This window comes from Eublepharis macularius, chromosome 12 (genome assembly GCF_028583425.1).
Source record: "Eublepharis macularius isolate TG4126 chromosome 12, MPM_Emac_v1.0, whole genome shotgun sequence".
NCBI lineage: Eukaryota > Metazoa > Chordata > Lepidosauria > Squamata > Eublepharidae > Eublepharis > Eublepharis macularius.
Window position 1 is genome coordinate 37170208 of NC_072801.1, and position 143859 is coordinate 37314066.

The 143859-nt window shown below is 44.9% G+C and overlaps 4 protein-coding genes across 6 annotated transcripts; 1 reads left to right on the forward strand and 3 right to left on the reverse strand.

Moving 5' to 3' along the window:
- Positions 1-343: 343 nt before the first annotated feature.
- IKZF3 (IKAROS family zinc finger 3) lies at positions 344-61597 on the reverse strand. 3 transcript variants are annotated; one of them, XM_054995439.1, is made up of 8 exons: positions 61512-61597; positions 55057-55110; positions 54277-54390; positions 33629-33874; positions 30403-30570; positions 26120-26236; positions 15650-15766; positions 344-2769 (listed from the first exon to the last, which is right to left on the reverse strand). In XM_054995439.1, the coding sequence occupies exons 1-8, from the start codon at positions 61519-61521 to the stop codon at positions 2066-2068; spliced, it is 1530 nt and encodes a 509-aa protein (XP_054851414.1). In that variant the 5' UTR covers positions 61522-61597; the 3' UTR covers positions 344-2065. The 3 variants fall into 3 exon arrangements, with proteins under 3 accessions (XP_054851414.1, XP_054851416.1, XP_054851415.1); XM_054995441.1 differs by lacking the exons at positions 26120-26236; positions 30403-30570; positions 33629-33874; ... (1 more) ...; positions 55057-55110; positions 61512-61597 and adding an exon at positions 15977-16007; XM_054995440.1 differs by lacking the exons at positions 26120-26236; positions 30403-30570; positions 33629-33874; ... (1 more) ...; positions 55057-55110; positions 61512-61597 and adding an exon at positions 15919-15975.
- Positions 61598-62600: 1003 nt separating this feature from the next.
- Positions 62601-81224, forward strand: ZPBP2 (zona pellucida binding protein 2). Its single transcript, XM_054995635.1, has 8 exons — positions 62601-62706; positions 64773-64853; positions 66449-66574; positions 70678-70839; positions 73112-73330; positions 76621-76706; positions 79458-79635; positions 81127-81224. The coding sequence occupies exons 1-8, from the start codon at positions 62601-62603 to the stop codon at positions 81222-81224; spliced, it is 1056 nt and encodes a 351-aa protein (XP_054851610.1).
- An 11288-nt stretch (positions 81225-92512) lies between these two features.
- LOC129339094 (gasdermin-D-like) lies at positions 92513-108482 on the reverse strand. Its single transcript, XM_054993697.1, has 10 exons — positions 108272-108482; positions 107824-107998; positions 106312-106477; positions 103684-103783; positions 102537-102590; positions 99158-99190; positions 97855-97994; positions 94794-94971; positions 93615-93688; positions 92513-92746 (listed from the first exon to the last, which is right to left on the reverse strand). The coding sequence occupies exons 1-10, from the start codon at positions 108480-108482 to the stop codon at positions 92513-92515; spliced, it is 1365 nt and encodes a 454-aa protein (XP_054849672.1).
- Positions 108483-137282: 28800 nt separating this feature from the next.
- LRRC3C (leucine rich repeat containing 3C) lies at positions 137283-138065 on the reverse strand. The gene has a single exon (XM_054995438.1). It carries the CDS (start codon positions 138063-138065, stop codon positions 137283-137285), a length of 783 nt encoding a protein of 260 aa, XP_054851413.1.
- Between the last annotated feature and the right edge of the window lie 5794 nt (positions 138066-143859).

Sequence of the window (143859 nt, forward strand, 5' to 3'; positions counted from 1 at the left end):
CTGTGCAAGCACCCGAGTCCTTACTGACCCATGAGGGGACGTGAGCTTAGAGAAGTGTAATTCTGTTCAGGAGGGCACGAGCAATATACTGGCTGTGGATGAGCCAAAAATGCAGAGGCACTTTCGCCTCATTCCTAAACTCACAAGGCAGCCTTAGAGAAGCAGTTTGATCCGTTGTCCCCTGATGCTTTTACAATATATCCACAGGCACAGAAACTACTGTTGCCAGTTCAGGATGTTGCCGGTCTGTTCCATCCAAAAAAGATGCCCTTTATTATCTGGCTGGGGCAGGGGGGAACCAAATTGAAACACAGAGCCAGGCATTCTGAAAAGCACTCTTGTATTAAAAATAAATCCATCACTTTACATTATAGAAAAGCATTTTAAAAACAACCACAACACACCCAGCAGTATCAAATTCTAATCATCCAATGAGAAAAAAGAGTTTCAGCTCCAGAAATTCTTGTCCAAGAGGCTATCCTGTTGGTTTAAGAAAAGACATTTTGAACAGCAGTTTAGAGGAGCAGCCAAGTTCATACAAAGGGATATTTGTAAGCAGAAATGCAGGCAGCAGAGCAGAATTTTTGGCTCTGGTGTCTCTGAAGATTGATGCTGATGTTTGCCTCTTGCAAAGTCTTCGTCTTTACTGGGGTGCTGAAGATCAGAGGCAACAGTATGCAGGGCCTCCTGCACTTCTCTCCCAACTCAGAAATTCGGCAAGTTTTAAAAGAAAATGGTTCCGGCTTCCTTCAGGTTCTTTCATTTGTTTTGTATAAGAAACCTTCCAATTCAGTCTGTAATGTCACTTCAGGGCAATACCTGATTGGCAATTTCAACAAAGTATGGAATCCCAACTCCAGCCCGCACCCCCATACACAATTCTGAAATTTTTCACTAGCCTTAGCAAGACTCTTCTTACTTCATTCATAATTGCTTCAGATTTTCTGTGCAGGTAGGAACCTCCAAACTGGCCTGGATATTTGGAAACTAAAATGACAACATTTTAATTCATTGGGTTGGATCCAATCTGTTTTTCTGGTAGTGGAAAAAGAAGCCATGTAAAAAGCAATCCTAAAAAGAGTTACACAGTTCAAATCCTATTGACTTTAATGGACTTAGAATGGTGTAACTCTGCTTAGGATGGCACTAATGGTCTAGGGGGGGAAATGCTACATCCTTCTGCTGATTGTATAAATAAATCCTAGGTGTTGGAATATGTGGTTATCATCTCTGAGCATGTACAAAGTACATCATCAGAGAGTACATCTAACCACCCCCAAATATCTGGTGTTCAACTGCAAGTGCTGACACCTTTCTCATTTGGTTTAGGAGTGACACACTGGGGAGGCAAGAAGCAGCATGAGAGTTTAACTTGTTTCAGCGTGTGATGCAGGTGTGACAGAACCCTTAAATTATAAATGATACAGGGGGAAAAAAACATTGAAGCCACTATTGTGAAGACAAGTTTTAAAAGAAAGAGATCATTTAAGATGTATCTGCACTACAAATGTAAAACAGTTCCAAACCAATTTAATTCTCCTGCCTCTTGGTGAAGGATCCTTGGGGACTGTAGATCTATGAAGATTAGCAGTGGGATCCTACATGGAATTACTCCCTTCTAAGCCAATTGGCTTCAAGGGACTCAGGGCCGAGCTACAAGTGACGAATGACACTTGAACGGCAAGTGAATAGACTCACGTGTATTCCTCCCTGTTCTCTTGCCCTCCACTTGATCACTACATGCCATTCAAGTGTCATTCCTCACTTGTAGCTTGGCTCTTAGAAGGGCATATCTCTGCTTAGGATTGTGCTGTGAAGTTCTTAATAAAATATACAGTAAAATCTTAAATAAAGTTATGCCTTTCTAAACCCATTGGCTTTGAAAGACACAAATCTACTTAGGATCACGCTGTTAGGATGTGAATATATACAACAGCCTCAGAAAATAATCATTTCCAAGGTTGCTGTGGGAGAAGCTGCAATGCTTAAACTAGTTTCAGGCTGGTTTTAAGTTTGCAATGTAGACGTTCACTCAGCTTCTATAAAAAAAAATTAAGGAAGAATTTCATTTGAGTCCCATTCTGTGCTCACCACGGACTATGTGGGAGGAGAATTCGTATTTATTGTGGCTTCTGTGGCCACACACATTACACTCAAAAGGGTCACGGAAGCCATGGCATCCCATGTGGATGGTGAACATCACGTAATCCAAGAAGAGGACCCGACAATGATCACATCGATAGACCCCAATGGGTTCACCTTCTTTGTTGAAGACCTTAAAGACATCCCGGGTACAGACTGGGGCTGGCCTGAAGAGGTCATATACCCTTGCATGCTCCTTGAAGGTCAGAAGCCCATTATGGGTGTGCAGTGCAGACGGAGGGCCAAGTTGACTTTGATGATAAACATGACTCTGGTGTTCTTCTTGGTTGCTGTCCGAATCTGTGGAATCTTGCCCACTGTTGTGTGGAGAGAGATCCCTTTCAGAAGATATGGTCTTGTCCCTTAGCTGGGCATGGCTCTTCTCCATGTCGTGTGGGCTGCCGTTCGGTGCCTCATTGCGGGTGAGCGCCAGGGGATACAGGCTGCTGATCACAGGCACCATCTCAGAAGTTGGGGCTGTTGGAGTCTGCACAAGAGGGCGCAGTGCATCCGTACCAAGGTAGCTGATCGCTTGATCCCCCATACATCCTTGCAGCACAGGGTCCCTCTCCTTCTCATGCACAAAGCTGGGGCTGTAATTCATCTCAAAGCTGGGCCGTTTCTCACCTACGGCAAAGGAAAGGACACTTGAGCAGTTACATGAGGTTCTAAAAGAGCTCTTCTATTCTAGGAATCATCTCTACACATTACAAAGTCCTTGTGTTTCTTGGGGAACAATATTGTGCAATGGGAGTTTTGTGCCCCCCGATACACACCGGCTCTTATCTGTTGGCAACCACAGCACACAGAAAGAAGTGGATTTAGCCTTCACTGTTGATGTTTCCACATCCTCAAACCATCCCATAGACATGGAGCCACTATTGACTTCATTGTAAAAATCATATTACTTGTGTGGCTACATGTAAGTTTCATAACAGAGCAAATGAAGGTTCCATAGGGCAGTTTGCAGACATGAAAAAGCCAGAGAAGAGAGACTAAAGCCACTTCTCTTTGCCTGCTGTAGTCACAAACAAAAAAGAATTGGCGTGTGTCTACGAGATACAAAACTCCCATCACAGGTGCATGCAAATTCTTCCTGTTGTTCTCCAATCAACACAAGAACTTTGTGATGTATAGATGGAGCCTTAAAAGCAAGCACAGGACAATCACAAGGTTTGGATTGCAGTTATCACAAGAGAGCCTGATCATCAGAGTTTCCAACATAGATTAACTCTCTCTGCGTGACATGGGGTAAGCAGTAACCATCATTAAGAGAAAAATTAAGAATATAAGATGCTCTGATCTACTTGCATAAGCAGTGATTCTGCTCAGGTAAGGATAAGCAGGTCTGTGTAGACCCTTGCCACTTAAAAAAGGTAAATTCTTCACCAGAGTAATGTGAAATTCTGAATTCTACGCACTGAATATAGTGTGCCAATTAAGGAGATGATCAAATCCAATCACAGTCATAGCAGCACTCATGCACCGAGATTCTCAGAGGCTCCACAGAGCTCTACCTCCTCCTCATCCTCTTACCTATAAGTCTTTGAGCCTCTCTTATGTTGCTATCCATCCCTCCCTCTCTCTGCAGTGTAAGTTATTCATGTTCTTCTGGAGTATGAATAAGTTGCAATGCACAGAACAAGAGAGAGCTGGAGAGAGATTTATTGATTTATTTACTTCATTACTTCATTTACACCCCACTTTTCTCCCCAGCAGGTACCTAAAGTGGTTTACAACATTCTCTTCTCTTCCATTTGATCTTCACAATAGCCCTGTAGGTTAGGCTGAGAGTGTACAAACAGCCCAAAGTCACCCAGCAAGCTTCTGTGGCTGAGTAGGAATTCGAACCTGGACCTCTCCAATCCTAGTCCAGCACTCTAACCACTATACACATGACTACTCACACACTTCTTATAACCCCATAACAACTTGTTGGATGAAAAGGAGGATCTGTCGCATGGGATGGGATTGTGCTCTTCTTCTTAAGGTGGGGTAAGGGGATACTGTAAGAGCACTGAAGTGCCCTCTCTGACTACTAAACATTCTACTCGGCCTCCCAGTATTGTTCAAGCATATCTCCTTAAGGACTAGAAGCTTGGCTATAAAAAAAAAACCCTAAATGAGAATCTCAAGATTCTCAATTGCACACCCAATATGGATTTCTGCATTTTGGGGGTTGCAGCCCCAGAACCACAGCATTGACAGCCTTGGTACAAAGAAATTGGAATTCTGCTGACACGGCCAGCTGTTTCTTGTGCAAAATACAACAGCACATGCAAGCATTCATATCCTCCAAGCTGATAGAAACTCAGATGTCAAACCCTTGAGATAGTTATCGCTGTCAGTTCTATGAGTCAAGGACCACGAAACTCACCAGGCAGTACTGCAGATGGGAGTGAAACCACCCGCTCACGTTTCTGCAGTAACTTGCTTGAGATAGAGCTGCAAATCTTGGGCTCCATCAGATAGTTAAAAGGAATTGCAAAAAGAAAAAAAATCCCCCCCGTGGCATGACATTTCTCTGTGACTCATAATGCCACTTCTACAAAAGAAGAATTCAAGAAAATTCTTAGGCAAGAACTTCAAGGGATGCTAAGAGCTCATTTTGTTTTGCTTTGTTTTGAAATTGCAACTGCAATTAACTAGCAAAATGCCCACCAGTCAGATAAGCTTATATATTGCAAGGACTGCCCCCCCTGCCCCAGGGTGCATCATGCTGTGCTTATGGGCCAACGATACACTGCATCTTTCTGCAGAGACTCTGCCATTAACCCTGTTCACGCTACAGTGAATGCACATACATCCTGCATATACCTGCATACCTCTGTTCGTAAGAAAAAGCCAACGCATGTTCACTTTACAAATCACACAGGAGACCAGATAAATCTGCGTTTTAAATCACACAATATGTTGAACACAACATGAGAATTACTCAATGCACATATCAAGAAAAATCAAGCATACACTGAATACAGAAGCCCTGTTCACAAGTTACAGTGAACACATGTACAATCCATGTGTATAGTGTACACCTGATTATTCTTTGTATATACATTGAGTAAGTCTTAAGTCACATTCAATGCATGTCCACCACGGGATTCAAAGCCCATGTTTATCCAGGTCTTGGTTTCATTTGTAAAGTGAATGTGCATTGACTCTTTCTTACAGATGAATGCATGTATGTGCAAGATGTATGCCCACTAACTGTGACACATGAACAGGGCTGGATTGTACGTGTGTTCACTATAACTTGTCCACTGGGAAAGTGCAGACTACATCACCAGGTGTAGGAGAGAGAACAAAAATGTTTGCCTGCTCATAGAATGAGAAAAGATCCTGAACAGAAACACTCATACTCAGGAGTAGATATGGGCACGATCCCAAAAATAATCCCGATTTAGCAGGCCATGATTCCACGGCAGCGCCAAACCCAGGTACCTGAACCTCACCGATCAAGTCCCGTTTCCGATACAGAATTGGGAATCGGGAATCGGGAATCGGGAAGGCCGACGCGGGAGGGCACCCCGCAGTTTCCAGCGCTAAAGGAATGGTGGGTGAGGAGGATGGCGGCCACCGGGCCCGGCAGGCCCGTGGAGGCAGCGGCGAGCCGCCTCCCCTCAGGGGGCGGGGGGGGGTCTGTCCCCACGGGAGTGTGCCAGTACTGCTATGGGGGGGAGTTGACATTTGCAGCCCTGGAAGCAGAGAGAGAAAGAGAGAGGGAATAAACTAGAGCCTTAGCCCACCACCACCACCACTCCCCCAGACCAGAGTGACCAGGCACTAGAGTGTGTAATACTGTGTGAGCCCTCAGCCAAGGAGGTGCCCGCTGAGCTTGGCCCCAGAGCTAGATGGCAGCCCTGGAAGCAGAGAGAGTGAATAGGAATAGAGCCCAACCCCAGCTGCAACACTCCCCCTAAGACCTGAGCCCTCAGCCGAGGTGCCCACCGAGCTTGGCCCCAGAGCTAGGCGGCAGCCCTGGAACCAGAGGAGATAGCTCCCTATTCCCTAATTCCCTATCCGCTGAAGCCCAAAGCTAAAGCTCCCTCTCTCTCTCTCTCTTGCGCTTTCTCTCTCCAAAAGCGGCAAGCGAGAGCTCGCCTCTGTCCCACTCCACCCGCGAGCGGAAAGTGAAACTTTGTTGCGTAGCATATGGCTATTTATAAAGCCTGGGTCTGCTACGCAGGAGGGCTGTTTGGCCGTAAGAGCTGCCTCTCAGGCTTTGCAGGGATGAGATTCGAGTGCCCATGGCTACAGAAGAACACCCCCTTCCCCCGCCCTCCCCTCTCTTCTCCAAAATGGACGAGAAGGGCGCACGCTTTTCTGGCTGCTCCGTGGTTGGAAGGAAGCCCTGCTGATCAAGGAAAGCTGGGCTTCCATTCGCATTTCCAGGGCGACAGAAGGAGGGCAAACAGCTCCGGCATTCCCCAGGCTCCGTTTCCACGGGGCTCCATTCCCTCGGGAACAGATGGCTGGCGCCAGACTGTCTGCAGACTGCAATCCTGAACGTAAACCGATCGATCCGATCGAGACCCGATAGAGCACCCCACCCGAGCGCTGAACCGTGAGCCGTGGACGGAGCCGATCAGCCCAGTCCCGATGGCGCAAACGCCAAAATCGGGGCAATTTTCAGTCCGTAATTCCGATCGTGCCCACGTCTACTCAGGAGTGTCATCCTATAACCAAATCTGATTGGCTGCATCATACTGTGACATCATCCAATTCACTGTGATTCCCTGACTGGCTGAGGGCTAAGCTACAAGAGATGAATTACACAAAGAGGAGCACATGAAGAGAGTCGCAATGTTAGCTGGGAAGCTGAGTTTTAAGAGAGACCGGAAGGCTTTGTCAGTTTCCCCTCTCTACAGAGCAGGGGAAATCACTGCTCAGAAAGTTTGTTTATTTCCTCTTGGCCTCTTAGAAGGGGAGGTGAAACTGACAGAGCCTTCCAGAGACAAAGAGGAAATTAACAAACCCTCTGAGCAAGGATCTCCCTGGCTCTGTAGAGAGGGGAAACTGACAAAGCCTTCTGATATCTTTTAAAACTCAGCTTCCCAGCTAACGTTGAGACTCTCTTCACGTGCTCCTCCTCGTGTAATTCTTCTCTTGTAGCTTGGCTCTGGGATTCCCTGGAAGAAGAGATTTGACAGAACAAGTGGCTCTAAAGTAGCATGTAAGAAGAGCTGCCAACAGGTGTGGAAAGGTACTATTAAGTCAAAGTCAAGATTTTCTGGGCCTATGGATGCCAGTGGAAGAAATTTAATTAAGTGCTTTGATCTCCCACTGAATTTGACTTAAAAAAACTTAAACCATACCTGCATCTTGCCCCTTATCCACGGCTTTTTTGAGGGAGAAATGTTTCTCTTGAATACTCAAATATTACAAAGAATGTTTGCAGTCTAAAAACATAACAAGCAAATATTTAATGATTTTATGCTGCCTGCCCTTGTTGAAATATGAAGTGTGACAGTGAGCAAAGAGCTCCTGTCCAGGGGGCTGAATGTGTGGCTCCCCCATCCTACTAGATGAGAGGGAAAGGACTGGGGGGAGCAATAGGGGCACCCCTTCGGTTCTGGTTTTGCTGTTCTTGTCCCCAGCAACATCTCTGCAAAGCACCATCAAGCAAAGGAAGGAATATGTGGTGAGTTCATCCAAATCTGGCAGAATGGAAATCTGAAATTTCCACCCCCAAGAGGCAAACCCGAAACTGGAAAGGTTGAGTCAATGCAATACAGGAGACATAGGAAGTTCAGCTTCCACCTGTCCCCTTGCACCCAGACTGATCTATTTAATCGGGTTGCAACAGCTGCATATACCCATGTGCATTAATCACAGGTGGCACACCACAAGGCGACCCAGAAAACCTGAGCGCCATTTCGGTTGTGATCAAGAAAGTTAAAAAAATAAAAAGCCTGTGCACGTGTGTGACATTAGTGTAGGGGGGAGTTCTGGACACGTTTATGATACATTTATTTTCCTCTGCTAACTTTTGTTTGAGGATTGGCTAGGCTGGTTCAGCACAAATTGTTTACCCCTTGTCTCTTTAGCAAATATGGCGAGGCTGAATCAGGCACCTCATCTCACCATTTACTCACTCTTCATGAAAGGAGATTTTTTTATTTTTAAAAATCAGTTCAAAAATATGACCCCCTCCCACTACAGCATGAAATGGTGTAACTATAAACAGGCCTGGTTTACACATGCAGGTACCATTTTAAAATATTCTCCCATATACCAGAACAACTTTCCCTGCAAGTTTCTTTTTTTAAAAAACAAGCCCATAAGGGGGAAAGGTTCTAGCACAGCCCATTCCTTGCTTTACTATTTTCCTACTTGCAAGGAAAGGATTTTTGTACAGAGGGAGTGTTTTAAAATGTGATTTCCCCACCTGCGTTCTTCTGAACTGGTATATGCCTTTTATCATTTCAAGATTCTACCTTCTAGGGCTTGACTAGAAGCAACTAGAGGTGAGGGACTATTGGCTGTATCTGCTGCATTTTAACCACACCTTCTCTTGATGGAGTGTGGTTCTCCCTTCCCCACACTTTATGCTCATGCCAACTATGAGAGGTAGTTCAGGCTGAGAGACAGTGATGGGCCCAAATCAGCGTCTATGGCAGTGTGTGAATTTCAATGTGGGTCTCCCACATCCTAGTCTGACACTGACCACTACACTGCAGTAGCTTTGTTTGCTCCACCTTCCTTGTAATATCTAGGGCAGGGGTCCCCAACGTTTTTGGGCCTGTGGGCACCTTTGGAATTCTAACACAGGGTTGTGGGCACAGCCACAAAGTGGCTGCCATAGGAGATAGAGCCAATCATGAAATGGCTGCCACTGAAGGCAAAGCCAACTACAAAATGTCAAGGAGCAAGGTTATACATCAGTCTAATAGTAAGTCCTCAACATTTCAGGCAGAAGCTCTGTTTAAGAGGACGCCTTTTAATCTGCACAGCCAATCAGAAGCCTTGCTGGGCAAAATCCCCACCTGGCCCCATCTATTTTCTAAAAGCATTTGGTGGATACTAGAAAAGGTGTTGGTGAGTGCCCTGATCTAGGGAAACAACAATGCATGAAGTGCTATCATCTCTTTCATATTGCTCTGCTCTCATCTCATATCACGGACTGACATCAGCCAGGGGAGTATAATCTCATGTCACACACTGTAATTATGAGGCATCTCTGTTAGACCTGAGATGAGAGAATCCAAAGATAGAAAAACAGACTGTAAGACTTCAGGGTGCATTTTTAATGCTCTTCCACATAAGCTCCCTGCAGGCAGAAGACTAGTATAAAAGGAAGAAGATGGGCTGGGCTTGAACTTTTTTCCCTGATGTTCTGTTTTTCTAAAACCTGCTGAATATCAGAGCCTGCAACACCTCCATTATCTGATGGGCCTCTGTACTGGCTGATCATTTCTGTTCTACCCTTGAAATGAGGTTCCATGAATCTTTGGCAGTCTCACCCACATAATGGTGTCTAATCTTCCCTTGTGTAAAGAAGCTTTCCTAAGAAAACCTTCCACTCCAGCCCATCTTTTCACCCCAGTATTTAACAAGAAGTTAAGGTCAGACCGGGGGCTGATGGGAGCACACGATGGAGGATCAAACAGAGCAAGTGAGTCACACTTTTTTGATCACATCTTACACAACTTTACCACATCATCCAAAAAAAAAGTTTCAAAGAACAGTCTTGCTGAGACACCCCTGTATGTCTTCCTTTCTCACCCACTCGCACTGGGTGCGAGAATCCACACTGCTAGGAAAGGGCACACCAGAAAGACCCATAAACCTTGTCCTAGCAAGCCAGGCTTTGGCCCATTGTGGGTCAGGCACCTGAACTTATTTCTTAATTTTGCAAATATATATGCTGCCTTTCCAGAGACCTGTCCAAGGAGGCTCACAACTAAAACTACCCAAACAAACCAAAGAAGCCACTAAACACAGCATAAAACAAAAACTGAGCAGCCTAAAATGGTATTCATAAAACAGGCTAGAAACCAATGAGAAAACAGCTAAAAATGGAACCCCTCTGTTAAAAGACTGAGTAAAAATAAATGGATTGAAATGGCCCCTGAAGGGAGTCAGGTAAGTACCACACAAGCTTCAAGGGGAAGGGCAAAGATGAAGTGCTGTAGCTGAAAAGCCCTGTCTCTCTTCACCACTTGCCTCACCCCTGCAAGTAGAGGGCACAGAGAACAGGGCTTGCGAGGCAGATCTGCATGGTACAGAACAAGATGGTTCTTCTAGTAACCCAGCCCCAAGCCATTTAGGGCCTTAAAGGCATGAGCACTCTGTCCACTCAATTGTGTACATGGCTATATGAGCACATGAAGAAAAACTAGTGTAACCTGATTTGTAGGCACTGCAGTGTGATCTGGCTTTTAGATGCTGAATTGCTTCACACATTTCTTAAAACACAGGACTAGAGATGGGCACGAACCGGGAAAATTCCAAACTGTGTGGTTTGTGGTTCGTTGTGTTCCACGAATCACAAACTTTCATGGAACCAGTTTGTTCGGTTCGTGAAAACGTCACTTCCGGGTCAGCAGAAGGTCTGCAGAGAGCCCATCCCTGCTGTTGCCTAGGAAACTGATTGATCAACACCAGGCTGTCTGCAGTGACAAACTGAAATATGAACCAAAGAAACCGGGCTAAAATTCATCACGGTTTGTGAGAAATGAGCTCCCATGAACAGCCGGTTCGCAAACCATGTATGTGGTTCATGATGAACTTCGATTTGTATTTCAGTTTGTGCCTGCCTCTACACAGGACCTATAAATATAACAGATGTATTTGCAAACTCGTATACCATGCTCATCAGAGAGTCAGGATTGACTGCAGCATTCTGTGGGGTATAAACTCATCCACAAACTTGAGTCCACTGATGTTCAATATGTGTAATGATACCGAATATCTGAGCTGAACATACCACGTGTTCAGTGATATCCTCCACTGAAAGCTGGCTACCCTTGCCTACGTAACACCTGTATTTGTGACCCTTCTTAAGGCTGCTATACACAGTACACAGAAGCAGACTTGAAGTTGGGGAGCTATGTCCAATCCTTTGTTCCTTGGTGAGCGCATTTGTATGATTCATGTGTTTGCAAATATGAGTTTGTTACGACAAATTCCTCAGGAGTTTCAGCTATTGCAGCAAAGTGTTTTTATTTTATTTTTTTTAATTTAACAGAAGAGGGTAAAAAGGGAAGGAAAATTAAGACAAATATATAACTATGTGCTGCAAAGATTACAAAAATACAGAGTTCGAAAACCAAAAGCTTTACCAATATTAAAATAGAAATTAATACGATTATTGATTAATTATTAAGCTTAACTGGTATATATTTTCCAGCTATACTACCCAAGCACAATTTGAACCCATTCCTGCTTACTATTTAATATTAATAATAATTAAAAAGACCTCATTATTTCATTATTATTCCATTCTATCTTTTCCTTTTTAACAATAACAATTATTGGCAGAATCACTACTTATTTCTTAATGCGACTGATTACTATAACCTTTAATATAAATATGAGTTACTATAAGAAATGTTAACCTATTTCTATTCCTTATCTTGTACAAAAGGGAATTCTCATATCCCTTCTGCATCTCTTTACCTTGTGATGATACTTTACTTTTCAATAAACATATTACCTTTATACCAATATTTCCGAATTGTACAATCTGTTTTACCAACTATTTACCTAAACGACCAATTATCTTTATATAATAGACCATCTTAAAATCAAATTATAAAATACATCAATACAATTGCTTTTCGGTTTCCAGAGTTAAGACCTCATAAAGTTTTATTCACTGTAAACAAAATATCTTCCCCATTTCTCTTCAAATTTGTTGATAGATCTTCTATTGATATAATTTGTCAGTTTTGCCATCCTAAAGACTAACTAACAACTTTAAAACAAGTCAATCACTACAAAAAAGATACAGCACTGACATCAGACATGGTAACATTCAGAAACCAGTGATAGAACATTTCGGGCTCCATCCCAAGTCACTCTGACCTATAAGTCATTTTTTCTTCAAAAAGGCTTCAAAAGGGAGACTCCAGGGTAAAGAAAAATATCTTTCCGCAAATTTCTTTCTTAGTCAGGACCTGTTGCAAATGGTTACTGTTCTTATTTGCTACACATATCAGCTTGGAAATGTTGCAGACCTTTTTCAAACTCTTGCATTTCACAGCTTTTAGGTCATACCTGCCATATGAAGACTGCACTTCATGCATCTGATAGTGGCCTCTACCCCACGAAAATGTATACCACATTTAGATTAGATGCTGCAGCCTCTTTGGTATTCTTGTTACTATCACGATAGTTGAAAGGACATAACCCTGCTATACACTTGTATTTATCCAAAAGGGAGATGACTCTAAATGTAAGACAATCCCCCTATACACAAATTATACACAAATGTGAGAAAACTGAAATTTCTCAGAGATTCTTTAATACTCCTCCAAATCGACAGAACTCTAGTTCCCAGGGTTTCCAAAGAGAGAAGATGACTGGAAAACCTGTTTAAAGTTTATAGTGAAGATACTTCCTTCAAATAGGTGACGGGACACTCCACATGTTTTGTTAACTCTTCCCATCCTGCTCCACACTACAATGGTATCCTGGATGAATTTACATAGTAGCCCTTCTGAAATGGAAGCCCTCATCACAGATCAGCAAGAGTGGATAAAAATGCAGTGCCAGAAATTTGCTTGAAAAATAGGGACAGGTGCCTGCTTGTTAAGTTCAGAGTGGGCCTCAGACACCTGATGCAAAAAAGTCAACAAAATCTGCCTGTACAGGACAAACTCATTTTTTTCCCTTCCAGAAACGTGTCCCGTGTCTGCAGTCGGGAACTCAAAAGTACAATAACATTTCGTGGTAAAACTGATTCCGGGGAGTTTCATTAACGCTGGGCTTTGCATGGGCTCCAAGCGTTCAGTAGTGTTTCGACTGACCAGAAAAATCTGTGCTTGCCCTATTTCTTTAACAGCAGAGATGTGCAGAAATCAGAGAGTGAAGTTTTTCACTGCTCAGAAAAAGATGTGATTATTTACTAAAGTTAACACATCCACCCACTCTTAAAGGCACAGCAGCAGAGGCCATTTGCAAATCTTGAATTGCTTTAAAAACGAGGCAAAATATAATCAGTATGGCTGGGAATTGCTCACTTATTTTTAAAACTATTTTGGGTCTGTAGGGTTACTTGCATTGGGTATGAAAAAGAAAACACTCAAGACAATCTTTCCTTCTGATTATTTCCTTCCAGACTTTCTACCCTGGAAAACATACTGGTCTTTAAGGTGGTACTGGACTCGAATTTTGCTTTCCTTCCGACGGTGAGTGGTAACTTAAGTTGATTAAATTGTTCTTTCAATTTCTCAGAAACAGAGATTTTGATAATAGAGAAGTATATCTCAATACAATAGGCAAATTGTATTACACAATGGACTAGTATTTTCCAACTACCTTTCCAAAGTGACTTGTTTAGCTCATACATCTGCAGTCTAAGGACTAAAGGTGACCATAGATATTGCCAAATTTTGTGGCTACGCTGGTTCGATCAGAAAGTTGGAGTTATTTTTATAGTATTTCAGCATCAAGGATGAAATTGTTGCAGTTGCTTCCTTACAAAAAATAATGAAATTCAGTAGCAAAATTGGCATTTAAATGGCTGTCTAATTTTGCATATAAATGCTGCATAAGTATCATAAAACAGTTCCTAAGATAAAGAAGCCATTAAACATTGTAGTAAAAGAAACAAACAAAATGGAAAATCAGGCAAGACAAAAAGACTCACAACAAATATGTGCAAAACTAAAGGAAGGGAACAATGGCATGTTTGCACATCCTTAGACATGAAGTCAAGAGATCTTTAAGTGGGTTTCCTGAGAGAGTTTTTTTTAGCATAATAGCAGCTGGGGGTGGGGGCAGGATTTGGATTGCGGCATTGAGAAGGAGTCTAACCCTTTTTTTCCTATTTTATTTTTCCAACTTCAACCCTACCTCAATTGCTACTTGCCCTGTGTGGAAGACATACAGGAACCAGGTGGGCCACTGGGAAAATGGCATTAAAGAAAGGGTTAACCTCCCCCCACTTCCATGTTGCACTTCAGTCTGAATACAGGCCCTTCTTGCAGCTTTTATTTATGCTTATTAAAAAGTAAGGGGATTCATTCATGTATCTTCAAAGACCATGACTAACTTGGCATTTTGCTAAGGGAAATATTATCTAAGAATCCTATTATAATGATACAAACATCAGTAAATTTAAATAGTATATAAAATATGAAAATGCTGTTAGTATTAACACTGAAAATGCCAGTATTTTATTATACATGATAGCATTAATACTGAAAAATATATTCATGGAATAACTTAGGGAAAAAATAAATTCTACTGTAATTGGTCAGCAATAGTTCTCAGATGCTCTCAATTAAGAATTCATATTAAGAGCACGCTAAAAACAACAGAACTGAAAGCAAATAAAAACAATTTCTCCAAAGCATGCAACACACACACCTAACACCCTTTGTGCAAAAAACCACTAAGACTAAAAACTTTAATTGCTTTAACTTGAAGATTAATCACCAAAACATTTAGCTGATTAATTTGTAGGGTGCTGTTTGTAAATTTTAATTACTGGGGTACTGGGGCTGTGAATTAATGACACAATTACTTCATTATTTTAATCATTAATTCGGCTCTGGTACCTGACAGCAACAGGGAATGGTTAAGAAAATATTAAAGCTAACCTTCCCTTCTCACAATGAGCTTTATCTTATTAAACTATAAGCTACTTCACACTTTCTTCTGTATTTCAAAAGCGTATTTTGGAAATATGCAAATGTATTTAAAGCTAATCCAATAAACCAATTAACCAGCTAATAGGCAGAACTAAAAAAAAATTATATCAAAATCATATTTTTGCAAGTCAGACCTGCTATTAAGAAAGGTGCACGTGGGAACAAAGACCGGATCCAGCCATAGAACAATCCTCTGCTCTGGCCTCTAATGAGTCTCACGTATCTCAGTCACATCACCCCATGGTTCCTTCTGGAATGCGGTTCTCTGAAAGTGGGCTGTTTACTTGGAAAAACACCACTGACTTCAGTAGAAATCAACATGACCCCTACAGGCTAGGGTGGGGGGCACCCAAAGAGAAACCGATCTCCCTCATCACTTTCAAGAGCTTCGCTATTCATTTCAAGAATATGAGAAATTCTGCAATGCTAAGGAAAACACATGAAGCTGCCTGCTCCATTGTAAACAATGTGGTCACAAAGAAGCATCATGCACATTTCACAACCTACACAGGACTCTGGAAGTGAAAGAACCCAATTACCTGCATACAACAGAGGGCAGATTCTGGCGCTTGACAAATACGAGCTTCTGAATCAAGCCTTACCAAATAACCACGAGAAATCACCAACCCATCCACGCCTTCTAATGACAGCGCAAGTCAGAGATTTTGTTCAGAAAACGTTCTTACCGATAAATTTCTGGGGCATGGAACTTTTCCGTTTGGCCACATTGCTTGCCAAGCGATCCAGCACCAGGGCCCGTTCAGTGCCCATCTCGATTTTGACGTGCCTTCCTTCCACGCTTTCTAAATTGGGAAAAGAGGAGGGAGGGAAATCAGATGAAAAAGAAAACACAGAAAGAGGAGAAGAACATGTTGCTGCCCACAATGATTCAAGCAGGACAGTGGAATGGAACCTGATGTAGTCCCCCCTGCCCAGCCACTCTTCATTCTCGTACCTCTGTGGACAGCTGACTTGGGCCCAAAACACCACACACCCAAACCTTGAAAACCTACGATTTAAGAAGAACCTGACGGAATTAGTGTCTCGATTGTACACGTCCTCTTGCTAATGAACTGTCTGGACCTAGCAGTTTGTGCGATGCAGATGGAGATCTTGTCCCTCCCCCCCCACCCCTCCCGCTCAACTTTCCATTTGATTTTGAGTAAGATTGCAAGACACCTGCAGACAGGCCAGATACTTCAAAGGCAAAGGGGAAACATTCAGCCCTTTGAGGGTAGTCATTTTCATTTGTTGAGAACTGAAGTGCTTGAATGAAACCTTGACATCCTTCTGCCGTGAAGCAGTTGCTGACTGGTTATTGTTATTAATATACACACAATCATCAATGCACAGGTCACTTTAATGAACAATCTAAGTACAAAAGTATGTCTCTTCCCAGAGATGCTCACTGTCTACATTTTTTTAAAAGGAGGGAGGCAGCAAGTAAGGGAAGTGTCACAGGGGAAGAACTTGCGCATGAAAAGAATCACACAATCGGCCTCACCTGTTGGGTTGCATGGGTTGGCACTACAGAGACAAGGTTTTCATGTAGTTGCACCTGCATGAAAATGGGCTTCGTTTTCGGTATGAAAAGGGGTGGACGAGCCAAAGGAGTTACAGAAAAGGAATCTGAAAGAAGAGGGGGAGAGAGTCCAGCCTCTTAGGGCAGCAAGGGAAAACACGTGAGCCATTGGAAGCAGGCAAGGGACAAGATATATGATACATTAGAGGGCAGGATATATAAAGGAGTGTGATAGTAGCCATGCTGAAGGGAAGCAGGTCTGGGGCTGGTAAGTGTTTGCACAGGAGGCTGTGTGAGAATGTAACAAACTGAGAAAATATAACAGGATACAAGAAGGCCAGGGAAACTGTTGATGGATAGATACAAATTGAAAGTGAAGGGCCCGTGATTCCTCTTTTTATTTTGCTCACGAAGGGATTTTACACATTATCACATTGTTTATGTGTTTGCCCAGGGTCCTGTTTCTCTAGAAGGGCCTGCAGGTAGGGTTGCCAGGAGATGTCTGGCAACTGGTGGGAGCTCTGGGGGTGGAGACATGGGGGTGGCAGAGGCTTCATGTATACTGTGACATCACATCCAGGAAAAAACCCAAACGTGATGCTGGGTACCTCTAGGATTCGTTAAAAATTCTACAGTAAAACCATTGAGTTTTTGGCAATTCTTAGAGCTGTCTAATGTCACTTCTGGGTTTTCCCCGGAAGTGATGTCTTAGTACACTTGATGACTTTTAAAAAAAATTCCTCTGCCACTGCTCAGCTGGAAGAAAGGGCTTCCAGAAGGCCGCATATGTTGGGCTGGAGGGCTTTGGCCTTTAATGGCCAATCCACCCCTATCTACAATGGTGGGTTTTGATGGTGTCCCTACAGAAATTTAACAGAGGTTCCTTAATGAGATTATTCAGAATAGCAGATAGCCTTTCTGGAAGGCAACACCTTTTTAAGGAATAGGGTTGCCAGCCTCCAGGCAGGGACTGGGGCTCTTCTGGAATTACAACTGATTTCCGGGCCAGAGGTTGGTCCCCCTGAAGGAAATGGCACCTTCCGGGGAGACTCGATGGCATCACATCCCTGCTGAGCTCCCTGAAGTCCCCAAACCCCACCCTCTCCAGGCACTGCCCTCAGTTCTCAAGGAGTTTGCCAAGCCAGAGTTGGCAATCATACTTGGGGCTCATGGGTACAAAGAAGTATTGGGCCAACCTGTAGGGCACACAGCTCACACAGCGTGATGGCAGAGTCCCGACTGCTCTGGCTGTTGTCCTCACAAGCCAGGAAGTCATCCTAGAATGCCCCGTGCAGTGCAGCAAAGATCAGCACTCCTGTCTCACCGGCAGGGTGAACACCTTCCCTGTGGCTCATCATGACATCTCATGCCAGAATGAATTTGTTAGTCTTTTCCTACAATTGTTTTTGCAGTTCATTTCTATATACGTCACAAAACAATTTAAAATGAAGAAATGAAATCAGCAACAATTAAGTATTGTGATTAACAGCGCATAACAGCAACTTTATTGAAGACTGGAAGCAGACAGACTGAAACCAGGCTCAACAGGAGCTGATTTATACTTAAGAAAACCGCACCCCTTTTTAGCAACAACCAATACAAAGCAAGTAGTAGAATCCTTCATTTGCATGAACTATATACAAAGTAACTATTTGCAGCGCAGCGACTGGATTATAAGGCAACAATTATGATTGGCTGTTACCAGTGCAAAAACACCCAGTAGCCATGTAGGCCTCAGGAGCCTTCATTCAGACTCAAGCTCCAGCAATATACAACAACAACATTAACAAAAATTAATGAAAGCCACTGCAATACTTGGAATTAATGTGAAATGTGTGTAAATGTCATCCTTCAGGCAATAAACTTAGGATGTGTCCGTCAACTTTCAGGTGGAAAACCTAGAAAGAGCTCTCTGGGATCACCTTAGATGAAGCTTATGGTGAAGTATCCTGTTTCCAACAGTGGCTAGCCACAAGGACTTGTTTTGCAGGACACTATCATGACCCATTATGCAACACCTGTGCATGGCAATGAACAGAAGAGCACCTTGTGCCGGAGGAGGAGGAGGGCTGCAAATGGAAGCAAGGATAATGATCCCAGCCATGAGTTTTTTTTGGGGGGGGGGGCGGCGGCGGGGGAGAATGACAACATCTCCAACCAAAGCATAATACAGAGAACTGCAATTCCGCAAGTTAACCCTTTGCTTGTTTTGGCAACTCCATGTTAAGCTTGCTTCAGACTTATTTGAATCAGCACTGAAATTAGTCACAGAAAGGACCTCTGGCAGATTACTTAATTTGCTGGCTTGCACTTTACACAGCATTTTGAAACTGCAAGGGACATCAAAGTGTGCCTCTCCCAAATCTCACTCCGAAAATGAGTCAGAAGGTCTGAGGGGAAGGGGACAGGTTGAATCACTGTGATGACTCTTTCACTTTTAGGAAGGGGGAAAAAGCCCAGCACACAGGGCTATGTGTATGACATGATTCCATCGGAGAAGTCAGCATCCTAAGAATTGAAGCCCTCATTTTTAAAAGTAAGCTCATTATCCTTATGGCTTTGAAGACTGAAAACACAGAGGCAATAAGAGCTGCAGCACCAGTAGCCAGAGTAACATTTTTAGTAACTGGAGACAGGGCTCCAGTGTCCCTATCCCTCTTGTAAAAAGCAAACCCAGAAGAAATTAGAGGGGAAAGAAAAGAAAAACAAGAGAATTGTATACACTGATCCCATTTGCATTGTTTAGGTAGGTCTCAGAATTCAGATCTTCTTGGTGCAAAATTTGGGTTGCCTGAGTGCAGAACTCTTTTCTGTATCGAGCACTCACAGTTCAGACAATAGAGAGGACAATAGAAAAGGCCCAAGAGAGTGTATGTGGGTGCATGGTGTCTAATGAGTGATTTTGTGATGCATGGAGGTTCCCTAAGAGTGATGCATAGCTTGCTGCCCTACTGCAAATGGTGTTTCCCACCCAGAACTTGGAGCTTCTGCTCATGCAGAATATGGTGTCCTTCAGACTAGAACAGTGGTTCTCATACAGAGACTCACCACTACCCCTATATAAAAAAGGAAAGAGGAAAAATAAGGAGAAAGGGGAAAGAAAATAACCCTTCCTGTAGAAGCAGAAATATTCGTTTACATGGGAAATAACATCTTCTACATTCTAAGCCAATTTCAGATGTGAGTTCAAATCACCTTTGAGCTCTTCTTCCCAAGGCTGGCATAGAAAGGGAAAGTGGGAAGGCATTTGGGATTCTGGTCAAAAATGGTTTTCACATTTGTATTACCAAGCTATTTGAAGCAATGGCTAATTTAGGCCTCCTGTGAAAATGCCCCAGAAGCTCTACCCTTTGCATACAAAAGACATGATAACACTGGGCAGAACTGCCTCCACGTGCATGCACTTTAAAATGGTTATTGCTGTTTTGGGAGGGGATGTGGCTCAGTGACAGAGAATCCGCTTTGCAGGCCAATGGTCCCAGGTTCAATTCCCCAGCATCTCTAACTAAAAGGATCCGGGAGCCTTTGAGGTGAAAGACTTCTTCCTGAGACCCTGGAGAACTGCTGCTAGACAGAGTAAACAATACTGTATTTGACAGACCAAGGGTCCAACCCCCATATAAAGCACCTTCAAGTGTTCACCTCAGTCTGTTCATGAGAATTCAACCACCATGTTCTAAGTCTAATGGGAGCTGTTCTGGATCAAATGCATCCCGATGCAAATTTTGATTCCACTAGTAGGGGAACTTGGAAGATGGTGTCCTGAGCAGACTCCCCAGCACATAGCTCCTGCTTCTATCTGGCTTTAAGATAAGTGCCTGTGTTGCGCTTCGAGTTTTGATAAGCTACAGTTAGTCTGAATATTCGCACTTTCAAGGACATTTCTTTAGTGAACTCTAGTGTGCATTTTATTTCTTTTGGGCTGCTCTTTTATCCTCTGATAGGCAGTGCCAAGAGCCCAGATAGAGAGCTGGGAGGCTCTGCTGAATAAAACGGGGAACTACTGGCTCTACTTCCAACTGAACTGAAAATTCTTTTTGAGCCTAGTTCGGTGATTTGCGGCTTTTCCCCTGTCTCTGTGTATTGGGAGTTATAGGGGGCTTGTTTTCTCCAACTAATGGGAGCGTCTAAAAGGATAGGTGACGCAGAGGACTTATCTCCTCTCTCCCGGCATGTAAACAGACTAAAATGGATGATTTTTTCATGCCGAACTCATCTCCACTGACCTCTGTTTTTCCAACTTCTAATCGTTTCACTCACCTCATGAATCTTGAAGAGGGCACTAACTGTGGCTGAGAAGGGAGTCAAATCATGCCAGCAGCAAACACCAGCGAAAGAATCTGATCTTGCTAACAACAGAAGCCCCCATACTATTCTATTCCACTCCTTGCAATTAACAGCGAAAACTGTAGAACTTATTTTTGATAGACTACTAACACTGGAAAGAAAAACTGACCAATTTATGCAACTTACACCAAAGATAGCACAGGACCACGCTACAAGTGACGAATGGCACTTGCCTGGCAAGTGAACTGACTGAGGGCCAAGCTACACATGACGAATGACACTTGAACGGCAAGTGTATTTCTTCCTGTTCACTTGCCCTCCACTCAATCCACTTGCTGTTCAAGTGTCATTCGTCATGTGTAGCTTGGCCCTCACGTGTATTCCTCCCTGTTCACTTGCCCTCCACTTGCGCTCAAGTGGAGCACAAGTGAATGGTAAGGGAACAGGGAGGAATACACGTGAGTCTGTTCACTTGCCAGGCAAGTGCCATTCGTCACTTGTAGCGTGGCCCACAGACTCGGTTGGATCCATTTCCAGGAAACTGCCTTCTCCCCTCCCAGAATGGAGCTCACAAAAAGACAAGGCTCAGCAGAAAAGACCCAATTTCAATTAAAGCTACAACTCTGTAAAATCTGCCTAACTGTTTGCACCTACAAAGACCAGGCGTTATCTTGGAAATCAGTAAAATGAGCCAATTACCATCTAAGAACCCTCCTACACAAGAGCTTATTATCTATAGACTTAATTTCAGTTGAGCCACTTAACAACCTGAACCAGACTCAAAGGGTTCTTCTCACTTTCGGTAGCCCTAGAATTCCTAGTTTGCTGCTACGCCAGAAAGAATTTTGATTCCACTAGTACAGTGGCTCTTACTATGACACTAATGAATGGTGTGTGAGCCATGCAAAAACTCATCCTCTAATATCTTCTGAAATTTGTTCAGTATTGAAAAATATCACAACAGGAATGCTACATTCTTGTCAATTGGCAACTAGGGCTACACTTTACAGGCACATTTTTTAGGGTTCTCTACATGAACGAATTTTAGTAGAAGTGGTAGGTAGTTCATCATCATCATCATCATCAATCTTTATTGCCTTAGCAAAAAGCCATAGCAACAATACAAGCAAAAATTATTTAGGGGTGATGTTTAATCAGTTAGACTCTTAGACAGCCCGTATTGTCTATGCTAAGCATAACCTCAAAAAAGCTGTCTTTGGTATTATACAATTTTATACAAAGAGGGGAGGTTGCCGGATTTCTTCAACCTTGGAAATTTATAAAATGAAGTTACTGCCCCAGCTTCTATACGGAGCACCACTTTGGAGCTCTGGAAATCTCCAATCATTAGAAGTTGCCTAGAACAAATTTGCCTGCCTGCTGTTAGCTGTTCCTTCTTCAACATCTTCAGCTACGGTTAAGAGTAGAATTATCTCTACCCTCAATGATAACCTTTGTCTATAAAGTAGCCACTAACTACTGGCTGAAAATCATCTTTTGCACATCTCCAGGCCTTTTGTCTTTGGCATATGGAGAGATGAAGGACAATTCATGGTGCACCTTTGTACTGAGATCAGTGGCTAGCCTAGGGTTCTTGGAAGAATATTTGAGGGCTCTCGGATTGTATGCAGCCAAACTCTTAGTAAAACAAAGATTCTTAGGCCAGTGCACTCAAACTGATGCCGGACTAGCAGGCACCTTGAGAACAACCCTACTTTAGAGGCAGTTACTTCCTTCTCCCCTGATTCTTCCAGCATACTTTACCGATGTAACGAATTATGAGTAACTCATCAACCAATGAATGTATTAAATACAAATACGTATGTGCAATACTGACACCTCATTATAGATATCTTTTAGAAACACCAAAGGAAGAAGTAGGATGTAACTAAGAATGTTATAAATAGCAAATGTTGTTAGAAGGAAAGTTAACCTTTAAGGTTTTCCTTTTAATTTCTTCTTACAGTAGCACACTAGAACCAAGATGCTCAAAAGGTAAGCCAATATGTCCTTATCTCTAAGCCCCACTGACTACTAAGATGACCGTACCAATTAACCAAACAAAACTGAGTCTACTAATTAAAGTTTGTAGCCTGGTTTTTCAAAAGTTGTGACATTAGCTTACACAATTCTCCCAACATCTCCCCAGCCATTCTCTGAGCTGGTGCTGTGAGGTCACAAGATGTTCAAGGATAATGTAAGGGACAGACATAGAATATTAACAATTGGTTCAGATGCTGTGATGGAAGGAAAGGTTGGTTTTGGCTGGAGAGGGAGAAACCAGAAGGAACTATAAGCTGCAGGAGAGCAGAGGAAGGAGATGGGAAAAGCTGAATCTCTAATTCCCCACCTCTTACCTGGTTATCTTGTTTCCTTTTCTCTCTGTAACCTTTAGCCCTCTGTTCTAGCAATGCCACAGTGGTATGTGAGTGTTTTGGGGAGGCAATTCAAGCAGTTCCCAACGTGTGACTTCTGTCACCATTAAGCCCACAGTTTCACATTTTTCAGAGCGAGCAGATCTGGTTACTAAAACCTCAAAGTGCTAAGTGAGACCCAAACTAGAGGCATTGCTTCCTGTCACACCAAATGATGTGGTCAGTAAGGGATAGCGCATGGAACAAAAAACAAGTCAATGGCTTGATAAGCATCTCTGATTGGGCACAGGAGCCACAGCTGCATGCATTTCTTCCCCCTTCCCAGCCATGTGGTTGCAAATGTCAACTTTTTCATCAATAACAAATTCCAGAGGGGTACTTCAAAGCAGCAAGTGCTGGTGTGCTTCAGGAAATAAGCACTATGCAAACTCCCCACAAGTAGTCAGACTTGATCATGTACAAGTACATGCTATGTTCATAGCCACCACAACGGACTCCACTATCTTTCAATAACCAAAATCAATCTATAAGGATCCTTGTTATCATTAATTTTGCCATTTCATTCTTTCAGCCAGGATAACTGAATTGTAATCTGGTGTTTGTACATGAAGCAGGATTGCCAAATCCTGCTTGTGAAATTTCTGGAGATTATGAGGCAGGGCCTGGGGAGGGCAGAGTTTGGGAAAGGGAAGGAGCTCAGTGGGATGTGATGCTATAGCGTCTGCCCTCCAAAGTGGCCACTTCCTTCAGGGGAACTGCTCTCCGTACTCTGGAGATCCACTGTAATTCTGGAAGAACTCTGGGCCCCAACTTGAGGTCGGGAACCCGAAGTGAGGTCAAAAGAACATTTGAATATTGGGGTGGATCCAGTGAGCTTTTTCGCCCATCTCAATTACAGCCCCACCCCTTTCCCACAAGGCTTTCAGCCGTGCGAGTCGCATTGTCCTCATTACCAAATGTTACTCCCTCCTCCTCCTTTTTTCACCAGGAAAAAACTGGTTGTATCCGACCAATGAAGTCCACCCCCCAAATTTCCAGTTTTGTACCAAGTTCACAGGTGAAATTGGGACTGTTAAATGTGAGACTTTACCTTAAAATTTGAAATTGGGGTGCTCAAGTTTGTTGAGATCTCTTGGTGGTTTTGATTTAGAAAAGCCTCAACATGTCATTAGCTGAAATCTAGCAAGTACGCTGTCAAACACAGGGAGAGCAATATTAAGCAGGCCTACTTAAAATCCTACCCACTTATTTGTCTTTTTGGCCATCCATGGTATCTGCAAAACAATCCTAGAAGCTAAAATGACAAAACGGAGGCTATCGTACTTTGGTCACATCATGAGAAGACAAGATTCTCTGGAAAAGTCAATAATGAGAGAGAGAGAGAGAGAGCAGTGGAGACGAGAGGAGAGGAGGTGGAGGAAAGAAGAGGAAGAGGAAGAGAAGGAGTAAGACCGACAGCTGGGACTATGTCAGGTTGAAGGGACCTGCGAGTGGACTGAGAGGGTGTGAGGGTGAGGTATACCCCCCTCCTTCCACAGAGCGGGATCCCACATATTCCCTGAAGGTCCTTTAAGGCTGAAGTCAGGCATGCCGGCGTCTCACAGGGCGACGCCTTTGGCAGAACCTGACAGACAGGACGTTTTGGAGGTCTTTCATTCATAGGGTCGCCATTGGTTGGAGGTGACTTGACAGCACATAACACACACACACTCTCAAAATCCTACAGGATTCCATTCAGTAAGGCTTAGTTCCTGGAAAATGCTCTTAGGATTGCTCTGTAAATTGCACCATTATTATTGTTCATCAAATACAATAAATACTGAGTACGATGTTATCTATTGAAATGATATCAAATACTGAAGCTGAGCTTCATGTGGTTCAAGGTGGGTGTCACATGGGCAGCAAAATTTGAGAGGGAGGGGGAAATTTACCAAATTGATCAAAGCTTCCCATTTCCCTCTGCAGTGGTCTGCCACTTTAAACCACAGCCCCCTGTGGCCACACCTTGGGGAAAACCAAATATATGATTCCTCCCCTAAAACCCTTAGTCTGGCACAACCCTGGATTCATCTATCTGGACTGCAGAAACAATAGGCTAGAATGGCAGCAGAATCCCTGCAACCAACACACATTGCTCCATCTGAACCCCAAAGCAATTGACTTGAAGAGCACTAGATCCCTGAACTCAGTCCTGGACATGAGCAGTCAGAGCCACACCCCCAAAGACCCCGCTAGTCCTTTCTCATCATCCATTATAGGTAACTGCTAATTCTGCTGATTTATGATGGGATTCACACCTAATCTTTCTACCTTACTCCTCCCTGTTCTCCTTACATTGATAATGTACACTTGAAATGTACATGGCAGAATTCACACCAAGCCTCTTTTGCCTTGGCTCATCCCCCATAATCTTCCCTATAAGGATTCCCAACATGATTTCCCCCTCCACATACACACAGCAATCTGAACAAGTGGGCTGTGACCCTGGAAAGCTTATATTATTAGTCTTTATTGTGCCACTGGACTTGGTTTTCTAGTCCTTTGAAAAGCCTCAAGGCAATTGCTGTGCTTTCCAGTGCAACCCGTCCCCAGCTCCCCTGACCACCCTTTTCTTTCTGCTGCATAATAAAACCAGAGACCAAGGTGTTTGGAACTGGGCAAGGAAGCTGGTGGAACAGAAGCTGCAGCTATCTAAGGTAATTTAAAGAGATGCATATACTTTAGGACAGGACCCTCATGTGCCTGAATATGTCCTCTGACTTGGGCTGCAAGATGTACTGGCCACAAGCCAACAGCTTCCATCCTCCAAACATTAAATGTACCCTGAGTGCCTATGATTCTTTGATTCTCCTAGCCGCTCCAAAAAGTGGACCTCAAACCAGGGAGACAATTCCTCTTTTCCACACTCTTCCTGTTAAGCACGTCAGAATTTTCTGCACCCAGATAACATTAATTAATTTTGAAGATCTCACTAGTTTCATCGAGACCAGCATTCTGCAGATAGGTTCGGCATCTCTCTTTATGTTCCTCCAGTGAGCTTCTTTGCTTATAACTCCGTCCACAGAATTCACACTTGAATGGTTTCTCCACTAGAAAGAAGAAATGGGTAAACAAAGGGGCCATTATATTGCTTATCACTTCATTTGCTACCTTTAAAATGAGGAAGTACTTCACATCTTCATCATGTTCATTCTCAAGACAGTCCAGCAACGTACATCAATAATAAACCAAAAACTGGGGGAAATTCCAGGTGCCTGGTTGTCTGATGAGCCTAAATATTTGATGGCAGCAATGAGGAATTCAGAATATTCCCCTCTCCTGATTATACCCACATTATAGATGGAGAAAACTGAGGCAGGGAAAGAAATGCCTTATCATAGGACACCAAGTTAATCAATAGTCACCAAAAACATCGCTCTGAAAGTAACCTCGTCAAGATCTGACACATAGATGATAAACTCAAACTGTGATTATTTTTCTATACAACAGGTTGGATCCTGACTTAAATGGCAACTTCCCTTGATTCCCCCTTTCTGCTGCAGACCCCCTTCATGTCATTCCTCAATCCCCCCTATCTCCAGGAGTTGCATTTCATGGAGATTAGTGGGCCGCAGTGAGGGATGGGGAGGCAGGTAAGTTCCATTCAGTTGATGGAAAATTTGGTCTGGATCCAACCCAACATTTGTATTCTGCGTATCTACCCCCTTACCACTTCCTTTCCCTTTAACACCTTTCCGTACGGCCTTACCCTTTTTTTTTAGCACAAGCAATGTACAGCTGTTACCTAATACTTGCAGGAGACCTAAATATCCATCTTCAAAGTAGCAGTACTATTTTCGCTTTACTGTTTTCCTCAAAGCAGTGCTCCTTTTGTGGAGGAATTGAATTTCCCCTGTGTTTGAACCGCACATTTTTATGGGTGGGAAAATGCAATTTGCAGTTATCTCTCTCACTAGTTCTTCAATGTCTATCACAAGGGCCACAGGAATTATGCTTGAAAGGATTCTGTAACAGCTTCTGTCTCCTTTGACACCCCTGTCCTAACCATTTTATGGACTGTTGAAGGCTTTCACGGCCGGAGAACGATGGTTGTTGTGGGTTTTCACAGTGACACTGAGAGATCTCTGTCTTTTGGTGCTACACCTCTGAAGATGTCAGCCACAGCTGCTGGCGAAACGTCAGGAACTACAATGCCAAGACCACGGCAATACAGCCCGGAAAACCCACAACAACCATTTTATGGACTTTTTACCATTTTCAGCATTGAGAGAAAGAACCGGTATGGTGTAGTGGTTGGATGTGGATTTGGGAGGCTTGGATTCAAATCCCTGCTCAGGCTATGAAGTTCATGGGGTGACCACGGGATCCATAATCACACTTCCCAGGGCTATTGTGTGTGTGTGTGTGCTGTGTATCTATCGAATGAAAAGCCTACTGTATAAGAGTTGGTCTGAGCGTCTTTTTCTGCCTTCTAAATCCTGGGAGTGGCCAGAGGTGTGAACTTTTCATGCTAACCAAAGGGCTGTTCACTTGTGGCTTGCAGCTGGTGGCCCTATGTAAGCAGAGCTAGCACAACCAACACCAGCCCAGGGCATCAGATTGTCTTGTTTTGTGTGTAGTGTGCACAATTGTTTAAATTGCATTTTTGTATTTTTTTTTCAGTTGCTTTGAGTTCCCATTGTGAGATAAGAGCAGGATAAAAATAAGTAAATACATATATGTATGCATGCATGCATGCAGATGTACATACATACATCCATAAAATGGTATCTGCAGTAAGAGGTGACAGGAAGTGCTATAAGACCTGGTCAATTTCACCTCCCTGCCTGATGAAAGAGACAAGGCTTTGAGACAGAACATTGAGTTTATTGGTTTTCTGCCCTCTGGGAGAAGATCTAGCATAAGGATCATTAATGTGGTGCTTCTGGGTGCCACAGCACCTGCCAGTGTGGTGACTGGTATCCACTTGCTTCTTCCCTAAAGCAAAGAGCTAATCTGGACTTTCCTTCACCTACTGGATCATGACTCGGCGCTGCAAAATAGCCCACAAAACATCATCTCAGGAATTATGCGTTTGGAAACTGCTGCCTCTATCATAGGAGACCAAGACTGAAGTCCATTAGTACCTTAAAGACCAATGAGATTTCCAGGGTGCAAGCTTTTAAGAGTCAAAGCTCCCTTTGTCAGATGCTCTCAAAAGTTTATACCCTGAAAATTGTGTTGGTCTTTAAGGTGCTACTGGACTCAAATCTTGCCCTTCTACTGCAGACCAACACGGCTAGCCAGTGACCCACCTGAATAATCCATCATAGGAGAATGCTTGGTTTGGAACCTCATAAGACTCTGTGGAACCTCCCATGGTTTTCTGACTGGCACTAGTCCCCACAGCAGTTATTCTGTGGTGGCAATATTCTATAATCTTCTCAAAATTCCAAAAGTGCCCACGGGTGCAACAAAGTCCCTTGGTCTAGCACATTGCTTGGGCCTGGGGGAGGATTCTGCACAGGAGAAAGTCTGATTGGAACTGTTCCTTCTCTGTTGCCCTTCAATTTTGAGCTCTATGGGAATAACATCTCTGCTTTAACTCTGAGTCCTTAGGGAAGGGAAGGCCACACATATTTTGGAAGAAGCTTGCAGCCAAAGAAATAATGGGTTAGCTCCCAAATGAGAGACACTCATCTTCCCCATTCTATCCTTGGGGTGGCCAGGCCATAATGCTACAATGAAATATGAAGCCACAACCTGCAAAACTCTCCTTGTAGGTAAAAGAAAAGCAGCCCTGATAGCTTTTAGAATCTGACGGTTTTGCAAATATATACCTCCTTGTCTCTGGCTCCAAGGCCTCTACCCCTCATGGCCACTCTGCCTGCCCATTTGCTTCCCTGCACAGCCTCTCCTTTCCCTGAGGCGAATGGAAGGTTTTGCTCCAGCCTTCTTTACCCCTGGCCACTCCATCCCTTAAAGGAGGAGCTGTAGCTCAGAGGCAGAGAATCTGCTTTGCATGCTTTTTGTTTGTTTTTCCTAAGGTACCTGTCTTCTCTGGCCTACTCCTCAGATTTTTTTTAACCCTCTGACCCTTGCCTCAGGCTGATGTTTTGTGGTCCATATGTGCTGCATGCTTCCAACAGCCACCTTCTTTCTAGAGTCCTTTCTCCATGGGGCGGAACTATGCATTAAGTATTGTTCCATCTCCATTTTAAATACCTTTCCCCTCTTTTCCAAATGCAGTTGCTGAATCATCTTTCCTTGAGGGAGAACGGGGTGGGGGAAGAAGAGTTCTTTGAACCCTTTCTTCCCAAGTTGTTGTCTTACTTAAAAGTGCTGCCCTCCCAGTTGTTTTTATTCCTGCTTGGTGGGGGGGGGTATCATTTTCCTGAGTGCAGGGTAAAAGCAATTTGGAGTAGCAGTTGTCAGTATGAAACGGCAGGAGAGAAATGGGTTCAAGAGCCTCAGGAAAAAACATCTCCTACAGCTGCATTTGGGGGAAAAGTCTTCTAAAATGTTCACAGAACTACACATTGCATCTTTTCTGTCCTCAGCCTTTCTAGTCCCTGGGTCTCTTCCCAGTCCTCAAAGTGAATTACAATCTACTCCTGTCCCTACAGCATGTGTGATGTTTTAATCCCAGCCAAAATGACAACATTTGCTCCTGTCAGACAAGTTGGACTGCGAACATGCCGATCACTGTGTTCCCCGCTAGTCTGGAATGTTCATTGACGGCTCTATTAAAAATAGTAATTCAGCAGCATTCCACTCGAACACAGCAGATCAGCCAATTGCCATTGGTAGATGAATCTCTACAAGCATAATACAGCAGAGATTATCAGTGGTCATGAAGAGCTATCAGTTCTCTTTACTCTGTGCGTAGCTTTGACCAAAGGAAATTGCTTTTGCATTCTCACAGGGCCCCACATAAACTGAACACATCAGCACCAATCACTTGGACAGAGCCAAATTTATGCACAAGCAAAGTACAGTTTAGGATCTCAATGAATGGGCCTCAACATACCACGAAAAAAGCACTGTTAGAGTAAAACACATATTTGGGGGCCTCTTAAACCTGACATAGCACGTGACCTCAGCATGTCTTAAACTGGCTCCGTACTTTGATCTCATTCATCTCTGGAGGCAAATACCTGGGTGGCATACTCATAGGCATTTTAAAGGTTCTGGAAGACAGAACATATGAAAAGAGGCTGAAGGAAGTGGATCCACACAGCCTACAGGGAAAGAAAACATTTTTGAAGTCACTTACCAGAATGTGTCCTTAAGTGACCAGTGAGGGCGTCTCTCCTTTGGCAGGCATAACTGCAAAGATGGCATTTGAATGGCTTCTCCCCTGTGTGAAGCTTAATATGGCGGAGGAGGTTGCCCTTCTGAGTAAAGGAGGCCCCACACTGGTTGCACTGGAAGGGACGCTCGCCTTAAAAATGGCATGCATAAGGGAGAGGAGAAGGCATTTAGTGGTTAGAGGTAGAGCAATAAATCCCTTCTGCTCACATACCTTTTGCCCTGCTCTTCCTCCAATGAGCTCAGGGACATTTATAGTGTTCCCTCCCACCCCACATCTTCCTCAACAACCCTGGAAAGTAGGTTAAGCTGAGAAAGAGCGACTGGCCCAATGTCTCATGGCAGAGTTGGGGATTCAGACCTGGGTCTCCCAGATCCTAGTCTGACACTCTAACCACTTCACCACAATGGCATCTCCCCACCCCACAACCTATTCTGCCCTAAAGGATATTAGGCTAGGAATAGGCATGCACAATTTTAGGCAGTTAGTCCAGTCTAAGCCAACTGAAATCAATGGGCTTGGACTGGGGTAACATTATACGGTCAGTCTGTTTGGCAGTGCCCAGATCTGGCTGAAGGAAAAGAAGACAAGGAGACCTCAAGAAGTTAAGAAAAAAGATTAGCATTAGCATTTCCAGAATTAAGATAGCTGGGGCATACTTTTTTCTGAATTAAAATTGGAGGGAAACTTCACTCCTGTACCTAAAAAGGTTCACTTTTTCCAAATTGTAGAAGGAACAACAATCTATACTAAAAGGAGGCTGTTTCCATTGTCTGATACACACTTCCCAATGGCAAAAGGAAAACCCCATCAATGATTCATGCAGAGATCCAACGTGGAACATCTTTTGAGTAAGTCAGAAATTCTGCAGCACTTTTTAACTGGGGAGTGATCGATTGACTGAGCCAGTCTCACCCAATAAATTACCCACTCCTAGGCCATTTCCATACAGGTTATTTTACCCATGATTGATGTTCTTAAGAAGCAGTTTTTTTCCTTCTTACCTACTGCATCATGGTATGTTCATGCACCTTCCAGCATTTCTCTGGTTTCCCCCCAGTCTTTCCCAAACCCACTTTGCTGAAAAGTTTGGGGAGAGAGCACAGCAGAAGCTGAGTAGCTGCCGCATAGGCAGGGAAGTATGGATTTCCCCAGTCCCACCTGCACAGTAGCCATTTTCCCTACAGCAGCAATTTCTGTCCTTCACTACTGTTTTTTAAAAATTGGCAACTGAACATTCTTATATTGATATAGCATTATGTGTAACAGGTTCTATGAATTTTTTAAAATAAAAAGTTCATCTATAGCCAGTGTGGAGGTATAGGGAGAAAGGCATATTTTTTATAACAAAAGAGTCTAGACATTTACTCTAAAACAATGAAAGCTGGAAATTCAAAGCACCTGTTGTACATATTGATATAACAACATTCAATTGCTGGTTTTTAAAAAAAAAACCAAAGCCCTAGAGCTGTGGGGGATGGGAGAATGGTTACTGCCAGGGATTGGGGCAGGGAATCTGCCATGTGTGAACACCAATGCCATTGCACTGTACAGGTAGCTGCAGCAGCAAGGGTGAGAAACTACATAAGCCTGTCCCTGGCCGTTTTACCTGTCACCGGAACATTGAGCAAAACAGCGGCTTCTTGTGAGAAATTGCACCAGGAAGATGCAATTTCATGCAAAACTCCCAAATGACAGCGTCTTCCTGGCGCAATTTCGAGTGAGAAGATGCTGTATTCCGGGTGTTTTGTGCGATGTTCCAGCGGCAGGTAAGCCATGTAAAAATGGCCTCTGTGTAGAAAACTATGACTGGAAGGAGACAAAGCAAGAGCAGTGAGTCCTGCAGAGATGCAGCAGGTGGCTTCCTCTACAAGAAGTTACTTCAGGCTCTCAGAAAGTTATATTTAATTGATTCCTTGCAGCATACTTGCCATTTTCTCATAGGACTTCGAATATATGCTAGCATGCAGTTTGGAAGATTACCGGCCTACAGTGATGCATGGCCCAAAATGTCTGGTCTTAATTGAAAAACTGCTTTGGAGCAGCAAGATTCTGATACAGACAGGGACTGTTACTCTACTCTGGTACCTTTATGGACATAAACCTGATTTTCCTGGCACTGGTCACCACCCAAATAGCAGAATATCATTTGCTATGTATAGACTCTATGTCTTTACCATAGAGACTAGAGGGAATTCTTAGAGTGTCTCTCACGCCTCAATTGCTCAGAGGCAGGATTTTAGAGCTGGTGGTTGGTAATTCCCAGCCCCAGTCAGGTAAATAGGAGGCTTAGCTTTTAACCTTTCCAGATCTGGGACCCACCTTTAACCCTCAGGCAGGGTCCCACTGAGTTGCAAGCATGTGACATCATGGTCACATGACAGAAAAAGAGGCTCTGGAGTTACAATCTCAGTGGTATCAGGGTCAGGGCCATTGGCATTAGATCAAAGGATCCAGGGCATAAAAGAAGGTGCACCCTTGTGAGAAACAAGCTAAGGGGCAGAGCCATGGAGGAACCCTCTCCCCCACTGAGGGGCCTCACCACCCTGCTGCTCCTTTCAGGATGCATGCAGAGAGACAGGAGGTGTGATGCTTTAGCTCCCCATGCAAGCACAATAGCAGCATATCCTTCCAAAAAGGAACAGCAAAAACACATGGCAGGGGGGAATGTCCAAATTTTCACCCCAAGGTTGCCAGGTCCTCCTTGGCAACTGGCAGGAGGTGGGGGCGTACCTACTCATGGGCACCTGCATGTGCAAATGCCCATGGGCCCAGCTGATGATGTCACTTCTGGTGAGACCTGTGTACCAGGGCCAATTCTCTAACACCCAGCCCCAAACATAGTGAAAATGCTATGTTTCAAGATGAGTGTGAAAGCATTAGCCCTGGCACAAAGCTATCACTTCTAGGTCACACCGGAAGTGATGCCATTGACCTGGGCTGCAGGTGCACACATGCTCACTTCCCATGGCCTGCCTCCTCCTGCTGATCAGCTAGTGATTGGAAGGCAGAGGCATAGATCACTGGGAAATTGCCTGCTATCAGTGGGCCTGTCCCAACTGCACCAATCCCAAGAACAAATCACTTGCATGGGAAAAGTTCCCAGTGGACTGTGGCTGGCTACTGGAATATCCTCCAGTAAAATGATTTTGGTCTTGCTTTTGCTTGGGAAAGGCCTAAAAGCAATTACCGGTGTGGCTTCGTTTGTGAACCATCAGAACATTGATGCTGACGCAGGCCAGTCCACAAATGTCACAACTCATTTTTCCGCTAGCTGGCCTGACGAGGTCGTAGGGTCCAGAATGTCTCTCTAGCTTAATGTTTTCATATTCTCCATAACCTTGCTGGCAGTTATAAAGGCTCCCAGGGTCTCCTTGGATTTCCATAGTTTCTGGATTCAAACTGCAGCCTTCCTTTTCAGTATATTCACCCTTGACTGGATGTGGGAACAGGAAGAAGAAAAACACATCAAAACAGCAAGGGGGAAGTTGAACCGCAGCAGGCAGAAGGAAGAAGATGGCCATACTGTTTTCCACCTTGCAAACAGCATTTATAATTATAACCATTCTAAGTGATTCTTTCCTCAGTTTTACAAGGGGAAGATTTGTTTCTTCCGCGTCTCCTTTTTAAAAATATCTGTCCCCTTCTAACTCCACCTATGAAAACTGAGAGCATTAACCAAAGGGCAGAAGAAAAGAACATAAAGAAAAAAGAAGGCAAAAGAGAATGAGAAGAGAGGCAGAGCTGAAGAGCAGATAGGGAAGAAGAAACTGAGACATCCATTTGGGCTTGAAAGCAGAGTTGGGCAAATGTCTCTTTCTGCTTTTGAGGGTTCTGCAGCAGACCTGGCATCCTGTGTGTGTGTCTAAAGTGCCGTCAAGTCACAACTGACTTATGGTGACCCCATCAATGGACTTTCAAGGCAAGTGAGAAGGGGTTTGCCAGTTCCTTCCTCTGCAGAATCTTCCTTGGTGTTCTCCCATCCAAGTACTGACCCTGCTTAGCTTCTGAGATCTGATGAGATCTGGCTATGCAAAGCCCTCGAAAGTGTACTCCTCTACTGCTCTTACAGTGCCGTCTTAAGCAGGTCAGAACCCTGCTCACTTCTATTCAGTGAGGATTAATCCCAGGAAATGATTGTTAGGATTGCAGTTAATGGCCCTTGAATTGTTAAACTGGGGGGGGGGGGGCATCAGCCTGCTAGCCAGTTCTGCAGCTCAGCAGGACAAGGGTCTGGACAGTTTGTTCCACAGCTAGCCAGGCAGATGAAAATCTTCCTGGCTCTGATGTAGCCTCCAGGCTGTAATTCACCCACATCCACTTTAGAGCCTTAAGAAGTTTATTGCTAGGACAATTCACAGTGTAGCTTCCACAGACAACTACAGATGGTAGGGGCATGCCTTGATATTTAAGGGTCTCTCTACACAAGACATCTTATGTAGGGATGCTCAAATGGACCTCATTTCAGGTGTCTCCTCACCAAGTTCCCCTGCACTCGCTTGCACAGTCATACTTCAGTTTGCTCCTCATGAATACATTCATGCGTTCGATATCAGTTCCTCCTCAACTGCTAAAAGTATCCCAATTTCACCCACCACCTCCTACATCAATTTGTTGAAATGCAGATCTTTCTCACACCTTAAAGAAATGCAAATTGGCAAGTCAAAGGAGCCTACAGTACTTGTTCTTGAAGCAAAAAGAGCTGAATTGGCGCTTTGTTCTCTGGAATTCACTTGGAGGTGCAATCACACAAAGGGAGTTCCCACAAAAACAGCATTCACATGCACCAAGCAAGCACAGCCTGCATGTGAATTGAGGACTACACATACTGTAGTGGAAACTGCACAAAAAAATTGTATATCGAGGAGTTTTAATTAAGTCCTGCCATCTTGCCCTGTTCATGCCAGGGCCTGAATAGGATTTCTTTCTTAAATATGCCTTGCTAAGCTATATTGTTCTCTGCTGATGTAAGTTCTAGTCTTGCTGGTGTTTTGAGTACAAGGGAATAAGGATTCCCAAAGAGGTCAAGCAAACTGACCACAAGGATACTAATACACCTGACAGAAAGGGAGACAGGCAATAATTTCTTGAACTGGTACCAGCACCTCCTTGATCTACGGAGCTGGCCTGGGACACTGAGAGCACGCTTTGGACTTGAATCTTCCCTTTGTGACAATCCATCAACTTCTCTTTAATCATCCCTCTTTTGAAGAGGATTAATGTACCAGGGAGGCATATGAAAGTTAAACCTATATAGGTCTTGGTGAATTCCCTCTCAAATAGGGTCTCAGCACGGACTGAGCTGTAGCAAGTGCCCTGCAGAACCGGGCCAAAGGAGTCCCCTGTTGCTGTTAGAAGGGATCCCCCAGCAACTGAAAGGGTGTTGAAGAAGTGTTGCATTAGGTGATATCCTTCCTTTGTGTTGTATGTGTGGCTTGTTGCTATGTATGTTGGATTTGTGTACTTATTTCTTTCCTGTATGCCACTTGTTGTTTGTTATTGAATAAATTCTTTTTCCTTCTACACCGGTGTGTTCATTGTATCCAAATCTTTAAAAAAGAACCATCTGCCCACTGGCAGAACACATACAATCCTGCACTTGAGCATTCCTAGGAATTCCTAGGTGCAGGCCACGATCCCGAATTCCAGAACAGCAACAAACATATCCCGTTCCCAAAGCCAGATCATGGATTGTGGAGGCCGCAGCGGAGGAGCGCCCCACTGTTCCCAGCGATACAGGACCTGACCAGATCAAGCAATAATGTGAGCCCTCAGGCGAGGTGCCCACTGAGCTTGGCCCCAGAGCCAGGCAGCATACCTGGAACCAGAGGAGATAGATCCCTATCCAAAGCCAAGCACAATTGTACTCTCTCAGTCTCTCTCTCTCTCTCTCTCTCCAAAGGCTAGCAAGTAGCAAGCAAGAGCTCTGTCCCACTCCACTGCTAGCAGAAAGTGAAACCCAGCCTGGGAGACCACGGTATTTATAAGCATGGGTCCCATTCAGCAATACAGGAGGTCTGTGTTTGGCCGTCAGAGCTGCCTATCAGGGTTTGCAGGGATGAGATTGGAGTGCCCATGGCTACAGAACACCCCCTTCCCCCTCCCTCCCCTGGGTGTCTTCTCCCAACTTGTGACTGCTTTGCTGCTCCGTGGTTGGAAGGAAGCCCTGCTGATCAAGGAAAGCTGGGCTTCCATTCGGGTTTCCAGGGCGACAGAAGGAGGGCAAACAGAGCTCAGGCATTCCCCTGGCTCCGTTGCCAGGGGAATAGATTGCTGGCGCCTGAGTGTCTGGATCCCCGAACCGAGCTCGAAAGCTACGATCCAGGCCTCTCCCGACCACTGGATCGTGGGCCGTGGACGATCACGATCCACCAGGTCACGATCGCGTGATCACCATTTTCGTGGGGTTTTTACGTTCATAAAGTGGATCGTGCCCATCTCTAGTCAGGATCTCCTTGTGTTTCTGCAGCCTCAATTAGGATTGCTTTGGGGCCAGTATTGGAATAAATAAATAATGAATGAAATAATAATCAGAATAATAGCAGAATAAATCATGTAAACAGTAACAGATGCAGAATAAAGACTGCAACATTTAATTTGGATGACCTATTCAGGAGCAGAATTCAACTTCATGGGGAATAGTATTGTGTTGGCACTGCTCCAGTAATGCATCCAAGGCTGAAATCCTAAGAGCAATTTCCTGGGAATAAACCCCATTGAAAAAATGGGGCTTAATATGAGTAGATCGGTTTATTACTTATTTATAAAACCACTCTGTCACCTCTTCAGTGAACCTACCCAATGCAGCTAACAAAATGAAACATCATAAAAACATACAACATCATAAAAGTTGTTTATTACAAGCCAGCATTAAAAATCCAGCCAGAGAATAAAAACATAAAGCACTGGAGAGCTTAAAATGAGCCTCACACAGTTCTGAGGCTAAAAGCAAACTACAAAAACCATGTTAAAAGATCCTTGGGTAAAAAGAAACATTTTAGCCTGGAGGCTAAAAGAAAGTAAAACAAAAGAAAGTAAAGCCAGGCGACCCTCAAGGGGAAGGGAATTTCACAGGAGAGGTGCCAGTCACTGCCTGCCTGCCTCTTAGTAGGTAGGCTTGACAGCATGGGAAGTGAGGGACTTCTCCTTAGGATAGCTCCCTAAATCTCTGAAAAATTGTAGCCTCTATGCAGCCCAAGACTGCCTCTGCTTCAGGGCCAGCCCAACCAAAAGGCAAACCGAGGTAATTGCCTGGGGTGCCAGATTTTGAGTGGTGCCAAAAAGATGAGAGAATCCCCCACTACTGGCTGAAAGGGAAGGTTGGCATGAACTGGCTTCTAGAATCTCCATTCCTGTTGGCTCTGGTCTGGAGGACTTTTTATTTTTTACATTACTCATTTTGATGGCCCGGTAAGTCAAACATTCATTCTAGACTTCTCACTTTTCTCTCTATGGAATCGAGGGGAAGGGGGAGCACCAAAGTCCCTGTTCACCTAAGGTCCCCAAAAACTTTGATCAGCCAGCCATGGTGTGATGAACAGCATCTGCTACCCAAACGTTACTGCTCTGTTATCCTGATGCATTCAGATGGGGAAGGATAAGAACTAGATAAGATAGAGACAAAATGTGGGGGGTGGGGTGAGGTGGCGGGATGTGGCTTGGGTCAAACATCATAGACAAGGATCAATGGGTAATAAGTAAATCTCAGTCTCCATATGAATCAGCAACGTGAGTGATGACTCAAAAGCAAGTTATAATTCTTGCTTGTTGGATAGACAGAAATGTTTCGAGTAAGACCGGGGAGTCCTGTTTTTTAACCATTCAGTTGCTCCTCCTTGCAATTTTCTCCTGCAGATATTCTCTGAATAACCTTTGAGCCCCCAGATGTCTGAATGTTTGCAGACAGGAACAAAGCACAGTTGACTCAAACATTTTTGGTGCTCTAGGCAAACTAGGACTTTGGTGCACCCCCTGCCCCCAATTCCATACTGAAAAAGTGGACAGTCTAGAAATAAATAGATATTTGACATCCAGTAATATTTGATAACTGATAACTGGCACAAAATAATGTTTAACATAGACTGCATTTGATAGCTGAGGTGCAGTAAATCTGACAGCATTTGATAGAGTAAAATAGTATTTAGTATTTGACAGCCACATCGAAAAAATGTATTTCAAGCCTTCTAAAATAAAAACAAAACGGATACCAGCAGTGTACAATATCTGAATGTCAATTTTTGAAAGAATGGGTTAGATCCAGCACACATGTTCTGCTTGCACTAAAGCTCTGGTGCAAGCAGAAACACAAGAAAAAGTCCAAGTTAGCCACTTGTGCTAAGTCATACTTATTATATCCAGGGATTTTTTTCTGGGAAAAGAGGTGGTGGAACTCAGTGGGTTGCCCTCGGAGAAAAGGGTCACATGGCTGGTGGCCCCGCCCCCTGATCTCCAGACAGAGGGGAGTTTAGATTGCCCTCCGCGCCACTCGGTGGTGCGGAGGGCAATCTAAACTCCCCTCTGTCTGGAGATCAGGGGGCGGGGCCACCAGGCATGTGGCCATTTTCAAGAAGTCCCGGAACCCCGTTCCACCGTGTTCCAGCTGAAAAAAGCCCTGATTATATTCCCATCTACATTTTTGCTTGTGCAAGATCTTGTGCAACCAATTTCAGGGTACTATAAGATATGGGGATGAAAACCACTAGGTGTTGTGTGAGATCGTGTGCAAGCAAAACGAAACTAAGCCTGTTTATGTTTCCACTTGTGCATTTCTGGATCCAAGCCAGTATTTCTCCCACAAAATGCAAGTCTGAAGTTCTGTTTTAAATATCTGCATGGGGGGAAAGTGTCACTGGCATATCCCACTTCTAAGAGAAGTTGCTCACTAAGATATAGTGTTCTTCTGCTTCAGTTAGTCCTCAAGTTGCAAACGGGACTCTTGTTTTGTTCTGCAGACATGTTGCTCTTTTTGTCAAGTTCTCCTAAGTGCCTTCCAGAAGGCAAAACCTGGCTTTTGCTTTTCCCTCTACCACACATCTTTGATAACGTTTGATCAGCAGACGAAAGGATGCACCTGAGTCCACTCCGCAGGGCTTCCATTGTGCTCCAGCTGTTGATGGTGCCCTTCCCCGCTCCCCTGAGCAAAAGCTTGAGTGGTTTTCAGTTTGCAAGACAGCGCTTAAAAAAAAAAAAGGAATTCAGCTAAAGATATACTGCAACCCACATGTAAAAGTGGCAGAAAGCAGACACTGTGAAGAACTGGCAAATTGTTCATAAGTCACAGCACAAGGCTCCCTACGCAGCTGAATGATAACTTGGTAGAGAATGTTTAGCCTCAAAGCCAAAAGGCTCCCTACTCGCTGAATGGATGACAGAAAGCAGAAGAGAACGACCTCGCTTTTCCTCCTGATTAATTTCTAGAAAAGAGCGGCTAAATTCAAGACAGTGTGGTGTACTGGTCAGAATGCTGTGTGGTATTTTAAGTGTCAGATGAGGATCTGGGAGAACTAGGTTCAAATTCCCCACTCTGCCGTGAGAGCTTGCGGGTTGACTTTGGGCCAGTTGCTCATGCTCAGCCTAACCTACTTACAGGGTTGTTGTAAGGATAAAGGGAGGAGAATTATGTAAGCCACCTTGAGTATCATTGGGGGAAAAGGTGGGGTATTAAACAAACAAACAATCAAACAAACAAACAAACAAACAAACAAACAAACAAACAAACAAACAAACAAATGAAAAAAAATTAGTATGGGAACAGCATCTCTGACTGGGCAAGCCTTTCCTTAGAGCCCCCTTATGCAACATGCGAGGCTTACCACACCAGAATCATGGTGACTCCCCTGTTTGTAGGCAGAGAAAGCTGGAGGGGATAGAAATCACATGCTCACATATACCCATGTGGAGTGCTGACTCAGTTGCCTTTCCGTGTCTCTCTTATCCTTATCGTCTGAGAAGTTCATTTCCCCTCCTCCTCCCCCTCCCAGCTCCTAGGGAAAATGAGCTGCTCAGAAAAGAGATAAGGGGTGATAAAGACCTGATAGTAAGTCAGCCAGTGAGAATCCCCTCCTGTGCTGCGTGTGTGGTTTTTATCCCCTCCACCTATTCTCTGCTTGTGGGCGAGGAAGCCTCCAGAAGGCTCCACAGGCCAACGCTCAGATGATGAGGCTGTATTCAAGGCCTGATGTGCGGGCAAAGTCATCACTCAGGGCTGACGGTAGGGTTGCCAGCTCCGGGTTGGAAAATTCCTGGAGATTTTGGAGGTGGAGTTTGGGGAGGGACCTCAGCTGTGTAAAATGCCGCAGAATTAATTTTCCAATGCAGCCATTTTCTCCAGAGGAACTATCTCTATCACTCGGAGATCAGTTGTAGTCTCAGGAGATCTCCAGCCACCACATGGAGGTTGGGAACATTAGGAGGGGAAAGCATTCTAGACCTCTCTGGCCACTTCAACTGTTTTTTCTCTTCTTTTGGTACATTCCCTGGAATTGAAAACCAATGCCAAACCTAAACTCTGGCACAAATTGAGAGCAGGGCTTGCTACTATTCACTCCCAACTTCCTATAATGAGCAGTGCTCTTCCCAGTGCAGATGGGTGTGGACCACACAGCCTCATTGAAAAATGGAAAATTAAACAAAAAACACTTTCAGCTAAGTTCGTTCCTGCATTGGCAGGGCCCCACAGTGAGAGTCGATAGCCTGTGAGTCTAACTCTGCCACGCTATGGGAAGAACGTAGAACAACATTTGCAACAAAAAACAATCAAAAGTTTCACAAAGCACCAAGTTTACGGTCAGGACAGTGGAAAAGCAGGTGGGAGTCCTACAGATTGTCACTAGAGACACAATGAAATTTTGCATGAATTCAGAAATGGGCAAAATAAAAAATCTGCTCAACTTCTTGACGATGACAACAACAGCGATAGCAATACAAATTTGTTTAAAGTGTTGTATGATATTACTGCAGTATAGAATCAAGTATGATTGTTTAAAATAGAAAACCAAACATTTGTGTCAAGGTATATTGGAGGGGAAGACAGGATGCTAGAATAACCAGACTGTGACGGGAACGGCAGGAAAAGGTTTTTAGGGCACCAAAGGGCTTCTTAGAGATGTTGTACAGAAAGGGAAATGCAGGGCCAGGCCAAAGGGTTTTAGTGCCTTAGGGAAACTGACTTTGCATCTCACATTCAGTAGTTGATATTTTCATTTACTGGAGATAACATGTGTGCATATTTATCATCAGTATATCTAATTCTTAATACAGCCCCATCTGCCCATACTTAAATCCATGGATCAGGGCCATACAGAGAGAAAACAGATGTTTCGACAAGCTTGAGTGATGCCCCACGTTTGCAGAAAAATCTGACTCCCCCCCCCAAAAAACAGAAGCATAAGTACAGACAATGGCGCAGATAAAGTGTCAGCGTCAACTCACTGTAGTCCATGGCAGGTGTATGTAGGAGATGTAAGGGGTGGAAAGGAGCCACTGCTGTTTCAGACAGAGGAGGCAGCTATGCTGGATAGTAGAAAATGAGATGCCTCCCCAAGTCCTAAATGTTGCTATAGGGGGGTTCTGTACAGTTTTTTTCTGTCATTCCTGGCCCCATACCCCGATCTTTTTCTGGAAGCTGATTTTTGAGTAGATTTTTCCCTTGTGCATAAGGTTTATTTCGGTTTTGTCTGTCCCGCCCACTCCCACCTACCTCAATGATTGGATGTTCATCATCATCGAACCACTCCTTCCACCTCCCTTCCTTTCCTCCTCTCCTGCTTTTGTTTTCTATCTTTAAAAAAAAATCCATCATTTTCAAAGCATCATCGATCTACCATTGTAAAAGTACATGCAGTAGATCCTCTGAATTCCTAGCTCTCATTTTTAAAAAAGCAAGTCTCTAGCCCATTCCGTTGAGGAGAGAAGCCTGTTTCCTTATATCTCTCCGAGGAAAGTGGCTACCGACTTACTTTTTTAAAAAAATGAAAGTGGAGGTGTCAGAGAATGTGCTGCATGTATTGTTACAGCAGTAGATCATGAGATCAATATAACACTATGGAAATGACAATTTTTTTAAAAAACTGCAAAAGTCCTGCAGTCCCGAGGAGAGGGATGGTGGTTACTTCTGGCACCAGAAAAAGCAGCATGGTTTAAAAGCACATATTTATTTATTTATTTATAGCCCGCCTTTCTCACTGAGACTCAAGGAGGATTACCTTGCCTCCTTCCACACATGTTGGATAATGCACTTTCAATGCTCTTTAGTGATCATTTGGAACTGGGTTTTCGTGTATGAAACAAAATCCACTTCTAAAGGATAACTAAAGTGCATTGAAAGTGCATTATTCAACGTGTGTGGAAACAGCCGTAGAGTGAGATTAGTACAATCAGTATCAAGGACATTTCCATACAGTGTCAAGGACATTTCCACAAACAATATCATAGGATTTTACAAAGATATAGCATTAGCAAGATCCAATACAAAGTTGAAGAATTACTGAAACAGAATATAATCAGTTCTAGGACTGACATTAGATAACATGAAGCACAGGCAACATAGTGCATAGTGCCTTGCAACATATATGCAAGGCAACCTAGTGGTGAAGTCTATGGTCCCTATCTCACTAGTGAAGCATCTGAGACCCCCTCCCTACAATACTTCCCTCCTATCTGAGTAAAAATCCTTTTTGAATAATTCGGTTTTGTATCGTCTGCAGAAAGCCAGGAGAGTGGGTGCTCTCCTGACCTCAGGCAGGCCATTCCACAGGGTAGGGGCCACCACAGAGAAAGTCTGTGTGTGGGCTGCTGTTGATTTCACCCATGTGCAGGCTGGCACCCGCGAAAGACCCTGTTCAGATGAGCGAAGCTACCGTGGAGGGACATAGGGAGGTATGCTGCTCTGAATTAGAGATGGGCACGAACCGCAATACGAACTAAAAAAAGCCATGAACAGCCCAATCAGCTGTTCACGAACAAGCTGTTCGTGAGGCCCCATTCTAAACGAACAGGTGGTTGTTGCAAGCCTCATTCGTTGCTGTTCATTGCTGTTCATCAAGCAAGACAATCTGGCACCCGCAATCAATTCCCTTGGCAACCGGAGGCAGGGACTGCCTGAACTCTGTCTGAACTCCTGCTGTTGCCCTGGAAACCCCAATCTAAGCCCAATTTAGCTTGATAGTCAGGTCTTCCTTTCAAGTGTGGAGCTCCAAATTTGTTACAAGGAAGCAAAGAGCAGGGGGGAGGGGGGCTCCCAGCTCTGGTTTTGCAGACAGTGAGGGACAGTTGCTGTTGGCATTTTGAGAGAGAGACCGGGAGAGTGCATTGGAGCTTGAATTTTCTTTTTTGTGTGGTGGGATAGGGATCTACCTTTTCAAGTTCTAGGGCTGCTGCCAGGCTCTGGGCCAAGCTATTATTTATTACTGGTACCTTTCCTGCTGCCTGCTCAGGTAAGGTTTCTGGGAGTGGTGCGGTAGGGATCTTGATGGCTGGAGGAGAGCCTGCTGGCCCCACGAACAACGAACATGTTTGTGACAGGATCATGTTTGTCAGTGTTTGTTGTTCATTGTTCGTGGATAGCAATGAACAACAAACACCATGTTCGGGTTTTTTTTCTGTTCGTGCCCATGTCTACTCTGAACTTCATCCCAACAGCAGTCGGTTTGTTCCAATAGTGCCAGCCTCTGCCTTCTGGTTCTGTGTCAGCCCTGTCAGGGATCTCTGGTTTGGACTAGAGGGGCCAGGGGACTTAGGTACGGGAGGCATACCTAAAGCTTCCCATGCAAAGACCTCTCCATGTGTCCATTTCCAATCTTTTTTAAAAAATTCAGCCCTTATATCAATGTAACTTAATAAGCGTGTTTCAAAAATATAAAGGGAGTGTGTGCTGTGACATCACTGATGATGCCACCGATGCTGGCAGCACCAAAAAACCTGATTATGTAAGGCACATGCAGAACAAAATAAACCAACTCCACAACTGTAAAAATGCAAAAGGAGAGCAGATGTGAAGAAGAACTGTACCAAAACCGATTCCAAAGCTTGGGGATTGACTGTTAAGAAAATCAGGAACAAGTGTTCAGAAAAGCCCTTAATCTGCATACCCACTCAGATCTTCATTGGCAAATCAGAAGCTCTGCGGGGCAAAAGACTCACCTAATCCCACCCACTTTCTAAAAACACTTGGTGGGCACCAAGAAAGGTGTCAGCGAGCACCACGCTGGGAACCCCTGTTAAAGACCAACATGATTTCTAAGGTATAAGCTTTCGAAAGTCAAACTCCCTTTTTTGTATCTGATGAAGGGAGTTTGACTCTGGAAAGTTCATACCATGGAAATCTGGTTGGTTTTTAAGGTGCTACTGGACTTGAATCTTGCTCTTCTACTGCAGATCAATATGGCTACCCACATGAAACTCTCTCCATCTTCCAGAAGTCAACCAGGGGTTTAGCTGGAGGGCCAGCCACATTAGTAGGAAACCACCCCAAAGGCTCTTTGGAACCCATAAGGATCCAACAATCTTTAGAGGATACAGCAGCCTAGTTGTAGAACATTCTGCTTATACGTGATAATATATATATATATATATATAAAAAGAATAAAAGTAAGAATGTTTAAAGCCATCTAGATAAGAAAGGAATTTAATCATCATAATGTGACGAGTTAACGATGTATCTGATTTGCTAGACCAGTTCAGAGATACAGAGACCTCATCCTTGCAGATGTTCAGACAGACAGACGCTCCCCTCTCGAACATATATGATATAGATATAAACTTTGTGTGTGTTGTTGTTTCCGAACTATCCAATTAAAAAAAATCGTGAGCTTGCCTAAATGGTTTAACAATATTTTGACAGCAGTTAATTAGATTTAAGAGCTTGGAGCAGTATAGGACGGAAAGGAAGTGATCTATATATAGATGCAAGGCATTCAGAATTACTTCAAATGTAGGAGGCAAATGGGGACTTATAAGGCATCTCACAGTGTCTACGGAGTATGTTACATTGGATTTTCATAAAGCATCTCTGAGCCTCCTGTGTGTGATAGGTGTACACTTTTGAAAATGATGCACATGGAAGAGCCAGCTCTAGAATAAGAACGTGCTCGTGGCTTGGCTAACCAAAAGTTCATGTCCACCACAGGACACAGCTTGAAGAACAGTGGGGCTAGGCCCCAGCAGAGAGTCAGCCCAGCCTGGTCATTTCGCCTTGGGAAGGAGCATTGCTCATGAAGGCCTTCGTAGAGCTGGCTGAGGAAGAGGAAGGGCTCCAACTAGAGGCTTGGAAAACAGCCTCTGTGCTCTGTGCTCTTCTGCTGTGGCTGTTCTCTCTGCTCACCTTTCTGGAGGTTACGGCAGAGGCCAAAGGAACCTTGACACGGCCACATCAAGGGCATTCTTGGCTCATTCGGGTTTTCAATTTGCATTAAACTGGGCAGAAATTTCAGAAAGGGCTTTTAGCCTTATGTGTGAATCTGCCTTGCTCATGAAGGCTCTTTGTGATAGCATCAGAGCTGCAGATAAGCTTGCCAACCACCAGATGGGACCTGGAGATCTCCCAGAATTACAGCTCATCTCCGGACTACAGAGATCAGTTGCCCTGGAGAAAATGGTTCCTTTGGAGGGTGCAGTCTATGGGATTATAACCTGCTGAGCTCTCAAACCCACCATCCCCAGGCTCCAATCCCCAAATCTCCAGGAATTTTCCAACCTGGAACTGGCAACCCTACTTGCAGACAGAAGTTCAGAAGGGATCTGTGGATAGTTTGTAAATTCAAGGACAGTCAGGAAGGAATGATTCGCATTTGACAGGCCTTCCCTTGCCACATGGTGGTAGAGAGCACTGTCAAGTCATAGGTGATTTATGGCGACTCCTGGCCGGGTTTTCATGGCAAGAGACTATCAGAGGTGGTTTGCCTTTGCCTGCCTCTGCAGCCTTGGTCTTCATTGGGGGTCTCCCATCCAATTACTAACCAAGGCTGACCCTGCTTAGCTTCTGAGATCTGATGAGACCAGGTTCACCTGGGCTATCCAGGTCAGGGCATCTTGTTACATGCTGCATCTAATTTCAAAGAGGTCCACAAAAATAATAGAGGCAGGGCTGGGAGCAGGGCAGGTAGAAAGGATTCCTATAACCCAACACTGACCTGATTGTCACCAATTTTACCCTGCTGTTCCGAACCCCCTCCATCGCTACTGGGATTAAAAGGCAACTCAATTCTTGCTCAGTATCTATAAAAGAGTCACAGAGCTCTGTTGTGTAGTCTGGTGGCAGCTTAGTGCAGTAGTTAAAGTGTCAGACTTTAGAATCTGAGAAACTGAGCATCAAATCCCTGCTCTGCCACGAAGCATGGGCCAGTCAATCACTTTCAGCCTAATCTACGGGCCAAGCTATAAGTGACGAATTACACTTGAATGGCAAGTGAACAGACTCACGTGTATTCCTCCCTGTTCACTTGCACTCCATTTGCACTGCACTCGATCACTCGATCAAGTGAACAGGGAGGAATACACGTGAGTCTGTTCACTTGCCATTCAAGTGTAATTCGTCACTTATAGCTTGGCCCTACCTTACAGAATTTTGCTGAAGATAAAATGCAGGAACGGAAACTGGAGTATGCTGCACTGAGCTCTTTGCAAGAGTACTAAAGAAAAACATGCATAACATTGTATTATATATTTTAGAACTATGCTGTAGCAGATTAAATTTATCTATTTAACAAAGAAATAAACGGGATTGTTCATCAGATAAGAAAAGGAGCAGTTCATTGGTAAGTCATTTAATACTTTTTATATGAGTCTCCTTGGAGGCTATGTCTTTATCTCCTCTCCACAGGCAGTCAATAGACACAAACCCGAGTCGCACCTCACTTACTGTGAAGGATAATAATTAGGAATGCTGCAAATTTTACCAAATTTGACTGACAAACTTACTGTGTTGGAAGGTGGGGAACAGATGTGAATGGATTATTTGGTCTGTTCGTTTTGTACTGAGCAGCCACAAATGCCTGCTGAACCAGGTTGCATCTGCTGTTCCCAAAACTGCAGATGTGCAAAGACACCGCTGGTTCAAACTGATCAGCGGCCATTAGCATTGCTAAGGACTATTCAGACAAACTCTGAAGGGTAAGAATTTATTGTAACACAGCATTTATTAATGGCTGATTGATATGACCAGAGTGATCTCATTGTCTATTTAGGCAATTGCCTGTTGAGCAGAGGAAAAATGGGGTGAGTGGGTAGCTGAACTCAATCAGGCTGTATGAGAATACACATGAGCAAAATACCAGTTCTGTTAGGAAGGAATATAGTGAAACAGCTTGCAGAATATCCACAAACAAATTGGCAAATTATTGAGCCAATGGTTAAAAAAAAAATCAGGTCTCTGTTTGCAACAGGTCAACAGGACAGCACCTGAACGGGTGAGTGTTTGAGCATCCCTAGTAACAATTTCTTCGCTTTGCACAGAGTGCTAAAGGATCACTCAGCTGTGAGAGAAAAGTGCTCTAAGAGTGCTTTGTGTGGTTCAGCTGTGAGACTAATCCTGAAAGAGGTTTGGGTAAAGGTGCTTGTTTTCCTTTCTCCATCCATGGTTTCTCTGTACTCATCTTATTTCTCCTTAGTAGCTAATGGTTCCTGTTTGTCCCCCTCCCAATCCTTAGAAAATTTGCTAAAGTCCGGAGAAGATGTCTGGGGAGTTTCAGCACCGTGGTCAGAACTTGCTTTGCATGTGGCTCCTTCTCACAAGAGGAGTTCAATGCGCAGCCATCAGTTTTTGCCTACAGCCTCAGCAAGGGGAGGAGCCACCCTGCTCACAACTTCTTGCCTCACCACTCCACATTAATACCAGCACTCCACAGCCAGGTCAACCAGCTTGTGAATCAGGCCTTGCCCTGAATTGTGCTTCCCACACTTCTCCACACTGGGATGGGGGGCGGGGGGAGTCATTTTTATCTCTGCTTGGTTTTGGTTGAAACAACTCCCTTCTAGGTTGACGCCTCAGTGACCCCAAACAGACAATGAACAGCACCTGGTGGAAATTTTCACATACTAAAAACAGCAACAAAACTTTCTGAATTCCCTGTTGAGCATGAATGCTTAGCACGTTGGCTTCCCCTCCCCAAGCCCCTCATATAACAAAACAAACAAACAAGCCACATTGCAAAAAGAATCAGGAAAACATTTTTTAATTATTGAGAGTTTAGGACTGTGCTGTGGAAGATCTTGAAGGTACCTAAAGCCATTTCGCCTCATGTAACAGGAGTAAATGGTACACTAGAGGCGTTTGAAGAGTGTAGCCTCAAGGAACCTTTTCTGCATGAACCTGGAGGCTGAGGTACTCAGGCATGCTTTAGAGAACTTTTGCTAGAGGGCAAGAGTACGCAACCGTTCACATGCAGTGCAAAAAAAAAAAAATGCACAAAACAAGAAAATATGTTGTTGACCACCCTCCCACTCCACCCTTCCCTGGCTAGGGAAATGCCTGGAGATTTGGATGCAGTGACCGGAAAGGGCAGGTTTGGAGAATGGTGGGAATCCTGGGGGAATATGATGTCACTCAGGGCCTGCTGTTTGTCCTAAGCTCTGTAGTATACGATACGATCCACTCTCCAAAGCTGCCATTTCCTCCAGGGGGAAGGTCAGCTGTAATTCAGGGATTACTCCAGGCACCACATTGAGGTTGATATGATAACCCTTCCTCTCCCGGTGTTAAAACTTAGATTATTAATTCCATGGAGGCAGAGGCATGTCCATATTTTGCTTATGCTCTTCCGTAAAGCATCATATGAATAAAATTAATAATTTGCATGTCTCAATTCAGCTTTTCTGGGTGCAGAATCTGGGTTTCCTTGCTGCAGAGTTTGGATAAACAAAGAGAGAGAGGGAGAGAGAGGGAGAGAGAATACAGCCCTGGCTGGGAGTTTCAGATTAGATGCCATGATCAAAGGGAGTCACATTTCAAAAACTACAGTTTTTAATTTGTTTTGTTTTTCAATTTGTTATGAAATCCCCTATTAAGCGAGCCTCTCCAGAAAAGTACTGCTGAGGTTGCAAGATAAGCCCCCCCCTCCCAACTTTGTCCCAGTAGCAGACATGAGAGATGTCATATTCTGATTAAAAAAGCAGCACTTCCTTTGCGAGCCCAGCCACAACTCTTCTAAAGCAGCGGTGGCTGCAACCTCAGCCATGAGCCTGAACAAGTGTTTGGCATATTCTCCCAACTTGACTGTCCCTCTTTTCCATTCTTAAACACACCCATCCCAATTCACCACCAAAAAACTCTGAAGTGCCATTATTTCAACTTTCCCATTCTGCACAAACAGAATCTAGGATGACCCAGGGACTATTATCCTGACAAGCCTCTTGCCGAGCAGTTAAATTTTCCTTTTAGACCTACAGGCCAAGTTTTTGATGTATTGTTTTGAATCCATACGTCCAATGGACTCTCTTCACTCCCTTTGGGCCTCTTTTTTTCCTTGTACAACTCGGAAGTCCTCGTCTTGCTTTTCGCTACCCCGTACCACCCCCTGATCTCCAGGGCTGCCAACCTCCAGGTGGGACTGGAGTTCTCTCAGAATTTCAACTGATCTCCAGCCTGCAGAGATGAGTCCCCCTGGAGGAACTGGACGCTTCAGAGGGTGGGCTCTATGCCATCATATCCCCCTTGAGCTCCCCCCCTCTCCAAACTCCACCTCCTCGAGGCTCCACCCCAAAAGCTCCAGGAATTTACCAACCCAGACTTGGCAACCCTACAGATTTTCCTGTCTCGTTGACTAGTTGGCCTTCAGATGCCTAAGCAGCTGGTATTACACAGTCCTCCTTCTCCCAAAAGCGCTGGATAAGGCTCCACCTGACTATCATGGGTATTCAAGGGGACTTCTAGGCCAAACCCAAGCAAGATCCCTAAAGCCTTTCAGTGTTCGGGATGTGAGTTGTGTGATGCTGTTGAGGAAGAAACATTTTCTTTGCCACGGGTCAGTAGCCACTGCAGGGACATTGTCCGGAGTCCCATAAAAAACAGGAACCAGATCCATTTCTTTCCCCCTTTACTTCACTCCCCCTTCGTCCCTAAGCTCCACAGATCACAGCCTCCCCTCTCTCACAAGTGCCTTTTAGCATATCAGCATGAGATTACACACACACACAAATACAAGAGGCCGAGTGTCCATTTCACTCATAGCATCCTCGCCAATTTTCAGCATTCCCTGCTTAACAGAGTATCTTTGAACAGCAGCATGACATCACAGCAGCTCAGCCAATGACCAGACAGCTTATGGACAAGCAACAGACAGCCATTTGTCCTTATATACATGGTGCTCACTTGTCAATATTTGATCTCCTTCTTTCCGAGAAGGGTACCAAAACTGTTAAGGGATACTCACAACACAGAGAAAGCTTAAATTTAGTATACACATAGGCATGACACCCTGGAGTTGAGAGAAGTATGAAAACAGAATATTTTAACATTTATCCCTAAAACCAGGATCATACAAGCCCTATTTACGTGTTACACTTGAATGCATGTACCCCACCCTGAGCCCGTTTGCCAGGAGGGCAGGCTAAAAATTGAACGAATAAATAAAAATAAATAAATACATATGAGCCAGGATGTGTTCACTTTACAAATTTATCCCTATCCTGGATAAATATATGGTTTCAATCAGCTGAACATGAGTTTAATGTAACATGAGAATTACTCAACATGAGTATAAAGAAAAATCAAGTGTATACTGTATGTGGATTGTATGTGCACTTGTTGTAACTTGTGAAAAGGATTAAAGCATGACTCATAGCAAAGGTAAGCTAAAGCATAGATTGGACAGAATATTGGGCTGTGAGCATTCGAAGAACAACCTCTGATTGGAGAAAGGGGACTACAGTAGCAACCAGGAGTGTAGGTCCAAAAATGGGACACATCACTCAAGCACTGGAATGAAGTGGTGTCGGAGTTCACATGCTTTAGCGATCCTCAGCGTATAGGAAGACAACATTTCCAGTGGCAGCCAGGAACATATCTATACTGGAAGAACAAAAGCACAAAGACTGTGGCGGCTTTCCCAAACTCTCTCAAGCTAAGTTTGCGAAGCTATAGTCCTGTTGCACCGAAGTAGTAGCAAGGGTCTTATACGAGTGCCCTCTTTGTATTTATGCTGTCTGTGTGAGACCACCACTGTGTGCTTCCTAACACGCAGTGGTCTTTATTTTTCTTTTGTGAAAGAAAATGCACTTTTTGCTTTTTCAAGGGAGTCTTGTGTCTATAAGACAGTGATGTCACCCTGAGCCACTGCTGGGGGAGGGCAGAGAAGAAGTTCGTAGCCTTCCCACTATCAGTTTAGCCCCTTATCTCTCCTTTTGGTATAGACAGTTGCTGTCCTGTTGCCTCCACAGATACAAGAGATAAAGGTGACATTTCCGGACTGATTTCTAGTGGGGCATGAGAAGGACTGGCTGGCACTGGGAATTGCTAACGAACCAAGAGAGTGGCAAATGGAGGCAGATCACAGCCTGCCTTTTCTGTTAAGACGGCAAGGGGGATAGAGAGCCTGCGTCTTTAAGAGGGGCGCAGAGGAGAGAGTTTCGGCAAGTTAAAGGGCTTTTGGAGGACTATTGAAACTCTGGGGCTAATTCTCATGGAGTTGTCAGCCCTATGATTTCCAAAGACAGGTGGGGTAGGACAGCTGTCTATGGATGATCCAAAAAAGAGAAGAGCCCTCAAAAAGTGAGGACAGATGTTGTACATGTAAACTGACATTCATAAATGCAGATTTACACAAACATTTCTATAATTTAAATAGAAATGCAATCCACATGTGCCAGCTCTGTCTCCAATCTAGGTTCTGTTGAAAGGGAGCTTTACAAGGCCCCTCCCTGCTCTCCTATCTTCTGGCTCATCCTCTTTAATTCACTCCAAACAGCCCTTCTTCTAACGGTACCCAACTCTGGGGGTTCCTTGTGTATATTGAGCCTCCAAAGGCAGTTCAGTCCATGTTACTAGACAAGAAAAGAGCCCAGAGATTTCAGAGGACAACTTCAAAAAAAGAGGATCTTCCTCTGAAAAAGCAGACATCTAAGGGGACCAAGAAGGCTAATTGCTCCTTCATAACAAAATATTCCCTGCACATTAAAAAACCCTGCATGTCTGGAAGAAGGCTAGGGAAGAATCCATCTGCATGATACTTGGTGTCTTGTACAGAAGGAATTGTTTTGTATGGAGGAGAGCTCCACCCCAAGCACACACACCCCACTCACACACACACACACCTGCAGCCATAGTTGGTTCAGCCTAAGCAACCGCTTTCCCTTCTTGGTGAGAACTTGGTCCTTATTTGAAGGTTGATTCCTTCCTGTAGGGTTGCCAGCCAACTGATCTCCAGAAATCAGTTCCCCTGGAGAAAATGGCTGTTTTGGAGCATGAGCAATATGGCATTTTATCCCTGCTCAGTCCTCTCCCCTCTCCAACCACTACCCTTCCCAAGTTCCACCCCTAAAATCTCAGGGAATTTCCCATCCTGGAGTTAGCAACCCTACGTTCCTGCCATAACCAACACAGGGCACAATCCCCTGGGAAGTTCTGCTCCACAAACCTCACTGAAACAAAAAGGCACAGAGCAAAAGGCAACCTGGGTACAGTCCCAGCGTCACCCTGGGCTGTCTACCCCTTTGCCATTCTCTGCCACCCAAGGAAGTTCCCTAATTTTTGTAGGATTGAATCTGCTCTTAACTCCTTGGCATCCGATCAGTTGATCCACCATGCCTTTTCATTAATTTTTAGTTGTTTATGCCTCATTTTTCTCCCCAATAGGGACCAAAGCAACGCACACCATCATTCTCCATTTATCCTCGCCATCGCTACTTTGTGAGAGTGACTCGCCCAAGTACACTTTTCATGGCAGAGTGGGGATGCAAACCTGGGTTTCTTACATCCAAGTCTGACACTTTAACCACCGCACCACATTGGCTTTCTCTATGTTCCCACTGGCTCCTCCCTTCTTCCCCTAGATGGCTGCTGTCTGAATGCCAGATATCATTAAGGGATGGCAAATAAAGGAATGGAAAGGTAAGAGCTTTTGTTTAATCAACTAAATTGGCATGCATTTACATAAGCCTGTGTAACATCAAAAGCTCTGAAGAAAAGGCTTTCTGAATTGGGCTTTGTGAAAGTAGGTCCCCTCATTTCAATGGGGCTTAAAAGGAATCTTGCAGAATCACGGGAAACTCCCCAAGTAATATCTTGCCTTGGTGATGGAGCAGGCTAATGGGACAGTCCTAGGCAAGTCCGCTCAGAAGTGAGTCTTTATGTTATTCAATGAGGCTGACTTCCAGGAAAGTGTTCTTAGTAAGGTTGCCAACCTCCAGGTGGAGTTTATGGCTCTCCTAGAATTATAACCTGATTCCCAGACTACAGAGATCAGTTCTTCTGGATAAAATGGCAGCTTTGGAGGGCAAACTCTATGGTATACCATAGATTCTAGGTGAAAGTCCCTCCCAAATTCTACACTCCACACAGGCACAGGATTGCAGTCTAACTCTCTTTATTCCTTGCCAGACACATCCAAAAAGTGAGTAAAGATGTGGAATATGCAAGAGAATGCTTAGCCTACATCAAACTTCTTTTCCCTGTCTTGTTACTATTGAGGGGAATGGAATAGAGAAGGAGAGAAATGGCAGGTGAAAATTTAGGAATAAAGAGAAAGCAAACAGAAAAGGAACTGCCTAATCTAAAATCATGCCTGATTAATTGGGGCACTTCTTAAACTGTCTGGAATATCTTTAATTCTTTAACTGATTAATCAGTTAGATTAATTGATTAAAAATTGTAGCCCTAAATTGCACATGCTATTTTATCAAATTAATTACCTTCTCTTCCTCCTCCATTAGTCAGATGATATTCCTTTGTATCTTCAGCACTGTTTATGTTTTCCATTTCATGAGACGTGTTGGAATTGCCATCAGTCAAAGCATCCTGGACTTCTAGAAGCAGGTTTTTAATTTTATAAACAAAGGAGGACATAAATGATTTTTTAAAAAATAAAGAATTGGTTCATTTTGAAAGTGCTTTAAGATTGTTCACTCAAACAGCAAAGGATGTTCAACCATTTGTATAGTTAGCTGCTTTTGAAATTTGTATGAAGAAGGGACAAACAAATATTCTGGATAAATACAGTAAATTATATCAATACACCAAATTCACAGAGGGTGAAAATTGGCCTATACATTCCAGTACTAGAAATATAGATCAGATGTCTTGGCACCAGCATCAGATTATTAGAAGCCCCCAAAGGCATCAGTCCTGTGCAGGAAATATTGAAGACAAAGATACATTCAACTTTCATTTGGATCCAGTTTATAAAACACCAGTTGTCAGGTTGCATCACCTCCAGATGGTCAGGCAGGGGGGAAAGAAAAAAAAAGTCTTCTGTCTGTAAGTGCAAGCAGGCAAGCAAGGATAAAAACTTCATGGGTTAGTTATTGATTTTATTGGGTTTAAAAGGGTATAACTCTGTTTAGGATTATGTCTTAGTGAGCGCGCATGTACGCACATGCGCATGCACACACTTTAATAAATAAAATCATGGGTTTTAAAAATTGTTCCAGTTTTAAAATAAAAATGCTAAAGGGATGAAAAAAGCACAATACCTGTAGTCTCCGGCTGTTCCCGGGAATGGCTGAGGTCCATGCCAGCGGGTGAACCTGGAAAAAATCACACAAAACCAGTTCAGCCTCCACAAGTTGTACAAGGATCAACAACAATTCTGTAATGGAATCTGAAGGGCGGAAATGGGATTAAAGATCATAAAACCTAAGCCTGCCACCCTTTTGCCTCATATAACATTAAACCACATTCAAATCTAAAATCAAAACATTACATTAAACATTGTTGGGGGTGGGGAAAGATAGGAGCAGAAAATCAGGTTGGATTTATTTACATTTTTCTCCACTTCTGACACCATGTAATATTTCTGGAGTCCACAGATAAAGACTTAATAGACTATAGTATGGCTTGAAATAACTTTAATATGAATGGTAACTAAATTATCTTGTACAACGGTCCCTAAGGTCTGTTCCAGAAGTAAGGTCATGTGATCTTAAGGCAAATCAATAAATATCAGTTCCTTATTAGAATTAAATGGCCCTGGAGCAAGAGCAGCCCCTGCATGTAGTCCAGCCCTCTGCTGTGCACAGGAAACCAAAGCCAAAGCATCCCTGAGAGGGTGGTCCAACTTCTGCATCAAGACCACCAGTGAGGGAGAACCTGCTGCCTTTTCTAAGCTATTGCATCTAGTCCTGAAGTACTCTCAATGATAGCAGGCTTCTCCTAATGTTCAATTGAAATTTACCAGCCTGTAACTTAAGCTAATTAGTTCTAGTCTCTCCCCCACTCACACACACCAGAGATGTTAACAATCTCCCTGTAAATCCTGTCAGGAAGCTTCTCTGCTTCTCCTTGTGGAACAATTCCCAAAGTTCTCCTGAAGAATGTGAAAACAACTGCTCTAGGGTAAAGAGAACCCCAAGTGCAAATTCTTGGCACTTCAGATGTTTAGCTTTCAAAAAAAATTATTTTGGTTTGCCCTAATAAAATGTGCTACTTGGATAGGGAAAAAAATCCAGCCAGGACAACCCCCCTCCCAGTGATTTGGCAACCTGAAGATTGCCAGCATTGTGTGAGAAGACCAAAAACCATAGGCAATCTCTCTGACAAGCCATTTGTCCATCATTCATGACTGATCTACTCATCCCAGAACCCCTGATAATTTTCAGAGGAATACAGATTGAAAACGGCTCTGTGAGGGAGGTTAATTGAGTGTGCCTCTCTCCCAGTGATAATGCGATGGCCTCCCTTCTTCTCTATCTTTGCATCTCCATTTCTTCCTTTCTCCCCTCCTTTGATCTCCTTATCTGAGAATCTTATGTCTGTTGATTTAAAAAAAAAAACACCCTTGGTCCTAGCTGTTACATAACTGCAAAACTCTGCTCACACGAAGCAGCAGGGAAGTGCTAACCGCTATGTTTGCTTCACCACTGAGGTTTAGGGAACAGAGCTGGGGCCTCTTTAACACCCAAGCACAGGAGCTTTAGTAATTAAAGACCTTTCTAAACTACCATAACCTCATTTTTTCCCTCTCAGCACCACAGCTTTGCTTGAATGGATTGTCCTGTCCCAGCCAAGAGCTGGGGAGGGGCGGGGGGCTGGTTAGAAATTCTGTAATTTGTCTCCTTTTCTTCTGGTCAGCAACCAGAAAACGGAAGGGAAAAACTGCCTCTGGAGTTGCTAGAAACTGTTGTCTCAGCCCCCAGAAACAAGAAGAGTCCTGCTTCCATTCTATTCCATCCAGGCACCAGAATTATTTTATTTCAGGAATTTGCTGTGTTGGAGGTGGGGGTAGAAAATGGATTCCTGCTTTTCATTAAAGCAGTACAGACATGTGCTCCACACCTGGAAAAGAGGAGCCCATAAACTAGAGCTGTTTAAGAAAAAAAGTTACTGAACCATAGAAATTCACAAGTGTGCACAAGAACAGCTGCAGAAAGAATTTTGGGGAGGGGCAAGGTCACTCTCTTGCTGACTCGTTGGAAGGGTATAGGTGTGACGGGGGAATTTAAAAACATTTAGGATGCCGAGGAGGGGCAAGCACCCCCTTGTCATTGTCCCCACAGAACCAACAGGTAGGCAGGAATGAACTCTGCCTCTGCCTACTCATGGTGCAGTTTGGGAAGGGTCAAAGAACGGAGGATATTTCAAGCGCCCTGGGATGGAAGCAGGGTTTTGCTCACTTCAATAAACCACTCCTCTCATCTAGGTGAGAAAACAGCCTCTCACAGGCCCATACCCTACTGTATGGGAGACAAATCAATGACTACAAAACAGCTCTTGCATAATTCTTTCTACACAAGATATTTTAAACAGGGATGCTCAGGTGATTTAATTCAAATGCACTCTGTTTTCCTAGCAGTGCACGTGTATCCACAATAGAACAAGTGTAAGAGCTTTCACTTGATCCTACTCGTGGGAACTGATCTGTGTAATCTGGAGATCAGTTGTTATTTCAGAAGATTGGCTGGTCCCACCTGGAAGTTGGCAAGCCTAATTCATCTGCACATGTGGAATTGTTATTATCACCCCCTCCACTCAAAGATGTAACTTCCAGAGCCCATGGAGAAGGTGGCAATGGGGTAGTGGAGAGCTAAAGTGGTAGAAAGGATTGCACTACAGACTGCATGATTGCATGTTGGAAACCTCCACCCTCTTTTTTAAAACCTCTCTGCAAACAGAAAATCAGCACAGCAAAGTAGAACTCCCCCCCGCTATGTTAGTTTTCTATATGCAGGGAATTTGGGGTGTGGGTGTAGGTGTGGGCACATGTGTATGTGTGCAAAGCTGGAATCCCCCCATCTGCAATCCATTTCACTACCTCATTCTCCTGCAAGTGTGAACGAGGCCTCTTGGACAGAAATCTATAGCAAGCTTGTGCAGAGGTATAATTATTTTTATACATTTAAGCCACTGTCTACTAATATTCCATATGTCATGACAAAATTAAGAAAAGGAGAGAGGATTTCCCATTTCCATAAACCTTCAAATTCATAAAAAGTGCACAGAAAGAGCTCACATCTTCAAAGCATGTATAGTTCAAATGTAGGCAATCACAAAATGACGTGACGCCACCTACTTAAGGCGACCACAGTAGACTCCATAGCTCTCCCTCTCCCAAACCTGTTTGCTTGGTGTTTGTCAAGCTTATCCTTTTGTTGCAGGGCTCCTGTGCTTTTAATAGCTAACAGGTAGCAGTGGCACCCAGCAGGTACAGCTTTTCCCTGGGGTGGAAACTGAGTGATGGTCTCCCAGTGTTGATATGAAATATAAACTGCCCATTAGGGCTGTGAAGGCACAAGAAAAAACTTAGGCCATATTTTATGAGATCCCTTTAATGAAAACACCACACTAAACTTTTGTCAGGGGACCCGGGTCTGTGAATGATGTCTTTACTAAATGCCTATTTAAAAAATAGCAGCACAAGGACACTATTTTGAGCAAATGGCAAGGGAGAAGGGAAGAGGTGTACAGGCCTTTTCTCTACGACCTATTCTTTTATTTAAAATTGCTCTGACCTCCTGCTAAAAATTACCCCGCTATGAGATTCCAAATGCACTTTCACAGGTAGGTAAAAATGACGATAGGGGTGAACCTGGAACACCACAGTAGCAAAAAGCAGCTTGGGAGCAACTTTGTGTGGAAAAGCAGGCAGTAGAGAAAGAGTTAAGAAGAGCCCCTTCTTCCTCACATGACCACCCCTTTGCCCAAAATCACAAGCTTCTAAGTCTGCTTTTCATTAAATAAGAATTGGTTGGGGCTTGTGAGGAGTTTACGCCTCTCAGTCTGTTGCACTCGCAAGAGAACAATCGTGTGGCAGAGCCGCCATTTCAGGTTTCAGTGGTGGGAATGGGAGAACCAAGAGCTTTGCAGGGAGGGAGGCCCTGACAAGGTTTGATGGTCTGGGTGCAAAGATTCAATTACAAAATGGCTGTCTGTTTTAAAAGCAGATTTTACAATAAGTAAGTATGTTACTCATATGTATGTTTAAAAAACAGGCCAAGCATCCTATCCCTATTTTTTGAATTAAAGGAATTTGAGCTTTTGCTACACATGCCCAACTAATTTCTCTGTAACAACTCCACTTAGAACCAAATCTGAAAGGCAGAGTGTAAATGCTATGAGCAAGTTGTTGATTCACTCAGAACTCTCCATGTCAAGAAAGAAAGAAAGAAAGAAAGAAAGAAAGAAAGAAAGAAAGAAAGAAAGAAAGAAAGAAAGAAAGAAAGAAAGAAAGAAAGAAAGAAAGAAAGAAAAAGGTGCCCACCACATGGCTGAATATTGTCAAAGCAACATTGCAACTTTAAAAAATTCCCTTGCTTTTGGCATTTAAAAAAAAACAGAGAAAGACTATTTTGCCATCCTACCAGATTCCAGAAAGAATGGCTGCATCAGTGATGGGACAAATGAAAATTATGTGTTATCCATATTCAGGCTGCATTCACACATCACTGGATTGTACTACTATTTGCAAATAGATTTTCCTGTGTGGATGATAAAATCCAGTTGGGATTCTTTTCTCTTTTTTTGCCATCAAATTGCAGCTGACTTATGTTAACCCCTTAGGTTTTCAAGGCACGAGACATTCAGAGATGGTTTCTAAGAACTGACAAGATTAAACTAGTCTGGCTATCCAGGTCAAGGTGCATGATTGCTTTGCTACGGTGCCACAATAATGCAATATCCAATGACGTAGATGGAGCCACAGTATCTTTGACAGAACAATTAAATATCAAGCAAAATGTCATCAGTCAAATTCAAATAATGCAAAAATGAGATCAGCCTAACTGACCTCACAGGGTTGTTGTGATTAAAATAGGGGAGAAGAGAATGATGATACAAGCCACTTTGGGTCTCCAATGGGAAATAAAGCAGAGTATAAATGAAACAAACAAACTAAATCTAATGAGATATACTCAGGAAGTTGGATGCCTTAAACGAAGACCATCCCTTATGGGGTGATAGGCACCTGAAACAAAAGAATTTGGTATCTACCTATGCATTTTGCCTTGCGGCCAGTTCTTTGGAAATCCAAACTATTAACAGGAGTTGGTCTAATCTATACAGATGTTATCTCTTGAGAACAACTGGGCTAACAGCTCTGAACACTAAACAAAAATATAAGAGCCAAAAAAAAAATGACAACCAAAGGACACTCCTGAAATTTTGAATCTGAAAGAAGAAATATTAACTAAAGTATGCGATCCAGTGGTGCTCTTGGGTATGGGGATAAACTGTTTTTAAAAAAATAAAGAAGAATTGGGGAACTATTACTGCAGACCAATTCTGGGTATCTTTACTTGAGTGTAAATACGCTTCCTGAGGTCAATCAAATGTATTCCTTAGCAAGTATGAAGAAAGTTATAAATGTAGTGAGTTCTATATAGTAATTCACCTGACTTGACAGTTTTGACTTGTGAAAATTGTTTTTTGTTGGATCTCTATGCATGTGGGTATGTGAATACAAACAGAAAACAACACACTTTTGATTCCTAAAAAATAGGAAAATGGTTAAAAAGAAATTAAATTCCCAGATTGTAGCTAGTGTTTACCCTGTCTTTCCATTTTAATTCATATTTTATATAGGTAACAGACTTTGCATCCCTGACTTATTTCAAAGGATGACTAATTATACATTTTATATGTTACCTCCTTACTCTGGGAATTCATCTCATTTTAGTAACCAAAGATAAACTAGTGCCCAGGTGACAGAAGATAACTTTTTAAACCCTGGTAATTTCAGAATGAGTTCTTTTATATGCAATTTAAGAAGGTTGGTTGTTGTAATAATCCTAGTAGGAGTGGGGAGAAAACATAAGCAAATTATGAAAAATCAGACGACAGAATGGATGGATTTCCCCATACTTTTCACAGAATGGGAGGTAGTCTTTAGTTCAGACATATTTTTTTTATTTATTACTTTTGACTTTTATTCCGCCTTCGCTGCATAAGCAGGTTCAGGATGGATTACATCAATAAAAACATTTATAGTAAAACTTATACCTTAAAAGAGTTTAAAATCAACAAGAGCACAGCAATAAATGTAAGTGAAGATTCCCAGGTCCCTTGCCAGTTGCCAAGCCTGCACAGAAGTTTGGCACGCTACAAAGTGGGCATCCGTGGTTCCACCCTCTTGCACTTACCATGTAACAGTGCATAGCCCAAGTTGCCGGCCCAGAGTGGTTACTATCCCTGCCTGGAACTGTGCCAGGGGCGAATGGAGCTCCAGCGGGTGAACCGGGGAAGTAGCTGTGGCACTCTAGATGAGCTGCCTGTCCCCGCTCCCTGCTCAACCCTTTTGGAAATTTTGTCTTGGCAAATATAACCTGATGGAAGCTATTTTTACGAGTGGGGATAGAAACAAAAGTGATTCTTTGAAACAAAGTTAACCATCAGATATGGAGATGAGAAAGACCAAAGCAGTGCTTGCAAAGAAGAAAAAAATAAGGGGATGTGTTTCACTAAACTAAACCCCAAGGGAACTCCAACAAAATCTCACCTTCCATCATGCTCTGTAATAGCTGCTCCAGGTGCTCCTTTTCTAAGTTCTAAGATTCCTGTGTCTTTCAGAAAGACAGTCAGATTCCCAACCAGACAAGCTTCTGCTTCAAAAAGGAGCTGGGTAGCATTATTACAGTGACATCCAAGGACAGGAAATGGGTGTGTGTTGTGTAGGAACAGAGCACCCCCAGGTGGTGGGGGAAGGTGGCAGATCTACAGCAAACATAAACAGTCATGAGGCATAATAATTTTTATTACTCATTTGCCTGAAGTGGGGAATCTAGCCATCTTTCTCCAACTTTCTGTTTCAGGGAAATGGGACTTTCTAAATAGATATGGTTGGATGGTGATGATGACTGATAATACTCCTCACCCCCCCCCAAAAAAACCTTTTACCTTCAAGAGAGGACAATAACCCTGCAGATTCCTCACGGTTACCCTGTGTGAACTGAGAGAGTGATCAATGTTGCATCCACACATCATTGGAAGTTGTGCTATCATTTATTGTGTATATTTACATCCCACCCTTCTTCTCAAAATCTCAGGGCTGTGTGCAGCATTCTCCCTTCCTTCGTTTTATCCTCCCCCAAACCCTGTGAGCTAGGCTAGGCTGAGAAACAGAGAGGAGGAAGGGATGGCCAGGGACCAAATGCCAGCCAAATAAGCTCCATGGCAGAGCGGGGCTTTGAACCAGGCTCTCTCAGATCCTAGTTCAACACCTTACCCACTACACCACATAATCATTGCCCTCTAGTGATGATTCACCATGGGGTTTCCTGTGTGGGCAAGACCGTCACTATCATACAATGGTAAACAGTCATGCCGCCCTAGAATACACTGATGTTCCTTAAACACTGCACAATGGCCTCCATGGAAACCTGAGCTTCTCTGGAATGGAGGCCAGTTTGAAAGCCATGGGGCCAGGAAGGTAGCCATGGTTACTGGAGAGAGTCGCGACCGAGGAGACTGTCGGAGCAACAGTTGGAATAGTGACTGGATACTGGAGGGTCTTCTTCTCCCCTTTCCAACATGGACAGAAAGCTGAGCGGGCCTGAGTAGGAGGGAAGGATGGAATCTCTCTTGCGCCATGCAAGGGGGCAGTGGTCAGTTGTCCTTTCCTCTGCGCATCTCCTCCCAATGTCTCCTTCTTGCTGTAGCTGTCCTGCTAAAGACTCTCACAGACCCAGCCCAAGGTAATAAATTTGTTTGACAAATTCAGCATCTGAGGTTTACACACAGGCTGATTCACACACCATTCCTGCACCCGTATTGAATTTCAAATAGCAGCAAGTACTGGGAATCGGATGCGCCTGGGATTGCACCCAGTCCTCCCACCTGTGAGGGCATGCTAATGTTTATTACCATTATCTGTTTACTTAATACTTTTTAACATCCTGCCCTTTGTCCAAAGAGTTCAGGGTGGTGTACCTTTGTTTTTTCCTCACAACAACTGTGCAAGGTAGGTTATGCTGAAAAGTAGGTTAGGCTGGGGGGGACTTATCTGGGGCTCACCCCCAGCATGTGTTGAGCAGGGCTCCTGGGCATATGCAGAATGTCTTTTCCTCACTGCTCACAAGCTCCACATGACTATGGTTGGGAGGAGCAAGGCTTTCAGGGTGGCTGGCACTCCCAGCAGCATTCTTTTTTGTGGATTACAATGCGAAACAGTTTGGTGCATGAGAGGTCCGAGCTAATAGGTGGCACTAGATGAGGAAGTAGATTCTTGTATCTTTATTTGTTCAAGGAAGAATGGGATGCTGTTGTTTTTTCAAAGAGTCATTCATCTCATTTCCAGTCTGAAATTATTAGAATTGGTCTAAATTATTCATGGGAAACTACTTTCAAACCTGTTTAAGGTTTATCAGTCCCAGCTAAAGACAAGACAGACTAGAAAGAAATCTGGAAAAATCAGAGAAAATGTTTTTTTCCCTGAGGTCATCATTTTTTTCAATTTTTTTAAATGGAAAACAGAAAAAAAACCTCATGTGAAATATTTTCTCTCTAAGAATGAGTAAGATGCTTCCTTGAAGCAAGGTTTTTCATACTCAAAATGTTTATTATTGAACATGCATAAGAACTTTTTCAATTTTTCTGGTGGTAGTCTCCTTTTCTATTATGACTGTATGAAGGTGCTTCTATCCAAACAATATTACAGAACTGGTTTTCTACCTTCAACTTTCATTTTTTTAATTATCTTTCAGATTGCTACAATTATAATACATGTGCTATGGTAGTATAGGGTTTAATAGTTTGCAACTCTTTCTCAAATATTAGTTACTTGCAATTTTCTGATAAAAGGTAAAAACAAAATTTTAAATTCCATAAATATGATGCCAAATAGTACAATTTTATATGTTAACTAAGTTATAAATGAAACATTTTATGTTGTAAAATTGGTAAAAGTAGTTAAGGTTTGATAAGTGATGGATATATTTCAATTTCACCCCCAAAACATTTGCATTTATTTTTCTTAAAAAAGAAAAATAACTCAGGATTTCCCCCGTGACTTCAAAATTTCTAGAGATTTACATCTCTAGCCTAAACAAGGGATGTTGAGGAAAAACTGGGGCTTCTAACAAGGTATTCTCTACCCTAAATTCCCATGCCTCTGGGCTTTTTCTGTTGTGGGCCCTGCCTTAGGGAAGTCCATAGTGATGATCTAGGAATTTCCCCTGGCCTCTATGGTAAAGACCATAGAAACGAAGGGAGGTGGCCCAGAGCATCACCCAGAAGTGACAACACATCTTCCCCAAATCCTCCCCTCTCCAGGTACCGCCCCCCAAATCTCTCATCAGTATTAGGAAACCTGCAATGCAGGTCACATGATCCCTAGCATAGCCCCTTTGGATGGTGTAAAGTGAGCCCTCCTCCATTGTTCATCAGCTGAAAAGTGGGTTGGATCCAACCTTAAGGATAGAAAAGACCGCAGAAGTGATTGTGAGTTGGTTTCAAAGTGTGGTCCAGAAGGGACATTGTCACTCCCCTTCTTACCACTAGTGGACCAAACGAGCTCTCCTCTCCTGCCTCTGCCATATCAATATATTGAAATAATTTCTCACATTTCTAACGTGAGCTCCCTTTTATTCCTTTAAAGTAGCTAAGACTGATTGAGCAGGCATACCACTGAATTATCCAGGGAGCATCATGTGAGCAAGCAGTGGGGTTTGGCCCATGATCTCTCTGTCCCAAACACAATGCACTCATCAGCACAGTATACATGTCATCATATGGGACTGAATGCTTGTTATTTCCCCTACAGCAGAAAATGGAGCAGATGAGGCGCAATATTCTGTTAAGTTAATTACAAAGAATTACATTTACGGCAAGACTGAACATAAAGGTAACATTTTATGTTTAAACTCAAGAACAAAGGCTATGCAAGGTGTCTGTGTGTTTATATATGAACAGAGAAGCACCAAAGGAAAAAATACAGCAAATTCCTAACCTGATAGTGGAAGAACTCCAACTTTTACGAGGTGAATTTTAAAAGTTTGTTCAACTTAAGTGGTCCAGCTTCATCTTTTTAAAAAGGATTTCTGGTCCCAAACTGATGAATGTGAAATATTCTGTGTAGAATATAGAATGTAGAATCTTACATTTCTTCTGTCACAGCTACATTATATTACATGTTAGTAATGATTTTTTTTCTGTAACTGATCTATACAAGGAGTGAAGCAGCATGCAATAGCTTACCATTGCCCAGGTGTGTGATTCAGAAGTACTTTAATATCACATGCATAAGGTGTCTGAATCTTGCTTGCCTGCCTTATATAGGTGCCATTCTTTGAATCTTTTTCTTAATGGGCAAAAAGCCCTTCACCACCACCTAGAGTGTGTGCACCACTGCACACCAATGCATGCACCACCACTGCACACGCACGTGGGGGTGGCTGCAAGCGCCAGAAACCCTGGCACCAGCAGTGACCTTACCACCATCACCGCTACTAGGGAATTAAAAGCCTGGATCACACATTAGAGAGAAAGCAGCACAGGCCAATGTTAGGACAAACTTCATTGCTTTGCTTCCCTCTGCAATTGCTGTAAGCCACAGGAGACCCAGCAATTTGCAACCCTAGTCAAGGAGGACAGGTTTTCTTACTCTTCCCTGGGCTGCAAGGTGGGCAGTTAACTTCTGCCTGACATTCCTATCTGACCAGATACCAGGGGTGAGGGGTATTGTCACTGTTCCAAAATTAGTACAATGGTTCCCCAAATCATCTTAGAGGGCATTTTTACCCTGGAAAACTACTCTTGTTTTTACCATTCCTTCTCTTTCCTTCCTCCCTCCTTTGGGAATCAGTGGCAGCAGGTTTTGCCCTGAAGTCCCTGCTGCTCTGAGGCAATGAGGGTTGGATGGAGGATGGGGTTATTTTGGCTTCTGTTTCTTAATGGTGTAAATATTTATTTACTTCATTTATACCCCGGCTTTCTCCCCAATGGGGACTCAAAATGGCTTAGCACATTCTCCTTAATCCATTTTAGCATCAGCATGACCCTGTGAGGTTGTAATGGCAGGTAGCTCTAGGAATCATCAGAATCTATGGTTTTACCATAGAGTTTCCAGCAATTCCTAGAGCTACTTGCTGTCACTTGCTGGTTTCCCCTGGAAGACATGTCATCATGCTCACAACGCCACTGTTTTTTTAAAAAATCCTTTGCCACCACACCAAGTAGTGATGGTCAATGAAAGTTTAAGGAGAGGGATACTTGGGGATTTGGCAGTCCTAACCCAGAAACAGTGCAATGCAGAGTTTGGCCCTCAGACAACAGGTGGGGCTTTCAGGATTGGGTACTCCTCCACTACAAGAATTTCTCCCTGTGTAGAAATAAATGTGTTGGAGAGAAGTTTAGGGACCCTTCTCCCTAGCAGTGCCTGCTCTTTTGTTGGTCTCCTGTAGCAAACATTTGTTTCTGTTTCATCTTTTCATCTTCCAGTAAACGTCTATGTGAAAATGCACAGTGACAGCCCCTTTCTAGTCTGCATGGACCTGACTCTTTCACAAAGTGAAGTCATAGACCCCAGCTACCTATGGATTGGGCCAGAGGGACAGATTCTAGAAAGTGAGTTTCTTTTCTAATAGAATCAGTTCAGAAACAGAAGAGGGACAAGAGGCCACTGTGAGCCAAGCTACAAGTGACTTTTTTCATGTGGAGAACACTTGATTGTTCTCGCAAGTTTTCCTGGGAAGTGAAGTCCGAGTGTCCTTCCCCTCTCTGTTAGAATCGCTGCCTGAAGAGCCATAGAAAGCCAGCCGTGGCAGCAGCTTTTGCAAATCGTTCCTCCAGTCACAATCCTGCTGGACAAGAGGGCTCCCAATGATCTTTGGAAGCGGGCAGCTGCTACTTTCTCCCTAGGCGTCCTGCTCCCGAGGAGCTGCTCTGGAGAAAGCCGCCATGTCGGTGAAGCTCCAGCCGCAGCGACAGCGGAAGAATCTGCTGCTGCTCTAACATGCCCTCATTCCAGTTTTTCTCCAGGAGCTCAGAAGCAGGGGAAGGACATGTTAGAGCAGCAGCAGATTCTTCCACGGTGGCTTTCTCCAGAGCAGCTCCTCGGGAGCAGGACACCCAGGGAGAAAGTAGCAGCTGCCCGCTCCCAAAGATCATTGGGAGCCCTCTTGTCCAGCAGGATTGTGACTGGAGGAACGATTTGCAAAAGCTGCTTCTGCCGCTGGCTTTCTATGGCTCTTCAGGCAGCGATTCTAACAGAGAGGGGAAGGACACTCGGACTTCACTTCCCAGGAAAACTTGCTAGAACAATCAAGTGTTCTCCACGTGAAAAAAGTCACTTGTAGCTTGGCTCTGAGTGTAATTCTTTGCCGGATGGCAGCATCAGAGAATTACCTTCTTCCTGCCCAGACCAACCCAGGTCATAATATGCCACAGTCAGAGAGCAGTGGCACCATGTGACTGCACAACTAGTTCTATGTGCCCTAGGGGAGCATTAGGCTTGTGTTTCTCAAATGATAGCCACCTCCCTAAGACACACGGCACAGAGTTTTTAGCAGAGAATGGACTTTAAAAGCACAGAATTTTGTGATGTGACATTAGGAGCCTGCTATTGACTGGGAAAAGGCAAAACTCCAACTGGACTTGCCTGAAGTTGTGTTTTGGATTAGTGAACAAACCCAGCCATATGCCACAAGGAAAAGCAAACTTCTCTCAACCTTAGACAGGATCTGTGAGACTAATCTACCTTGTGTTGGACCAAAAACGCCAGCAAACCTTTCAAAGTTGCCAGGTGCCCGCTTATGGTAGGAATGTTCTCCCCCACTGGTGGGCTCACCCTTCCACCTCCTCTTCCTGGACGAGGAGGAGAAAGGTCCAGGGACAGAAATGTCATCATGTGATGCCTGATTTCACATCTGTCTAAAAACCTAGATGTTATACAAGCCCATCAGGCAATGCTCTGGCAGTTTCCCCAGTGTGCTTATGGCAGATGTGGCATCATGTTTGGTTTAATACCCACTCTATTTACTAAAGCCAGAGAGCCAGTTTGGTGTAGTGGTTAAGAGTGCGGGACTCTAATCTGGAGAACCGAGTTTGATTCCCCACTCCTTCACTTGAAGCCAGCTGGGTGACCTTGGGTCAGTCACAGCTTCTAGCTCTCTCAGCCCCACCCACCTCACAGGGTGTTTGTTGTGGGGATAATAGTAACATACTTTGTAAACTGCTCTGAGTGGGCATTAAGTTGTCCTGAAGGGCGGTATAGAAGTCGAATGTTGTTGTTGTTAAATCAGTTTGTTTTATCTTGCCTGGGGCCTCACACCTCAAGCTTGGCTGTACGTCTGGCAACAACATCCTACCAGAAAGGGAGGGAGTTCTGTTAGTAGCGGAGGGGAAGCTCGGGGCCCACCCTCATTTGAATCCCCAGACCAGAGTGGTGGCAGCTAAGGAGGCCCTTGACTGCTCTAGGCATATTGGAGTAGGAGAGCGAGGAGTGTATGTGGAAACTAGAGGCCCCTAGGCGTGGATACCCCATCCTTGAAACCCCCCATGGTGCCCCCTTTTCATGACAATATAAAATTGTAGCAACCAACCTTTATTTTAAAAAAAAAAGTCTCAGAAAGCCCTCTGGTGGTGTGGTGAAGGAAAACTACAGGAAACGGGGTGGGAGGCTGATGAAGGAAAGGGCACCGAGAACTTCTGTGGCGACCCTCATTGCCAATGCAAATGGCATGTGGATAGGTTTGCCAGGTGTCCGGTTTTAACCCAGACAGTCTGGTATTTTGGGAGACTGACCAGGGGAAAGGTTCTCAAAATACTGGACACCTTGGCCAGCCCTCCGTCGTCACCCAGCCCAGCCGCCCAAACTTCTGCAGCACAGTGCAGCACCACCAGCTGGGGAAATGGCCAGCCCACCCGGGCAGCCTCTTGTGGATGCTGCATATGCTGCCCAGAGCAGCCACCCAGCCCAGGTGGTCTCCTGTGGCTGCCAGCCACCCCAGTCACCCAGAAGTGGGTGACTGTGATGATGGTCACATCCAGTAATGCTGTCACTACGCCAGCCAGTTAAAAAAAGATTTAGTTCACTCCCCCTCTCCCTGGGGTCTGATATTATTCTAGACCCCATCTGGCAGTCCTATATGTGGATGTGGCAGGGATTTAACACTTTTCTCCTTAGAGAGCTAATAGCAAGGTGGGGGCAGCTTCTCCATCGATCAATAGCACCTCAGTCTTGTCTGGATTGAGCTTCAGTTTATTGGCCCTCCTCTCTCCCATTACCTTCTCCAGACACCTGTTCAGGACTTCCACCTGGCTTAGTTGTTAAGGAGAAGTAGAGCTGGGTGCCATGTGCTTATTAGTGATACCTCACTCCAGATACCCAGATGACTTCTCTCAGTGGTTTCCTGTAAATGATAAATAGCTTGGGGGATAAGATGGAATCCTGCAGGACCCCAGAGCATAACAGCCACAAGTCTTAGTAGCAATTTCCCAGCATCATCTTCTAGAATCAGTTGGTCAAGTAAGAGTGGAACCACTGGAGCACCATACCCCTGCTCCCAGCCTAGCCAGAAGGTTACCTTGATCAATAGTATCAAAAACCACAGAGAGGTCCAGGAGAATCACCAGGGGCACACAGACCCTGCCATGCTCCTGGTGAAGGCTACCTGTCCAGGCAACCAAGGCCTTTTACATCCAAAAGCCAGGCCTGAACCTAGATTGAAATGGGTCTAGATAATCTGTCTCCTCCAAAGCCACCTGAAGCTGTGTAGCCACCTTTCACTCAGTCACTTTGCCCAGGAATGGAACATTAGCTACTAGATGGTAGTTGTTTAGGGCATTTGGGTCCAAGGATGCCTTCTTCAGGAGGGGTCTCACAACCATATCTTTCAAAATGGTTGGAACGACAGCCTCTCGCAGACCTGTGATCTTCATCTCATCAGTTTGAGAAGTTCTACTGAGAGCTACTAGTGTTTGATTTCTAGAAAAAGAAGGCACAGGTGTGTCTGGAAACATGCCCCTCTGATTTCCTTAGATTTGCAAATGGTCCGTTTACAGCTGTTGCTTTTTTTACTATTTTTTGGTCTGGTAAATAATTAAACTCCCTCTTCTGATTGTCCTTACACATTTACGGAATAGAGTGATCTCATATCCTCTCTATGGACTGAACTGCATCCTTCTTCGCTTAAATGACATTGTTGTCTTTTCCAAATGTAGCTGTCAGTATTGCTTTATAAGAGAGAGGGGAGAAGGAGACTTTAAGCCTTCCCTCCCTTCCTGTTTTCTCACTAAAAAGGCCACCCGCAAGCTATTTTTACTCCTGCTTAGGAAAACGTATAGGCACCCATTTTTTCCCCAGCTGGGTATAAAAGCAGCAGAGGTGGTGGCTCTTTCCAGTAAGAAAATGGCAGGAGAGGCAAGATTTAAAGTTTCCTTCTCTTTCTCTCCCCATGTCATTCTCTTTCATGATAAAGCAGTCCCTGAGACTGAGTTTGCAAAGGAGGAAATGTTTAAAATAAATTCAGAAGACATTGTAACACGTAGTTGAGCCCCCAGTCTTCTTCTGGCTGAAATGAAAGGAGGCTGAATTCCTTTCATCTCTGCTTGCAATCAGCAGCTTCTCTCCTAGTCCTGAGAGTAAGCTTGCAAGTCCCTCTTCACTTGGGAATGAACTTAAGCCCACGTAGTATAACCGTTGAATTAGCTTCACATTTCTTTTTCAGAAAAAAAAGACGTGAATCTCACAGCAACTGGAAAGTTGATGCTACTCAATTTTAGTGAGCGCATGTCCGGATCTTACACGTGCACGCTTTCTTATAGAGTTGTCCAAGAGGACATGCAAGTTGAACTAGAAAGATTCAAGGCATACAAATTTATGGTTTACGGTAAGGGAAACAAACCCTCTCCTCACCCTGTATCTTTCCCCTTCCCCCTTGCTCTAGGCCAGTGATCTCAAATGTGGCCCTTGCCAACCTGATGTCCACTTCCTCCTTCCCCAAACCAAAGAGTCAGTCCTGGCGTTACTCCACTTCATGGCAGCAAGAGATGCTTCTGAAGAGGCCAGGAGGCATCACCTTTGGGTCTGCAGAGGGATCACCCCTTTGGAAAAAGCTACCTCCATCTTGGAAAGATGTCGGGCTTAGAACCTCTTGACGTTTGGTTGAACTGTGGGAGATTAGGTTCACCCCATGGCAGCCATTGTGTTGTGGCACCCAACTGCTTGCTCTCCTTTCGAGAGAAAATACATTGTTAGTTGGTGCTCAGTAGTCATTTGGAATACATAGTTGAGCAGAGGTTTATGGTAAAGGCATATCTGTCTCAGGGCCAAGCTACACATGACGAATGACACTTGAACAGCAAGTGTATTTCTCCCTGTTCACTTGCCCTCCACTCAATCCACTTGCCATTCAAGTGTCATTCGTCATGTGTAGCTTGGCCCTCAGTAAGAGGTCAGGCTGGGTGTGATACTACCGAGCTTCAGCCTGTGAAGTCACTTGGGCCTGAGGGGGAGCTCTGAATTTGATAGGGTGTTCGTCCAAGCTATCTAATTTTTATCTTGCCTGTCCTCCTAGGAGCTCAGTATACATTATTCTCCTGCCACTTTATTCGCACAACAACCCTGAGAGAATGAACAGGCCCAAGGTCACCCAGCAAGTTATAGGGCAAAGCGGAATTTGAACGCAAGCCTTCCCAGCCCTAGTTCAACATTCTAACCACTACAACACTGGCTTTGTGCTGTTCCTATGGGTCATTTCCCAGTCAGAACCATCATCCTCAAACTGCTTTCCCACCTGTTTGGAAAATGGTTTGCATGGATTTGTGGAGGGAGAAGCAATTGTGGGAGGCAATTTTGAGCTGGCAAATTACTTCTAAATATCCAAGCGTTGTTCATTGCTGAAAGCGATATTCTATGTGTCTTCTTGTGACCAAATCCAAACCTTCCACAAGCACCAGGCTCTACCAAGTACAGCTTCTAGGGTACCCACCTTTGATTCCAGCTGTCAATCAGGCAAGCCAGATTTGCCACTGGCCCCTTAAAAAGCAACTGGATCTTGCAGACAGGTGTTTTTTGGTGGTCATGCTGATCTCTGTGCCCTAAAAACCTTCCCCCACTGATTTAATGTTTCTGTAATGAGCAGAGTCAGTTAGCAACCCTGCCTTCAGTGTGTTTATGGGGAGGGTCTTAATTTTAATGCTTTTCTTCTCCTTTCCCTCTTTCTCTTACTGGAATTTATTGCTTTGCAGGTATTTATTCTTCCCCATAAAAATACTGGGGGGAGGTCCCTCTGCACTCTGCTTTTTCCTTGACATGCAGCAATGGAAATAAATTATTTTAAAAAGAAAATTGTAGAGGTACCAGTGGCATTTTAACAAGGGGAGCTGCCTGGGGCCACTGATCCTTCTTCCTGCCCTTCTATGTCTTACCAGGAGCGAAGGCTACTCCTCCCCTCCCCTTGTTCCCTGGGCATCTTTAAAGACAGCAGGGCAACTTGGCAAGCCGTAGTTGTCCAGTAGGGATTCACAAACTCACAAGTCCAGCAAGAGTTTGTGAATACATGCTGGCCATGTATGGCTGGCTGCACTTTCTTTAAATATGACCAGGAAATGTAGCAGTTAGGCACGCTAGCTGTTCCAGTTCCTGGACAGTGGACATGGGCGGTGCTAACCTCCAGGTGGAGCCTGGAGATCTCCTGCAATTAACAACTGATACGCAGACTATAGGAATCAGTTCTCCTGGAGATAACAGCTGCTTTGAAGGATGGGCCCGATTGCACGGTGCCCCACTGAGGTCCCTCCTCTCTCCAAACCCTACCCTTACCAGACTCCTCCCCCAAATCTCCAGGAATTTCCTAGGACTTAGTTGTCAACCCTAGCTCTGGAGCTATGGTGAGCTGGCAGCCTCTGCTGCCACTTACCAACTTTGCCACTTGAGGGCGCTGTGTCACCTTGTAGCATTGTAGAGATTGATTCAAGCCTGAAAACCAAAAATTCTCTTAGACTGTAATCCTCAAAAGTTGGATATGTGTATTTTGTTTTATATACAAATCCTACTTTACGCAGCTTTACAGATTAATATCATCAAAGGAAAGAAGTTGTACAGAGTGTCTAGCTACCCCTGTGCTTTCCTTTCCTTTTTCTTTCTTTTTGTTTTTAAAGCATATCGGGAGCCTGATTACACCTATCAAATATCTGTGCACTTTACGACCAAAGAGTGCAATTTTGCAGCCAACGGAGAATTCTTCAAAGAGCTAGAGAAAGTCCTGAACAATCTGATTTCCCACCTGAACTGCCACATCATAGATGCATCGTACAAATGTCACTCTGTCAAGAGACCCAAACATGCGCTGGCAGATGAGCTGTTTGTTACTTTTCAAGGTAACAGGATGGATTGGGTGTGTCTTTGTGATCACGATGAGATGGTGCAAGGCATCCATGTGGAGATGAACTGCTAGAAAAAAATCTCATGAGTGATGCCTCTTGGATAGCTACACTGTTTACAGGTGCGCCCGGCGTCGCGTCTTGTCAAGCAGTCCTACTTTGGGCGTTCCCTGTTGAAATGTTGACATTTTTAGGCATGTGGGGCCGGATTCAGATCAGGACTGTGGTGTGCATGGAGAGAAGTACTAAGACTCCTGCTCCACACATCATTTTCCCAACCTGATATGACCCCAGGGAGTCACAGTTTGCCCTGGTGAAGAAACTTACATGTAGCCCAACAAGGCAAATAGGGGCTCACTGGCAGGGCCCATTCCAGGTTTTAGGGGCCCTGGGCAGAGAGTGCTCAGCACCCCCCCCCCTCATGCCCACTACTAGGTTCCCTTCATTGCCCTCCCACCCATGTGTCCCCACCTGCCTGTGTGTCCTTCCTTTGCCCACTTGCAAGCTCTTCCACCACCTGCAGCCACAGCTGCCCACACTGCCTGCACATCCTTTCCCTGATGGTGATGAGTGGTGGGTGCAGCTAGGAGTGCCACTGCCATGGCCGCCAGGAATGCTGGTGCTTTGTGCTTCCCAACATGCCCTTCTTCTCCAGCAGTGCTAGGAACCTTATGCAGCTGGGAGCAGAGGTAAGAAAGCACTCACCAGCAGTGGAAGGGTGTGAATGCAGACCTCAGAGGAGATACGTGAGTAGGCAAATCAGCAGAAAAATCCATGGGCCCTGGCAGCTGCCCCACCTTGCTGACACTGGCCCTACTTGCTGGGGCAATTTTAGGCCAGAAAAACAGCACTGGAGGAGGCTTAAGCCACCACAAGATATGGTCCCAATATGAATTGAGCTCTTGTGTGCTTGAGAATTTAAGTTTTAAAGGGCAAATGTGCAGAGAACCTGTAAACAGGGCCGGCGCATCCATGGAGATGGGTCTGGCAGCCGCCTTGAGTGCTGAGATGCCGGAGGGGGCGCCGGGGGCAGGGGCGCGCACTGCAGAGCTGGCGGCAGCAGCACTAGTGGCTGAGAAGAAGGACTGGGAAGCCGCCCACATGCCGCCCCAGCCACCTGCCGCATCTGGCCCGCAGCTGCTGTGCCTGGCCACGAGCGCATGCTGGTGGCGGCAGCGCAGGGCAGTCTTAGCAGGCAGCCTTCCAGCCCTTCCGCTCAGTTGCCCTGTGCTGCTGCCGCCTGCACACAGCTGCGGGCCAGACGCAGCAGGCAGCCGGGGCAGTGCAGAGCAACTGAGTGAGAGGGCTGGGAGGCCACCCGCACGCCATCCCAGCTGCCTGCTGCGCTAATGGGGGCGGCTCACAGCAGTATGCTGCGTGATGATGTCACATGCAGTGATGTCATCACGCAGTCTGGATGAGAGTGGACTGCATGGGGGCAGCAACAGCCCTGAAGCTGCCTCTGGCCTCAGGCGCCATAAACTCTGGCACCGGCCCTGCCTGTAAACAGTGCAGCATGTTGTTAGTTTCTCATTAATTGATATTTAGTCACATAGGAGAAACACTCCCCATCAGATAGCTCTGTTTCACGTGGGTACCATGGTGGAGCCACCCACTGTAGGTCAGCCCATGACTATCTGAAGATGATTTGGCCAGTATTGTTGGTCGCTTACACACAGGTTGTTTGGTCCAATTGGATTCTCTTAGTTTCCCCCCAACACCACTTCCCCACAACATTGTGGTGCTTCCTTATACCTCCTGAGTTTTCTCCACCTTTCCTGTGGTCTTGCCCAAATCAGCATTACTAAAATGTTTTGGGAAAGATTGCAGCAAAGCTGGGGTAGCACTCATGTGGACAGAAAAAATCTGGGTTTTCCTGGACCCACCGATATCATTTTCCCTACCCTGTCCCTGGCAGTGGTCATTTCCCCCTGCCACAGGAAGTTTTGTTTTTAAATTGACATATCATTGTTATATCATTATATCGGTCTTTCTGTCAGTGGCCTTTGTGAGGGACTGGGGCCAAGAAACCAACATATGGAAGCCCCTTTGCTACTGCGCTGTGTCCGCAGCCACAGGGAAACCACATAAGCCCATCTCCATGTGGAAAATTCCATTTTGTGGCACTTAATTTTAGAAACATGCTGTGCAGGGCTTCTAGTAAGGTTTTCAGGTCTGCTTGGCATGTGGGGGGGGGGCATGTGCACTGGTCTCACTGGTCTTCTTTCTCCTTATGCGTGCACACTTCTGGCCAGCACATGAGGATGTCTCTTCCAAAGTGATGTTATCACACTGACCATAGGGCCAGAATTGGCCCTACATGAAGCATGCAAGTGTGATAATTTCTCTTCAGGAAGTGATATTGTCACACCCAGCCCGGAGCACGTGCACCATGCATTTGCCCAGGATGCCTGCAGGTGGCGGGTGATTGCTGGGCAGTTTGCCACCTCCCACCAATTGCCAGCGATCAGCAGGCAGAGGGGCAAACTGTCAGGAGTTTGCCCACCATTGGTGGGCATCTGAGAACCCTAACCTGAAACCTGCCAGGAAGCCACATATTCTGCTCCAAAACGACTTTCCTGACGTGTGAGATTTCCTGTGTGAGATCTGCTAGCACTATAAGAAATAACAATCCTCCAAAAAGCCCTCAAAAGACCCACCAGTGATGAGGCCAGGGAAAAAATGTAGGGGAAATTGTGGCTGATGGATGGAAGTGCACAGAAAACTCCTGCGTAGAAGCTCTGTGGCCAGTGCCCATGCCTCCACATTCACAGCCATAACGAATGCAGCAGGCAGAGGTTTCTTTTCAGTGTAAGAAGAGTTCTCTTAAGGTTGTTTAATGTTTGAAAGTCACTACCATAGTCTAGTGATGAAAACCCCTTCCGTTGCCGTTCATGATGTGCAGGTATAGTTAAATAGGAGCCAGATGTTTCTTTGTTCATTACTTGTTTCCCTCCTCCGAATCAGAATTTAGATTCCCCCCCCCTTGCTGTCCCAGAGATGGGGCTACAACACAGATTATGCATCTCTTGGCTCAGTAGTCCTTTGCTAGCAACACTCCTTCCTATACACCAGAGATGGCATAGCTTGGAGGCATGTAGCTTTAGGACCACAGTCCTACACATACTTAAGTAAGCCCCTTTCCAATCAGCAGAATATAACTCAGAGTAAACAAAATCAGCAGGGCAAGTATGCTAGACCTGACCTCTTAGTGGCTGTTTCATAACTTAGTGCATCGTTCAGAGGGAAGTTCTGCCAACACTCTTGCCTTCCTTTGCCTCTTATAGTCAACCCTTTTGCCCCTGGCTGGGAAGCTGTTTGCCATCAGGCCGTTCGTGACTGTGAAGATGTGACGAACAGCCGTGTCCAAAAGGTCAGAGATCTTTGTTCATCAAAGTTATGTATTTGCACACTTCGAAAGACCATGTAGACAGTGGAGAAACGTAGATATTCACGTTTGCAAAATATACAATATTTCCCCCCCTCACCGCCCTCAGCATGAACATTGGACAATCATAACCCTCTCTTGTTCTGACAGTATTTTGGTGGGCAAATGCCCACCACTTGCATGCCACCCTATGAGCATCAACTCTTCCTTGCCCTATTGGCCATGTTGGTTTTCAGTATTGGGCATGCATTCACGTGTGCTATGTTAGAAGGAAACATGGGAGTTGGGATGGCAGCACTGGTAGCCATGACAATCTACCAAACAGAGAAGGTGGGTGTTGCCATTGGAAAAGGAAGGGGAAGGTGGGCCAAACAGAGGTTCACTAAGCTCCAGTTGTAGAACTGAAAGGCAACTGGGATGTTGTTCCTTTTGGGAGGGGGAGGATTCCCTTCCATATCAAGCCCACTGCAATGGTCCCTATTCCCAGAGACAGACCCCCCCTTTTGGGGGTCCCTATCCCTAATAAATCACTTGCCCTATTTTGGCTGTTTGAGGATGACATTGAACTCATCAGTGTGAGTAGCTAGCATTGCCGTTCTTCAGGATTTGGCTCCTGGCCCAGGGTCTCTAGAAGTTCAAAATCTGTGTTGCAAACTGATGTGTCTTCTCTGTGGTACATCCATGTAAACCTATGCAGTGCAAGAACACTAAGGGGTGATGAGGAACACAGTCTGCCATTCCACATCCTGCCGCTATTAAGTGACATTGTGTGACAATTATGTATTTTTAATATTATAGTAAAAAAACAAGCATTCCCAGCAGTGTTGCCAGCTCCAGGTTGGGAAACCCTTGGAGATTTGGGAGGAGGAGCCTAGAGAGGGTGGGGTTTGGAGAGGGGAGGGGCCTCAGCTGGATATAATGCCATACTGTCCACCTTTAAGGCAGCCTTGGCCGTTTCCACACGGCTTACTTGTGCACTTAATGTCCCGGTAGATCGCTCAAAAAACGTGGAAGATCACGTTTCCTCGCGCGAGATTTGCATGACGTTGTGTGACATCGTGCAAATCTCTCGTGAGAAAACGCGATCTTCCACGTTTTTTGCGCGATCTACCAGGACGTTACGCGCACAGGTAAGCCATGTGGAAACGGCCCTTTTCTCCAGGGGAACTGATCTCTGTTACTTGAAGATCAGTTGTAATTCCAGGAGATCTCCAGCCACCACCTGGAGGCTAGCAACCCTAATTCCCAGACCTCTAATGATGGGCTCTTGCAAAGTCCATTAATACCCCAGGTTGAGCAGAACCTTCGGGAAGGTGTGGCGGGGGAGGGGTGTGTGAGGCAGTGATCCTTGGTGTGAGAATTGGGGCCTTAGAAACATGCCCCTATTTTCATCTGTATTTTACTTCAGTGCCGCAGGAATGAACAAACCCACGCCTGGCCCTCAATTGCCATTTAATAGCACAAGGAACAGATAGCTTAAGCAGCACAGAAGTTCTGTGTCCTGAATGATGCAGGAATTCTTTGCAGACTTGTTCAATATATATATATATTCTGCTTTTCTTCCTCATCAGGACCCAAAGCAGTTTTCCACATTGTCCTTCCCAGAGCCAATTTGGTGTAGTGGTTAAGAGGGCGGGACTCTAATCTGGAGAGCCGGGTATGATCCCCCACTCCTCCACTTGAAGCCAGCTGGGTGATCTTGGACTAGTCACAGCACTCTGAAGCTCTCTCAGCCCCACCCACCTCACAGGGGCCGTTTCCACGTGGCTTACCTTCCCTCAGAAGGATCTGGAACAACGAGCAAATCTCACACGAGAAAACGCGATCTTCCGCATTTTTTGCGCAATGTTCTGGGTCCTTCTGAGGGAAGGTAAGCCATGTAGAAATGGACAGGGTGTTTTGTTGTGAAGATAATAATAACATACTTTGTAAACTGCTCTGAGTAGGTGTTAAGTCGTCCTGAAGGGCGGTATATAAATCGAATGTTATTATTATTCTCCACTTAATCCTCACAACAACCCTGTGAGAGTAGGTTAGGCTCATTGTGACAAGCTCCAGGTCACCCAGTGAGCTGCTGTGGCAGAGTGGGGATTCAAACCCCGCCATCTCAGGTTCTAGTCCGACACTCTAACCAATACATGGTGCCAACCCTCGCTTGCCAATAAACAACACATGGACATTTATTCCTTTCATAAAGGAAGCTGGGAAGATGGGGAACACTATCACATTTATTACAATGAACAAGAATTCTTCAGAAACAAGTTGATCTGAACATCAACATAAAATGTTTATTCTCTTCACATTTTATATGTTTACTGTAGGAGAGGGGACGGGGCTTAGCATATTATTTGGATGCAGCTGGATAGGGCAGTCATGCCAACATCCAGCTGGGGCCTGGCGATCTCCTGGAATTACAACTCATCTGCAGACTACAGGGATCATGGCTGCTTTGGAGGGTGTACTCTATGGCTTTATGCTGATGTCCCGCCCCTCCCAAACCCTGCCCTTCCTGAGCCCCACAAAATCTCTAGAAATTTCCAAAGCCAGAGTTGGCAACCATAGGTTGGGGGTCCAATTTTGTGGCATCTCCCATTAAAAACTTCTCAAGGGCTGGGAAAGACTTCTATCTGTGTGAGACCCTAGAAAGCAGCAGCCAATCAGAATCGACAGTACTACATTAAAGGAGCCAATGGTCTCACCCCGTATAAGGAATCTTGATACTTTTGTATGTTTTAGGCCCGATGGCTCATTGAAGAATTTTTTCGCACGCAGTCCTACATCTTGAAACATAAGTTTCAAAACACCCCAGCAATTCATTACATAGACCATAGTTTTCAAGTCACTCGCCTTGACAACTGTCGCCCAGGATTTGGGAAAAATGATGTCATCCACAATGACTGCACAAATTGCTGTGGTATGTATTTGTTTTGTTTTTATCGTGCTCTGACTTCAGTGACCTTTCAGGGCAAGGTACATGGTTCCTCCACCTCAATTTTTCTTATGACAACCCTGTGAGGTAGGTTAAGCTGACTCAGCACAACTGGTCCGAGGTTACTCAGGGATCAAGATTCCCTTAAGACTCCACTTGCGCCTGTTAAAGCAAACAAAAATCCCTCCACTTCCAAATTTCCCAATCCGGAGTTGGCAACCCTAAGAAAACTAGTCATTATTTAATGCTGGTATAAGAGCGTACCTTCTTGTAAAAATCCTTCCTTTCATCTGAATAGTTTTTATTCATCTATTAGGCACAATGGTATTTCATTTACATCAGCTTAACCTGCCTTTCAAATAAGGAAATTTCCAGCAAAATGAATAAAAGTACTTTAAATTCACATTAAAAACAAACAGTAACGTCTTCCTTGTGGTCAATTGTTCAGTCTGGTATTGTTCAATCAAGCTTAGTAATCAGGTTAGAAACAGGCCATGATCCGTTTAGAGCCACGGACATGTATGTGAAAGTTGGGGTGCTGCGTGAAGGAACTGGAGGAGGGGACATACTGTCAAGCGAGGGTCCTACATATACAGTCTTTCCTAGATCTAAATGCACACCCGTTTTGAAAAAGCAGTTAGTTAGCTGGAGGGGGACTGGATTAGCACGTATAAAATAACCGAGGGGTACAATTGCTATTTTAAAGAATGGTTCCACATGCACAGTGAAATCTGAATGTGTTTGCACAGCCTTGATTCAGGGCCTTGGTTATATTTGTGATTTACAGTGTAATCCTAAACAAAGTCGCACCCTTCTAAGCCCACTGATTTCAATGGATTTAGAACAGTGTCACTGTGTTTAGGATTGCACTGTGTCCCCCCCTTTTTTATTGTTGCACCTTGTGTTATCACTCTTGTGGTTTTTTCCCCATCCTGCAGTTCCTTATAGTTTAATCTATGATGTATTAATACAACATTGAAAGTGGCAGTAAAAAACTGCCCACATAATTCTCTTACGGGTTTGTGGAACTCACTGCTACAATGCATGGCAACAGGAGTGGACTGGGAGTGAAAAATGGCCCTGGAAAAGGACCCTAGCCCCAACCACCCAAAAATGGGAGAGGGAGAGGCAGCCTGCCTGCCAGAAGGGCAAGTGTTGCTGCCTTCCCCTCACCATGCAAGTTTGGCCCAGTCCAGAGGTGTGCGAGGGTGCAGGGAGGCCCTGGCCCATGGGGAAAGTCCTGCCAGCCATATTGGCCACAGCTCCTCATTCAGAAGACTTCAAAAGGGAATTAGACAAATCCTTGACCAACACAAGATTTTTCTTGAATACAAAGATTCAGAGGAAGATATTGTATCATTTTTATACACCTTCTTATTAAAATGTATTTGTCCATCTTTTCTTCCGCCACTCAGTTCTTACAGCATCAGTAACATTTAACCCTTCTTCCTGTCTGTTTGCCCTTTCATTTTGCAGTGGCCTGTGACCCAGGGACCTACAGCCCAGACAACAGCCTGGTTTGCCTGAAATGTACAAACATTCGGATTAAATTCTATGGAGCAAAATCTTGCTAAATAAAATCAAAAGGAAAAAGGGGAGAGTTGTTGTCAGAAATTCAACATTCTCCACATCATCATTTGCCAACGCAGCGTGTGTATCTGAGTAGGAAGACTGTTGTGATATCAAATCATGGGAAAGTTCTTCCCAAAGTTATACAATCCAGGAAGAGGGCTAAATGTACAGCCGCCTCTTTGGGGTTTTTAGCATAACATCTAGCTTGGCCCCAGAAGTTCGAGCTTTTCTGCATTGCTGAGCAGATTGTGCCTTCTTTCATCTCTCTGATAATGTAGTGATACAGGTTTTTGCAGGATTCAGCAAGACAGGGGCCATAGAGGACAACAAGGAGAGATCAGGGGATAGTGAGGCAGGAGGGCTTGGGAAAGCTGATGGGCACTGAGGATATCCAGCAGCTGAGTGCCTTGCTTAGCTAGACCATAAAGACCTCTAGATTTTGTACAAGTGCCCTGGGCCACTTCTGCAGGAGGGGGGGCAAAACAGTGCCGCCACTGCAGAAGCAGCAGGGAAACACATGAAAGCAGATGAGGACAGTGCCCGCACACCCTGTCCCTGCACTGCTCACTGCCAGCATAGCTTGTGTTCTGCTCCTGTCCCTTTATCACATCACTGAAGATGCACGGATGCCATAAAATCTTTCTACTGGTCCCCTGCAGCCCCCTTCTCCCTCCTTTCCCCCTGGCAGGTGGGTTGCAGATAAGTGGAGCTTAGCTTTGCCATTTTGAAGGTGGAGCTTAACTCTCTCCACCTCCTTGGATCAGATGTGAGAGGAGCATCCACGCTGATGTTCCTCCTGCAGCTGCCCACAGTTTTCCCTTCCAGCCAGAACAAAGGGAGGGTTTCATATGATCAGAAATGGAAAGCAGTCCTTTTCTCCCTGACACCTGACAAGGAACATTCTGCCAGGGGAACAGGTGTAGCATCAGTAGGGCAAAGCAGTGCCCTCGCACGATCAAGTGTGCAGTGTGCATGGCTGGTTGTGCCTGCCCCACCCACCATATTGTGCCTTCTGGTTGGGCTTGTTTGCTCTTTGAATGCCATGAGCAGGGCTGGCCCCGCGCAGTGAACCAAGCAGAGATGGATGGATGTCCAAAATCACGCTGAAAACCAAGGAGCATATGTTACTTACTCCTAGTTTTTCTCCCTCTATGCTCATGTCCATTAGTAGTAAAATCTATGAATGTAGACACTAACACATTCTACCCACTCCATTTTGTTTGATCCACAACGCAGCATAAAGCTTTCAACTTAAACAGTAACCCTGCATCCTTGCCCAGGGGTTTCTGCTAGCTGGTCTGAAGGGCCTGGGTCCCTGTTCTGGCCAGCTGTCCTAGAGGTAGTACTTGGCGGCCAGACTCCTGGGTTGAGCCCCACCTTTCTTTGACTCATCTGTTGCCTGCCTTTCTTGTTTCCTTCTCCGGTTTCTATCTGCCTTATTGCCCCACCCCACCCCCTTGCTGTTTGACAAGCTATCCCCACTCTGCAGTAACAGAGCAACAATCTGGCACTTTCTATGGCAGAGTAAATAAAAGGTGTTTCCGGCCGCCATTAGTCTGATGAAGGATTTCATGGAGTTCTCGGATTCCCAAAACAAGCCATTTTACCTGCCTTTACTATACCGCATAAAAGTTACTAGCTAAATATTTTTGCTAGTAGATTCTACAAGATGGGAACCCAGGAGATTCTCGGGGGAGGGAAATCCTGTTCTCCTCCCCTCACTGCCCCCTTCTCCCCAGCCTTTTCTCCACTTTCTTCCCCTACCCACTCACTCACTTTCTCTCTCAGCAGCTGCCACTGCTTTCGCCCAATTTTCTGCTGTGGTTGCCTAGTCCCAGGTTCTAATGTTGTGTTTCCTAGGCAAACCCACAGTGCTGGCTGATCTTGTGAGATCTCAATCAGCAGTCTCTGTTTTGGGGAGATCTTAACTCCCTTCGCCTTAAAAAAAAACCTTTTTGGTGTTTTTCTACCAAAAAAAAAATCCCTCCAGCCTGGGCTTGCAGTCAAAATGAGTGAAGTTTAAACAATGAGCAAATTAGACAGATCTCATCTCAATTATAGGGATGTAGATCAATAGATCAGCAGACTCAAATGAGATATTGGTGTTCAAATGGGATGGGAAGAAAGGCTCTGCTAGCTGCTTGCAATATCTGTCCAGCACGTTTTTATCTCCCTGCAAGGATCTCAGAGCAACATACATGATTCTCCCCCATTTTGTTCTCAAAATAACTCTTTGAGGTAGGTGAAGTTGAGTGACTAGTCTAGGTTCACCCAGTGAGTTTCATGGCCATGTGGGGAATTTGAACTTGGGTCTCTCGCACCTGCAGACCAACACTCTAACCACTACACCACATTGGCTCTCAGGAGAAGCAATATACCAAAAAAGGAAGTGGTACTTAGTGGTAGTGAGTACAAAGAAGGAAACTTGCTTGGAAACTAACAAGAGGAAATGTCCTTTGTTTGCAGTTATGTGGTCTCTCATCCTTTGGGTGAAGGGGATGGTGAGCCCTGAGCTGTTTCCACACCAATAAACAGGTTGCTTTTCAGGCCAGAAACATACTATACTGCCAACATGAGGCTACTATCATAAGCTGCAGCCCTGTGTCTCCTCTCCTTCACTTCTCACCCTTCCTATGAACCTGAAGAAGTCAGGAAGACTCCCACACTTCTGTCATTCCACAAAATATGTAGAATCTGGCAATTCCTGGAATAGAAGCACTTCACTTCTAGGTTTTCCCTGGAAGTGACATCACACCATGCACAGCATTGGCATTGGCATTTTTATTCTTTTCATATCCCAACAAGTGGGCCACCAGTAAAGTAAAGCAGAGACATGGAATCTCAGAATGCATAGACATCATATTGGAGAGAGGAGATAGTGATGCGGGGCTGTTGCTCTCAGTGGTATCTGGGCAGTTTCCTACTTCCATACAACATCTGAGGTCATACTATGGGCCTTCTATTTCCATCACTAGCGTGCCATCATTCTCCAGTCATGCTTTCAGTTGTAAATAGCCTTCTGGCAACAAATGTGCCAGTTCTATACAGCACCTAGCAAGCACTTGGAACCACATTCCTATGAAGTAGTTGTGGGTGTGGTGCATGTAGTGACGAGGGTTACCAGCCTCCAGGTGGTGGTTGGCATTCACCTGCTGTCTGGTGTAGCCATCCTCCTGCTTTCCTCCAGGAATTGGAAGAAAGGGGGGAGGGGACACAGTGTCACATTGTCACTTCCAACTAAAATTCACAACAACCCCGAGACACTCTAGGAACCCTCCAAATCTCTATGGTCTTCTATCACAGAGTTACAGGGAATTCTTAGAGTGTTGCATGATGATATCACAACACATACACCATTGGATTTTCAAGAATTCCACCTCCCAAAAGCTTTCACTATTTGCAGAATCCATGTTGGCAACCCTGAAAGCTATACATTTGGGAACTGTAGCCCCACCCTAACCAGTGGAAAACACGTTCAGGCCCCTACCCCCATCTTACAATTTGCTCAGACACTGTCTCACTTCAAAGGCACTTCCTCAGGGGTGCCACAAGCCAGCATGGTTCCCCTGATCAGAAACCCCACTAGTTCCCCACCACCACCCAGATCAAACTCAAATGCTGCAGGAAAATGAGTCACATAGATTATGGACCCTTAGGACGACTTAGGATCCCAGGCAAGGGAACCTACACTAAAACAACAGAAGATAACCATAGTTGACACTCTTTTTCTTTCCCTCTAACTTCTTTTGCTCTCTCCAAATTTGACAGCATAATGCAATGGTTACAGAGTTGGACTAGGATCTGGGAGGCCCAGGTTTGAATCCCCTCTTTGCCATGGAAACTTGCTGAGTGACTCTCTCAGCCTATCATACCTGGTATGAGGATAAAAATGGAGAAGGTGAGAACAATGTTGCGAGCTGGTTTGGGGAAAGAAATGAGGGTATAAATTAAAAAAAACATTAGGCTTTCTTTATTCCAAGTCAGTTGCTGGGTTAGGATGAGTAGGAAGATTATTGAGTTACCATTATAATATTCAGAGGAGTTAGCCGTGTTAGTCTGTAGTAGCAAAATCAAAAAGTCTAGTAGCACCTTTAAGACTAACCAATTTTATTGTAGCATAAGCTTTCGAGAATCAAGTTCTCTTCGTCAGATGCATGATCCGAACTGGTCAAATACAGAAGAGGAGGGGAGAGAGGGGAGAAAGAAGTGGACATATATCACCAGGGGACAGAATGCAATTAGCATGGAGGCAATCAAAACATTCCTTTGCTTGGAAATGTAAACATCTCCTTTTGGTGTGCAGTCAGTTTGCCGTATTAGTTTGTAGCAGTGAAAGTATCCAATTCCTATGTAGTATAAGCCTTCGATAACCACAGCTCTCCCTGCCAGCTGCATCTGACAAAGAGAACTGTGGTCCCCGAAAGCCCAGTGATGCCTGGTGTGGGCTTTCGGGGACCACAGTTCTCTTTGTCAGATGCAGCTGGCAAACTGACTGCACACCAAAAGGAGATGTTTACATTTCCAAGCAAAGGAATGTTTTGATTGCCTCCATGCTAATTGCATTCTGTCCCCTGGTGATATATGTCCACTTCTTTCTCCCCTCTCTCCCCTCCTCTTCTGTATTTGACCAGTTCGGATCATGCATCTGACGAAGAGAACTTGATTCTCGAAAGCTTATGCTACAATAAAATTGGTTAGTCTTAAAGGTGCTACTGGATTCTTTTTGATTTTGCATTATAATATTATTTACCTTTTAAGAAACAAAAATGAAAGCCATAAAAACCCTTAACCCAAAACATGACAGGTGAGATTCTTAGGGCCAAGCTACAAGTGGCGAATGACACTTGAACGGCAAGTGAACAGACTCACGTGTATTCCTTCCTGTTCACTTGCCATTCACTTGCGCTCCACTTGATCAAGTGGAGCGCAAGTGAATGGTAAGTGAACAGGGAGGAATACACATGAGGGCCAAACTACAAGTGCTGAATGACACTTGAATGGCAAGTGCATTCCTCCCTGTTCACTTGCCCTCCACTTGCTCTCGACTCAATCCACTTGCTGTTCAAGTGTCATTTGTCACTTGTAGCTTGGCCCTTGAACGGCAATGACACTTGAACGTAGTGATCAAGTGGAGTGCAAGTGGAGCGCAAGCGAACAGGGAGGAATACACGTGAGTCTGTTCACTTGCCGGTCAAGTGTCATTCGTCACTTGTAGCTTGGCCCTCAGTCTGTTCACTTGCCGTTCAAGTATCATTTGTCACTTGTAGCTTGGCCCTTAAGCTGCTGGCCCCACGATGATGCTCTAGGAATCGACTGGTTCAACTCTCTCTCAGGATGGACTCCCTAGGGAAGCTGCTGCACTCTCAGCTTTGGTCCCCCTTCCCCTTTCTGCAATAGAGGGGATAATACCAACTTTACCTATAGGATTCTTAGAAGGATTATACAGGTAATACACATGAAGTGTGCTTCAAACATTACATGAAATAAATGCTTGTTTTAATTTCTTCCACAAAACCAGATATCCCTATCTCTATCCTGGTCTTGCAGAAGAATGTGAGGGGGGGGCACCTCCTTTGCTTGGGGTGTGAAAGTAACCTCAGGTAGGAAAGCTGCTGCTGCTGCTGGCAGAGTGAGTTGGTAGCACAGGAGAGACACCCAATTCCCCCCCCCCGGCTGCCGCCACCAAGCTTATTGTCAGAGATTAAAGATGGAAAAGAGCTTGACAGAAATGCCGTCCTCAACCAACTGATCAGAAATTCCCCTGTTTGCTGCGGATTTCAGGACAGATTTGCGGTTCCTTTCCCTCCCCTTTTGCCTGCACTTTCTGCCAAGGAAGTCTCGGGGAATTCTGGTAGGCCATTTTCAGTGCCAAGTTATGATTAATGACCTCTGCTCAGAGGTATGCCTGCTGCATCCACCAGAGGACCAATCTGCAAACAGAATCAAATGCAGACAAGGGCTAAGCTCAGACATCTGTACAAAAAGGGAGGCTGGAACAAAAATGCCGGCAGGTCAGCAGGCAGAAAGACATCTGGGGCAAGGCACAGGAGGAGCGACATCAGCAAGGCCAGAATTAGGCCGTTGCCCAAACTGCTGATTCACCGACACTATAGAGAACACACATTGGGACCAGGGTCAAATGTGTATCTTGGGTGGGGATCCCCGACCCAATCTATGTTCTTCTTTGTAGAGTAACGCATTGCAGCTAAGCCATGTCAAAAGAAATAATTGAGCTGCATAGGAAGAGGGGTAGAGCCATGTGAGATCCTGAAAGGACAATACTGACCCTTATTCTTCCACCTCTCCAGTTTCACCAGGTGTGTGTTGGGGGATGGGGTATCAGCTGTATCTTACGTGGTAACACACCTGAGCCCCCAGGTCAGGGAAGAACAAGCCACCAGCCAGGTGGGAACCAAAGGAAAGCAATGTAGTCTCAGGTAGATGAAGGTGTCTTGAAATGGCAGCACAGGAAGGAAAATTTTGATAAGCAAAATCGTATGGGGGTACAAAGATTTAACCCTTCTCCTTACCCTTTGTAGCCCTGATCCAAACTGAGATGGCTAGATCCTGAAGCAGAGCTTTAAAATGTTGGAACAGAGGTGACTAAACATGCCTGGACAGTAGGAGGCACTATTTTTCCTTTTGTACTAGAACCAGACTGTGTATATGCATATGAAACCGCTCTGTCTGAGCTAGAAGCTTCTCTCTGACTTCTTCTCTTTCTGTGCCTTTGCTCTCTCTCTCCTCCTGGTCTTGCTAGAGGCAAGATGCTTCTGCAGATCTTTCCTGTGCAAGTTTGCCAGAGACACACCTGTGATCTCATACTTCCACTCACATAGAGATGGATTAACTAGCTGATTGTAATATGAGTTATTTAAATTAGGTTTCCATGTTTTTCTTCTACTGCTTCAAGAATGCAAGTGAATGTGAATCAGCTTCAACAGAAGTAAGTTTGTCTGTTGCAATATACTGGCTCGAAGAGTATTTTACTACACGTGATTACACGTTTCCCTGACTGTGCAACTTTGCTGCTTTAACTAATAAATATCAATATACCCAGTACCCAGTTTCCTGGGGGTAAACTGTAGATGACTAGGGAAGGCAATGGCAAATCACCCTGTAACAAAAAGTCTGCCAAGAAAACATTATGATATGACACACACCCCCATGGGTGAGTAATGACTCAGTGCTTGCACAGGGGACTACCTTGACCTTTATCCTCAATATAAAAATAACTAGGATCTATGCACTGTTGAGTTTTACCCTAGATTCCAGAGCTGAGCATTGGTGGTGCAGAAATTCATGAGTGTAACTAATGATGTTGGTGGCACCCCAGAAAGCTTTCAGTTGCATTGTGGCTCAAACACATGGAGCATGTGATCCCTTGGGAGGAGGTGCTGGATGATGAGAGACCAGTGAAAGACAGCTTTGAGGTTCACTGCAGGGTTCAGATGCAGAGTGAGAGGGAACGCATAGGCACAGAAATGCTAGAGAGACATGCATGCCTCAGTTTCCAGTGTGATATGGGAAATCCATCAATCTCCTTATCTGCCCACCAGGTAGGGCTGACAGATTCTCTTCCTTGTGGACAGATTTTGATTTGGTACTGCTGTATTTATGGCCATACCATCTTGAATATATCTGATCTCAGAACCAAACTAGACATTACGTGTGACACAAGTTAGGACAGTAAGTCGGGTGCCCGACCAAACTTTCTGTCACACATGTGAACTGGGGAACTTACCTTGAAAGTGCTCAAGCACTGCAAGAGAGGGAGGAGAAACTACTGATTCCCCTCCTATTCTGTTTTTGCCAGCAGAAATATATGTGGGGGGGGCTGCTGCTTTTGCCCCTTTCTCTGGTTCCACTTGTTCCTTGGAAGCTAAGCAGGACTGGACTTGGTCAGCACTAGGCTGGGTGAGAAGAGCATGGCTTTCCAGCATGCCAAGCATGGAGGTTTCTTTCTGCACCCAGAAATCACTTTTTCTATGTAAGGAATATGCAAACTCTTTTGGCCTGAGTATTTTATTTTGGAGGCTCAGGCTGTTCCAACCATTCACTTGTAAGTTTTAAAAGTTTCCTTTTCTCTCATAGCAAAGAACTGATTGGGAGGGGGGCACCAAATGTGCTCCAGCTACACCCAGCCAGGCTTTTAAGATACTAATAGCCTGCCTGGCTGGAGACAATAGCACTTAGCAGGGAAGAGAGATTTGGGAGGTTTAAAAAAACTAGAAAATCTCTTCCTGGAGACTTCAGGAAAGGCTTATTTGACCTGCCGGGGGGGGGGGGGTTGGACAAACAGAGAAAATAAAATTCCTCGGCTCACAGGAAGAGGAAAAGCTGCAGGCCTAAACAAGCACTCTAAGGCAATGAGAAGCTATCTCTAAGTTAAAGAGCCTGCTTTAGAATGAGAGTTGCTAGAGCATGTACTGACTGAGGGACAGAAGAATTGCATGCTTATGCCTTTCTTTTGAATCCCTTGCATAATCTGTTGTTATGATGAGAGCAAGTATGTGGACATTTCCTTTTTAATAAATGCTTTGTAACTTTTAATGCTGATAGTTGTTCTCTGTACCACTTAGGCTTCCACTGCTTGAAGGTAGGGTTGCCAGCTCCCCACTGGGGGTGGGGGATCCCCCACTCCCACCCCTGCCCCCACTTACCCAGACGGAGGGGGGGAAGATGGGGGAACACACCTCCCGGGATGCACTCCCAGGCAGCCCAGCGCGCTCCTGCATGCCGCAGCATCCCAAATTGGGCCCAATTTGGCCCGATTTGGGCTGCTGCAGAGCACAGCAGAGGGTAAGTACCAGCCCTCCCATCTCCCTCCCAGGGGGTAGGGGGACCTGGCAATCCTACTTGAAGGTGCTAGTTAAAATGATTACTAGGAGAAGGGATAGTGTTGTATCAGCAAACTGCTAATCCCCAGTGGTGCACCAGCGCAGTAAGCAGCCCCTGTGGTAACCAGTCACTGGGTAGTAGGAGACTCGAGCATGAGGCAACAGCAATGCAGGGAAGGGGAGCTGGGAGTCTTGGCCCTGTCAGCGCGTAATGCTTACAAAGACCAGGTGTGAGGCTGCCAGGTCCCAGTCTCTGATCCCTGCCTCCACTCAACTGGCGGGTGGAAAAGACCCCGGGGAATGGAAACAGATGGGGGGAAATGCCCCTGCCAGCCATGACAACATTGCAACAACAACAACAACATTCGATTTATATACCGCCCTTCAGGACAACTTAATGCCCGCTCAGAGCAGTTTACAAAGTATGTCATTATTATCCCCCCACCAAAACACCCTGTAAGGTAGGTGGGGCTGAGAGAGCTCCAGAGAGCCGTGACTAGCCCAAGGCCACCCAGCTGGCTTCAAGTGGAGGAGTGGGGAATCAAACCTAGTTTGATTCCCATGCTCTTAACCACTACACCAAACTGACTCCTTTACTTCCTTAAATGACATCATCACACCTGGCGGTGGGCATGCTCCCACGCTTCACAGGGGGCCCTGTGAAGCACAGGAACATGCTCGCCAGTTGTGATGACATCACTTCCAGAAGTAATGTTATCGTGCCTGGGTGGAGTGTGCACATGTGCTTTGTGCACACATGAGATTCACCCATGGTAAGTGCCTGTTTCCCCCACTCCTGCCAGGCGGGTAAGGGGGATCTGGCAACCCTATCCATGGGGTGTCAGTGGTATATCAAAACAGGGAGAGAAAAAGTCCTCCAAGTGTCAGGAGAGGGGTACATTGCTGAGTGGAGACTTGGATGGCTGCTAGTGCCCAGGTGCCTTGGAGGGTAAGCTGGAGCAGTGCCCACAGGTCAGTGTGGCTGTTTTATCACACCCTGCTCTTATGCCTCCAAAACTAAGAGAACAACTTCTATGTAGTTTTCACAATCAGCCCTTCTTTCAGAAGTAAGGCCAAAGGCACATCTGTGATCTCATCTGTGTTCACGTTTCTAGCTCTCATGGATACAAAAATAAGTCCACAAATACAACGGTCAAAGCAAGAGAAATCCAAAACAAAATCCTCCTAATTCATTTATTTAGAAAAATTATATGCTGCTTGAGGCAGCTCATAACATAAAAAAATACAATAAAATCATAAGAACAACAGATTAAATTATTATAATAAAAATTATAAACAAGCCATAGAACAACATGCAGCAGTTAAAATTATATCCATAAAATAGCCCTTAGTATCAACAACAAAAAATGTGGAACCCTTCAGTTAAAAGCCTGGGTATAAAGAAATATTTTGGCCTGAAATCTAAGGACCAGTAGTATTAATATTTTACTTCTTATTTTCTCCCTCAAGACCAAGCACCAAGACTTCTCCTAAAATTAATTCCAATATTTCTCTTCTCATCATAATAATGATGTAGAATTGCAAGTGGACTGCCTTCATACCTGTAGTCTGCAATCCGACTTGAGTCTCAAAAGTGGACTATAAACACAGTAAACAAATAAATAAACTAAACAGATGAGTAAATCATACTGGTAACATGCAAGCTGCCTAACTTTGGCATATCAGCTTATATTAAATCTTCAAGGTAGGTTAGCTCTCTTTGCCTTACACCAATCCCCATGTTCATTTATTTATTAAGAAAATGTGCATAGGTCTTCAGTTATCCTCAAACTGTTAATTCAAAGTAATCATTTCTTTTTTAAAAAAAACATTTTAAAAAGAGTATTTTGTGCCACAAAATGGACCTTTCAAAAGCCGCACCGAAGTCAATGCCAAGTTAGGGAGAAATTCATCTTTTGCTTTTCATTTTAGTTAACTGTCATTGTATTTTTGCTTCCATCCTCAGACAAGTCACCTGGAAGTGAATGGGTGCCATCTGTATTTCTACAGGATTCCTTGTAAAAGTCACTATCATGGTCCACATGTGCATGACTATGTATGCCCCCGCCCCCGCAAAAAAAACCATGATTGCCGAGGAAGAATGTGTTGGGTGCCTCATGAGCAAATGTTTCCAAGTCTTGTGTAAGATTTCCCATAAGTGATGATTTCACTATCTAACCTGGAATCCATGTCAGGCATCTGGAACTTTTATGGATGCAACTCACAAAGATAGGGCAGGAAGTGGTGGATTATGGAGCTTAGGAGGCAGAGAAGATGGAAGGCTTAACCTAAGCAATTGAGCATCTACCTACATTGGCCGTGGTCTTCCATTCCACCAGCAGAAAGCGTCAGCTAGTCTGGAAGAGGGCAGACGCACTTAGCTTTGCACTGAGTGTTACTGTCCCACTGGGAGAATGCAACCTTTGTTGGAATCTGTTTTAGTTCCTTCTTCATCCACTTAAGATCTGCAAGGCATATAAGCTTGAGTAGAGAGCAGCCAGTTCAGAACGTGCTTCGTTGTTCCACAGGTAGATGATGGATCCTTTCCTGGTTTCTGAGTCCAGCCCACAGATCTGCAACATCTCAGCAGCTAAATCTGCTTCTTCATCTGTCAAGGAATGGAGTGGACTAGCAAAAACGCTTCCTTCCTCTCCAGAAAGAATCCACTCCAAAACACCAGCCATCTTTAACAGCAGAAGAGAAAGAGAATGAAAGGACAGTTTCACAAATGCCATTTCCCTTCACACAGAAGCAGTCCTGGATACACTTAGGTACACCTTTGGACATGAGATGGGCAGTCAAACCCTTATCCATTCCCAGCCATTGGATAGAGGCTCCTATGCCAAGCTTTAGGGTTGGATCCAACCAGGCTTTCTGCTGGTAAAGACGGCAAGAAGATTGCCATATAACCAGCAAAAAGGCTATGCTGGGGATTATGGAATTCCCATGTACAAAAACCATATGGGATACAAGCTGTATTAAGGAGGAGAATTGTGCAAGATTGAGTGAAAAAGCTGGCTGAATCTAACTCAACCTTGAAGAGGGGAAGACGTAGTTAAGCATTTAAGATACATTGAAATTAGGGCTCCCGGTTGATTAATAAAATCTTAGTGAATTAACCATATGTGTTTTAAACAACTGATTTTTAAATCTGCATAAACCTGCTTATGAATAAAACAACAATCCTGAAGAAAAAGCAATTTTCTTTGCTTTGGATGTTGCTGCAGTTGTTGCCATGTCCGAAACAGCATTCCTTCAGTGTGAGAATGAGGAATGCCTCTCCTAAGAAGATGCCTTCCAGCCAGCACTTACTCTAAAAATAAACTCTTCCCCCCCTCCAATTTCTGTTATGGGATTTACTTTTTTCAGCAGTTTTTTTTAAATCATCAAATGCCACAATCCTAATTAAAACTTTAAAGGGGCACCCAGTTCTCCAGCAATGAATTGGGAAGAGGAAATGAACACCTTCCATCTCTGCTATGCATAGATGTTTGATGCTTTACCAGTCTTCTATAATAACACATGGAAGGAATTAAGCAAAAAGACCCTCACAATTTCCAGATGCTTGGCTATTTTCTTCTTCTCCAAAGTGGCCTCTAACAGGGGCATTATCTCGTAGTCCAAGTCTGTAAACACAAATCCCAAAAGTGTGATCAATAAAGCGGTATAGTCATACCTGGAGTGTGATTGATATCTTTGAACATGGTGAGACTGACTGTTCAGCACATTCAATGAGAAATTTGTAGCATCCTTAACATGCTGGCTAAGACAGCAGCTGCGGACACCAACTCCTCCTAATGAATGACCTATCCTTAGTTTTTTGTTTTTGAGTCACAATTCAGCATGATGTACTGCCTACTTAAGCAGTCATGCCTACATGTATGTGTCCCCCTACAGAAGTGTATGGCAGCACATGACAAGAACAGCTTTGATTCTATGCTTAGGCTCATCTGCCCTTACTTCCTGTTCTGACCTTGCACTTTCTTCTCAGCTGTGCTTCTCCTTTGTCTCTATTACCGCCGGCGCCAGGGTTTCTGGCACCTGCAGCCACCCTCCATCATCACGTCATCACGCAGCAAAGCCGGGCCCATTGGCTAGCGGGTGGCTGGGGCGGCGCAAGGAGGCTGCCCACGCTCCACATCCCAGCCGCCTGCCGTGCCTGGCCCGCGGCTGCTGCGGCTGGCTGGGGGCGTGGCAGTGGCAGCGGTGCAGGGCTGGCTGGCTGCAGCAGCAACTGCAGGCCAGGCACGCCAGCTCCGTGGCATGAGCCTCTGCCCCCAGCACCCCCTTCGGCACCCCCTCCGGCCCTGTGGCGCCCACGGCACCTGCCTCACCACCTCAATGGTGGCTCTGGCCCTGGTCTCTATTTTCCAGTTGTTTCCCTGGGTCCTAAGAGTCACCATATTTCCTACCCACTCACCTTCTATAGCTCTGTACACCTAAGAGTCTCTCTACACAAGACATCTTACCTGGGGACACTCAAGTGGTTCACTTTCTGTGTGGTCTTATATTCAAGTGTACTCTGTCTCCCTAGCAGTGCATGTGTATCAACAATGGGAGAACAAGTGTAAGATCTTTCACTTGACAGTCTCTGTGTAAGATGTCTTACGTAGAGACATTCTAAATGTCCTCTGCAGAAAGTGGTGCACCTATGTTGCTGAAGCCAATCTTCTCAACGTCCTTGCCCTGGGAAAGCAAGAAGAATAAACTATCACCAAACATCTGCCGTACCATCTAGAGAGGAGCAGAGGAAATGCGCAGGTCCCCAAAGATCACGGCTTTCTCTTCCCTTGATAGCTTGGAAAATCCCTAAGTGGGAAAGCAGGGTTTCCACCTGAGGCCGGAAGTCCTCATTCAACATCGCCAACATAGAGCGATCAGCAATGTCTCCTGCCAGGGAAAGCTCCAGCTGGTGGTGCGGGGGTAGAAATGATAGCAATTGAACAATATATACAGACAGCTGCCAGCCAAAATCCAGAATTATTTATCTGGGGTAAATATTGGTTACTAAGTAGCAAAGGCTTTGGGGGGATGTACACAGTGTGGCTACTGTGAAGTTTATTTGGACAGAATCAAGACCAGGAAAGCTTGGGGGTGAACAGGAAGGAAGTTGGGTGAAAGCAATACATTCGGGAAAGGCACCCTTTTCTATAATGAGTCAGTCCTTTGCTGAGCAGCATCTTTTTCCAGTGCTGGTAAGACCAGCACCTTGCAATCAGCCAAAAGCACCTGGCAGCAGAGGAAAATGCTCTGCCTGCACCGTACTGCCCGCACAACAGACCTAGAGGAGTGCAAACAAACTAGGGTCAGGGTCCAAGTCTCAGAGCAGAACTTAGGGTAGGTCTACACATGGGAATGAACTGACCAGGCGGTGCCATTTCCTATTGTAGGTCAGCAATCCCCAGCAGTGATCCCCAGCGTGGAGTCCATACACGCCATGGCATCCGCTGGTGTGCTTCATGGCGTGGATTTGTTTCTCCACCTCCCCACAGCTGGCCCTGACAGGTGTGAAGCAAGATGGTCAGTCAGTTCATGGCGTGTGTTGCACTGTTACATCTGCTGTGGGGTGCTTCCTTCCCTCCTTCCCATATAGCTGTCTCTTTCTTTGACTAGTGGAGCCTTGCTACTCAGGGTCAAAACACCATGAGACACATGGGCGAGTGTCGGATCCGGCAAGGATCCTGGGAATTGTAGTTAAAAAAAACCCAGCTGCTCAATGTGAATCTCAGCTCAGCCAGGGATAATTGCAACTGGAGGGACTTTCTCTCTCTCTCTCTCTCTCTCTCTCTCTCTCTCTCTCACACACACATACACACACACACACACACTCTTTCCCTCTTTCAAAAATCCTCTGGGAGCTCAGGATTGAGGTGGGGGGGGAGGTTGAGAACATAACAAGAGGCAGAAAAAAGCCAAGGTGTTTTGTGAGTGAGAGAGAAACCCAGTCCCTCCCATTCTTCTTCTCCCGTCAGGGTCCTGTTACACAGCGCCCCCCCCCCCCAACCTCTGAGCTCCTGAAGGAAAACCAGCCAACTGGATTTTTGAAAAAGAGAATCTCTCCAGTCGAGAAGCTGTTCTTTGCAAGAAAATCCACTTCACTCGGTTTTCCTCCAGTTGTTTGGAGAGGGGGGGAGGCGGGTAAGACTACCACTCCCAGGAAAGCTTGCGGGACCAATCAAGTGCTCTTCACATAAAATTTGTCTTGCGCATTTCCACTCTTAGCTGCAGCTCCTAGCTCGCCATTTTGTGATTAGCCCTGCCAGGTGCCAGTTTCCTGTCAATCCCTGCCTCTGCCCACCAACCCTCACTTGATTGGTGGGAGGAGGCAGGCCAGTGAAATGAGGGGTCATGCGGCTGTAATCCCTGGCTGAGTAATGATGACAACACTTTCAGTGTGACCCAGAAGTGATTGCACCATTTAACACTTGACCAAAAACATAGTGTTTAGGGGAGGGGGGGAGCTATAGTTTTGGCCAAGTACTAAAGAATCAGCCATGGTATGATGGCATCACTTCTGGTTCACACCAGAAGTGATGCCATTGGCTGGGGACAATGATGATGCACACGCCTCCCAGTAAGTTCCCCTTTCCTCCTTCAGATTGCCGGGGGACCTAGCAACCCTATTTGCCATTCGTGGCAGCCATGTTGTGGTGACATCCACTATTACATTTCCAAAAGTATCCACAGGCTTAAAAAGGTTAGAGACCTGTAAGCTAACTCTCCTCAAGCAGAAAATTAGCACAGTGGGGGGAAAGTTTCTAGACTTGCTGTGATAGCTTTCTATTTGCATGCACAGGCCCCAAGATCAGTCCTGGGCACCTCCTGTAAAACCTTACTAGATGGAGAAAGACTTTCTCTGTGAAAGCTAGAGAGCTTTGGGCTAGCAGGACTAATGGTATGACTCATCATCTTCAAGTATCTTCATATGTACCAGCAAGAAGTAGGGTTGCCAACCTCCAGGTGGAGACTGGCTTTCTCCTAGAATTACAACTGATCTCCAGACTACACAGATCAGTTCTCCTGGAAGAAACGGCAGCCTCAGAGGCCAGACTTTATGGTATACCATAGAGCTCAAGAGAAATGGGAGTCCTAGTGTAACATCACCAGGGGCAGTGCAAGGGTTTACCACGCTTGCGGCCGGCCGGCTGCCCCTGCGTGCGTGCGCGCGCACACACACACCAGCCCCGCACGTGCCGCCGCCGGCCCGATTGCTGCGGCGGGCGGCCTCCGAGCTCTCCCGCTCAGTTGCCTGCGCCGCCGCAGAGGCCTGCCCGCGGTGGCTGCACCTGGCTGGGGGTTTGTGCTGGCGGCGGCGGCGGCACGGGGTGGGAGGGATAGGAGGCTGGTGCTTTGTGGCGCGTGCTCCCGTGTGCCGCGCCTCCTCCGGCACTCCCTCCAGCACCCCGCGCCTGCGGCCACCGCCTACCTGGCCTCAATAGGCCCGCCGCCCCTGAACATCACATCCCTGCTGAGTTCCCTTCCGCCTCCTCAAGCACTGCCTCCAAATCTCCAGGAATTTTGTGGAGATGGCAGCCCTTGCAGGGAATGCTTTATGGGAGGGAACATGGAAAAATGGCATCTCCTACCTACAGTCTGAAATGCTACACTCCATTCTGCTGCCTCATTCTGACACATGTACAGAACCAGCTTTAGCAAGTGGGATGAACAGAAAGGATAAAGGCAAGGGGAAGGGGAGGGAGAAGAAGAAGGAATAGCAAAGACAGAGGAGACTGGAGATCTGGGCAAGGGGCTCCAAGAACAGGCTGTTAGCCAGCTGAGAAAGAGCACATACCACTGACTGAACAGTGGAGGCGACATCTCCATCCTGCAGGAAAATCCCAAAGAACTCCAGAAAATGAATCTTCAAGGCCTGGCTCAGGCACGTCAGCGGCTCGTAGGCCTCTTTGACTGTGTCTTTCACTTGCTGGACAGCTAAAGGTTGGTATTGCAATGATTAGCATCATCCTTTGGACAACACTTCAAATAACATGCAGAGCACACCCAGTACCCTCATTTGATGCTGTACAGAGTTAGGCTGGCTATTGAAATCAATGGTTTTAGGCTGGAGTAATTCTGCAGGGGATTGTGCAGTTGAACACCCATTTGGAAGCACCTTGCCCACGGCCAGCTGCCAAGTAGGGTTGCCAGCTTTTCAACTGGTTGTTCTAGCTGTCCCTTTAATATCAGTGTGATCTGCAGCAATTTTCAGTGGATATCGTTTAGCTTCATGCCATGAACAACTGCTCACTTCTTCATATTAAACCGCTGTTAAAGGGGCAGTTAGTCACCCTACCAGCCAGATGGTTTAGCATTACAGTTATGCATGATCAGGAGAACAGTGAAAGCAATAGCAGCACTTCCTGGGCTGTACCACTTCCAGATGCAGGCAGGAGATGCCCTTTTTATGACTGTTCAGTGGCCGACGTCTTTTGATAAGCAGAAGATCAGCTGATAGCCTGGATTGTTTCAAATGATATTTCATTAATGTACCTCCCAGTGGTTAGGAATCTCCCTCCAGCCTTGGAAATGGAAAAGCAACACTCGCACCACCACCAACTCTCATCCCAGCTAGTGGGAAATGGCAGAGAATTACAGTTTTGTAATCTGAATTTGGACTCTGACTTTTTTTGAGTCTTTCTCTCTCTTTCTCTCTCTCTCTCTCTCTCTCTGTCAGGGAGCTGCTATTTGCCCTGTTGGGGAAACTTACAAGTAGCACAGGTAACTTTCCACAGCAGAGCAAATAGCAGCTCCCATAGGTCCATTTCAGGTCAGGGAAATAGTGCGTGGGGGTGGGGAGATTAAGCCCCCTCCTCCCATGTCCCAATGTCCTGATCTAAATTAGACTCCAGCACATCTGGGAATTAAAGTTCAACACAAGAAGCCCCCAGCACACATCTGGGTCAACAGAACCGCTAAACAGCATAACATGTAGATAGGCTTCAGGCAAAACACTCCCTCTCAGCCTTAGTTCCTCCATCTGCAAAATGGGGGCAATAATCCTGACCCACTTGACAGGATTGTAAGAATAACAAGATCATGTATGTGAACCCTCTAAATTGCTAAGCATTGTTCTCACTATTTCCACAATCACTTACCTGTCAGTGAAGAGCCCAGTTCATCCTGGAATGCTGACAAAAGAGAAAAACAGATATTGGTTTGGAATTAAACCTGAAGCAATGCGCTTGATTCAGTTACCCCATCCTGCTAGTCTTCCTCTCTGAGCAGAAGGGAGTCATTGGTTTCAGCCCATCATTCGCTCCAAAACAATGAGCGCACAAATAGTGAAAGCGGATCATTGACTTCCACCACTTCACCCTTTTTGTGTAGCTCCAGCTGAGTTCTGGCATGTGAAAAATATAGTAGATAGGCAGGGCTTTTTTTCAGGGAGAACGCAGGGGAATGGAGTTCCAGAACCTCTTGAAAATGGTCACATGGCTGGTGGCCCCACCCCCTGATCTCCAGACAGAGGGGAGTTTAGATTAGACATGGACACGATCGGAATTACGATCTGAAAATTGCCCCGATTTTGGCGTTTGCGCCATCGGGACCATGCTGATCGGTTCAGTCCACGGCTCCCGGTTCAGCGCTTGGGTGGGGCGCTTTATCGGGTCTCGATCAGATCGATCGGTTTACGTTTGGGATTGCAGTCTGCAGACAGTCTGGCGCCAGCCATCTGTTCCCGAGGGAACGGAGTCCCGTGGAAACGGAGCCTGGGGAATGCCAGAGCTGTTTGCCCTCCTTCTGTCGCCCTGGAAACTCGAATGGAAGCCCAGCTTTCCTTGATCAGCAGGGCTTCCTTCCAACCACAGAGCAGCCAGAAAAGCGCGCGCCCATCTCGTCCATTTGGGAGAAGAGAGGGGAGGGCGGGGGAAGGGGGTGTTCTTCTGTAGCCATGGGCACTTGAATCTCCTCAAATCTCCTCACCCACCTCCCTTCCTTGGCGGGGAATACACCCCGCTCCACTTTGGCCCGGCAGCCGGGCACATGGGGGGTGCCGCCGGCGAGCAGCCAGACCCCCCGCCCCCTCAGGGGAGGCGGCTCGCCACCGCCTCCCCAGGCCTGCCGGGCCCGGCGGCCTCTGTCACCCACCATTCCTTTAGTGCTGGAAACCGCGGGGCACCCTCCCGTGTCAGCCTTCCCAATTCCCGATTCCCGATTCCTGATTCTGCATCAGAAACGGAACTTGATCGGTGCGGTTCGGGAACCAGGGTTCGGCGGCCCTGCGGAATCATGATCAGCTAAATCGGGATTATTTTTTGGATCGTGCTCATGTCTAGTTTAGATTGCCCTCCGCGCGGAGAGCAATCTAAACTCCCCTCTGTCTGGAGATCAGGGTGCGGGGCCACCAGCCATGTGACCATTTTCTCTGAGGGCAACCCACTGAGTTCCACCACCTCTTTTCCCAGAAAAAAAGCCCTGCAGATAGGTAGTTATTTGCTCAGCACGTGACTTTTACTTGGGGGCTTCTGGGCAACAGAAAGGGTCCGTTGTCCTCTGAAGGGCATTGAGGAGGCAACAGACCTTGAACCCACCAGTGAAAATGAACTGTATGTTTTCTTTCATAAATTTAATACTGTTAGTACTGTTATATCCGGCCTTATCCAATTCATGAGTATTCATTGGCATTTACATCCCACTCTGCCTGCCTTAGAATTGTAACCTTAATTTTCAGAGGCGCCTGTTTACAATTTGTGTCAAAGCCCCATAGCTGAAGTTCTCCAAATTGCCCTGAAGATTACTGTAGCTTCTTAAAGACCAACAACTTTATGGTGCCTTAAAGCATGTGTGGACTTAAGCCCTCTTCATCAGACACCGGAAGCTTATCTTAAGTATGTCTGAGGAGGCAGGCTCCGGTTTACAAAAGCTGTTATTTTTTAAGGTGCCCGAAAGAGACTTTTGAAAGTTTTTGCTCTGAGACACTGGCTTGATTCAGACTAACACCCAGTGGGAGACTGGCGGGGGGGGGGGGACAAGGGGGCTGCTGTCAGGTCAACAGTATGATATCACTTCCAGGTTTGCCCCATAAATGATATCATGCCATTGCCATGACAGCAGTTTTCATATCATTTTCCAGCACCACCCTACCAATCAGCAGTGGGGATCTGGGGCTACCATTAGGGTTCCCACATGTCTGCTGGTGGCAGGCAAACTCCCGGGGGTTTGTCTTCTTGCCCACTGACCCGCCTGTGATTGGCAGGAGGTGGCAAGCTCCCAGAGGTTGCCCGCCACCGGCAGGCACCCCAGGAATGTGTGCTGGGTGTGCACTCCCAGCAGGTATGACAATTTCACTCCCAGAAGTAACATTGTCACACCAGCCACAGAAGTGCTCCTGCGCTTCGTTTGGGGCTGATTTCGCCCCCCCCCCCCACAGGCAGAATTGGCCCTGCACAAGCGCGCAGGACTGCTCACAAGGCCAGTGCGACACCGTCACTTCCAGGAGTGATGTCATCGTGCAGGTGCCAGGGAGTGTGCACGTGAAGGAGCACCATGCTGCTGGCATGAGGTAAGTGCTCGGTGCCTCCATCTCCTAGCGGAAGGGTATAGGGAGGGACCTGGCAACCCTAGCTGCCACCAGGAAGTCTTCTGCTATAGTGGGAGCTCTAGTTCATACATAATGCAAAACCTTGATTTATTTTAACTATGGATAGTTCGTGAAACTGGGATTTAGCTCACAGATGATCATTCATATACTGGCTCAAAAAATGCTAGTTATGTTGCCTTTGCTCTGAAGTAGGGATCTCATTCCCTCAGTGGGGGTGGGGTATTCCCTGCTCCCAGCTTCCACCCCCGCCACTGCTTGCCTGGCCAGCGTAGGGGAAAAGGTATGGTGAATGGGCCCAGGAGCTCTGGAGTGCACTCCTGTGTGCTCTAGAGGACTTTTTGTCATGCCGGGAATGACCTGCTTCGGGGCAATTTGATAAAAACTAGTGTTGGAGGTTGATTTTTATCAAATTGGCCCTGCACAGAGGCCTTCACTTCATTGTCATGGCAGGAATGATGTCATTTCCAACATGACAAGGAAGTCCTCTGGAGTGTGCCCCCCCCCACGATCCCACATGCCCCAGTTTGGGATCCGGGGGATCTGGCAACCCTACTCTTGAAGGAAGATGGTGCCAGGGTACAAGCCAGGATATCTGCATTCACACATCATGCAAAAGCATAGTTAAAGACTAGTTAATGAACTGATTTCAAACCATAGTTTCAGATCCTGGTTTTGATAGGACCACAGTTAGTAGAGTAGTCTGCCTGGAGAAATTAATTAATTAAACCATGGCTTCCCATTGTGTGAACAAGCCACTAACAGAACTCTGGAGTTCATGTTCTTCCTGGCTTCTCCTTTTCTTTCCTTCCCCCCATCCCTTCTCTCATCAGGGACTTGCAGTCCGAGGCCTGACTTCTTTGTGTGTGAACTTCAATGTGCGTTGATAGCAACTATTATGTAAGAAGAACCAATAACAATAAAATTAAACATACCATCATAAGTGAGGCTGGTAACTGACACTGCCCGAAGCCGCAGGCAGTAAAGTGCTGAGGAGGAAAGGGAAAACAAAGGAGTTACAAGAAAGTGGAGGTGGCTGGACTTCTCTGTGTCTTCTAAAATGGAGCGCTGGACCCATAATATTCCACAGTATTGGAGGAAAGTCACAGTGCCCTCCTAAACAGAGTTACGCACTTCTAAGACTGGTCTTCAGAGAGTGTGACTCAACTTAGAGCCAAGCTACAAGTGATGCCTTACACAGGTTGGACACTTGTCAGCTTCCCTCAAGTTTTGATGGGAAATGTAGGCGTCCTAGTTTTACAGCTTGGCTCTCCATTACAGCTGCAAGACCAGGATGCCTACATTTCCCATCAAAACTTGAGGGAAGCTGACAAGTGTCCAACCTGTGTCAGGCGTCACTTGTATCTTAGCTCTTAGAGGGGTATTGTTGGAGTATTGAGCTGCTCAGCTAGACAATTAAGTTCATAATGAGGGCTTCTCCATCTTGTTCACATTTGCTTCAAACCTTCTGTCCCCATTCCTGAATCTCCACCTATTTTCATAAAGACCAGGGTCCCCCCGCCCCGCCCGAGAACAAGGGTAGGCTCAGGCACAGAAACTGGAACCTGCAGGTTTGAAGCAAATGTGTGAACAAAATGGAAAAAGTACAAAAGAGGAATTCTCTAGGTGTGTCCATATCACTTAGTCTTGCCATTCACCCACTTTGGGCAGGCGATCCCCTCTGAATCTGGCCCTCCCACCCATTCTTGTGTCTGGACTGGCAGGAGAAATCTAGGGCAAAAATGATGTGGCTTGGTGCTTTGACATCACATCGAGTTGAGAACCCACACGTGATGTCAGCACATTAGCCGAAGATCTGGAATAACTCTAAAAGTCTATGGTAGGGTCACCATGGTTGTAATACCATAGACTTTGGGGGGAAGTCCAGAGTGTTGGCTGCTGTGCTGATGTCACATCCAGGTTTTCTCTCAGATGAAATATTGATGTGTCATGCTACATCATGTCTCCCTCTTGTCCTGCCCCCAAAGCTCCTGGGGGTGCAGGGCAGCAGCTTGGCAACCCTAGTATCTCTTGTGAAAATGACCCCAATTTTATCATGTGTACACAACAGTTTTTACTCACTCAAGTTATCCTCGGGAGTCTGGAGCTTCTCTACCACATAGGCCACCACTGTGCCACAGGGGATCTGCAAGTACTTTCTTTTCATTCTTGAGTCCAGACCCTGGAGATTTGAAGACAGGTTCTTAAGGGCCCTGTGAAGTACCTTTCCCCAAACTGTAAATGAATCAAGGGCAGGATCTGCAGCTGCAGGGCCAGTTCCCGGTCCCAGTTACCCTCCTTTGCTCATCACCATATGCCCCCTCTCACACTTCCCTTCTCACTCACTTACTCACTCGCGTGCCCTGAGTTGCTGCGTGTCTTTCCCTCACTTGCTCATGAGTCCTTCCAACATCTGCACTCACAACCACCTGCATAGCTTGCATGACTCCGCCATGACTGCTAGCAGGACTGCTCCTGTGCTCCACCTGTACACCCTTCCTTAAAGCCGCAGGGCAACATGTGCAGCCAGGAATATGGGTGGTGGAGCACTCCGGGTGTGTAGGTGGAAGAAAGGTGGGAGGTCAGCATCAGTGGGTGCCTTCCGAAGCCCTGGGCCCTGGCAGCTGCCCCACCTCAGATTATGCTGACCCTGCACAGCTGCTCCAGTGGTGGTCAGGAATCCCTACGGAGGCACAGGCAGCAGGAACATAAATGTCTCTTTGAGTATGCCCAGCCTAGACTCAACTGGTAATCTTAGAATGATCTTGTCACCATGACTACTAGCTCGGTGATAGGCTTCTGAAGGAACGAGGAATGCTCTAGTTCCAGATGACATGAGTGGTGCCCATTTTCTCCAAGAAGCAAAGGGACTGTTCCTCCCTGTTTTCATTCACCATCAAATAGCAGTTTGGTATGCAGTTCCAAAGAATCCTTCCATATAGGGTTTCCAATGTTGGGTAGGGGAATTCCTGGAGATCTGGGGGTGGAGCCAAGGGAGGGTGCCGTTTATGGGTGGGAGCTTAGCAGGGATGTGACACCATAGAATCTCCCTTCCAAATCTGCCATTTTCTTTAGAGGAATTAATCTTTCTTGTCTGGAGATCAGTTTTATTTCTGGGAGATCTCCAGACCCCACCCAGAGGTTGATAGCCTTACTTCGATACCAGTTTTGCAATGCTTATTTTGTCCATTACATACATATTTGATTGACTGATTGATTTTAAATTGTTGTTTAAAGCAGCGGTCTGCAGCTTAGGTCCCAGGGGTTACAGGATGCCTGAAGATGCGTTTCTTGGTGCCCACTTGCTCCTTAAGTTTTGGGGTCTGAATGGAACAGGACAAAAATAGGGCTCTTCCATTGGTTTCTTCCCTGCTGACCCTCTAGCAAAATATTTAACTAATCCCTGGCAATTATGTCACAGCCATTTTCTAATATCCTCTGCCTGGCCATAGATAAAGATTTGTTTATGTTTCTTGGTTATGTAACCTCTCCCTGTGGCCCATCAAGGACCAAACCCTCCCCTTGGAAACTGAAACCAAACAGTTCCCCAGCTGATTCAGCTTTTCTCTGCTTCCACAGTGCAGGACTCAGGAGGTTTTATATATTTTACTTCATTTATACCCCAACGGGGACCCAAAGTGACTGACATCATTCTCCTCTCCTACACGTTATCTTCACAGCGACCCTACGAGGTAGATTAGGCCGAGAATATATGAATGGCCCAAGATCACCAAGCAAATTCCATGGCAGAGTAGGGATTCACACCTTGAGGCCTCAGATCCTAGTTCAACACTCTAACCACTACTGTACTTTGGCTCTCAGGTTTTTAGATGGAGTTGCCTGAGGCTGGCAACAGTCAGGAGGACTCAGGAGACTTAGAGGTATGGAGCACTTGACAATAACATCACCAGTGATGAGCTGGCGTCACTTCCATGTCATGCTGAAAGTGACTTCATTGTGTTGGCACAGCACTCTAGGATTCACCACAAATTAGGGTTGCTGGGTCCCCTGGGGCCCAAATGGGGGACAGGGAGGAGTGGGGGGGATGCGAGGGGGGAACTTATTGCCCGCACACACAAAGCGCATGCTCGCTCTGGAAACTTCATTGTCACACTGGAAATGAGGCACTCCTGAGCTCCCATTCCTGTTCTCCACATCTTCTGCCCCCCCCAGTCAGGTAAGAAGAGGCAGGGGGCAGGGGCTGGGAGTGGGGGATCCCCTGCCCAAACTGAGGGACTGAGAACCCTACCACAAACACTATGGTTAGAGTTTTGGGTGAATGCTAGAGTGTCACCCTGACATGATGACATCTCTTGTGGGTTGTGCTAGAAGTGATGTCCAACCCCTAATTTCCTCACCCTGCCAGCACAGCAAGTAGTGGTGGTGAAAGAGAGATGTTTCCAACTAAACAGGGAGGCCTATATTGCCTTTATATCCCCAAGAAACGCCTATTTGGAAGTAGCTGCCTCCACTAAAGAGGGACACTTGATGTGTACTATGTGTGCATTTCGTGGACTCTCGCAACATGGTAGGAGTGGTCCCATCCCTCCTGGCAGTCATTATTTTGTGATTAGCCCCACTCTGTGACAGCCATTTTGTGCCAGCTACCTTTTCTCAAAATTCCAAAACTGTCTTGCCGGATCAGCAAGTTTGGAGGCCTCTCTTTTAGAGGGGAATAAAAGGAAGAAAGAAAAGGGCCAAGCCACAGACCTGTATTTTAAATATCTCCACGGCAGTCACCTCTCCCTTGCCTCCTCCTTGGACAATTTCTTCAATCAGCAGCGGCTCCATTATTTCAAAAACCTCTGTCACAACATAGAACTGCAGCTTTGGGTACTTTTGTTGGATCAAGCTAAGGGATGTCTTCTTGACTTTCCTAAATCCAATATGAGGACAATGTTAGCACCTATTATAGTCAGTGTTAGAAACTGCTAGGGCAGGAAGGGGAACTCAGCTGTGACTCACAAAAGCTCATACCCTGCCTCAAATTTTGTTAGTCTTATATGTGCTACTGGACTCTTGCTCTTTTCTACTGATACAGACAGACTAGCACGACTACCCATCGATTTAATGCCAATCAGTTTTACTGTGTGGCCCAGAGTTGTAATACTATAAGAGCAAACAAATGTCCTCTGATTCCCCCTTTCCATGCTATTTATGACCGTGTAAGCTCTGTCTCATCCCTCTTTTATTTAGTCTCCACAGAACACATTATTGTTGCTGCGCCAAATCATACAATAGTCCTTTTCAGGCATTCAAAAGCATGAGTATGCTACGCACACAGGGCAGAGCAGGATTGTACATTCTGGCCTTATCCCCAGACATTGGTGTGCATAGCCAAACATTAGCAGCAGGCAGATATGTACTTAGCTCTTGTACAAGTATCGAGGAATCACATTCAGTTGCCCACAAGGGATGCTCGAATAACCACTGGTTTGGCTTATGTACTGTTTGCTAATTATGAAGAAGGAGCCGATTTTTCAACTGTCTGTTCAACTATTTGTCAGCTGTTTGGGACTGTTCAGCAGATTTCTTCACCGTAATACTTTTTAACAATGAATACAGCACAATTGGTTCTTTGTGTATGCATATTTATACACGCGTGCAAATAAATTCTACTCCCCCCATCCTTGCTGTGCTACTGCTCCATTCACCAGGAAATCATTTAAATAGACAGTTAAATAGTCACAAATCATATAAATCAGTCAAATTTTTAAAAAAATCCTGACATTCTGTTTTCATCTAAATAATCCTTGGGGATGTTAATGGCTGCAATCTATTTGGACTGGCAATGTACAGCTTTGGGGAGGAAATGATGCATACCAGTTCGGTAGGTATTTGAGTCGTTTGGTGGCAAATTGAACAGACTTGGGGATCATTTCCTATCTGATTGTCACAATCAAGTATGGTAAGTCTGACTGTCAGACATGTTCCCTTTAAACTTTTGCTGCATCCCTACTGTATACATGGGTGCCTGAGGGTATCCATGGCCTGTGGGTGTGGTCCGTTCCCCTCTATGCACACAAATTGTACATGTATTGAATGCCTCAAGAGGACTAATATCTTACATGAATTTACCCAACCCTGCTTTGAAATGAGTGTGGTTCTTTGCCTTGTTTTGCAAGCATTCTCATGAGTGTATGGGCCCGGAGAAGAATCCTGTTTCTGTTCTGTTGCCTCCAGTTCCCAGCCTCTTGTAGCAGCAAGAGAAGCAATGCTCACCACAGGTCTCTGGTATCCACGTAGGTTTTCCTCACTGACATTGGCGAAGTAGATAAACAAGTGGCACCCAAGCCACCAATGTCCATACCTGCAGACCGTATCTTAAGGTTCAGCCTTGCTCCGGATTTTTTGCACACGTTTGCAGAAAACAGGAGCGGCTCAGAGTGTTTCAGCTCTGGAACAGCACAAGGCAAAACAAAATCCACATTCAAAATGCATCCTTTTTCCATGTCTCAACTCCAAGATCCAAAAAACCCTTCGCTGGAATTATCCCTGTGAAATCCCGGTGCCAACTAGGGGCTGCTTAAATATTCATGCAGAGAGAAATAAAGCAGGATATGTGTGTGTGGTACCTGAATAAAACCTGCACAAATGAAGCTACCTTTTGCTGAGTCAGACCCCTGATTCCTGGCCCCAAACCCACAAAGGTTTTTTGGGAACAACCAACCTATTTCCATTGTCTCTCCTTCCGGGAGTATGTCTGCCAACTTGAAAGGAGTTGGGGAATATTTCCGACTATGCCAAGGCAACTTGGATTGATCTTTCGTCACCAAAGAGAGGGGCCGGAAGTTCTCAGCATATGCCAGGCTAGTCAGAGGAATTAGCTTCTTTTCGGAGTCCAGCTCCTGTATCAGCTGCTTGGCCAGCCTCTTAAACATCTTCCACCAGTCAGCAAAAGGGGGAGAAATAAGATCAGCAAGATGATGGGGAAGAGAACCAACAATCTGCAAAAACCAATATGATGTTATTTATTAATTCTGATCTGAAGCACGATACAGCTGGTAAATTCACAATTTATAAACCACAGGGAAAAATCCAATATGGTAAAGAAAAATAAATGTTCCAAATTATACTGTAAAATGTCAGCACCTGAAAAAATATTCAAAGCCCACCTGAGATCTGTTCAAGGCAATCCCAAGACTGCCTAAAGGCACTGCATACTCTGAGGACATGTCGACACAATACATATAATGATCTGGTTTCCTATAGAAGGTTAAGCTAGGGTCCAACTTACACATTACAGAGTACACGGCTGGATCCAGGGTCCCTACCCATGCCATGTGAGTTGTGGGGATTTCTCTAACATAAGAAATCACATACCCCAGAACCATTTCAGGTCAGGCAAACAGTGGAGGGGGTAAGGTTGCCAGCCCTAGCTCCCAGACTTTGGTGGGAGAAATTAGAGGTAGGGACAAAGGATTCAGCACCAGGCATCATGCCAATATGTGACATCTCTTTCAGCATGAAACTGGAAGTTATATCATCATACTGGGACAATGTGACAATGTCACTTCCAGTTTTGCACTAGAAGTAGGGTTGCCAACTCCAGGCTGGGAAATTCCTGGAGATTTGGTGGTGCAGCCTGGGAAGGGCAGGGTTTGGGGAAGAGTATAATGCCATAGAGTCCAGCCTCCAAAGCAGCCATTTTCTTCAGTGGAAATGAACTCTGTAGTCTGGAGATTCCAGAATTCCAGGCTCCATCTGGAGGTGAGAAACCTTACAACACATGTCTGAGTATTACACAGGATACAATGTGGGGATCCTGGATCCTGTACTTTGAACTGTGTAAGTCAGTCTCTCCCAAGGGAACTTGGTTTAGGGAATAAAGTTTCAGGAGTGGTAGAATGATAGATCTCTCAGCTTTCTCACCAGAGTATGAATTCCAGGATTCTTTAGATGGTCCTGTTATAGAGGTTTAAAACTACTATAACTTTGTGTGGATACATCTCATACGGCTGTGCCCTAGAATCTCCATACAATGTCACAGAAGGTGCTAAACAACTTTATATTATGTATATATCTTGGGTTCTTCTTTGGCATACCTAAAATCACTGTCTGGATCAATTGGGCAGCCTTGAAAGATTTCTGGCTAAAATGGAAGTGGAGTCTTAGGGACTTGAAATGAACAGCACAAAATATCAGACTCACGCATATAAAACCATTTAGGCCCATTAAAAGTGTTAGAAATAACAATGTCTGGTGTACTGCAGCAGCAAGAAGTAAGAAGAGCCTACCATGCAGGGGGCAGCAAGGATCACTTAGTTAGGACAGTGAGAGTAGCACCTCTCTTGTTTCCTGGGGGTCATCATTTCTTTGTCTTGTCTCCTAGTGGGCTAAACAGGGCAATATCCTGCTTCTTCTCTCTCCTGCCACACTTCTTCTCTGTCTCTGCAAGATGTAGTCAGATAGCTAGGATCTATCTCTCCCCCTTTCCCTCAAGTATGTAACTTCCTCAAATAAAGCTTTTGCCTCTCTGACCAGCTCGGCGTTTAATTCCGCAGCGTTGTTTAACACTCGCTCTAACAAAAAGCACTACAGAAGGAAGCTTGGATCTGATGTCATCTGGGGTTGTTTTTTCACATCTGGGGTTTCATTTATTTTTAGTTAAGGAGAAGAAATCACTTCCTGATCATGCAATCTCCCCTTTTTGTGTTCACCAAAATGAAAATGTGTATGTGTGTGTGTTGCTTTCAGGAAGCTGCCCAGCTTATACCTAGTTAGCATATACAGTCGGTATTCAACCAGGAGGTAATATATGTGGACTTATCTGCAAGGTTGATCTGCATATCAAAGGAAACAAGTCTGATTGGAAGGGAGGAGGTAGAATTCCTAAGGAAAGGTGCCACCTGCCCCCTCTCCCGGTGTGGCTCTCTCGCATTCAACAGTCCCATGATCAGGGGTTTTTTTCAGCAGGAACTCGGTGGAACCAAGTTCTGGCACCTCTCAAAAATACTCACATGTCTGGTGACCCCGCCCTTCAGTTCCCCTCATTTCCCTCTTGAGAATTCACCACCTCTTTCCCCAGAAATTCTTGAGAGTTCCACCACCTCTTTTCCCAGAAAAAAAGGCCTGCCCATAATGAATCAGAAATTTAGTAGGCAGCCAGCCATTTCCCCAAAATTGAAATGCAGTTGTGAGAATTGCCTTGCCAGCTGACTTTTGCTTATCATGCTAGTTTGGCTATTTGAAGGACTCCATGGGGGGCACAAGTGAAATCTCTGATCATAAAAACCCAGACATTTCCATCAAGAAAACTTTTTTTTTTTAATATATTGAAAACTAAAATCTGAAACTGCTTTTCTGGCAGCCTCAAATATATTAGCATGGAGAATAAGGTTGACAGATAGGGGCTAGAATGAAAATTCACAATTATTGGCTTTTTAAGTTCTTTTAAAATGTAGAATGGGGGGGTAAGGGAATGGAGATCAGATTGTACTTGTACAGTTTCCTTTATTCAATGCTGAAACCAAAACAGGCCGTTGTGAAAGGGTTTCTTGGCTTTCCTGCCTTATATAATATCAATACCATGGTAATTAGCAACGATTGGTCTAGCACTTTTAAAGATAGAAAGAACTTAACTGCCTGAGGTAAGGTGAGAAGGCCTCCTCCAGCAGGGGATGGGGAGGGAGACATTAAGGTAGCAGAGCAGAAACAAGGCAGAGCTGAGCATTAGGGCATAATACACCAGGAAGTTATCCAAGCTTTATTTAGGGTTGTTCTTCTGGAATTACAATTGATCTCCAGATTGCAGAGATCAAATTCTGGAGAAAATGGCACCTTCAAAGGGAGAAATCTATGGCATAGCTCCCTTCCCTACCCCAACTCCACTCTCCCCAGGCACCACCACCCTGAATCTCCAGGAATGTCTTGAAGCTGGAGTTGGCAAACCTAGCCTTATTGAAAAGAACAGCAGCTGCACAAGAGCCCACCAGCAAGAGAATGTGCCAAGGGATTGTGGCCCTTTCCTCACAGTCTATAAATAGTGCGAGACTCACAGAAGGCTGCTGGCTTCCTCCCGCGATTTTTAACACCATCCATTTACAAAACACCATAAATCACGTTTGTGGCATTTTGTAAATGGATGACATCAAAAATCGCGCAAAAAAGCCAGCAGCCTTCTGTGAGTCTCGCACTATTTATAGACCCTGGCCATTTCCACACAACTTGCCTTCCTCCGGAACGTCACAAAAAACAAATGGAAGATAGCGTCTTCTCGCGTGAAATTGTGACAGGAAGATGCAATGTCGCACAAAACTCCCGGATGATCGTGTCTTCCTGGCGTGATTTTGCGTGAGAAGACACTATCTTCCACGTGTTTTCTGCGACGTTCCAGAGGAAGGTAAGTCATGTGGAAATGGCCCCTGGGGAAACGACTTGTGTCTACAGTTATTTATGTGTGGAGTTTTGCTTTCCTGCCTCATACACCAAAATGTATTGGCATACTAATATAGGTCAGCTGAATATTATGGTTTCTTTCATGTTTCTTTTAAATTTTTAAAAAATCTTTTGTAAATTTAGTTACCAGGATTGCTTTATAGGCCGGGGGGGCTGCAACTTTTTTCTTGCTTGCTGTTTTCTGATTAGGAAAAGCTACCTGAAAAGCTGCGTTTACTCCTGCTTTGGCGGGGGTGGGGGGGAGCGGGATTGAGATTTGTAAGTTTTCTCCAGCAGGGGTACAAACTGTGGCAGCGAGGAGCGTTCTGGTGAGAAAACAGCAGAAGAAGGGAAGGGTTTAAATTTCCATGTCTCCTGGGGATGGCAGGCCGCTGGCCACTATCCCCAGAAGCTTTGAGGCAGGGCGATGGAAGGGAATGATGTTGAGGGATGTATGATGTCCTCCCAAAAATCTGAATGTGATAACAGCACATCAGGTAATTTTCTGGTTGTCCGTGATGTGCTGACATCACATCTGGGATTTCGGGAAGATATATCATGCATCACAGGACGTCCTTTCCAGCCCCAGGGCTTTCTCTTGCCACTCCAAAGAGCAAGAGCAGGAGGGAGGACCGAATCGGCAGGAGGCCTCCTGCTATAAGTGGACAGCTGGCGCTCCTAATGTCTCCTCATGTTTAGCTACATTTGCAAAACATTGTTTGAAACAAGCATATAAGAAAACTGTAATGTGTAATTCAGTCCCTGTAAGATTCCTATTTTACAGATAAGCAATGGGAATTAAGAAGGCTGCTGATCTTGCCACATGATAAAACCATAATTGCATTTTTATGATCTCTAGAGACATCTCCTAGGCCCAGTTCAGCCTACCTACTGGCTGGATCACCCTGACTTTTTTTTTCTTCCTTGTGAAGAATATCCCAAAGTCAGCAGAAGTTTTGATGGTATAGGAAGGGCTACATTAAATGTTTTTCTGCTTTGGTTGAGGCCAGTCCAATAGTCATCAGAAAGCCTCCCAACTGGCCTCTTGTGAGGGGGCCATCTGCCCCCCATATGAGTTACAGCTGATTGAAACACCTGTACCCCCTCCTTTTTGCCCCCCCTTGTGCATTATTGGCAGGGATGGGGTGTAAGGTTGCTGTCTGGGGGTGGCTTTAATTCTGTGGGTTTCTTGAAGTTTTAATACAAATTATGTTTTACTGTTATAACCTGCCTTGCGCTCGCTTGCGGGGAGGGCGGGATAGAAGTTTAATAAAATAAAAATAAAATAATAAATAAATTTGATTTTCAGGGCAAACAACAAATGCTTTCAAGATGCTGAAATCTCACCCCTCAACAAATATGCCTACTTCCATTACAGAAATTCCATAGGCTATTTTCAGTCATTGTTCTCTCCTCTGTGACTGCATTGGCACCATTTTTATGGCTTATCCTTTCTCCATGATCCTGAGCAACAAGGTGTCACAGAGTGAATGCTGTAACATTAACACTTCGGAGAAATTCAGATCTGGTTGTGTGGATAACTGAGGGCAACCGAGAGCAAGTTAAGCCAGTTCAGGGTCACTGAGGGCAAAATCAATTTAGGGCAAAAATCTCTCTCTCTCTCTCACACACACACACACACGCGCGCGCGCGCGCGCGCGCGCGCGCATGAGCACATGCACGTGCACGGGTACGTGCACACATGCCTCATTGCCTCACTTTAATTGTTGGAAAACGTTTGTGAAAAACACCTCCTGTTTTGTATATATAATTGTATTTTATGTAATTTTTATCTTATCTAATGGGGTTTTTGTAAATTTTGATGGCCACTGGCTATACACTCTGATACCTCCTATTTTGGTTCAGCCCCAGTTATGAGAGAGGCAATGTTGACCATGGCGTGCCAGCTCATCCTACAAGTGGACTGCAGTTTTGTAACATTTCAAAAACCTGCAAAACCCATTCAACCAGTAATAACAGTTGGACAACCAGCATCCTGTTTCAGACAGAGGCCAAACAGTAGTCCTAGCAGACCAATAAACAAGAGAGTAGAGGCCAAGATCTCCCCCTGACGTCACTTCCTTGCATTGCTATTCAGGGCCTCTGAATAACTCTTGACTATGGAGGTTCTCTTTAGTCACCATGGTTTGTAGCCATTGGTGGACCTATCCTCTGGGAAGCAATCTAGCCCCCTTTTAAAGCCATCCATATTTATGTCCTCCCTAACCTGCCTAGCCCAGGTGAGCCTGATCTCATCAGATCTCAGAAGCTAAGCAGGGTCAGCCTTGGTTAGTAATTGAATGGGAAACCTCCAACAAAGATCAGGGTTGCGGAGGCAGGCAATGGCAAACCACCTCTGTTAGTCTCTCACCATGAAAACCCCACCAGGGATCTCCATAAGTCAGCTATGACTTGAGAGAATGCTCCACTCCATACTTGTGTCCATACTCACTGGCAGAGAAATCCACATTACTCATTGAATAAAGAGTTATTTCCTTTTGTCCATCCTGAACCTATTGCCCATTATCTTGGGCAATAGGTATTCCTTCATTATAGTGTAATAGAAGAAATAAAAAAAGTTCTTTCTATCCACTTTCTACCCTCATGCATAATTTTATAAACCTCTATCATGTCCCTCCTTACTTGCTCCAGACTTTAATGTTTCATCATAGAAAAGATGCTCCAACCCCTTATTGGCAATGATGCCTCTATTGTACTATTTTTAGCTCTCTTAAAAGCTATTCTATGTCTCCAACTGTACACACTGGAAGGAATAGGAATAGGCTTCCTCAATCACTTTCCAAAAAACCAAGGTCTTTGACTTACCCAAATTGTCAAGCTGTCAAATTTCTTTTAATGTCCTTTGTTAACAACAGCAACTCTGAACCGAACAGACTGCAGCAACTTCTTGCTTCTGCTCTGAGAAACGAAATGTCTGACTCTTTGTTTTCTACTGGTAAAGGGAAGTTAAGGTCTCAGACATTCCCCTGCTCAATTCCCACCTCTTTCTTTATTACTCACAATTCATTAGGTCAGAGAGCAAACAAGTGATGTTTTTCATCATCAAAAGGTGAAGGAGTTCAAGCATGTCAAGGCAAGCCCTGTCTTGAAGTTGTCCTCAGACATGGAAGTAATTTCCCTCCAAAATAATACTACTGGGCAGCTCAGAGTTCAGGAAGATACCATTTGCACATCTTCAGATAATCTTTCTGCTCGATAATGGCTTCTTATGCTTCAAGGTTGAGTGTTAGAGATAAATATGGGTTTGCAGAGCTGACTGAAATGAGTGAGGAGAAATGGACCTTTCTTCCTAGCAAATTTACTTAAGATTCATCTACAAAGCCCCGTGGCACAGAATGGTAAGTTGAAGTACTGCAGTCCACACTCTGCTCATGACCTGAGTTCTATCCTGGTGGAAGCCGGGTTCAGGTAGCCGGCTTAAAGTTGACTCAGCCTTCCATCCTTCCTAGGTTGGTAAAATGAGTACCCAGTTTCCTGGGGGTAAAGTGTAGATGACAGGGGAAGGTAATGGCAAACTACTCCGTTAAAAGTCTGCCAAGAAAACGCCGTGTTGCAATGTCCCCCATGGGTCAGTAATGACTCGGTGCTTGCACCTTTACCTTTTTTACCATCTACAGAATACTGGGCAATATTTCTCATTTCCCCTCTCCACCTTGTGAAGAAAATCACTACTACAGCCAGTTTATACATTGAGAAACTGAAGGTGAGCCTCTTGACATGTTTGTTGGTTGAGTTCTTTCCTGAACAGGCAATTTTAACTCTGGGCCAGTTTCACTCACTATTCAATGGACCACTAGAACTCTTGGGGTTGGTTCAGACATCATGGTTTAATTAAACTATGCTTAGTGTGGTCATCTGAATGTGGGCTACTCCACTACCGATCTGAAACCATAGTCTGAAGTTAGCCTTGACTGTACTTTTGGGGAACATACAAATATGGATATCCCAGTTAAGCAGGCCATATGTCCCCAGGCTCCAAGGCCCACTGGGGCTGTTCACTCCTGCTGGAACAAAAATGAAGAGCAAAGAGCAATGGAGGTGAGGTCGTAATGCTCTAAGAATTCCAAAACATCTTATGATATCTTTCTCTCTTCCTCCATTTGATCCCCTCAATGACCATCCTGTGAGATGGGTTAGGCCAAGAGATAATGATAGGCCCACCCTGGGTCTCCCAGATCCTTGCCCAACACTCTATCTACTATACCATGCTTACTAATAGAAATCCTAATGGGAAAAATATTGGCTTGGGTGGTCTTAGTTACCATTTGTAAGTCTTTGTGAGATTGGTGAGTCTGATGAAGAAATCCAGTTGAAGCTAATAGTGGGAAGTCTATACACCTGTGTAGAAAGGGTTTCATTTGAGGTGTGCACATGAAGGTATTATAACTGTGTCAGGTACTAGGACAGTAGGGTGGGGTTCCTCGGCTAGGACTGGGGCAGTCTCCTCCTTCTCTTCTTTCCTTGCCCCTTCTTGTATTCTCTCACAGCAAGGACCCCTCTCCTGCCCCTTTTTTCTGTTGGGTGGTGGTGCTGTTGTTATGGCATAGTCTTTTCAAGCGAACACAAGCCTTTAATGAAGACAGAGTCAAGTTGTGAGCTCAGGTGCTTTGTACTCTTTGAGCTGCATCTACTGCTTATGAGAGGATACTAAATGGAGCTTGTCTCTCTTCCTCTTCCCACTGCCAAACCAACCTGTCTCTACCTTCTCCATCCTCCTGTCACCTTTAACACAGCTTGAAAACAGGTGGGAAAAGGGGCAAGGGGTTAAAGACAGAGACTCATGAGGGAAAGAGGGTAGAGAAAGGGGAAGGAAGAAACGTGAAAGGTGACAAATGAAAGAGTCTGAAAGGAAAGCATGTGAAGGGGTGAAGGAGGACAAAGAGAAGAAGGGAACTTGGAAAAAAATAAGGAAGGAGTGTGGGTCAGCATGTGAGCACCAGGAAACACACTAGTGGGCACCACAGCACCTAAGGGCTTTGGAGTATCATTCCCGTTTTATATTTCACAATGGCCCTATGATATCCAAATGGAACTTGCTTTGCCTTTCAGCTACTCGTGTGTTTATCTCCATGGTGTGTGTGTGTTGTACCCTCCAGTCATAGCTGATTTATTGTGATCCCTGGTGGGGTTTTCATGGCAAGAGACTATCAGAGGTGGTTTACCTGCCTCTGCAACCCTGGTCTTTGTTGGAGGTCTCCATCCAATTACTAACCAATTATAGCCATGGTATTCGATGCAAAATACCGTCCCCCAGCACACCCCTACTCATCACAGCTCTGATGTGGCAACGTGCCAATTGCAATTCAAAGTCAAAACACTTACCTGCTTGGGGTGAATTAGACCATTAAAATAGGACCATTCAAATTGGACCAAGGGGCCTCTCAGCTTGGATCTTGTCGGCAGGGACAATAGCAGTGGGTTAAGGCTTGGCACAGTGGGAGGCAGTTGACTGAGTGGCTTCTGAACCTTGGTCACTTCACTTACTGGGAACTTTCCCAGTAAGTTAAAAGACCAGTCCACCTCTGCCTGCCTCTCAGAGCCAAGCTACAAGTGACGCCTTACACAGGTTGGACACTTGTCAGCTTCCCTCAAGTTTTGATGGGAAATGTAGGCATCCTGATTTTACAGCTTGGTTCTCCATTACAGCTGCAAGACCAGGATGCCTACATTTCCCATCAAAAGTTGAGGGAAGCTGATAAGTGTCCAACCTGTGTCAGGTGTCACTTGTAGCTTGGCCCTCAGCTCCACTGTTTGCCTAGAGACTCCCCTGTGTTCCCTATATGCTAACCATAGAAACATTCTGACATTAGAACAATTGTGACATGGGACTTGTGGATCTGTTTTAGGGAGTTTTAGTCTGTGCCTTTCTTTTTTAAAAAAACCTGCTGTATACTTTAAATTAACAGCCACTTTGAAGACTGGTCTAAATAGCAAGGCAGCTTAAAAGTCCACTAAAACAGAAGCTCTTCTTGATTACAATATATGCAGATGTTATCTGTTAAATTTCCACATATCAGAAACCTTCTGGTGCTACTTTGGTTTGTGTGTGTGTGTGTGTGCTGTCAAGTCACAACCAATTTATGGCAACCTCCTAGGGTTTTCAAGGAAAGAGACACTCGGAGGTGGTTTGCCATTGCCTACCTCCATGTAACAACCCTGGACTCCCTTGGTGGTCTTCCACCCAAATGCTTACTTAGTAAGTAGGGCCAACCCTCCTTAGCTTCCCAGATCTGATGAAATCGAGCCTATCTGGATCATCCAGGCCAGGGAATTTAAAGAGAATGTTTCTATCCTATGAGTTTGACCTAACTTGGCATGCCTGGGGAAAACCATAGCCTAAAATAAAAGGAATGTAATTTTCTCAGTGATTGTAGATGTTCCCTCAATGGACCTTAATTGTTGGGAAATGGTATTCAAGCATCATCAGGTGACACCCCCTAAGCTGAAGGGGGGTCAGAGATTTGTCCCTATGTATGCAGAAGCAGCAGTTTTCTATTCTAGATCAGACACAAAGAAAGAAGCAGACAGACACACAGGGTCTCTCTACACAAGACATCTTACACGGGGATGCTCAAGTGACTTACATTCTGTGCTAGGGTACTCTGTCTCCCTAGCAGTGCATGTGTATCCACAATGGGAGAACAAGTGTAAGATCTTTCACTTGAGCATCTCTGTGTAAGATGTCTTGTGTAGAGAGAGACATACTCATAATGTTATAAAGGTTATTTTAAAACCTTGTAATACTACTTTATTGCCTGCTTTATGCTGTGTTTCAAAGCCCTGTTCTCTAAGTTTGATGGTTGCATGTTTTATACTATTTCTACTGCATAGGTTTTTAGTTGTAATCCACCTTGAATGTCAGTGGGAAAGATGGATTGCAAGCTAAGTAAGTAAGTAAGTAAGTAAGTAAGTAAGTAAGTAAATAAATAAATAAATGTTTTATTTAAAAAATATTTCTCATCTTTTGGCTGACCAGTGCACTTGAGGCAACTAATAAATATATGGGGAAAAGCCAACAATTAAAACTGCAATATTAACAAAAACTCAAAGGGCCAAATGAACTCCAAAGCTCAGAAGCAAATCAAGAACAGCCATTCAGAACTATAGGGAATGCAAGGGCCAGATAAGTCTGAGGCAGAAAATCTGTGAAGGTTGAAGATGATGATTCAATTAAGCCTCCACAGAGGAAGCTATTGTGCAGTCAGTGCATAGCCATTCCCTTCTATGATGCAAGGGGTCTTGCAACTGCCTCAGCTCTGCAGCTGGCTTCCTGGATTACTCCTACATGGCTCCTGACCACAGCTGCTGAGCTCTCTGGCACTCTTGGAGGATATATTGCAATGATAAAGCTAGAGAATAGTCTGAAGGCACATGAATGATAGCATAATTCTACTGAAGATGAGCAAGCCTGGATGGTCCAGAAAGGGCTGAGCAGAGTATCCGTCAGTACAACGTACCATTAAGAAAATGGCCAAAACTACAGCTGTGAGGAAGCTTGGGTCTGGGGATGAGATACAGGGTTGCCAAACTCCAGGCAGGGACTGGCGTTCTCCTGGAATTATAACTGATCTCCAGAGCACAGAGACCAGTTCCCCTGGAGAAAGCAGCAGATTCCGAGGTGGACATCCCCACTGAGCTCCTGCCCCTCCCAAACCCTGATCTCCCTATACTCTCCAAATAGGGATCTCAGGTGCCCACTGGGGTGGGCAATCTACCAGCAGTTTACCTTCTTGCCCAACTGGTGAGAGGTTTTTTGCCTCCCGTGGAGATCGCCTGCCACTGGCAGGCACCTTGGGAACACGTGTGGTGTGTGTGCTTCTTGGGGGCACAACAACATAACTTCCTGAAGTGCTGTCATTGCACTGGCACAGAAGCACACCCATGGCCAGGGTGATGACATCACTTCCCCTTGCAATTGGTAAGCGTGCATCAGGCAGAGAGATGAACCCACACATGAATTCCCAGAGAAGCGTTTTGTTTAAAATGAAATTGCTGCTCTGTAAGGTATTTTTCCTTTGAGTCATATGACACTTCCTGTCTTTCTATGACAAACTTGACCACAAAGTTTTATATTATCTGGGACTAGCAGCAAGCACACATCCTTGGGTGAAGGCAGATATTTGGGGCTTTATTTTTGTTTTTAATCTGAAATGTTTTAATGCCAAGAGGAAAGGTAGGGTATAAATCTTTTAATAAATAAATAAACAAACAATGTACATTGCAAAGTTCTTACCCCAAATGTACTGCCTGGGGAGGGAGATGTCTTCCTTGTGGGTTTTAACTTACATTATTTGACTGTATGTGGGTGTATATAGCTCTATGAATGAATACTAGTCTCAGACCCTTACACATTACATTTGTTATGGTTCATAACCAGTACATGCCCTGACCTGGATAGCCCAGGTGAGCCTGATCTCATTAGATCTCGGAAGCTAAGCAGGGTCGGCCTTGGTTGGTTGAGGGCATTCTCCACCATCACCAACCAGCACATATCGATCAAGCAAATTATACGGAAGAAAAATAATAGTGAAATTTACAGACGTGAGTATAAAACAGTATAGTTTTAAAAGAAGATTTAGGAATAGAAAATAAAACATGGACCTTAGTGAACTCCCATTTCATATATCTGATAGCTTCTATAAGCGTTCCTTGTGAATTCTATATACCATCAGCAGAATCCAGGGATAACAGCAGCCATGATGCTCCCTCCCCCTCCCCTGCCATGCATGGCTACAAGGGGGTTTTCAAGGAAGAAGCAAGCAGCGCACCTGCTGGCTGTCCTCCCCTCTCTTCCTGCTGTCTTCTTGGTGGCAGCAGCAACTATTTTCCTCCTCAGCTGCCCAGCATTTTGAGGCAACATCTATGAAGTTGGGTTGCCAACTCAGGCTTGGGAAATTCCTGGCAATTAGGGGGCAGTGCCTGGGGAAGACAGCATTTGGGAAGAGGCGAGAACTCAGTGGAGATGTGATCCCTAGAACCCATCCTCTGAAGGTGCCATTTCCTCCAGGGGAGTTGTTCTCTGTAGTCTGGAGATCCACTCTTATTACAGGCCCCACCTGGAAGTTGGTAAGCCAACTCTGAGGTCAAAGGGAATGAGTGCCATGGTAGGCCGCTTCTGACAGGGGAGACCGAGGGGTGGGGGGTGCCATCAACAGTACTAGTAAGAAAGTTAAGTCACCCCAAGGCTGTGATACACATTTGGCAGCAAGGCCTCGTCTCAGAATAATGGGTGGGTGGTGAGCAACCAGAGTTACAGGGAAGGCTATTGAACTCGGTAGCACTATTGTCTGCTTGTTTTGATGTAAGATTTGGAGACTAGCTCAATTCCAACCTGTGAAAACATAAAACTACCTTATACTGAATCAGACCATTGGTACATCATGGTCAGTATTTCCTACAGCAACAGCTCTCCAGGGTCTTTCCTATCACTTCCTACCTAGTCCTTGTAACTGGAGATGCAAGGGATTGAACCTGGAACCTTCTGCATGCCAAGCGGATGCACTGTCTCTGTGCCACAGCTGCTCCTTTGTGAACCCTGCTCCATCACAGAGCCACTAGCCAATGCTGGGCTATTCCCTTGACCTGCCATGTGCCATCCTGCACCCTCACCAGGTTTTGCACCTAGGATCCACCTCATTGATCTACAAGGCATCACTTTTTATCATTCAGGATCCATCCCTAAATTTCAGGATCTTATCCTCAGCAGATTCAACAACCTTAGGCTCAAGTAGACCAAGTGCGAGGTCTTCGTTCAAGGGTGTTTTTTTGCCCAGTTTGGTCTTTTTAAAGAATGAATGTTTTATTCCTTTGGTTAGCTGCTTGGTACAGATTGTAATAATAACAAGGAGAAATACTGCCGTCTGACTTAAATGTCAAAATAACACATTCAGGGGCAGTAAACCTCAGAATACCAGAGCCAGCTTCAGAGGAAGGTCTCAGACTCTATGCCTTGCTGTTGGGCCACCATAGCAACTGGTTGGCCACTGTGTGAAATAGGATACTGGACTAGATGGACCACAGGTCTGATCCAGCAGGGCTCTTCTTAGGTTCTTATGTTCACATGCAATTAACGCGTTATGTGTAGAGGAATACAAAACACTCATTAGCACAATATCAAGTAAGCCCCTTGCCTTTGTATTCTTTATTCTTTATATATTTCCCTTTGTGGAGAATTGCCTTCCCTCCTAGAGATCACTCAACAATAACTGAGTTACAATAACTGGGTTTGCATACTGTCCATATCTGGGGACATGGCTACAAGCTGGCAAAGAGGAAAAGTACAGTGGTCTTTGGACCCCAAACACAGCACACTTCAGCGCTTAGAGATGCAAATGGCTCTGGCTGGAGGGAAACAAAAGGGTTGCCACTTTACACCTCTGTTTGAATGGGAAAGCCAGAAGTCTAGATTGTATTTCTTCCTTTTGGGTCAGAAAGATTGGGAATAACCTCAGAGAGAGATGGACTCCCCAGAGGAGATTATAAATCCAGAGGGGAGATGTTCTCTTGCTATTATTGTTTGGGTTTGGGCCAAATGCGCTCAAGCCATGAAGGACTAAGCCTTTACAATGGAGCTCCGTCCTCACCATGTATCAAGGGAAAATGGAGAGAAGCCCCAAACTTTAAGAAATAAGATAATGGAGGATTTTCAAAGCAACAACTTTAAGAGATACTAGCCAATCCTCACTTAATGTTGTTTAGGATAAGTATAGGGTTAGGGCTTGGAGGACTCCCTGGTTACACTGGGTTTTTAAATTCTCATTCAGCCTGGTGCTTGTTGAGACCGTGTGTACTCTTTTTGTTTATTAAAATTTCTTACGTAATGAATGCCCAAAGCCTGCACTCTGTACCAACTCCACACCGAATTTGGTCCTGCTTTCCAAAGAGCAGTTATGGGGAGGAGCAGCAGTTAAATTCTCCATCCCTAAAGGACATGTGATAGACTATTCTTGCACTAGCTAGAACGAGTGAAGCAGAGGATGCAGCAACTAAACAAAGCCTTTAAACAGCAGTGCAGAAAAGAGTGCCAGAAGTGCTAATCCTTTTAGCAGGTAATACTCTTACAGATTGCTTGGTAGCAAGAGGAAAGGGGGCCTCACCTAGTGGAGACCTTTGACCGCAGCAAGACTTTTCCAACAGGAATAGGGCTTGTGAGACTGTTTTCTGACACCCTCTTTCACAGACATTGCTGATTCTTTGTAATCTCTGATTTGAACAATATGGGCCAATCTAATCATCCCTTTGTATCCTATACTTACTTTACCTAGCCACGCGTCATTTATTGTCAGACTAGCTTGATATCTATGCTTCGCTATGGTATTTAACTACTTTAAATCCAGTTATAATACTTATGGGTATGTAAGATTTTTACCTCAGAACACCGAGTTCCACACCTGACCAATCAGAGAGGGAGGTGCATGCAGGCAGGAGCCTGCCAGCCACACAAGAAAGCCAGGCCCCACAAGGAGATTGGCAACCCTAGTGAACTTTTAGGGGAAGACTGGGAGGTGCATTTTACCTCAGGACACATTCAATGACTCCCAAGGAACTGCAGACTATTTAGAATGCTGGGGGTGAGGAGGATCAATCAGTCCACATATGCAAATGACCTTGAAAGACTGGCCCAGTCAGGGAAGAGTGGCTGAGCTGGCAGTGGGAGGGGGCGCAAGCAGGCAGCAGCCTGCCAGCCACACAGGGAAGCGGTATCCTTTGGGAAAATACATTTTACCCCTTTTTACCCCCTTAGGGGGCGAATTTCTTAAAATCCCTTCTTAGTGGGTGTTTACTTTATGAAAGGAATGTTCTCCCCAAATTTCATATTTGGGCTGGGCGTTGATGAGACAGTCAGGACACTTGTCTTTATATATAGAGATTAGGATTTGATTTTAGCTGCTGTAAGCATATTCACAGTAAATTCTGTGTCTGATGTCCCCGCTCCTCCCTCTTGACAGTACCTTTCCAAACAGCCTAATAATAGAACAGGATGGTTAGCTGTGTTAGTCTGTCTGTAGCAGTAGAAAAGAGCAAGAGTCCAGTAGCACCTATAAGACTAAAAAAAAATTGTGGTAGTGTATGAGCTTTCATGAGCCACAGCTCACTTCTTAGAAACAGTACAGTTAGGCCAAAAACTATCCTTGAAAACCATTGATAAAGAATTTTGGTTCAGCATACCTGAATTTTACCAATGCCCTGGCATGTCATAGAGGGAAACTGTCTTACTGGTTGCAACATCCTTATTCTCACCACTTGAGTGCTCCCCCCCCCCCCCGATATTACTCAAAGGAGTCTTTTCTTGATGTGGTAATCATAGTCATGCAATACCCTGTCTTGTACCAGTTTCCACAGCATCTGCGACTGTAAACTGATCAGAAGAGCTTTCCCTTTTATCGAAAGAAATGTTCATAAAAATGTTTAATCTCTGAATATCTAAACCCCTAATGCTTTCCGCTGTGTCTGGATTGGAGATTATGGGTAGAAAGACAGAGGGGAAGTAGTGCCATGGCTTTTATTTATGTATTTACTTCATTTATACCTTGACTTTCTCCCCAGTGGGAACACAAAGCACCTGTCAACATTCTCTTCTATTTTATCCTCACAACAACCCTGTAAGGAAGGTAAGCTAGACTGAGAAAGTGTGAAAGGGCCAAGATAATAAGAACATAAGAAGAGCCTTGATGGCTGAGCCCAGTGATCCATCTAGTCCAGCATCCTATCTTACACAGCAGCCAACCAGTTGCCCTGGAGGGTCAACACAGAGGGCATAGAGGGCAAGGCCTTCCCCTAATGTTGCCTCCCAGCACTGGTATTCAGAGGTTTACTCTGTCTGGATGCGGAGTTTCCCTTTAGTCACCATGACTAGTAGCCACTGATATACCTCTCCCCAGGGCTTTTTTTCTGGGAAAAGAGGTGGTGGAACTCAGAGGGTTGCCCTCGGAGAAAATGGTCATATGGCTGGTGACCCCGCCCCCTGATCTCCAGACAGAGGGGAGTTGAGATTGCCCTCCACGCCATCTAAACTCCCCTCTGTCTGGAGATCAGGGGGCGGGGCCACCAGCCATGTGACCATTTTCAAGAGGTTCCGGAACGCCGTTCCCCCGCGTTCCCCCTGAAAAAAAGCCCTGCCTCTCCCCCATTAATCTAATACCCTTTTAAAACTGTTTGTGCCTGTGACCGTCATTATGTCCGCTGGCAGCGGATTCCACATTTTAATCACTTGTTGAGTAAAGAAGTATTTCTGTCTGTCCTGAATTTACTGCCCATCAGCTTAATTGGATGCCCTTGAGTTCTAGTATTTTGGAGGGGGGGGGGGAGTTCTCTCTGTCTACTCTCTCTACCCTGACTTACTCTAGTGCACTTGTAGACACAAGTGGGGACAGAGTGTTTGACCAATAGACCTCAAGTACCAGAAAATATAACAAATTGGCCTACAAACCAATTTGGGGAAAGGGCTGTGGCTCAGTGTAGTGGAGCATCTGATTGGCAAGCAGAAGGTCCCAGGTTTAATCCCCAGCATCTCCAGCTAAAAGGATCAGGTAGCAGGTGATATGAAAGACCTCCATTCAGGCCAAACTGGACAATTTTTCACATATTAGGTCTGGGTTCCATGACCTGGTTTTCAAGCCATTAGCCAGACACTACAACACTGCTGGAAACTCATTTCTCAAGCATGTGAGGTCCCAATTCAGATTAGGACTGTTGTTGCCAGGGTCCCCCCCCCCCCTGTTATGGAGCCCACTCTGGACTATGCCAATTCCCTGCTTTGCGGTTTGAGGTGCTACCAAAGACTCTGTTAATGGCAGCATTGCCCATGCCTGCTTCCTGCCTCTCTGCTGTTGTGGACCGTGTTACCTATGCCTGTTTCCTGCCTCCTTGGACACCTACCTCACCTGGGCCCAGAGCAATGCCGCTGAATCCCAGCAGTACCTTGACTGAAAGTCAGAAAGAGGGAACTTGTGAAAAATCTCCTCCTTAGTTTGGCCCTTGGAGCCTCTTCCAGAGTAGACAAGTCTGACTTTGATAGATCAAGGGTCTGACAGCTTCATGTGTTTCATTCCCGAAACAAAAGTTGTATGATACCTTCTGTTAGAACCAACAAAAATATGTGTTTTGTTTGCTGCTAATAAAAAAGTATTATATGATTTTTGTTTTTAGAAAATAGTAAGAGTCCCTGGTAAACAGGGACCATCAGAGCATCTGCGTATGGTTTTCCTAACACATCTGGCAATCTCTTTGGTTGAGCAAATGCTGGACTATTTTGATCCATCCTGATTGTCTGATTTCAGGACTGTAACGTAATATCCCTGGCTCTGATCCTGACCTCTTTCTTGTGTTCACAAAAGCTCAATGGCTATTATCTTTTTATTCATTCAGGGATCGGGTCAAATTACGAGCTGTCATCCACAAGCAGATCCAAGGTGTATTGTTTCTAAAACCTCTGAACACAGCAAATGTGTGGTGCTAAGAAAGGATCATCTAGCACAGCAGAAGAGTGGGATCCCCCCACCTTTGTATTTCAAACAGAACCCAAAGTAGCTTTTTCGAACAAATTTGCATCTGTCACTTTAAGAGTCGGTGTGAAAAGATGGCATGTGTGGAAAAATGCTTTTGGACTGTATCAAAACACAAAACATTCACCCCTAGTTTTAAAAGGGTGTTTTAACTGAGAACAAGTAAGAAGGAGAAGGAGAAGCCAAATGCTTTTAAGCCACGCTAAGCCTGGGGTTGTAGCCAGGGAGATTCCACTTTCTGCTAAGAGTTCACTCTTCCAGGGGGTGGTGGGGATAGAGATTTGGAGGACTAAATGCCAGAGAGAATTCTCCCTGGATCCTTTAGAAAAAAGTGTCTTTGACATGTCCCCTTGACCTTCCCAGTGAGTGGGCAAAGGGAAATAATAAAGGCTCCTGGCACAGGGAGGAGGTCTCTTTGGCTGATCTCACCTGAAGCTGAAAGAGCTCGACCTGGAAGCTGAAAGAGCTCAGACCTGGCTCCTTGCAGGCAGTGGCCATTGGCCATGAGGAGGCTGGAGGCCTGAACCACAACTGAAAGCAGGGGGAGTATCCTAATAACAACAACAACAACAACAACAATTAGTAATAATAATAATTAGTAATAATAATAATATTTGATTTATATACCGCCCTTCAGGACAGCTTAATGCCCACTCAGAGCGGTTTACAAAGTGTTATTATTACCCCACAACAATCACCCTGTGAGGTGGGTGGGGCTGAGAGAGCTCCAGAGAACTGTGACTCGCCCAAGGTCACCCAGCTGGCTTCGTGAAGGAGTGGGGAATCAAACCTGGCTCTCCAGATTAGAGTCCCGTGCTCTTAACCACTACACCAAACTGGCTCTCAATAATAATAATAATAATAATAATAATAATAATAATAATAATAAGATGGAACTTTCTACTTCAGAGAGCTTTGCCTTAAGAGAAGATCTAAATTTAAGCATGTGCAGAGGGAGGGGCAGAGGAATTGCATTTTTACACATTCCTTTTGGGATCCCTTGCTCAAATCTATTTGTAAAAGTATGAGTGTGAAAATGTTTCCCTTTTTAAAATAAATGCTTTTTAAAATTCTTAAATGATGGTAGCTGTTCATTGTATTACATAAACTTCTGCTGCTCAACTACACTATTTAAAATGGGTGCCATAGGAGGGGGGTGGTCTGTTGGCAATTTGCTGATCCCCCAGTGGTGCACAAGTGCAGCAAGCAGTCCCCATGGTAACCAGGTGCTGAGTAGCAGGAGACCAGGCACAAGACAGGCCTTTAGCGTGGCAAGCCTGCATAGAGGAGTGGGGAGTCTTGGCTCTGCCTGTGAGCAATTCCTGCAAAGGCCAAATTATAGCAATGGGTATCAGGGAGAAGGAGAAAAAGCTTCTCTAAGGATGGGAGAAACTGGGTGGGTGGGTGTCAAGCATCAGGCAAAGACTAGTCTGCCACTGGTTAATCCCCAGACATCTCAGAAGGCAAGAGGGGGCAGAGCTCACAGTGGGGCTGTTCTGCCACAGTGTGAAAAACAGAAATCAGTTTACAGAGGTTGATTGAGGGATGAATCAATCTTGGACCTGTACAGCTGTGATGCTTGGGTTAGCAAAATATAGAAATTGGCTGCCTTTGGAAGTCCACATCACCATGTTATCAAAAAATTGTACAAGAAATGTCTGGCCCCAGCACTGTGAAGGGATCGGCTTCTTTGAATTTTTTAAATTCACATTCCTGCTGACTTCCTTGAGCCATCCGGAGTAGCGTTAAAATGTCCAAAGCCCTTCCAAATGGCCTATGATTAAATTATATATCATCACCAACCTCTTTATGATAAGTATTGTCTGTCTCTTGACCGAGGAGAATGGAAGATGAACAACCACAACTGTGTGTTGTACAGAACCTGGTGAATGAGAGCCGACATTCATGAAACCAATACAAAAAGAAGCAGCTGATAATCCTCTTTGACAATAAAAAAGTTTTTTAAACATTCTAGAGAGAAAAAAGGCAGCTGTATTGATCTATAGAAAAATGCATACTGAATTCCACGTATCCAGAGGAGTTAGCCGTGTTAGTTAGTAGCAAAATCAAAAAGAGTCCAGTAGCACCTTTAAGACTAACCAACTTTATTGTAGCATAAGCTTTCGAGAATCACAGTTCTCTTCGTCAGATGACAAAGAGAACTGTGATTCTTGAAAGCTTATGCTACAATAAAGTTGGTTAGTCTTAAAGGTGCTACTGTTTTTGAATTCCACATAAGATCCGCCAAAATAACACAACATATTGTGTAAGTATAGAGTTCTCCAGAACTTGTCACCAGGTCCAATACTTTTCTTAAAAGTGGGAAGAAGAAAAATACATATTTCAGGCCCTATGAAGTCTTCTTTACCTGCATGCTGCTGTCAGCTAAGTGTCCTATAAACAACATAGACTAAGAAGTCTTAATAGCATGGCCTGAAAGATTCCCTGCCCCCCTTTTAAAATATCCAACCTGATGAAGACTTAGGAGAACTTTGAAAGGTTACAATATTGTGTTATTTTGGTTGATTTTAATAAAAAGCTTTGAATTCTTAATAAATGGGTTTGGGATTCTGGAATCTTATTTTAATCAAAGAGCCACAGTTTTTGAGAGGCAGTATAATAAGAATATAACATTCAACTTGAAAGCTCCAAATCTCTCATTGGTCTTGAGAACCAAGGAGTGAACTTAAGCAAGGTGGCTGCCCTCAGCCTCTGGGAGCAATATGGGGATGACAATACTGACTTATCTATTACAATGATTAGTGATGGGAAGTGCCATCAAGTTGGAGACCTCATACAGTTTTCAAGGTAAGAGATGGTCAGAGGTGGTTTGTCATTGCTTGCCTCTATGTTTCAACCCTGGACTTCCTTAGTGATGTTCCATCCAAGTACTAACTAGGGCTGACCATGTTTAGCTTCCAGGACCAGATGAGACCAGGCTAGCCTGGGCCATCTTGGCCAGGGCATTAGATTTTTCATGTAATATTGATGAAGCACTTTGAAGATTCCAAAGCATCAAATTGTGTTATAAACATTAGCTGTGATTCCAATTTCCCTGTAATTGAGAGGGCTAAATGCTCTTGCAGAATCTTGCTTTAACATGCATAGTCTATGTGGTTTTTATTTTTAAGAATGTATGAAAAAATGTTTGATAGGCTGTAGGTATTGGGAAGTGCTATTTCTGAACTGCAAGGTTACAGTTTCAAGAGATTTGGAAACTGCATTCCCAAGCTCATCATGAGTCAAAGGTTGAGTGCTGTTCACTTCCCCTTCAACTTCCTTCCTGATTATTTCAAACCTTGATATTATGATGTCACTTTCATTCTCAAGTTTTCCGACTGCAAGGAGGAAAAGAAAATATCGGTTCAATCAGGTTTTGACCGGTCTGTGAGCATCCTTCATTGGGATTCCTCTTTGTGGTTCCTGAATTATCAACAGGTGCTGTCTGCATGGGTTGAAGAGATTCCTTGAAAACAGAATTTATGTGTGGCTCTCTTCTGTATGCTCAGGTTTTGTTTATTGAGGGATTGGGGCTGTTACATATTAGAAAAGGAGTTATTTACATATTTATTTATTTAGGGAATTTTCATGCCCCCTCTTCTGGTGAACCTGTGAGAGGCAGCTTACAAAATAACATAAGAAAACATAAACTGCAAAGCAATTATAAATTAAAACCCAGCATTTAAAAAAAACAACCAGAGAATTAAAAAAACATTGAGCATCTTAAAATGAATGTAACCATTTTCAGACTAAAAACACTATTAAATGATTTTAAAAGACCAACCCCCTTAATTAAAAGCCTAGGTAAAAAGATTTTAACCTGGCACCTAAAACAAAAAGAAATGTCAATCTTCAAAGAGAAGGGAGTTTAATAAGAGAGATGCCACAGGTTTTGACCGGTCTGTGAGCATCCTTCATTGGGATTCCTCTTTGTGGTTCCTGAATTATCAACTGCTGTAGAGACCTCCGCAATGGCTAATTTTGGGAAATATTTTTGTTCTAATGCCAGTCTTCCATCTGACGAAGAGAACTGTGATTCTCGAAAGCTTATGCTACAATAAAGTTGGTTAGTCTTAAAGGTGCTACTGGTCTCTTTTTGATTTTAAAAACCAGTAATTGCTATAGCACTTTAACAATACTTTAACAATAGCCACTTTTTAAAAACCTCCCTCAAAAAGCTCTCTGGAGGAGCAGCAGGAAAAATGGCGGCTTCAAAAAGGTAAGATTACCAGTCCCTACCAATGGCCTTGATGTCATTTTCAGTTCACATTGGAAGAGATGCCATCAAGGCTGATCATGTCCCCCTCCACTATTTTGTCACGGAATTTCCTCCCACTGCACAGCTGAGTGGTGGCACGCTATGATAGGAGTGGGGTGGGAGATTTCAAGTTATACCAGGAGACCTGGGAATCCTAGTGAATGGACACAACATGTGGGTGGAACCTTTGAAAATGTGAACCTTCACCCAGGAGGCAGGCAGGCAGGCAGGATAATGCACTAGGACTGTGCCCTTTCCAAAAAGATTGGAGAGAAGCAGGTTTGGGAAAGATCAGATGGGGAAAGGATGATTAAAGCATTTTAAAAGAAACTCAGACCTGACAGGCACTGGATTTCTACTGCAGGGCTGCCCCCTAATCTAAGATGGGTCATAGCGCTGGCATGGTTTTTTATTGGATTTTTAAAATGGTGGGAGGATTCTAATACAGGAGAAAGAGGATAGACACAGAAAGATCAGGGAAAAGAAGTTTTAAGCTGTTAACATCAGGGCTTTTTTCTGGGAAAAGAGGTGGTGGAACTCAGTGGGTTGCCCTTGGAGAAAATGGTCACATGGCTGGTGGCCCCGCCCCCTGATCTCCAGACAGAGGGGAGTTTAGATTGCCCTCCGCGCCGCTTGGCGGCGTGGAGAGCAATCTAAACTCCCCTCTGTCTGGAAATCAGGGGGCGGGGCCACCAGCCATGTGACCATTTTCAAGAGGTTCCAGAACTCCGTTCCACCACGTTCCTGCTGAAAAAAAGCCCTGGTTAACATTGACAATTTGTTCCCATATTACTGAGATGAATGGCCAGTATTGGCTGAAAAAAAAATCACTGAAGGCTACTTACGGTGGTTATTCATGCAAAGGTGCAGCACAGTCAAAGCTTAACTGGAGCTAGTGATCCCACAGGTTAGCCTGGGAACCTGGTTTTAATGCCAGGGCTTGGTCCTCGAACACATAATGCAGTAACAATGAGGCGAGTCCCATGAAGCAGGTGAAGAGGCGCCTTGCCTTTCCTTCATTCTGGAGAATCAGAAGCATCCCAGAAGCCCTTTTGGGTTAAGGGGTAAAAATTCCCAGTGTATAGACCGTGCATTCTGAGCATACTTGTGCTCCATCCATGGGGATCTTGGCAGCTCAAAACAATGTTTAGAAAAGGGAGATGGGAATGATTGGTACTCTGATCTGCAAGCTTTCGTCTCTCAAGCTTCAGGGGGCCTTGCAGTTTTTAAACCACACCAGTACGGTCAGTGCAGTACCTCAGGAAATGGAAATGGGACAGATTGTGAAGTCCTTTGACTGGGAGCATGCTTGTGGTATGCTTGCGTGGAGTTAATGAATCACTCTCTGGGTTTGTACAGGGTTGCCCCAAACCTCTGCATGGCTGACTGAAGGCTGCCTTGTTGCCAGTCAGCTTAGAAGCTCTTCACTGCCCAGTGTGGAAGAATTGCAGACGGGGGGTTGTTCAGTAAAGTTCTGGAGAACTCCAGGCAGGCATTGCTTCTGTAGACCAAGCCCTAGAGGCAGCAAGCACCTGCTTTGGCCTCTTTGACTGGCCTCTTTGACTTAACCCCTGCTTGCACATACTGGTTATCTGTTATGGATGTGTCCTGGGCAATCAGGATCCCAAGAATTTGCTTTGCAGGCTAGGGTATATGGGGGGGGCTCCATGGCAAGCCATCTACTTTGCACACAGAAACCCCTGTGCTCAATCCCTGGAATCCCCACTTAAAAGTTGCAGGGAGTAGGGGATATGAAAGACCTCTGCCTAAGACCCGGAGAACCACTACCACAGTAAATAATACTGACTTTCAGAGGCCAAAGATCCAACTCAGGTTCACGTACGCGACTTGCCTTGAGTACAAATGCTTGAGCCACAGCTCCAGGGCAGGATCCTGATGTATGCCTCCAACAACTGTAAATCTCAATTGGCTTTTAAACTTTTGTCAGGTTTCTTCCCTCCCATCCCAAGAGGAATAGTCACTCTGGAACCAAGGTTCACGCCCTCGTGTTTCTCCACCGCTGCATTTGATACACAACCTAACACCTTCAAGGTCTGGAGAAAATATAGGTATGATTTCAAGCTCTGGGTATCTTCTATGATTTTCAGTGTAGGAAAGGAATGGCTAAATTTGGGGTGGGTTTGTGGATAATTGTGGTGCTGTGTATGTTCCGAAAGCAGCAGCAGAAAGGAAGCTTGTCATCTAAGGCCATACAGTGGTCTGGTTGCATCCTTTATATCCTGTCTCCAAGAACAGCTGGCACCCATATGGAAGGGCTGCAAAGGCAACACACATCACTGAACACGGGCTTTCCAAGCAAAATAAGTTGGATCTCAACTGACAGTGCAATCCTATGGTGAGTTACTCCAGTTTAAGCCCATTGAAGTCAATGGACTGACACTGGAGTAACTCTCCATAGAATTGCACAGTGAATTTTCTGTCTGCTGACTTGAACTTTCCTGCCTCCCCCTCCCTCTGCTGCCCACAGTTCTCTATAAAATGAAAATTCTGAGGGAGACACTGAATGACATTGAGAGGGTCTTGCAGCAGGGAGAGTCAGGGGAAACTGCCAGTTTGGTTTGGATCCAACACAGTATCTGGCAGGGGGTTTCCAGATCTCATCTCAGTGGACCTCAGCCCCATTGCCCTCTAAAAACAGAGGGAAGCCATTGAATGGATTTCTAGCAATCTGGAATTACTGTTAAATTCTTGCCAGTTTCCATTCATTTAATTGAGGCTTCCACATTAGATCTTCCTGGTGGGTTGTGCCCCATGCTGATCAGCAACTTCGGACCCAGCACAGCCCATGGCATGGGCTGAAGAGGGGGGTGCCACTTACCTCCTGTGCCACTTATGGCTGGGAGCCAGTCTAGACCTTGCAGTGTAGCCGTGCCCTCCTAACTGCACCCCCCCCCCAGGCTTGGGTGCACCCCCACCCCCACTTGGGTGACAGGGCTGCAGAACCAGCTCTGCTTGTGCCACAAACCAGAACAGAGAAGCTGTACATCCATTCGGTGAAAGACACGTTTTCAAAGACACAACAAACGGCTGAATTTTTTATTTACCTATTTTCATGGGAAAAGTTAAATAACATTTGAAAAACAGGACAGATTCTATTAGCAGGGTGTATCCCCTCCCTCCCTTTGTGCACTCTGTATAGGTTTTCGGTGCCCATTTTGGTTTCTCTCTGTTTTCTCTGAATGCAGCTCTACTCGGCTGCCAACACTGCGACGGAAGAGTCCTGCTGCATTCTGGGAATGTAGAGAAGAGGTACTGAGTTTGAAGAGCTCAAGGCATAAGGCTGCTTATCAGCAGAGAAAGAGAGTTTGTACATTAGGGTCTTCCTTCAACACACAGTCACAGTGGAAGGTCAGCTGACTTCTGGATCCTCAAATTAAAACTATTGGTGACCAGTGCCCCTTAAATCAGATGGTAGGTTCTCTTTCTTCAAAAGAAGGCTTTTCGGCTTTTATTGGCAAGGAAACAGAAGGAGGAGGAACCTCTTAAAGAACAAGCGGAGCGTTTTGCTACAAAGTAGGTAGGACTTGCAAAAACAATGTCCACCCATTGGAAAGCCCTGCCCTAAAACACCAGACTAGAAAGCTCTGGAGGAGGATGTCTCTCAATAAAGGGCACTTGAGAGTATGGCAGGTGGATGGAACCTCTATCTCTCGCCCCTCTTGGGCCAGAGCAGAGTATTGTATGGTCTGGAAACCTGGCAGGGCATCGTTCCCCCCAAGCAGGAACCAGGTAGGCACGTGAGGAATACAAGTGGACATCCGGGTCACATCTGCGGTCTTGGGTGTGCCACAGTTGTGTTCCTTGCCCACAGCTCCATCTGCAATCTTAACATCCTCAAGTGCTGGACTGAGCAGATATACCTTCCCAAGCCCAGCATCCCTCCCTAAGGTCTTCAGCACTCTCTTCTTCCAGCAGTTGGGAAAGTCTTCACAAAATGAGCCTTCCGTGTGGCACGTTGGTGTATTTAGGTGGTGCGATGTTGGACAGCAAGAGACATTCAATCGAATGTTTTTAATCAGCCATACTTCTTGCCTTGGGCTGTTATATTTTGTACTCCTTTCTTCATTGACAACGGTGATCTACTCGTGTGAGCAGCACATGTGCTGGGAGACTGTGCATCTCAGCTGCAACAATTCCCGTTGCCTATAAGGGACATTTGAGATCTCTGGAGACCACAGAGGTTGCAATTTTGCTGGGACCAGGGATGACACCTGGAAGTAGGGATGAAAATAAGCAAAAGGGAGCAGCAGGAATGGAATAGCGGGGAAAGCGTTCGGGAGTTCTGAACGAACTTTCGACCACAGAGCTTAAAATCTCTGCTATGACATCATGGGAGTTCCAGGAAGAACACATGATCTGATTTTCATTACTGTTCAAATGTCGCACCATTCACACGAGTAGACCAGTCCCCTGAGTGAAAAAAGTAACAAACCAACAACAGTCCAATGGCCCTGCTCCTCATTCTCTTTGTTTTGCAGTTTTCTATTTCAGACAAATGGAAAGAAAACGAGAACACTTCTGGAACCTGGATAAGTTCTTTTCAAATTTAGGTCTAAATCCGTTTCCATTTTTGAAAAAGTTTCAAAGAACGTGACCCCATTATGCTATTTTATACCTTATATGTAGATGTGTTTGCTATAAGTCGTGTTTTGCCACATATGTATACTACTGATCCATACGCATTTCATTCGGATTGCTGCCATGGAGAGAAATGAGGCATTCCAGCAAAATGGATATCCAGCTATTGCTACAGCACGTATAAAAGAGTCAAATGGTTTTGGAAACCACTTAAATTACGCTTGGATTCTGAATTTTTTTTTTTGTAGTTGATAAAATTTAGGAAAAGAAAGTTGCCATGTTTCCCCCATGAAAAATGTTGATTCTATATATTTCATGGTAAAGTGATGTTTTGGCTATAAATGCCCCTACAAATATTTTCCGCTACAATAAGATGGTTTCTGGTTAGGAATTCTGTTGCTTTTTTAAGAAAAGGCTACTTTATCAAAATGATAACAGTTCTGTGAATGACAGGAATTTTGGAGTCCTGTGTTACTATTGTTATGATGCAGCCACCTCCTAAACACGAGCACCCCAATCTAGCCAGCTTTCTCACCCACCCTCACTCAAATTCTCCTACTTACTATAGCCTCCATTTCAAATGGTTTTTGTCCATGCAGATCCCACAACACGCAGGATAGCCTTTCTGCGTGCTCAAACGGGGGCCCGCCTCCCTTTTTCACCCGCAGAAAAGTTGGTCAGATCCAACGCTATAGGTGAACCTTCCATCTCAGGTGCAGGAGAGGCTGCTTCACAGGGGAGGAAAGACCTCAATCAGTAATGTACTGACCCAGGAATACAGGGGATGGGCAACTCCTTAGAAGCCCTGTGCACCAGCCTGGATGTGACCCCTCCCAAATTAAGTGGATCACACAGCCCTCCAGTGTCCTTGCTATCTGTTGGATGTGGACACTTACGCGTGCTTTCCTTATATTTCTTGAGTACCACAGTCTGTAGGACTGATATTTTTCTACAATACTGTAGCTAAGATTTTCCATCTTTCAGGAGCCCCTGGAAATATGCTTCTCTAACAGCAGTGAGAAATCGTGATAGAATGGCTTTAAAAGTTCAAAACATTGATTCCCCCTCTTGACTGGGCTAATGGATTCCTGTAAAAAAGAAAAAAAAACCCAACCCCTAATATAAAGAATCTAGGAGAGGAAGTGCCAGTGCTGTTAAGAGTGTGTTCAAGAAGAACATTCAGCATTAATGGGACGGCATAATTTGTTTCTTCCCTCTAATCTTACACATTAATAAGTGGCTCAAAAGCCTCCCAGCACTTGGTAATTACTTTAGATTATAGCTATTTTCAGCTTTTGTACATCAGGCCTTGAGATAACCTCTCTAAGGCTGCAGCCAGTGCAAACTGACTTGGGAGTAGACCCCACTGAAGACAGTGGGATTTCCTTATGAGTCTACACACATAGGATTTAGCTGCACTCATGTTACAGAGTTTCCCTAAATCAGAGCTTGAGCAAAATCCTCTTGCTCCCTATCTTGTCTCTGAAACAATGCATGATGGGAACATATCCCAGTATGCAAAGCTCTGGGGTTTTGATATCAAGTGTTGGAGGGGGGAATTGGAGTGGGGGTTGCAAGGCCCATGTCTCTACTATAGGCCTGGGAAACAGTTGACTTAACCCCTCATTTTTCGTGTGTCGAAGAATTTAGTCGTGGCGCTCACTGGGGCATGCTTCTTGTTGCTAGCTGTTCAGGAGCTAAATGTTAAGGGAGGCATTTTGTATTAGCAAGGCCTTGCCTCCCCACATTGTTCTTTTTTTCTTCATTTAATAACAGTCTCTTCAGCCATTGTGCGTTCCAGCATGATCCACCAGAATTAGATTGAGAGCTTCCCTATCTATTCCAGTAGATCTGTGATATTCTGTGGACGTGGGTGAGGTGGCTTGGGGGGGACAGACTGGTCTTTAAAAATAAATTTTTGGTCACACCACAGTGCTAATTGTTGAAGATTCCTCGGACTTCTTCTGCTTGCTGGGCAAGGACTTAAGATACTCTAGGTGTCGCCGGGCATCTTCTTGGTTCTGCCGGACATAATAGATCAGGTATGAGATCACCATGGCGAACCAGCCGAACATGGTGACCAACATGGCAACATCAGTGGTCTTTTTATAGATGTTGCAGAAATCTATGTCCCCAACCAGTTGTAGGAACGGCTTGCCAATGTGCTCCTTCCGCACAGAGGCATAGCACACAATGCCATCAGAAGTGCCAGCAACGAGCTCTACCCTCTCAATCAGCTGCTGAAGAGTGCAGTCACATAGCCAAGGGTTGCTGGACAAGTTGGCTTTGGCTTTGAGCGGGTTAAAGACATCCTTGTTGACTGACTCCAGCTTGTTAGAAGACAAGTCCAAAGAATGCAAACCTTCCGGCAAGCCCCGGAAGGCCCCGACTTCCACCCGGCTGATAACATTGTGGGACAAGTCTAGTTCCATCAGAAGTGGCAAGTTCTGGAAGGCGTCATTGGGTAAGAAAGAGATCTGGTTGTAATCCAGGAACAATTTGTTGGTGTCATTGGGTATATCCTTTGGGATAACACTAAGCTGAGCTTTGCTACAACGGAAAGTTTTCAAGCCATCTTCGCTGGAGGGGTAGCAGCCCTTGGGAAAGGTGGTGGCTGAGTGGAAGCAAAAGGCTATCAGAACAAAACTCTGAAGGAGAAGCCACATGGCCACTGAGTGGTAAAAGAACCAGTCCACGAAAGGCATGTTGGGGCATCTGGATAACTGGGCATCTACTCAGTAAACAGGCATCTCTTGTAATTTCTCTGCCTCTTATGGAGCCTTCGAGACAAGTGTTTGGCAAGCACTATCTGTAAAAGACAGAGCAAAGATAAAACTAAAACTGAATCATACCTTTGTCTCCACAATGACATTAAAAATAGATGACATGGCTTAGGGCCATGGTCTTCAACGTTCCCAGACCTGGAATCCACTTAAACTGCAAGCACATGGTATCAGAGTCATGTGACAGGAAGAGGGGCAACCTAAGTTATGACCTCACTAGTGTCGGGGCCAGGACAATGGGTGGCAGTGCAAGAGATCCAAGAGCAGGAAGCACAAGCTAAGCATCAGGAACGGTGCTGTAGTGAGGGGCGAGCCAAGAATCAATCATGGATGAATCCTCTCCATCACTGTGTGATCATGTCTAACTGTCCTCCAGCTCCTCTCAGTGTGCATGCAAAGAGAAGTAGGAGCTGTGGCGTCCTTGCTCTCTGTGCATGTGCACTCGCAGCAGATCTTTTCAAAAGGCAGCTCCAAAAATGGTGTCTCTAAAGGGGACTCACAGTCCAGCAGATGGGGCCTGGTGATCTACTCGAGGTCCAGACCTGTGGGTTCTAGACCACTGACCTAGTGAGCATACATCATTAGTTTTAGTGTAAGCATGCACTGGTTTTATAGTGTGCTCCCCGCACTGTGTACCTCTGAAAATACTACTGCCACATGATACATGGTACTGCCTGATATTAAGCCAGCCCACTAGTCCATCAAGGTCAGTATCATGTACTCTGATTGGCAGTAGCTCTCACACACAGAGGTCTTTCTCATCACCTACCTGATCATTTAGATGCTGAATATTGAATATGGAACTTTCTGTAGGTCAAGTAGGTAAGCTACCCCCGAGCAATGTTTTTTCCCTAAATTTGTATGGCTTGGGTGGCCTTGCTTGTGGGAGATAATGGGTTGAAAGACTGGGGCCAGTTCAGGGTATTGTGATTGCAATCCTCAGAACACTTTCCTAGGAGTAAACCCCATTGAACAGAATGGGTCTTCTAAGTAGACCTGCTTAGGCTTGCACCCTTTGTTGCCCAACCAGGTGTGCCCATGTGCCGCTGGCTCATTAGATGTAAGCCAAGCTCGGCTCAAACTCCAGTGATGGCAGCAACAGGTCAAGCAAGTGGTGCCTGTCACCTCCTGCACTGCAAATGGCCAGGAGCTAGCCAAGCCCCACTGTGCATTGGCATGCTCCTTGATGTGCAGCCAAAAGAACTGGGAAAGCCTTGTGTGCAAAAGGTACCACAGAATGGAGCACGGAAACAACTGGGGGGGCCAATCTGGTAAAACTGCCTTTTTGCTGATGCAAAACAGTTCTCTTTACACGGGCTTTTAATGAAGGGGATCCATCTTTTGTAGTTATTTTATGGTGAGCTCCTAGCCTACAGACTGTTTAATAAATACCTCTTTAGACTGTGTTGTTTGTCTTATGTGCTTTTATGCCCCCCGCTTGCTTTTATTAGCAATCTTCTGTTGGCACAGTTTGATTCACTCCGTCTCATGGATTGACTGAGTTTGTTTTATGGATTTGTTTTTATTGGCATGATTGTTATTAGTGTCTTGCCTTTTATTGTCTTGTTTGCTTAGCTTTGTTCTCCTGCTTTTAGGTGTTAGCCACCCCAGCAGGTCTGGAAAGGTGACATAAAAGTTTTCCAAATAAATAAATAAGCAATGACTCCTTGAAGTGCCTTTGCTCTCTTTAGGAACCCCATGTAGGTACAGGGACTACAAGGTCAGTTGTATTTTTGTAAATAAATAAATATTTATTTATCTGTGCCCTGTGGCACAGAGTGGTAAGCTGCAGTACTGCAGCCCAAGCTCAGCTCATGACCTGAGTTTGATCTTGGCGGAAGCCGGATTCAGGTAGCCGGCTCAGGGTTGACTCAGCCTTCCATCCTTCCGAGGTCGCTAAAATGAGTACCCAGTTTCCTGGGAGTAAAGTGTAGATGACTGGGGAAGGCAATGGCAAACCACCCCATCTCAAAAGTCTGCCAAGAAAATGTCATGATGCACCATCCCCCCATGGGTCAGTGCTTGTGCAGGGGACTACCTTTACCTAAAAAGCTGTAACAAAAACTCAGTGGGTAGTTCACACATTCAGAAACCATACATGTGCTGTAAATATATACACAAGATGGCAACTGCATGTATTGGGAAGATTTATGTATCGTTGGTATGCACAATCTACTATCTGTTGTTACATATCTCCTTAGTAGCTGTCTCCTCCCATTCTGCCTTCCCTTTGACTTTCCTGAATTCTTAAGCAGGTACTAGAAACTCCAAATATTATTGACTTTTCCACTCTGATTCAACTCTGAATTTTTCAACTCTGATTAATTTATAATAATACACTATATTAACAAAAAGGGCATTGTTGGTTGCATTAGTTTAAACGTGACACCAGACAAGCCTATGAAAGAAAAAACTATGCAACTTGAGTTCCACATGGCAAGAGCCATATTCAAACTGGGTTGTTTATACATGAAGCACAAGCATAGCTTTATGGCATGCACTTGTGCCACAGATCTCTTGCTTGCCAATGCTGGGCAAGGAGGCACCGCTGCTGACCAGAGTTTCAAATTGATGCTAAAGCATAGGAAGTCCACATGTGGAAGTCCTGACAGGTTTCCAACGACCTTTTTAAAAAACAGAAAGAACATGCGTCGTAATTGCAAAGCAGTGTTCAATTGGTAACAAATTCATTTTCAAATGCAAGAGCACTCAGCGAAATTCCATGCCAGAGTGTCAAATTCCCTCCACTTAGCAGATGACAAACTGTGCTCCTGGTTGTTGATGAAACTGAAACAAGGGCTCAGGTGACAAAGATAGCGACTGAGAAAGTGACCCCATCAGCACTTGTTGGGCTGCAAAGCTCTGAAGCAGGGAGGACTCAAGACACACGGCCTCAGAGCTCCAGCCCAAAGGACAGAGCTGGCAGCCAATCAGAGGAGCCAATGGACACATTACGCTTAACCTCTAGCTTTTTAATGTAACTGCAACATCAGTTGGTCATGACGACGACCCAGTTCCAAAGAACTATGCACTCAGCTCTATGCATGCCTAGTGGAGGTTCAGAACCTCCTCTTTCTGAAAGGAGGTGAGGCTGTGGCTCAGTGATAGAATATGTGTTTTGCATACAGAAGAAGACAGGTTCAGTCCCCTTTTTAAAGAGCACAGAAGGTAGCTGATGTGAAAGACCTCTCTGCCGGAGACCCTGGAAAGCTGCTGCCAGTCAGAGGAGACATGACTGACCTGGACAGAACAATCATCTGACTCAGTAGAAGGCCGCTTTATGTATCCATATGAGATGTCCCACTGTGCATGCATACAAGCCTTTGAAGATACCTAAACAGGCCCTTCTTCCCAGGAAGAGAATTGAGACTGCCGTTCTGAAATTGGCCTATTATGCATATAAGAAGTTAATTTAGCCATTGACACATAAACATACAATTTATTCATCCATTCAGTCACATGTGGACAAAGTTTCGCCTTCCATTTTGTTGCATATACTATTCTCGCCGCCATCATCATATATTTAAAGAGTTCACTGTGTTCGTTTGTAATATTACTTGGTAAAATATTTAACAACAAATTTTGGGGGTCTAGTAAAAAAAATGGAGCTTTAGTATCATTTGCATCTCTTCAGGTATTCTTATCCAATATCTTCTCACTTTCTTGTATGTCCATCACATGTGATAGAATGTTGCATCCATACACTGACATTTCCATCACCTTCCACTATAGTCCTTATTAGTTTTTGCAATTCCCTTAGGCGTAATATACCATCTAAAAACATTTTATATCAGTTCAGGGAAAATGGAAAGGGTTTTTTGACTATGAGGATGAAAGTTTTTTCTTAAAAATAAAATGGCAAGTGTAATGTATTTTAACATAAATAAGTGGCAGGATGGAGAGGAGAAATATTATATAGTTTTAATATTCTGCTATATATTGTTTTTGATATTATGTCTATTCTCTAATGTTACTTTTCATTATATTATGTACTTTTAATACTTTGTTACATATTCTGTTTTTGATATTATGTTTACTGTCTAATGTCACTTTCTGTTATATTCTGCTTTTGACATTTTTTCTACAGCACAATGCTATTTTGTTTTAATAAATAATTTAAAAGAAAAATAAAAAAGAGAATTGAGACTGCCCACTCTCAGCCTGTGCCCCTTTCCTTTGCTTGAAAACTTGAGCAAACTTTTAGCTGCCTTTCAAAGGAAGAAAAGTCTCACAGATGGAAAGCGTCCAGGGTACCACTCCATACCTTCCAAGTCAGTGCAAAACGTGCCAGTGTTTCTATCTGCAAGCATACCACGGAATGTCTGAAAGATAAGGCCACTCAAAGCTTTGTGATGTTCTCCTCCACCCAATTATTTAAAAGAATAAACAAACCTCAGTCAAAAACAAAAAATAAGATGCCAGCAGGTGGATGAAACACTAGCCAAGAAAGGAAACCAGCAAGGTGGTGGAACCAAGCAAGGTGGCACCAGATAACAATCTCCCCAGGGGGGCGCACCTGGCCCTCTCATTCTCTAGCTTTTCAGAGGGCACCTGAAAACAGATTTAGGACAGGGTTTTTTTGATGTATTTAACTGTGTCTTAACTGTTTTAACTGCTGGTTTTGATAATTTACATTGTAAACTGTGTAGAGAACCTTTGGAGAAAGGCAGCTAATAAATATTTTAAACAAAAAAACAAAAACAAATAAGCTCTCCGGAAAATATGCCCACATGTGTGGATTTCATTCGTTTAACAGCTTCTGGGTGAGAAGAGCACAAGATATTCTGGATGCAATACTCATCTCACAATGGTCATAATGTGTTTGTCGTGTCATGGTTACCATGATAGACTACAGTCTTCTAGGGTTCAAAACTTCCCTCTGCTCTGAAACTCCCTGAGTGATCTTGGGCCAGTCACTCTCAGCCTCCCCTACCTCATAGGGTTGTTGTGAGGGTGGAAGAAAGAACCTTGGAAGAAGGGATAAAAAATATTCTATATAGAGCTGGTAAGGCTCAAATTGGGTATGGCTGAGGCCAGGCTGGGGGCTCAAGATTATACTCACACAAACTTTGGGACATAATAGTTTAGATGCCACCAAGAATTTCTGCAGGCACAAAAGGGGGCAATTTTCATTGCTTCTCCCTTCCTGTGGAGACTTCGATTCCCTCCCCAGATATTCCTGGGAGTCCCCCATGTCCCAGGGGCAGCATTTGAGGGTGGGTCTTTCGGGGTATGGAATTCAAAATCTAGGAGGCATCCAAGCCAACATGTGACAGCTCATTTCCTAGAATTTTCAAGAGTTGATAATTGCTTCATAGACCCTATACAACCATTATCTGCAGTGTTTGGGTACCCAACAAGTCCAGGGAGCAGGCCAGGCGTGCTTAATGGGTAGAGGAGAATATAATCCCTGCTTCTTCACTGTACCTTACTAAGATGTTTTAACAATGCATTTATTTAGAACATTTCTAGTTAGCGGAGGAAAGCTTGTACAGAATCAACTAAGGCAGTGGTCTCAAACTTTTATATATTAAATCTCACCCATCTGTCAAAGAACCTGGGTCCTACCATGATAGAAACAAAAAGGTTGCTTTTCCCAAGAAGGACGTTTATATGTTTACAGAAATTCTATTATTATATTCACCATTTACAGTAAATTGTAAGGATATAAAAAAAATGCAGAAACATAATGAATAGTCCCTGACAGGTGGCGTCA

Bases quoted from the DNA above. Each gene is read 5' to 3' on its own strand.
- LOC129339094 (XM_054993697.1), bottom strand. From the start codon at position 108,482: ATGTTTAAGAGGCTGGCCAAGCAGCTGATACAGGAGCTGGACTCCGAA. The intron at 94,972-97,854 runs GTATGTGCTCTT...CCGCACCACCAG, and splicing joins CCTCCACTGTTCAGTCAGTG to CTGGAGCTTTCCCTGGCAGG. The intron at 92,747-93,614 runs GTGAGGGTCTTT...CTGCTGTTAAAG, and splicing joins TAGCCAAGCATCTGGAAATT to ATGGCTGGTGTTTTGGAGTG.
- ZPBP2 (XM_054995635.1), top strand. From the start codon at position 62,601: ATGCAAGGGGGCAGTGGTCAGTTGTCCTTTCCTCTGCGCATCTCCTCC. The intron at 64,854-66,448 runs GTAACATTTTAT...TTCATCTTCCAG, and splicing joins CGGCAAGACTGAACATAAAG to TAAACGTCTATGTGAAAATG. The intron at 76,707-79,457 runs GTCAGAGATCTT...TGTATGTTTTAG, and splicing joins CGAACAGCCGTGTCCAAAAG to GCCCGATGGCTCATTGAAGA.
- IKZF3 (XM_054995439.1), bottom strand. The intron at 54,391-55,056 runs GTATTGTGCTTT...ACCTGCTTCTAG, and splicing joins GGAACAGCCGGAGACTACAG to AAGTCCAGGATGCTTTGACT. The intron at 30,571-33,628 runs GTAATTGCTTTT...GCCATTTTTAAG, and splicing joins TCACAAACGAAGCCACACCG to GCGAGCGTCCCTTCCAGTGC.
- LRRC3C (XM_054995438.1), bottom strand. From the start codon at position 138,065: ATGCCTTTCGTGGACTGGTTCTTTTACCACTCAGTGGCCATGTGGCTT.